This window comes from Macaca fascicularis, chromosome 16 (assembly GCF_037993035.2).
Source record: "Macaca fascicularis isolate 582-1 chromosome 16, T2T-MFA8v1.1".
Lineage (NCBI taxonomy): Eukaryota > Metazoa > Chordata > Mammalia > Primates > Cercopithecidae > Macaca > Macaca fascicularis.
In genome coordinates, this window is record NC_088390.1 from 64,320,546 (window position 1) to 64,462,475 (window position 141,930).

General features: G+C 49.2%; 1 protein-coding gene, 4 long non-coding RNA genes, 6 other non-coding genes and 1 pseudogene across 14 annotated transcripts; 3 read left to right on the forward strand and 9 right to left on the reverse strand.

The window, feature by feature from the left end:
- Positions 1-346: 346 nt before the first annotated feature.
- Positions 347-537, reverse strand: LOC123571592 (U2 spliceosomal RNA). Its single transcript, XR_006695750.2, has one exon. It is a non-coding gene; the product is annotated as a U2 spliceosomal RNA (small nuclear RNA).
- Positions 538-10,356: 9,819 nt separating this feature from the next.
- LOC135967850 (uncharacterized) lies at positions 10,357-17,625 on the reverse strand. Its single transcript, XR_010582156.2, has 2 exons — positions 14,988-17,625; positions 10,357-14,877 (listed from the first exon to the last, which is right to left on the reverse strand). It is a non-coding gene; the product is annotated as an uncharacterized lncRNA (long non-coding RNA).
- Positions 17,626-22,004: 4,379 nt separating this feature from the next.
- LOC135967974 (U2 spliceosomal RNA) lies at positions 22,005-22,195 on the reverse strand. The gene has a single exon (XR_010582361.1). It is a non-coding gene; the product is annotated as a U2 spliceosomal RNA (small nuclear RNA).
- Positions 22,196-43,590: 21,395 nt separating this feature from the next.
- Positions 43,591-43,781, reverse strand: LOC123568203 (U2 spliceosomal RNA). The gene has a single exon (XR_006691419.1). It is a non-coding gene; the product is annotated as a U2 spliceosomal RNA (small nuclear RNA).
- A 2,575-nt stretch (positions 43,782-46,356) lies between these two features.
- LOC141408827 (uncharacterized) lies at positions 46,357-50,498 on the forward strand. The gene is made up of 2 exons (XR_012425902.1): positions 46,357-46,491; positions 50,279-50,498. It is a non-coding gene; the product is annotated as an uncharacterized lncRNA (long non-coding RNA).
- Positions 50,499-51,860: 1,362 nt separating this feature from the next.
- On the reverse strand, positions 51,861-54,484 carry LOC141408824 (uncharacterized). The gene is made up of 2 exons (XR_012425899.1): positions 54,144-54,484; positions 51,861-53,429 (listed from the first exon to the last, which is right to left on the reverse strand). It is a non-coding gene; the product is annotated as an uncharacterized lncRNA (long non-coding RNA).
- Positions 54,294-54,484, reverse strand: LOC123569663 (U2 spliceosomal RNA). The gene has a single exon (XR_006693468.1). It is a non-coding gene; the product is annotated as a U2 spliceosomal RNA (small nuclear RNA).
- An 8,178-nt stretch (positions 54,485-62,662) lies between these two features.
- On the reverse strand, positions 62,663-72,157 carry LOC135967849 (uncharacterized). Of its 3 annotated transcripts, none has more exons than XR_012425894.1 (5): positions 71,871-72,157; positions 65,358-65,641; positions 65,139-65,225; positions 63,483-63,619; positions 62,663-63,326 (listed from the first exon to the last, which is right to left on the reverse strand). It is a non-coding gene; the product is annotated as an uncharacterized lncRNA (long non-coding RNA). The 3 variants fall into 3 exon arrangements; XR_010582155.2 differs by having other exon boundaries at positions 65,317-65,641; XR_012425895.1 differs by lacking the exon at positions 65,139-65,225 and having other exon boundaries at positions 65,317-65,641.
- Positions 72,158-77,255: 5,098 nt separating this feature from the next.
- Positions 77,256-77,445, reverse strand: LOC123569665 (U2 spliceosomal RNA). Its single transcript, XR_006693470.2, has one exon. It is a non-coding gene; the product is annotated as a U2 spliceosomal RNA (small nuclear RNA).
- Positions 77,446-103,954: 26,509 nt separating this feature from the next.
- On the reverse strand, positions 103,955-104,054 carry LOC123569572 (U6 spliceosomal RNA; annotated as a pseudogene).
- Positions 104,055-107,020: 2,966 nt separating this feature from the next.
- Positions 107,021-108,942, forward strand: ARL4D (ARF like GTPase 4D). 2 transcript variants are annotated; one of them, XM_005584355.4, is made up of 2 exons: positions 107,021-107,120; positions 107,665-108,942. In XM_005584355.4, exon 2 carries the CDS (start codon positions 107,737-107,739, stop codon positions 108,340-108,342), a length of 606 nt encoding a protein of 201 aa, XP_005584412.1. In that variant the 5' UTR covers positions 107,021-107,120; positions 107,665-107,736; the 3' UTR covers positions 108,343-108,942. The 2 variants fall into 2 exon arrangements, with proteins under 2 accessions (XP_005584412.1, XP_005584413.1); XM_005584356.4 differs by having other exon boundaries at positions 107,021-107,093.
- An 11,110-nt stretch (positions 108,943-120,052) lies between these two features.
- On the forward strand, positions 120,053-120,156 carry LOC123569684 (U6 spliceosomal RNA). Its single transcript, XR_006693485.1, has one exon. It is a non-coding gene; the product is annotated as a U6 spliceosomal RNA (small nuclear RNA).
- Positions 120,157-141,930: the final 21,774 nt, after the last annotated feature.

The window sequence follows — 141,930 nt, forward strand, 5'->3', positions numbered from 1 at the left end:
GAGAGAGAGAGGAAGGAAGGGAGTGAGTTCAATTCCGGGTGGATCCCATTCCCTTAAAAGGTCACCACCACTCGACTGCCAAGCTGAGATCTAACGTCCTCCAAAGGAGTAGTCAGTCGGCTGCGGGGGGGTCGTAGCCTTCCCAAAACGCTGCAGTCACAGCGTAAATGGAAGCGTGCCAGGGAGCAAGGCCTACCGTCTGCCGCCCGCAGGTCAGAAACCCCACGGTACTCCAACGAGCAGTTGAACCGGCAAGACGGCGTATCACACACGCTTGGCGTGCAAGCCGCCCCGCCCATGCTCTCTCTCGCCCCTTCTACTTTTAGCAAACGCGTTGTATCCCCGGAGGGGGTGCACCGTTCCTGGAGGTACTGCAATACCAGGTCGATGCGTGGAGTGGACGGAGCAAGCTCCTATTCCATCTCCCTGCTCCAAAAATCCATTTAATATATTGTCCTCGGATAGAGGACGTATCAGATATTAAACTGATAAGAACAGATACTACACTTGATCTTAGCCAAAAGGCCGAGAAGCGATGCCGTCGCCTTCGCGCCCGCCGTCACCGTCCCACTCTCATCCACATTCAAGTCGCGGTGAGAGCCCCACCCGCGCTCCTTGCCCCATCCCCTCTGTCTCGTCCACCCCACTATGGACGCCGTTACACACTCGGGCTCATTTCTTATTCTCCACCTTTGAAAAGGGAAATCTTACACCCGTGCTTGGATCCGGCGTTCCCGGGCTTTCATTTCGAATTTGCATACCCCGCCCTTTCACGGAGGGCGCGGCCTCCGCGGTTGACTCCGCCCCCGGGGCCGCCTCTGCCTCGGGGAGCCGGGGCTCCGCTGGGGGCGACTTCCTGGTTTCTACCCAGCCAGCGCCAAGACAGAACCGAAGGAGACTGGGGGCGAAGGCGAGAGGGGTCTGTGGAAGAGACCGCTCGGCGGAGAGCGGTCCACCTTTTCCTGGAGAAAGACGAGGTCCCAGGGCAGGAGCCCGGGCGGCGCCGGGCCTTTACTTCGTCACCAGCGGGCGGGGAGACCGGCCTCGTACCCGCCGGACGAGGGGCCCATTCCGAGTCAGGGAAGCCGAAGGCCAGGAGGCGCTTCCGGGAGCAGGGGCTGGAGTTCCTCTGCCGGGCGGGAGGCTGACACCAGACACCCGGCAGAGGGAGGCGGCGCGTGGATGGCGAGGGCCCGGCAAGGATTCTCCCCAGCCCCTGTGCCTGCGTCTCCTGTGGCTTCTGTGCACGGACCGTGTCCTGTGCTGTGCAGGGAAAGCTGCCTCTCTGCTCGGGACGTGGATTCCTTTCACCTCCTCCTCGCCTGGCTACTCCTGACGCAGGTTGTCAGGACTCCGCTTGGGTGTCACCCGTCCAGGAAGCCTCCCTTAATTAAGGGCCCTGGGCACTCACCCCATACGTGACTAGCAGCCCTCCTATGTATTTCGTCGCACCCCCGTTGTTTATATCAACTATTCCACTCACCACCCTTCTGGGCAATCCTTTATCTCCCCCTCTGAAATCCCATCACTGAGGGCTGGGACCCCTCCCCAGTACTTATCCCCGTTTGCCGGCGCTAGTCTGGTGCCTGGCGTGTGGAAGGCGCTCAGTAAACGTTTGTGGAGCGAAGAAACGACGCAAACGTGATGAGCACGACAGCCCGAAACAGAGAAGACGCAGTTAGGAGGTTACTGGCCCCGCGCGGGGGTAAAGGGGGAAGGTCGGGCTCGGGGTGGCAGGACACCAGAGGGCAGGGGTGACTGCCGGGGTGCTCTTGCGGGAGGATGGCCGTCAAGGCCCCCGGCAAGGTTGCGATAAAGTTTCTCTCCGAGGCACAGACTGCCGCCTGCGGGGTCAGCATTTACCTCTCCCTTCCTCCTTCCTAACCCAACTTCGGCGGAGAGCTGAGGGCTGAGGGCTTTAGGCGCGTTATCTCGAATGTTGGTCAATTCTAATGCTTCTGTGTTGTAAGTTTAAAATACACATGGGATTTAGAAAACAATATAAAATGATTAAAACTCTCAAAAATAAATTTTATGTTGTTTACTATTGTTTTCCTTTTTGACAGCGACTCACCCGTTTGCCCAGGTTAGAGTGTAGTTGAGGGATTCCAGTTCACTGAAACCTTCCACTCCTGAGCTCAAGCAATTCTCCTCCCTCAGCCTCCCACCATGCCTGGCTAATTTTATCTTTATATGTGACATATATGTGTATATATTGTATGTATACATATATATACGTATATCATATATATACATATATATATATATTTGATTTTCTCAAATGGATTGTTGCTCTGTCGCCCTGGCTGGAGTGCAATGGCGCAGTTTTGGCTCACTGCCATCTCTGCCTACCGGTTTCAGGTTATTCTCCTCCCTCAGCCTTCTTGGTAGCTAGGATAACAGGCGCCCACCACCACGCCCTGATAATGTTTTTGCATTCTTAATGGAGATGGGCTTTCACCATGTTGGTCAGGCTGGTCTCGAACTCCTGACCCTAGGTGATCCACTCGCCTCAGCCTCCCAAAGTGTTGGGATTATGGACCTGAGCCACTGTGCCCGGCCTTTTTTGTTTGTTTTCGTTTTGTTTGTTTGAGACAGTTTTGCTGTTGCTGCCCAGACTGGAGCGCAATGGAGCCATCTCAGCTCACCGCATCCTCCACCTTCTGGGTTTCCGTGATTCTCCTGCCTCAGCCTTCCCAGTAGCTGGGATTATAGGCATGGGCCACTATGCCCGGCTGATTTTGTATTTCTATGAGATATGGGGTTTCTATATGTTGGTCAGGCTGGTCTCAAACTCCCGACCTCAGGTGATCTGCCCGCCTCAGCCTCCCAAAGTGTTGAGATTACATGCGTGGGCCACTGCACCTGGCCTATTTTTTTTTTTTTCTTTTTTTCTTTTTTAGATATAGCCATGCTCTGTGGCCCAGGGTGGAGTTCAGTGATGAGATCTCGGCTCATTGCAAATTCTGCCTCCCGGGTTCAAATGATTCTGCTGCCACAGCCTCTTTAATAGCTGGGGACGCAGGAACAGGTCACCACACCCATCCAATTCTTGTATTTTTAGTACAGATTGGGTTTCACCTTGTTGGCCAGGCTGGTCCGGAACTGCTGACCTCAAGTGATCCATCCACCTCGGCCTCCCAAAGTGCTGAGATGACAATCATGAGCCACTGTACCCATACTAAGATTTTTTTGCTTTTTGTTTTTTGAGACAGAGTCTCGCTCTGTCGCCCAGGCTGCAGTGCAGTGGCGCGATCTTGGCTCACTGCAAGCTCCGCCTCCTGGGCCCACGCCATTCTCCTGCCTCAGCCTCCCGAGTAGCTGGCACAACAGGCGCCCGCCACCACGCCCAGCTAATTTTTTTTATTTTTAGTAGAGACGGTGTTTCACTGTGTTAGCCAGGATGGTCTCGATCTCCTGACCTTGTGATCCGCCCGCCTCGGCCTCCCAAAGTGCTGGGATTACAGGCGTGAGCCTTTTTTTTTTTTTTTTTTTTTTTCTTTTTGAGACGGAATTTCACTCTTGTTGCCCAGTCTGAAGTACAATGGGGCGATCTGGGCTCATTTCAACCTCCGCCTCCCAGTTTCAAGCGATTCTCTTGCCACAACCTCTCGAGTAGCTAGGATTATAGGTGCGGGTCACCAGACCCAGTTAATTCATGTATTTTTAATACAGGTTGGCTTTCATCTTGTTGGTTAGGCTGGTCTTGAACTCCTGACCTCAAGTGATCCACCTGCCTCGGCCTGCCAACATGCTGGGATTACAGTCCTGAGCCACTGTTCCCGAACCAAGTGTTCTATTTATTTATTTGTTTGTGAGACAGAGTCTTGCTGTGTCACGTAGGCTGGCATGTAGTGGTGTGATCTCGGCTCACTGCAACCTCTGCCTCCCGGGTTCAAACAATTCTGCTGCCTCAGCCTCCCGAGTAGCTGGGATTACAGGCACGTGCCACCATGCATGGCTAATTTTTTCTATTTATAGTAGAGATGTGGTTTCACCATGTTGGCCAGGCTGGTCTCTAACTCCTGACCTCCTGCCTGGGCCTCCCAAAGTGCTGGGATTACGGTCATGAGCCACTGCGCCTGACCCGTTTTTTAATTCTTATGGAGACACGGTCTTCCTATGTTGCCTAGTTTTGCCTGGAACTCTTGGCCTCAAGTGATACTCCTGCCCCGGCCTTCCAAAGCTGTTCGTTACCTGTCGAAGTGATATTTTGTATATGCTGAGTTAAATGAAATTAGACTTAATTTCCTTGTTTGTTCTTATTTCATTTCAAAAATACGGCTACTGCAACATTTAAAGTTACATGTGAGGTACATATTTCTAGGGAACAGCACTGTGTAGAGTGACACTCAGAGAGGCTAAGCAACTTGCCTAAAAGGAAGCAAGGTCAGCATTTGAACCCAAGCCACCTGTTAACCATATGCAGTCTCATGGTTTGCAATTGTAGCGTGGGCATAAGGATGACACCTCTCTGATTTGGGTAGTTGGGAAGCTTCTTGTGGAAATGCCAGGCCTAGAGGAAGGAAAGCCTTATGTGTGCACTAGGGAAAATCACTTCTCATCTGTCAAATAGAGGTAATATCCTTTCTATAGTGCTGCAAAGGAGAGTCTCTGCTTTGCCCCTGTTATTAAAAGCTAAAGATGCCATATCCAAAAGCTGTTTCATAGGAGTCTAGGGACACATAGCCACATAGTGGGTTTTTTTTTTTTCTTTTTTCCTTTTTTTTTTTTTTTTTTTTTTTTTTTGAGACAGAGTCTTGCTCTGTCTCCCAGGCTGGAGTACAATGGCGCAATCTGGGCTCACCGTAACCTCCACCTCATGGGTTCAAGCAATTCTCCTGCCTCAGCCTCCCAAGTAGCTGGGATTACAGGCACTTGTCACCACGCCCGGCTAATTTTTGTATTTTTAATAGAGACGGGGTTTCGCCATGTTGGCCAGGCTGGTCTTGAACTCCTGACCTCAAGTGATCCACCGCCTCAGCCTCCCAAAGTGCTGTGATTACAGGCTTCAGCCACCACACCGGCTCCCACAGCTGCTTTTTGTAGTTTCCTGTGGATATCAGGGGCAGACTGGGTTATACAATATCCTCCCAAAAGGGTTTGTCCTTTCTTTGAGGCAGGATCAGTGATATACTTCCTAATTCCTTCAACTAAATGCCCTCGAAATAAAGCTGGATTCTCATCTTTATCCTGAGAATCTTCCTTAACCTGTTCATAGTTAATAGGCTTTTTCATACATTTCTTCATCCCTTCCAACAAACAAGTGACCATATGATCTCTCCTCCCCAAGTCCTCACTGCCCCTTTGATAGTTCCACTCTGCATCTTGATCTAGAACTGCTATACTTCCTGCCTGATATATCATATGGTTCGGGTCGCGAGCCAATACCTCATCTGCATGGGTCCTAGCTGTCCCCAAAATGCATTGTTTCTCTTCCACTGTACAACACAGAGACAACAAAACATGCGGATCCTACCAAGTTAAACTATAGGTCAGAGTTGATTTCTCAAACCTATCTATAAATTGTCCTGGATCTTCAGAGAAATTACCAACCTTCTCTACATATAGAGGCAAATCAGACGTACAAAAGGGAACATGTACTCTCACAGTGCCCTCTTCCCAGTTTGCCACTTCTCTAAGTGGACAAAGATTTCCCCTTGGAGGTTGATAGGATGATAGGAGGCCCCACTATGAGTAGTACTCGCTGGGTTGAGTTCCGTGGGGAGTGGTAGGTATAGAGTGGGACTAGCTGGGTAAGGAGAAGGGACGAAGGGTTCTCAGAAACTTTCAGGTGGACTAGAGGGAGAAAGAACTGATACATCTGAACCTTCGGAACTGACAGAAGGAGGTTCTGCTCCACCCAAAAATGCCCGCTGAACCACGGCGGGGCTTGCATTAAAGGATCACCTAGTATGTCTAGATCTTTTTCTTCTTTTCCTCTCATCAAACATGATTCACATTATCCAAATAACATAAGTGAGCTGAGCCATGAATCTTAGATAAACCACAACATGGACTTCGACAAAAATGTCAAATAAGGCAAAATAAATGAAGAGGATTTAGATAAGAACAACCAGAGCAAGCAATAGCAGCAGTATGGATTGGAAAAGCAAAGCGAAGCCGGTTTGCCCGAACCCAGGAAAGGAAAGTTTTTTTGTTTTTGTTTTGAGACAGTCTCGCTCTGTTGTTAAGGCTGCTGGAGTGCAGTGGTGCAATCTCGGCTCACTGCAAACTCCGCCTCCCAGGTTCAAGCGATTCTCCTGCCTCGGCCTCCCAAGAAGCCGGGATTACAGACGTGCACCACCACACCCGAGTAGTGTTTGTATTTCTAGTAGAGACGGGGTTTCACCGTGTTAGACAGGACGGTCTTGAACTCCTGACTTCAGGTGATTGGCCCACCTCAGCCTCCCAAAGTGCTGGGATTACAGGCGTGAGACCCCGCACTTGGCCATGAAGGAGCTTTTTTAGTGTGCAAAATGAAACAAAACAGCAAGGAGAAAAGTCCCCTGATTTCCATCGTAATGCTTCTCAATCACACTTAGCATAGCAGCAACAAAACAGAACCATATCTATCTAATCTTATTGCTCATAGTTGTTAAATACCAAATCTCAATCAGCAATTTTAGAGACGGATCCTCCAATGCTTGTTGTTCTCAGTGTTTCACAAGCAAACGGAGAGAAATCGGGAAGGACACAGGAGAAGAATAAGGTAAAATCCCTAAGACCAGTTAAATGAAGTCTCCTGCAAATGACAGTGAAAGGGAGACAGCAACCAAGACAAGGAGGACAAGGCAGATTAATGCCAAGAGCATAGCTTGCGGTGTGAAACCTATTTTTTAGCCGAGAGGGACTTCACTGAGGGGCCTCTAACCCCCTAAATCTTAGAAGGGACTCTAACCCTCCTAGGTTGGGCCCCCAACCCGAGGTCAAGCATCCTTGCCTTTTATTAAGAGGGGCCTCTAACCCACTCTCTTTTAGGAAAGACTCTAACTCCACTAAGTTGGGTCTCTAACCCAATCCCATTCTTTACCCGGGCACTCCACCCCTTACCCAAAGTCGTCCAATCAGTGCTGCAATCTACTTCCTTTGGGTTGGGTGAGTTTCTTCAGTATCCTCCCTTCCGTCGTTCGCCAGAAATATGTTATAGGGCCCCAACACTTACCCAAAGCACTACAGTCCCATCTGTGGTCGCCAGAAATATGTCACAGGAAAAGGGCCCCGATCCAGACCCCAAGAGAGGGTTCTTGGATCTCGCGCAAGAAATAATTCAGGGCAAGTCCGCGGTGCAAAATAAAAGCAAGTTTATTAAGAAAGTAAAGTGAAAGAACAGCTACTCCAAAGACAGAGTAGGACGTTCCCGAAACTAAGAGACGGAACGTATCCACCCTAGGTACAATGCGTGTACACATGGGGAGAGGTGCTCTGCTACAAGGGTTTGTGATAAAGGATTAATTTTAATTATTATATTGTGCAAGAATCCCTATTACTATCTTTAAAGCAAAATTAGGAACGCCTTTGTTCTCCAGATATCCAGCTATCTGGACACTCGGGTCTCCTTAGTAAACATTAATTTGTTCCCTTAACCGTAAACATCTGACAGCTAGGAATATCCTTCAGAGAATGCACGCCCGTAAATCCCGGCCTCATTTTTCTAGCCCTCACTCAAAATGGGGTCGCTTCGGGTTCCAACGCCTCTGACAGTCATACTACATATGACTCAGCCACGTTGATGGAAAAAGTAGACTGGATAGTGACGTACCCGCAGAAAACGAGTGCAACATCTGTCATACAGATCTGACTGCAGTCAGATTCTGCACAGTTAAGTGGAGGCGGCAAACTTGAATGCAACCATCTTCCTACCGCATCCCACAAAGCCACGTAAATCGAAAAGCAGTCCGGCTCTGGATAGTGAAACACATGCGGCAAACTTGAATAGAAAAATGTTTAGACTGCCTTGGATGGAGACACGTAAATGAAAAAGCAGTCCCACTCGGGATAGTGAAGTACGGGCGCTGAACTTAAATGGAACAATCTGCATACTGTATGTGAGTAAACCAAGTAATAGCAAAGAGCAGTCAGATTACGGAGAATGATGGAGACCGATGTGAGTGCAGTAATCTTTAGCTCAATGATCGTCACGCCGCAACCAAGTGAAACCGAAAGCAACTAAGCTCTCCAAAGCACAGGCGGCCAATGTAAAAACAGAGGCGGCGTTGTGAGCCTTATGGCGTAAACGGCGTGAAGCAGGTTCGGAGACTGTCGATGTGAGCCTTAATAGCGTAAATGGCGTAAAGCAGGCTCTGGGACTGTCGATGCGAGCCTTATGGCGTAAACGGCGTTGGGACTGTCGATGCGAGCCTTATGGCGTAAACGGCGTTGTGAGCCTTACGGCACAAACGGTGTAAAACAGGCTCGAAGACTGTTGATGGGAGCCTTACGGCGTAAATGGCGTAAAACAGGCTCGAAGACTGTCGACCTGAGCCTTACGGCGTTTATCGCCTAGAGGGCGTTGGGAGGATGATGGCCTTTATGGCGTAAAGGGCGTTGGGAGCCGTAGAGCGTAAATGGCGTAAAGCAGGCTCTGGGACTGTCGATGCGAGCCTATGGCCTACGCGGCGTTGTGAGCCTTACGGCACAAACGGCGTAAAACAGGCACGAAGACTGTCGACGTGAGCCTTACGGCGTTTATGGCGCAGGAGGCGTTGGGGGGGATGATGGCGTTTATGGCGTAAAGGGCGTTGGGAGCCTCAGAGCGTAAATGGCATAAAGCAGGCTCTGGGACCGTCGATGCGAGCCTATGGCGTACGCGGCGTTGTGAGGCTTACGGCACAAACGGCGTGAAACAGGATCGAAGACTGCCGACGAGAGCCTTATGGCGTTTATGGCGCAGAAGGCGTTGGGGGGGAATGATGGCGTTTATGGCGTAAAGGGCGTTGGGAACCTTACAGTGTAAATGGCGTCAGAGCAGGTTCGGTACAAGTGAACCTATCGTCCACTGCACTCCTTCTCCACACATCCTCAGCTCAGGGTGACAGATATCACCCTCAATAACTCTCTCTCCTACGTTGAAACTGTGTATCTTTATCCAAATTTTAAAACTTGCCTAAGTAATATTGTTACTATTTCCGAGGACATTCACTTTCCTTTTTTGCTCCCATAACTCCCGAGAGAAACAGCCATTTAAAATTTGCATGCCCCGCCCCAGACGCGCCGTGCCCTGCCTGCCAACTGCTGAACAGAAAAGAGCCTGTAAATCACTGGGATCTTGGGAACGCTCCTTCGGCTTCATTGCCCTTCAGGAGGAAAAACCCAGAACGAAAAAGACACGAAGAACTCTATGGGGCTATTCTTTCCTCCCCCTCCCTCCTCCCCTCCCCTCTCCCTCCCTCCTTCCCTTCACCTCCCTCTCCCTCCTCCTCCCCCTCTCGTCCTCACCTAGCCGGCATCCGACATTTCTTTAAACTTTTATTCACACATACGTTGAGAGAATTGTTTGGTGAACACCCGTATGCCCATCACCTAAAGTCATCTTGCTGTACTTGCTTTATTATGTGTTACAGACACGTAATTGCATATTTTCTATAGCTGCACACATGGAGACAGGTACTCAGGTCTCGTCCCTCTAGCCCTTTCTCAACTGTCTGGTCCGGCAAGTTTTCCAAGAGGCCAGGGTGCAGCCCCCCGGGGAGCACATGCTCTGACTGGTTCCAGGGCTGGGCGGAGCCTTGGGAAAGGGGCCCCTGGAAGAGTTAAAGAAACAGGAAATACACACGAAAAGAGTTTTTGCTCTTGTTGGCCCAGGCTGGAGTGCAATGGAGCGATCTCGGCTCATCACAACTTCCGCCTGCCGGGTTCAAGTAATTCTCCTGCCTCAGTCTCCCGAGTAGCTGGGATTACAGGAGCGCGCCACCACGCCTGGCTAATTTTTGTTTTTGTTTTTGTTTTTGTTTGTTTGTTTTTAGTAGAGACAGGGTTTCAACATCTTGGCCAGGCTGGTCTCCAACTCCTGACCTCAGGTGATCTACCCACCTCGGCCTCCCAAAGTGCTGGGATTACAAGCCTGAGGCACGGCACCCAGTCCCATATTACTATCTTTAAAGCAAACTTGAATGCAACGATCTTCATACCGCATCCCACAAAGCCACGTAAATCGAAAAGCAGTCCGACTCTGGATGGTGAAACACATGCGGTAAACTCGAATGGAAAGATGTTTATACTGCCTCGGATAGAGACACGTAAATGAAAAAAACCGTCCCGCTTCGTAAAGTAGGGGCGCTAAACTTAAACATAACGATCCGAATATCGCATCTGAGTGTGCCAAGTAATAGCAGAGACCAGTCAGAACACGGATACTGATGTAGGTGCGGTAACCTTTAATCCAATGATCGTCACACCGCATGTGACTAAACCAAGTGAAATCTAAAGCAGCCACACTCTCCAAAGTACACGCTGCTGACTTATATACACACAAGTGTGCTAACAGGCCCCGACGATCCAATGCAAACGCGTGGAGGTAACGAAAGAACCTCCCATTCCACCTTGTCAGCAGACAGCGTTTAGAGATCTCCTTTGCTGATGTAATGCGAAATAACGGTAACTGACAGTGCAAGTCCCGCACTTAACCTCAGCCTAAATGACCAAGGCGCTGTAGGCATTAGCGTTCCTTCACAGCCCTCCTCCTCTTAGAGCCAAGTGTATTAATAGGTCCCGACAATCTGAGTGGAGATGACAAGAGGCTCCCATTCTATGAGTGGAGATAACAAGCTGACGACAAAACTCGGGTGCTCCCCCCACTGGCACCCAGCAGGCAGCACCAGCCCCCGCTCCCAGAGCCCTCCATCCTGCCCCTTCCCAAACCCCCATCAAAACACCAACCCAGTCTCCTCGCTCTCAAGTCGTTTTCCGACCTGCCTGGGAGCCACTCTGATCTCCCAGAACACCTCATTTTGTGAGTTATAAACCTTTCACGCCTTCTCGGTGCCTGTGTGGTGTCACCAGTCTCGATTTCCAAAATAAATTTTCGGTCAGTAGTGGCGGTGGGGTCCATCTAGTTCTGCAGAGTGGGAACAGCACAGAAGCTGTCGGACTTGCTGTGCACATATTCCAATTTGGGTGGAAAAGCCTCCTCACTGGGCTGGGTGGCCTCTTGTCAGTGACAAAACCAAGGGATTTGCTACTCTCTCATTTACACACACTGGTTACTGAGTGCCTCCTGTTGAACACTTTCACTTCCGGGGACAATTCGTTGTTCCAGACCAAGCTCACTACTGTCTTCACTGGACATTTCTAAGAGGTGCTTTTGGTCCCAGGGAAATACCCCGGAAGCTGTGAAGTACAACAGCCTTAGGCCCTGTCCCAAAGATTCTAATTTAATGGCTGTAGGGTGGGGCTAGGACCTCAGGATGATTCACTCCACGGAGCTATCGAGCTATTGTCCTCAACTATAGCCAAGGGGTGATAAGCACTGTTAGACACAGAAGGAATTTACACTCCCCTTCAGGAAAGACCTTTGTAGTTACGACCTCCAAGCACGGGTGTAAGGTATGACCTCACACCGGTGCTTGGATCCGGCGTTCCCGGGCTTTCATTTCGAATTTACATGCCCCGCCCTTTCAGGGAGGGCGCGGCCTCCGAGGTTGACTCCGCCCCGGGGGCCGCCTCTGCGTGGGGGAGCCGGGGCTCCGCTGGGGGCGACTTCCTGGTTTGTATCCCGCCGGCGCGAAGACAGAACCGAAGGAGACTGGGGGCGAAGGCGAGAGGGGACTGTGGAAGAGACCGCTCGGCGGAGAGCCGTCCACGTTTTCCTGGAGAAAGACGAGGTCCCAGGGCAGGAGCCCGGGCGGCGCCGGGCCTTTACTTCGTCACCAGCGGGCGGGGAGACCGGCCTCGTACCCGCCGGACGTGGGGCCCATTCAGGGAGTCGGGGAAGCCGAAGGCCTGGAGGCGCTTCCGGGAGCAGGGGCTGGAGTTCCTCTGCCGGGCGGGAGGCTGACACCAGACACCCGGCAGAGGGAGGCGGCGCGTGGATGGCGAGGGCCCGGCAAGGATTCTCCCCAGCCCCTGTGCCTGCGTCTCCTGTGGCTTCTGTGCACGGACCGTGTCCTGTGCTGTGCAGGGAAAGCTGCCTCTCTGCTCGGGACGTGGATTCCTTTCACCTCCTCCTCGCCTGGCTACTCCTGACGCAGGTTGTCAGGACTCCGCTTGGGTGTCACCCGTCCAGGAAGCCTCCCTTAATTAAGGGCCCTGGGCACTCACCCCATACGTGACTAGCAGCCCTCCTATGTATTTCGTCGCACCCCCGTTGTTTATATCAACTATTCCACTCACCACCCTTCTGGGCAATCCTTTATCTCCCCCTCTGAAATCCCATCACTGAGGGCTGGGACCCCTCCCCAGTACTTATCCCCGTTTGCCGGCGCTAGTCTGGTGCCTGGCGTGTGGAAGGCGCTCAGTAAACGTTTGTGGAGCGAAGAAACGACGCAAACGTGATGAGCACGACAGCCCGAAACAGAGAAGACGCAGTTAGGAGGTTACTGGCCCCGCGCGGGGGTAAAGGGGGAAGGTCGGGCTCGGGGTGGCAGGACACCAGAGGGCAGGGGTGACTGCCGGGGTGCTCTTGCGGGAGGATGGCCGTCAAGGCCCCCGGCAAGGTTGCGATAAAGTTTCTCTCCGAGGCACAGACTGCCGCCTGCGGGGTCAGCATTTACCTCTCCCTTCCTCCTTCCTAACCCAACTTCGGCGGAGAGCTGAGGGCTGAGGGCTTTAGGCGCATTACCTCCAACATTTATTTCACTCGACGGCCGAAGGCCGTCAGAGGTGGGCCTTATCATTAGGCACGGCCGGGGTTAGGGTGAGGCCACTCCTCCAGGGCGGAATTTCAGGGGGTGCCCCCCCCCGGCCCCAAACCCTTCGGCAATCAACACAAACTATAGTTCAATGCAATATATCTTACCTTGTGGGCGGCAAGCCACCCAGGGGCCGAGGCAAGAGACTGAAGGCACAAGCTGTTACAGTATAATAAAGAAAATAATCAGAATAAGAAAAGTTATACCAGAAATAGGATACAGATATGATTATATATGACTATTACTAGTCATTAGTTTGCAGCATTACTCTTTGTTCTACTACTGTAAGAATCTCTGTTCTGTTGTTTTAACCTAGGGAAAACCGGGCCATAGAGAGTTAGCAGCTGGAGGGACACGGTGAGAGGTGACCAGAAGACAAGCGTGTGAGCCCTCGGTCACGCCCGGATAAGGGCCGCTCGAGGGCTCCTTGGTCTAGCGGTAACGCCAGTGCCTGGGAAGGCCCTCCTTACTTAACAGACCTTGGTCTAGCGGTAACGCCAGTGCCCGGGAGGGCACCCGTTACTTAGCACACCGGGAAAGGGAATCTCCCTTTCTCCAGGGGAGATGGAGAACACTCTGCTCCGGCACCTCTTGTGGGAGGCCTGACATTAGCCAGGCCCGCCCTCAGTCGTCCGGAGGCTGGACCGTCTCCCTGTGATGCTGTGCTTCATTCAGTGGTCACGCTCCTTGTTCACTTTCACGTTCCGCCTGTACACCTGGCTCCTCCTTTTAAGTTCTTAGAAGATAGCAGTAGCAGAATTAGTAAAAGTACTAAAGTCTTTGATCCTTCTCATAAGTGCGTAGAAGAAATGCTGACCTATGCCGTCCTCCCTCTCCGCCTCGGCTGTCACAAAGGGAAAGACCCCCTGTCCAGTGGACACGTGACTCGCGTGACCTCTCAATCATTTGAGATGACTCACACCCCTTACCCTGCCCCCTTGCCTCGAATACAATAAAGAGCAGCCCGTCCAGGCATTCGGGGCCACTACCGGTCTCCGCGCTTGGTGGCAGTGGTCCCCCGGGCCCAGCTGTCTTTCATCCTGTCTCTGTGTCTTGTGTCTTTATTTCTACGATCTCTCGCCTCCGCACACGAAGAGAAAACCCACAGGCCCCGTAGGGCTGGACCCTACATCTGGCACCCAACGAGGATTTCTCTCTCGCTGTGTGAAGGTGCACTTTGAGCGCGGAACTCAGCGGAGGACTACCGACGACAGATTCCTGAGGCTTGCGGTCAATAGGCTGGGCGGTAAGCTTGGGCACTCAGAGTATCCCGGGGACACCATGGGACAGGCCGGTACCAAGTACTCGGCTTATTTAAATGTTATAAAGACTCTGCTTAAAGACGGAGGTGTAAAAGTTTCTACTAATAAGTGAATTAAACCAGTTCGAGGTCGTAGATCTCCTTTACCCTTGGTTTGCTACTGAGGGAACTTTAGAACTCAAACATTGGGATGAAATTGGCCGACAATTTAAAATTGCTCATAAAGGGGGACACGTTATTCCGCCCACTATTTGGCCAGTCTGGGCTTCGGTTCGCTCTGTCCTAGACTCCTTGCAGACTCGCGTGGACAACGTGGAGGCTGATCCCTCTTTCCTCTCCTCTGAGGAGGTTGAGGAAATTCTCAGTTCTCTTTCCCCTGAGGATACTGCACAGATTGAGGCCGTGATTCTACAGACGGACCTCCATTCTGACATTCCTTGGGCCCCGCCGCCCACACCAGAGCCTGCCGTGCCCCCATCATCACTTTACGATGAACTTTCAAATGATGTCCTCGCCGCCAACCAGCAGAATCCAACCGAAATATACTATCCACAGCCGTCGTCGTGGCCGGACCCTCCTATCTTTCCTCAGCCCTGCTACAGGGCCCCCCACCTTCCATCTACACAGCCCGGAAATGAGGCTATACAGCCTGAAAAAGAGGCTCTAAACTACGTTTCTATGCAGCCTGGTACGGAGGCTCTCAATTCTCAGCCCGCGAATGAGGCTCTCAACACTGTCTCTGTTCAGCCCTGCCGCAGGGCCCTCCACCTGCCGCAGGCCTCTCCACCTTCCGCCTGTTCAGCCCGCCAGTGAGGCTCTCAACACTGTCTCTGTTCAGCCCTGCCGCAGGCCTCTCCACCTGCCGCAGGCCTCTCCACCTTCCGCCTGTTCAGCCCGCCAGTGAGGCTCTCAACACTGTCTCTGTTCAGCCCTGCCGCAGGGCTCTCCACCTGCCGCAGGCCTCTCCACCTTCCGCCCGTTCGGCCCGGTAACGAGGCCCTCAACCCTATCCCTACTCAACCCGGTTATCCATCTCTCACTTCTGCTTCTCCTTCGGAGTATCAGGCTCGCTTGAAGCCTGTCCTGCAGTTACCGCCGGCAGCCTGGTCTTCAGGCCCCTGAAAGACCTGCTCAGCAGGTACTCGCGCCTCCACCTGGCTTACAGGTTCTCAATTCTTCCTCTATTCAAAACCCTCATTTCTTTTCTGCTTCTGGTCCGGTCACCACTGCGGTTGCCGCCACCACCATGGCCGCTCACGAGCAACAAATCACATACATTCCTTAAAATGATACTCCTCTTATGAGGGCCATCTCTCAGGCAAGGGAATACGGGGATCCCGAAGCCTGGCAATTTCCTGTAATTTTACAACCTCCGATGCCTGCCGCCCCCGTCCCTGAGGCACAGGATCAGCCACAGCCCGCTGATCCTGCCCAGCAGGTGGCTGAGCCCGCGGCTCCTCAGGCTCCTCAAGCTCCGCAGCCTGACAGTCAGGCTCCTCAGGCAAATCACCAGGCTCCACAACTGCCTGCGGCGCAGCCAGTTCCAGGTGTACCTGCAGTCCGGGCAGTAGTCCAACCAGATCCTCTTCATCCAGGCCAGGTCCAGCTACGCCCTGCTTCTTGGGAAAGTTTTTCTTCTAAATTCCTCAAAGATTTCAAAGAATCAGTGAAGCAATACGGCACCAACTCCCCTTTTGTCCGGTCCACATTAAAAGCCCTCGCAGAAGATAAACAGCAGTTTGGTGCCTTATGATTGGTAAATTCTAGCAAAATCGGTATTATCTAAATCCCAATATTTACAATTCGGGACTTGGTGGGTCGATGCTGTCCAGGATCGAGTTCAGCTTAATCAAGGCTCTAATCCTCCTGTTAATGTTGCAGCTGACCAGTTATTGGGAAGGGGACAATGGCCTGCAACTACAAATCAAACTATACTAAATGATGAGGTCATTCAACAGCTTCGCAAATGCTGCCTGTATACTAGTAATAGCGCACTTATACCAGTCCCTAACGATGACAGGTTTCCCGCTCAACCAGAGGAAAAGGGTATGCAGTTTAATTTGTCAATTGGATATAAATTCCCGCCATTGTGCATAGCAATGTCACCTGGCTGCTTGGCTTTCTCTAATCAAAATTGGATGTGGACCGTACCATCCTCTAGTAATGATTCTTATGAAGTACATCATGTGTTCAGCAGTAATTCTTTTCAGATCATGGCTGTTGAACTTAATCCTCATGAGGAATGGAGAGTTCCCGTCACCACCAAAAATAATACAACAAAAGGACTGCCAGACTGTTCAAGAGAACCTACCGAGGGAACTTGTTTAGGGAACTCAATCATATGGAATGACTGTAATGCTCCAAAAGCCGTACGTAGTGTTACGGAGCCTAGTTACAGGAGCTGTTATTGACTGGGCTCCAAGAGGGTATTATTGGCGGAACTACTCCGGCCAAAATACCCAATGCTCTGAGTTCAATTATTTGATACATCGCGTACGAGACGGATGGCAGTCCTGCAGGTTGAGGGAATGGGTGTCTCCTTACCCATTCAAATGGATGGACTCAGGAATCGTTCCTCCTAGACCAAAAACGATTCATCCTATTGTTGCCCCAGAACATCCTCGATTACGGAAATTAGCTGCGGCCACGACCGGAATCAGACTATGGGACGCTACCTACCAAATCTCTCCCACCAATACCAAAACACCCATATTTAAAGTCACTGTAATGTCAGAACAGGTAATACCTATCAGGAGCCTACAAGGGATAACCCCCTTATATGCTGTTAGTTGGAATTATAAATGTCACTCCCAATAGACAAACTATAGAATGTGATGACTGCAAACTCATCACATGTATTGATGCCCCTTTTGATCCCAGAACAAGTATTCTCCTGGTGAGGGCTAGGGAGGGCGTATGGATACCAGTTTCCTTACACCGTCCATGGGAGTCTTCTCCCTCTATTCACATAGTCAATGAAGTTCTTAGACGTACCCTTCAGACAACTAAGAGGTTCCTCTTTACTCTTACTGCAGTCATTGCGGGATTAATTGCGGTTACTGCCACAGCAGCGGCCGCTGGACTTGCTATCCACAATTCTGTCCAGACCGCTCAATATGTGGAAGCATGGCAGAAAAACTCCACTAGACTCCGGAATTCTCAGGCTCAGGCTGATCAAAAATTGGCTAATCAAATTAATGATCTCCGCCAGAGTATGATATGGCTGGGAGATAGAGTTATGAATTTGGAACACCGTATGCAATTACAATGTGATTGGAATACTTCTGATTATTACATAAGGCCTTATGCTTATAATAAAGATCAGCATAGCTGGAAAAAGTCATGAGACTTAAATTTAAAAGCCTGGGATGATAACCTAACGTTAGGTATCTCAAAACTTAAAGAACAAATTTTTGAGGACTCGCAGGCTCACTTAACTACCATTCCTGGATCAGACATCTTTGAAGGAATAACCAAAGGGTTATCTGATCCAAATCCCTTTAAATGGATCAAACCCCTCAGAAGACCACTGTTGTCTTTGGCATTATTAACGTCGGTACGTTTATGTTGGCTGCTTTTAGTCTGCAGATGTCTCCGAGGGGTCCGAGGACAAGTCTGAAGTCAACGACAAGCAATGATGGCAGTGACGATCCTGGTCAATAAAAAGGGGGGCGATGGGGGCGGTAAGACAGCCAGGTGCCGAGGCAAGAGGCTGAAGCCACAAGCTGTTCCAGTATAATAAAGAAAATAATTAGAATAAGAAAAGTGATACTAGAAATAGGATACAGATATGATTATATGTGAACAGTGTTAATCATTAGTTTGTAGTATGACTCTCTGTTCTGTGATTACAATAATCTCCGTTCTCTTATTATAACCTAGGAAAAACCAGGCCATACAGAGTTAGGAGCGGAAGGGACACAGTGAGAGGTGACCAGAAGACAAGAGTGTGAGCCCTCGGTCACGCCCAGATAAAAGCCGCTTGAGGGCTCCTTGGTGTAGCGGTAGCGCCAGTGCCTGGGAAGGCACCCGTTACTTAGCACACCGGGAAAGGGAATCTCCGTTTCTCCAGGGGAGTTAGAGAACACTCTGCTCCACCACCTCTTGTGGGAGGGCCTGACATTAGCCAGGCGTGCCCGCAGTCGTCCGGAGGCTTAAACGTCTCCCTGTGATGCTGTGCTTCAGCGGTCACGCTCCGTGTTCACTTTCACGTTCCGCCTGTACACCTGGCTCCTCCTTTTGAGTTCTTAGAAGAGAGCAGTGGCAGAATTAGTAAAAGGACTAAAGTCTTTGATCTTTCTGATAAGTGCATAGAAGAAATGCTGACGTTTGCTGTCCTCCCTCTCCACCTCGGCTACCACAAAGGGAAAGGCCCCCCTGTCCCGTGGACACGTGACTCGCGTGACCTATCAATCAATCATCTGAGATGACTCACACTCCTTACCCTGCCCCCTTGCCTTGAATACAATAAATAGCAGCGCCGTCCAGGCACTGGGGGCCACTACGGTCTCCGCGCTTTGGTGGCAGTGGTCTCCCGGGCCCAGCTGTCTTTCTTCCTATCTCTTTGTCTTGCGTCTTTATTTCTACGATCTCTCGTCTCCGCACACGAAGAGAAAACCCACAGACCCGGTAGAGCTGGACCCCACATTATCTCGATTACAAGATAATCAAGATATTCACGTGGACTACTGAATCTTTCGGTGCCCCCTTACTATTCTGCTTTCTCCCACCGGCGAGTGTTTCCCTCATTTCACGCCATCCCAATCTCCGCCGCCCTGTCTTGTCATCCCCCATTCTACTGCCCAGCGCAGTGCACTATGGCAGCCGCTAGCCACAGGTATCTAGGGAGCCCTGGAAATGTGGTCAGTTCTAATGGAGCTGTGCTGTAAAGTGTCAAATACACATGGGATTTTGAAGACAGGATGAGTACAACTCTCACATTTTTTTTTTTCTTTTTTTTTTTTCTTTTTTCTGACGGAGGTTCCGCTCTTGTTACCCAGGCTGGAGTCCAATGGCGCGATCTGGGCTCACCGCACCCTCCGCCTCCCGGGTTCAAGCGATTCTCCTGCCTCAGCCTCCCGAGTAGCTGGGACTACAGGCATGCGCCACCACGCCCGGCTAAGTTTGTACTTTTAGTACAGACGGGCTTTCTCCATGTTGGTCAGGCTGGTCTCCAACTCCCTACCTCTGGTGATCTGCCCAGCTGCCGCCTCCCAAAGTGTTGGGATTACAGGCGTGAGCCACCGCGCCCGGCTTTTTTGTTGCTGTTTGTTTGTTTTTGTTTTGTTTTGTTTTGTTTTGTTTTGTGTTTTCTTGAGACAAAGTCTTGCTCTGTCACTCAGGCTGGAGTGCAGTGGCACCATCTCAGCTCAGTCCAGCCTCTACCTCCCGGGTTCCAGCGATTCTCCTGCGTCAGCCTCCCGGGTAACTGGGATTACAGGCGTACGCCACCACGCCTGGCTGATTTTTGTATTTTTCCGGGGCTTTCGCCACGTTGGCCAGGCTGGTCTCGAGCTCCTGACCTCAGGCGATCCGCCCGCCTGGGCCTCCCAAAGCGCTGGGATCACAGATGTAAGCCACCGCACCGGGCTCTTTAATTCTGTCTTTATTTTCTGAGATAAGAGTCTCGCTCGAATGCTCAGGTTGGACTGGAATGGCGTGATCTAGGCTCGCTGAAACTTCCGCCGCCCGGGTTCAAGCGATTCTCCTGTCTCAGCCTCCCGAGTAGCTGGGATTATGGACGCACAGCACCACGCCCGGCTAATTTTTGTGGTCTTTGTGTCTTCTGTCTTCTGCTCTTCAGTACTGCATAGAGCCGCAGAAGACTAGTGAGTCGAACAAACAGCCCCTCTTGCAGCAGTTGTTGATCACAGGGCTGCCCCTGCTACTCATCCTGTGTCTCTCCTCCAAATCCCCCCTCCTCCTCAGCTATCACCACTGCCGATGCTGGTGGTTTCCCTGGGTACCGTGAACCAAACTCTCATCCCTGAGGGGCCGAGGCTCGCCGTGGCCACGCCCTTCTCAAGTCAGGGTTCCCGCACATTCACAGTTACAGGTGGCCCTGGGAGCAACACCTGGCACCCAAACAGATCACCAGAGTCCACACGTAGTCCACCTGCCCTCCCTGCATGAGATCAGCTCTTCCTCCTCCCGATGATAGATCAGGGTCAATGATCCCTGCCAAGATGGCCACTGCTCCAGCCTGCTGCTCCAACCTGTCCAGCCGCAGCTGTAGCCTGAAGGCTTGAAGTTCAATGGGACCCTCTCCCGCTTTCTACAAACTGGTTCCTTTATTTTTATGTTTATTGATTTGGGATGGGGTCTGGCTCTGTCACCCAGGCTGGAGTGCAGCGGTGCAGTCACTGCTCAGTGCAGCACCCACCTCCCAGCCTCCATCCATCCTCCTGCCTCAGCCTCTGGAATAGCTGGGGTGCAGATACGCCCCAGCCCGAACAGGGTTTCACTAGGTTGCCTGGGCTCTTTCTTTTTGTGTGTGTGTTTGTTTGTTTGTTTCGAGACGGGGCTCCGGCTCTGCAGCCGGGGCTGCAGTGCAATGGTGTGATCTCACCTCACCTCGCTGCGGCCTTCCGGGCTCCGGCGATCCTCCCAGTGTGCCCGGCCTGAAGACCGCCTTCAGAGAAAGAAGCAGGGGGAGTTTTGCGGAGGACAGACAAGATTTCTGGAGTTTGGAAAGGGTGAGAGATTGGGCCAGCAAAAGGAACATTCCGATCTTTATGTTGGGATGCAATTTATAGATACAGGGATGAGACCCAAAAGAGCCGGCAGAGATTTGTCATCACGGTTGCAAGGCAACTGCCGGTGGCTGATCCCGTAAACGATGTGCATACCTAGAACGGAGCCTACAGATGCATCAAGCATGAACGGCGGAGCCACGATGCTTGGACTGCCCCGATACATGGCTTATATTACCTGCACCGCAGTTTTTCCTGGGCAAACACGGAAGCGTGTCGCCGGTGCGTTGGCACCTGCCTTCAAGTGCCAGCTACTCAGCGGGCCGAAGAGGAAGAACTTCCTACTAGAAGGACACATGGACACGTATGTTGATTTACAGTAGCAAAGACTTGGAACCAACTCGAATGCCCATCAACGATAGGCTGGATAAGGAAAACGTGGCACGTATACACCATGGAATTACTAGGCAGCCATAAAAAAGGATGAGTTCATGTCCTTCATTCTCAGCAGACTGACACAGGAACCGAAACCCAAACTCCTAAGTGGGAGTTGAACGGTGAGAACACATGGACACAGGAAGGGGAACATCACACACCGGGCCCTGGCGGGGCGTGGGGTGCAAGGGGAGAGAGAGCATTCGAACAAATACCCAACGCATGCAGGGCTTCAAACCTAGATGACTGGTTGATAGGTGCAGCAGAGCACCGTGGCACACGTACACCTATGTTCCAAACGTGCACGTCCTGCACATGCACCCCAGAACTTGTGGGGGGGCGGAGGGGGGATACCAAAAAGGAGGGGGGGGAGACAGAGAGAGAGACATAGAGAGAGACAGAGAGAGAGAGAGAGAGAGAGAGAGAGAGAGAGGAAGGAAGGGAGTGAGTTCAATTCCGGGTGGATCCCATTCCCTTAAAAGGTCACCACCACTCGACTGCCAAGCTGAGATCTAACGTCCTCCAAAGGAGTAGTCAGTCGGCTGCGGGGGGGTCGTAGCCTTCCCAAAACGCTGCAGTCACAGCGTAAATGGAAGCGTGCCAGGGAGCAAGGCCTACCGTCTGCCGCCCGCAGGTCAGAAACCCCACGGTACTCCAACGAGCAGTTGAACCGGCAAGACGGCGTATCACACACGCTTGGCGTGCAAGCCGCCCCGCCCATGCTCTCTCTCGCCCCTTCTACTTTTAGCAAACGCGTTGTATCCCCGGAGGGGGTGCACCGTTCCTGGAGGTACTGCAATACCAGGTCGATGCGTGGAGTGGACGGAGCAAGCTCCTATTCCATCTCCCTGCTCCAAAAATCCATTTAATATATTGTCCTCGGATAGAGGACGTATCAGATATTAAACTGATAAGAACAGATACTACACTTGATCTTAGCCAAAAGGCCGAGAAGCGATGCCGTCGCCTTCGCGCCCGCCGTCACCGTCCCACTCTCATCCACATTCAAGTCGCGGTGAGAGCCCCACCCGCGCTCCTTGCCCCATCCCCTCTGTCTCGTCCACCCCACTATGGACGCCGTTACACACTCGGGCTCATTTCTTATTCTCCACCTTTGAAAAGGGAAATCTTACACCCGTGCTTGGATCCGGCGTTCCCGGGCTTTCATTTCGAATTTGCATACCCCGCCCTTTCACGGAGGGCGCGGCCTCCGCGGTTGACTCCGCCCCCGGGGCCGCCTCTGCCTCGGGGAGCCGGGGCTCCGCTGGGGGCGACTTCCTGGTTTCTACCCAGCCAGCGCCAAGACAGAACCGAAGGAGACTGGGGGCGAAGGCGAGAGGGGTCTGTGGAAGAGACCGCTCGGCGGAGAGCGGTCCACCTTTTCCTGGAGAAAGACGAGGTCCCAGGGCAGGAGCCCGGGCGGCGCCGGGCCTTTACTTCGTCACCAGCGGGCGGGGAGACCGGCCTCGTACCCGCCGGACGAGGGGCCCATTCCGAGTCAGGGAAGCCGAAGGCCTGGAGGCGCTTCCGGGAGCAGGGGCTGGAGTTCCTCTGCCGGGCGGGAGGCTGACACCAGACACCCGGCAGAGGGAGGCGGCGCGTGGATGGCGAGGGCCCGGCAAGGATTCTCCCCAGCCCCTGTGCCTGCGTCTCCTGTGGCTTCTGTGCACGGACCGTGTCCTGTGCTGTGCAGGGAAAGCTGCCTCTCTGCTCGGGACGTGGATTCCTTTCACCTCCTCCTCGCCTGGCTACTCCTGACGCAGGTTGTCAGGACTCCGCTTGGGTGTCACCCGTCCAGGAAGCCTCCCTTAATTAAGGGCCCTGGGCACTCACCCCATACGTGACTAGCAGCCCTCCTATGTATTTCGTCGCACCCCCGTTGTTTATATCAACTATTCCACTCACCACCCTTCTGGGCAATCCTTTATCTCCCCCTCTGAAATCCCATCACTGAGGGCTGGGACCCCTCCCCAGTACTTATCCCCGTTTGCCGGCGCTAGTCTGGTGCCTGGCGTGTGGAAGGCGCTCAGTAAACGTTTGTGGAGCGAAGAAACGACGCAAACGTGATGAGCACGACAGCCCGAAACAGAGAAGACGCAGTTAGGAGGTTACTGGCCCCGCGCGGGGGTAAAGGGGGAAGGTCGGGCTCGGGGTGGCAGGACACCAGAGGGCAGGGGTGACTGCCGGGGTGCTCTTGCGGGAGGATGGCCGTCAAGGCCCCCGGCAAGGTTGCGATAAAGTTTCTCTCCGAGGCACAGACTGCCGCCTGCGGGGTCAGCATTTACCTCTCCCTTCCTCCTTCCTAACCCAACTTCGGCGGAGAGCTGAGGGCTGAGGGCTTTAGGCGCGTTATCTCGAATGTTGGTCAATTCTAATGCTTCTGTGTTGTAAGTTTAAAATACACATGGGATTTAGAAAACAATATAAAATGATTAAAACTCTCAAAAATAAATTTTATGTTGTTTACTATTGTTTTCCTTTTTGACAGCGACTCACCCGTTTGCCCAGGTTAGAGTGTAGTTGAGGGATTCCAGTTCACTGAAACCTTCCACTCCTGAGCTCAAGCAATTCTCCTCCCTCAGCCTCCCACCATGCCTGGCTAATTTTATCTTTATATGTGACATATATGTGTATATATTGTATGTATACATATATATACGTATATCATATATATACATATATATATATATTTGATTTTCTCAAATGGATTGTTGCTCTGTCGCCCTGGCTGGAGTGCAATGGCGCAGTTTTGGCTCACTGCCATCTCTGCCTACCGGTTTCAGGTTATTCTCCTCCCTCAGCCTTCTTGGTAGCTAGGATAACAGGCGCCCACCACCACGCCCTGATAATGTTTTTGCATTCTTAATGGAGATGGGCTTTCACCATGTTGGTCAGGCTGGTCTCGAACTCCTGACCCTAGGTGATCCACTCGCCTCAGCCTCCCAAAGTGTTGGGATTATGGACCTGAGCCACTGTGCCCGGCCTTTTTTGTTTGTTTTCGTTTTGTTTGTTTGAGACAGTTTTGCTGTTGCTGCCCAGACTGGAGCGCAATGGAGCCATCTCAGCTCACCGCATCCTCCACCTTCTGGGTTTCCGTGATTCTCCTGCCTCAGCCTTCCCAGTAGCTGGGATTATAGGCATGGGCCACTATGCCCGGCTGATTTTGTATTTCTATGAGATATGGGGTTTCTATATGTTGGTCAGGCTGGTCTCAAACTCCCGACCTCAGGTGATCTGCCCGCCTCAGCCTCCCAAAGTGTTGAGATTACATGCGTGGGCCACTGCACCTGGCCTATTTTTTTTTTTTTCTTTTTTTCTTTTTTAGATATAGCCATGCTCTGTGGCCCAGGGTGGAGTTCAGTGATGAGATCTCGGCTCATTGCAAATTCTGCCTCCCGGGTTCAAATGATTCTGCTGCCACAGCCTCTTTAATAGCTGGGGACGCAGGAACAGGTCACCACACCCATCCAATTCTTGTATTTTTAGTACAGATTGGGTTTCACCTTGTTGGCCAGGCTGGTCCGGAACTGCTGACCTCAAGTGATCCATCCACCTCGGCCTCCCAAAGTGCTGAGATGACAATCATGAGCCACTGTACCCATACTAAGATTTTTTTGCTTTTTGTTTTTTGAGACAGAGTCTCGCTCTGTCGCCCAGGCTGCAGTGCAGTGGCGCGATCTTGGCTCACTGCAAGCTCCGCCTCCTGGGCCCACGCCATTCTCCTGCCTCAGCCTCCCGAGTAGCTGGCACAACAGGCGCCCGCCACCACGCCCAGCTAATTTTTTTTATTTTTAGTAGAGACGGTGTTTCACTGTGTTAGCCAGGATGGTCTCGATCTCCTGACCTTGTGATCCGCCCGCCTCGGCCTCCCAAAGTGCTGGGATTACAGGCGTGAGCCTTTTTTTTTTTTTTTTTTTTTTTCTTTTTGAGACGGAATTTCACTCTTGTTGCCCAGTCTGAAGTACAATGGGGCGATCTGGGCTCATTTCAACCTCCGCCTCCCAGTTTCAAGCGATTCTCTTGCCACAACCTCTCGAGTAGCTAGGATTATAGGTGCGGGTCACCAGACCCAGTTAATTCATGTATTTTTAATACAGGTTGGCTTTCATCTTGTTGGTTAGGCTGGTCTTGAACTCCTGACCTCAAGTGATCCACCTGCCTCGGCCTGCCAACATGCTGGGATTACAGTCCTGAGCCACTGTTCCCGAACCAAGTGTTCTATTTATTTATTTGTTTGTGAGACAGAGTCTTGCTGTGTCACGTAGGCTGGCATGTAGTGGTGTGATCTCGGCTCACTGCAACCTCTGCCTCCCGGGTTCAAACAATTCTGCTGCCTCAGCCTCCCGAGTAGCTGGGATTACAGGCACGTGCCACCATGCATGGCTAATTTTTTCTATTTATAGTAGAGATGTGGTTTCACCATGTTGGCCAGGCTGGTCTCTAACTCCTGACCTCCTGCCTGGGCCTCCCAAAGTGCTGGGATTACGGTCATGAGCCACTGCGCCTGACCCGTTTTTTAATTCTTATGGAGACACGGTCTTCCTATGTTGCCTAGTTTTGCCTGGAACTCTTGGCCTCAAGTGATACTCCTGCCCCGGCCTTCCAAAGCTGTTCGTTACCTGTCGAAGTGATATTTTGTATATGCTGAGTTAAATGAAATTAGACTTAATTTCCTTGTTTGTTCTTATTTCATTTCAAAAATACGGCTACTGCAACATTTAAAGTTACATGTGAGGTACATATTTCTAGGGAACAGCACTGTGTAGAGTGACACTCAGAGAGGCTAAGCAACTTGCCTAAAAGGAAGCAAGGTCAGCATTTGAACCCAAGCCACCTGTTAACCATATGCAGTCTCATGGTTTGCAATTGTAGCGTGGGCATAAGGATGACACCTCTCTGATTTGGGTAGTTGGGAAGCTTCTTGTGGAAATGCCAGGCCTAGAGGAAGGAAAGCCTTATGTGTGCACTAGGGAAAATCACTTCTCATCTGTCAAATAGAGGTAATATCCTTTCTATAGTGCTGCAAAGGAGAGTCTCTGCTTTGCCCCTGTTATTAAAAGCTAAAGATGCCATATCCAAAAGCTGTTTCATAGGAGTCTAGGGACACATAGCCACATAGTGGGTTTTTTTTTTTTCTTTTTTCCTTTTTTTTTTTTTTTTTTTTTTTTTGAGACAGAGTCTTGCTCTGTCTCCCAGGCTGGAGTACAATGGCGCAATCTGGGCTCACCGTAACCTCCACCTCATGGGTTCAAGCAATTCTCCTGCCTCAGCCTCCCAAGTAGCTGGGATTACAGGCACTTGTCACCACGCCCGGCTAATTTTTGTATTTTTAATAGAGACGGGGTTTCGCCATGTTGGCCAGGCTGGTCTTGAACTCCTGACCTCAAGTGATCCACCGCCTCAGCCTCCCAAAGTGCTGTGATTACAGGCTTCAGCCACCACACCGGCTCCCACAGCTGCTTTTTGTAGTTTCCTGTGGATATCAGGGGCAGACTGGGTTATACAATATCCTCCCAAAAGGGTTTGTCCTTTCTTTGAGGCAGGATCAGTGATATACTTCCTAATTCCTTCAACTAAATGCCCTCGAAATAAAGCTGGATTCTCATCTTTATCCTGAGAATCTTCCTTAACCTGTTCATAGTTAATAGGCTTTTTCATACATTTCTTCATCCCTTCCAACAAACAAGTGACCATATGATCTCTCCTCCCCAAGTCCTCACTGCCCCTTTGATAGTTCCACTCTGCATCTTGATCTAGAACTGCTATACTTCCTGCCTGATATATCATATGGTTCGGGTCGCGAGCCAATACCTCATCTGCATGGGTCCTAGCTGTCCCCAAAATGCATTGTTTCTCTTCCACTGTACAACACAGAGACAACAAAACATGCGGATCCTACCAAGTTAAACTATAGGTCAGAGTTGATTTCTCAAACCTATCTATAAATTGTCCTGGATCTTCAGAGAAATTACCAACCTTCTCTACATATAGAGGCAAATCAGACGTACAAAAGGGAACATGTACTCTCACAGTGCCCTCTTCCCAGTTTGCCACTTCTCTAAGTGGACAAAGATTTCCCCTTGGAGGTTGATAGGATGATAGGAGGCCCCACTATGAGTAGTACTCGCTGGGTTGAGTTCCGTGGGGAGTGGTAGGTATAGAGTGGGACTAGCTGGGTAAGGAGAAGGGACGAAGGGTTCTCAGAAACTTTCAGGTGGACTAGAGGGAGAAAGAACTGATACATCTGAACCTTCGGAACTGACAGAAGGAGGTTCTGCTCCACCCAAAAATGCCCGCTGAACCACGGCGGGGCTTGCATTAAAGGATCACCTAGTATGTCTAGATCTTTTTCTTCTTTTCCTCTCATCAAACATGATTCACATTATCCAAATAACATAAGTGAGCTGAGCCATGAATCTTAGATAAACCACAACATGGACTTCGACAAAAATGTCAAATAAGGCAAAATAAATGAAGAGGATTTAGATAAGAACAACCAGAGCAAGCAATAGCAGCAGTATGGATTGGAAAAGCAAAGCGAAGCCGGTTTGCCCGAACCCAGGAAAGGAAAGTTTTTTTGTTTTTGTTTTGAGACAGTCTCGCTCTGTTGTTAAGGCTGCTGGAGTGCAGTGGTGCAATCTCGGCTCACTGCAAACTCCGCCTCCCAGGTTCAAGCGATTCTCCTGCCTCGGCCTCCCAAGAAGCCGGGATTACAGACGTGCACCACCACACCCGAGTAGTGTTTGTATTTCTAGTAGAGACGGGGTTTCACCGTGTTAGACAGGACGGTCTTGAACTCCTGACTTCAGGTGATTGGCCCACCTCAGCCTCCCAAAGTGCTGGGATTACAGGCGTGAGACCCCGCACTTGGCCATGAAGGAGCTTTTTTAGTGTGCAAAATGAAACAAAACAGCAAGGAGAAAAGTCCCCTGATTTCCATCGTAATGCTTCTCAATCACACTTAGCATAGCAGCAACAAAACAGAACCATATCTATCTAATCTTATTGCTCATAGTTGTTAAATACCAAATCTCAATCAGCAATTTTAGAGACGGATCCTCCAATGCTTGTTGTTCTCAGTGTTTCACAAGCAAACGGAGAGAAATCGGGAAGGACACAGGAGAAGAATAAGGTAAAATCCCTAAGACCAGTTAAATGAAGTCTCCTGCAAATGACAGTGAAAGGGAGACAGCAACCAAGACAAGGAGGACAAGGCAGATTAATGCCAAGAGCATAGCTTGCGGTGTGAAACCTATTTTTTAGCCGAGAGGGACTTCACTGAGGGGCCTCTAACCCCCTAAATCTTAGAAGGGACTCTAACCCTCCTAGGTTGGGCCCCCAACCCGAGGTCAAGCATCCTTGCCTTTTATTAAGAGGGGCCTCTAACCCACTCTCTTTTAGGAAAGACTCTAACTCCACTAAGTTGGGTCTCTAACCCAATCCCATTCTTTACCCGGGCACTCCACCCCTTACCCAAAGTCGTCCAATCAGTGCTGCAATCTACTTCCTTTGGGTTGGGTGAGTTTCTTCAGTATCCTCCCTTCCGTCGTTCGCCAGAAATATGTTATAGGGCCCCAACACTTACCCAAAGCACTACAGTCCCATCTGTGGTCGCCAGAAATATGTCACAGGAAAAGGGCCCCGATCCAGACCCCAAGAGAGGGTTCTTGGATCTCGCGCAAGAAATAATTCAGGGCAAGTCCGCGGTGCAAAATAAAAGCAAGTTTATTAAGAAAGTAAAGTGAAAGAACAGCTACTCCAAAGACAGAGTAGGACGTTCCCGAAACTAAGAGACGGAACGTATCCACCCTAGGTACAATGCGTGTACACATGGGGAGAGGTGCTCTGCTACAAGGGTTTGTGATAAAGGATTAATTTTAATTATTATATTGTGCAAGAATCCCTATTACTATCTTTAAAGCAAAATTAGGAACGCCTTTGTTCTCCAGATATCCAGCTATCTGGACACTCGGGTCTCCTTAGTAAACATTAATTTGTTCCCTTAACCGTAAACATCTGACAGCTAGGAATATCCTTCAGAGAATGCACGCCCGTAAATCCCGGCCTCATTTTTCTAGCCCTCACTCAAAATGGGGTCGCTTCGGGTTCCAACGCCTCTGACAGTCATACTACATATGACTCAGCCACGTTGATGGAAAAAGTAGACTGGATAGTGACGTACCCGCAGAAAACGAGTGCAACATCTGTCATACAGATCTGACTGCAGTCAGATTCTGCACAGTTAAGTGGAGGCGGCAAACTTGAATGCAACCATCTTCCTACCGCATCCCACAAAGCCACGTAAATCGAAAAGCAGTCCGGCTCTGGATAGTGAAACACATGCGGCAAACTTGAATAGAAAAATGTTTAGACTGCCTTGGATGGAGACACGTAAATGAAAAAGCAGTCCCACTCGGGATAGTGAAGTACGGGCGCTGAACTTAAATGGAACAATCTGCATACTGTATGTGAGTAAACCAAGTAATAGCAAAGAGCAGTCAGATTACGGAGAATGATGGAGACCGATGTGAGTGCAGTAATCTTTAGCTCAATGATCGTCACGCCGCAACCAAGTGAAACCGAAAGCAACTAAGCTCTCCAAAGCACAGGCGGCCAATGTAAAAACAGAGGCGGCGTTGTGAGCCTTATGGCGTAAACGGCGTGAAGCAGGTTCGGAGACTGTCGATGTGAGCCTTAATAGCGTAAATGGCGTAAAGCAGGCTCTGGGACTGTCGATGCGAGCCTTATGGCGTAAACGGCGTTGGGACTGTCGATGCGAGCCTTATGGCGTAAACGGCGTTGTGAGCCTTACGGCACAAACGGTGTAAAACAGGCTCGAAGACTGTTGATGGGAGCCTTACGGCGTAAATGGCGTAAAACAGGCTCGAAGACTGTCGACCTGAGCCTTACGGCGTTTATCGCCTAGAGGGCGTTGGGAGGATGATGGCCTTTATGGCGTAAAGGGCGTTGGGAGCCGTAGAGCGTAAATGGCGTAAAGCAGGCTCTGGGACTGTCGATGCGAGCCTATGGCCTACGCGGCGTTGTGAGCCTTACGGCACAAACGGCGTAAAACAGGCACGAAGACTGTCGACGTGAGCCTTACGGCGTTTATGGCGCAGGAGGCGTTGGGGGGGATGATGGCGTTTATGGCGTAAAGGGCGTTGGGAGCCTCAGAGCGTAAATGGCATAAAGCAGGCTCTGGGACCGTCGATGCGAGCCTATGGCGTACGCGGCGTTGTGAGGCTTACGGCACAAACGGCGTGAAACAGGATCGAAGACTGCCGACGAGAGCCTTATGGCGTTTATGGCGCAGAAGGCGTTGGGGGGGAATGATGGCGTTTATGGCGTAAAGGGCGTTGGGAACCTTACAGTGTAAATGGCGTCAGAGCAGGTTCGGTACAAGTGAACCTATCGTCCACTGCACTCCTTCTCCACACATCCTCAGCTCAGGGTGACAGATATCACCCTCAATAACTCTCTCTCCTACGTTGAAACTGTGTATCTTTATCCAAATTTTAAAACTTGCCTAAGTAATATTGTTACTATTTCCGAGGACATTCACTTTCCTTTTTTGCTCCCATAACTCCCGAGAGAAACAGCCATTTAAAATTTGCATGCCCCGCCCCAGACGCGCCGTGCCCTGCCTGCCAACTGCTGAACAGAAAAGAGCCTGTAAATCACTGGGATCTTGGGAACGCTCCTTCGGCTTCATTGCCCTTCAGGAGGAAAAACCCAGAACGAAAAAGACACGAAGAACTCTATGGGGCTATTCTTTCCTCCCCCTCCCTCCTCCCCTCCCCTCTCCCTCCCTCCTTCCCTTCACCTCCCTCTCCCTCCTCCTCCCCCTCTCGTCCTCACCTAGCCGGCATCCGACATTTCTTTAAACTTTTATTCACACATACGTTGAGAGAATTGTTTGGTGAACACCCGTATGCCCATCACCTAAAGTCATCTTGCTGTACTTGCTTTATTATGTGTTACAGACACGTAATTGCATATTTTCTATAGCTGCACACATGGAGACAGGTACTCAGGTCTCGTCCCTCTAGCCCTTTCTCAACTGTCTGGTCCGGCAAGTTTTCCAAGAGGCCAGGGTGCAGCCCCCCGGGGAGCACATGCTCTGACTGGTTCCAGGGCTGGGCGGAGCCTTGGGAAAGGGGCCCCTGGAAGAGTTAAAGAAACAGGAAATACACACGAAAAGAGTTTTTGCTCTTGTTGGCCCAGGCTGGAGTGCAATGGAGCGATCTCGGCTCATCACAACTTCCGCCTGCCGGGTTCAAGTAATTCTCCTGCCTCAGTCTCCCGAGTAGCTGGGATTACAGGAGCGCGCCACCACGCCTGGCTAATTTTTGTTTTTGTTTTTGTTTTTGTTTGTTTGTTTTTAGTAGAGACAGGGTTTCAACATCTTGGCCAGGCTGGTCTCCAACTCCTGACCTCAGGTGATCTACCCACCTCGGCCTCCCAAAGTGCTGGGATTACAAGCCTGAGGCACGGCACCCAGTCCCATATTACTATCTTTAAAGCAAACTTGAATGCAACGATCTTCATACCGCATCCCACAAAGCCACGTAAATCGAAAAGCAGTCCGACTCTGGATGGTGAAACACATGCGGTAAACTCGAATGGAAAGATGTTTATACTGCCTCGGATAGAGACACGTAAATGAAAAAAACCGTCCCGCTTCGTAAAGTAGGGGCGCTAAACTTAAACATAACGATCCGAATATCGCATCTGAGTGTGCCAAGTAATAGCAGAGACCAGTCAGAACACGGATACTGATGTAGGTGCGGTAACCTTTAATCCAATGATCGTCACACCGCATGTGACTAAACCAAGTGAAATCTAAAGCAGCCACACTCTCCAAAGTACACGCTGCTGACTTATATACACACAAGTGTGCTAACAGGCCCCGACGATCCAATGCAAACGCGTGGAGGTAACGAAAGAACCTCCCATTCCACCTTGTCAGCAGACAGCGTTTAGAGATCTCCTTTGCTGATGTAATGCGAAATAACGGTAACTGACAGTGCAAGTCCCGCACTTAACCTCAGCCTAAATGACCAAGGCGCTGTAGGCATTAGCGTTCCTTCACAGCCCTCCTCCTCTTAGAGCCAAGTGTATTAATAGGTCCCGACAATCTGAGTGGAGATGACAAGAGGCTCCCATTCTATGAGTGGAGATAACAAGCTGACGACAAAACTCGGGTGCTCCCCCCACTGGCACCCAGCAGGCAGCACCAGCCCCCGCTCCCAGAGCCCTCCATCCTGCCCCTTCCCAAACCCCCATCAAAACACCAACCCAGTCTCCTCGCTCTCAAGTCGTTTTCCGACCTGCCTGGGAGCCACTCTGATCTCCCAGAACACCTCATTTTGTGAGTTATAAACCTTTCACGCCTTCTCGGTGCCTGTGTGGTGTCACCAGTCTCGATTTCCAAAATAAATTTTCGGTCAGTAGTGGCGGTGGGGTCCATCTAGTTCTGCAGAGTGGGAACAGCACAGAAGCTGTCGGACTTGCTGTGCACATATTCCAATTTGGGTGGAAAAGCCTCCTCACTGGGCTGGGTGGCCTCTTGTCAGTGACAAAACCAAGGGATTTGCTACTCTCTCATTTACACACACTGGTTACTGAGTGCCTCCTGTTGAACACTTTCACTTCCGGGGACAATTCGTTGTTCCAGACCAAGCTCACTACTGTCTTCACTGGACATTTCTAAGAGGTGCTTTTGGTCCCAGGGAAATACCCCGGAAGCTGTGAAGTACAACAGCCTTAGGCCCTGTCCCAAAGATTCTAATTTAATGGCTGTAGGGTGGGGCTAGGACCTCAGGATGATTCACTCCACGGAGCTATCGAGCTATTGTCCTCAACTATAGCCAAGGGGTGATAAGCACTGTTAGACACAGAAGGAATTTACACTCCCCTTCAGGAAAGACCTTTGTAGTTACGACCTCCAAGCACGGGTGTAAGGTATGACCTCACACCGGTGCTTGGATCCGGCGTTCCCGGGCTTTCATTTCGAATTTACATGCCCCGCCCTTTCAGGGAGGGCGCGGCCTCCGAGGTTGACTCCGCCCCGGGGGCCGCCTCTGCGTGGGGGAGCCGGGGCTCCGCTGGGGGCGACTTCCTGGTTTGTATCCCGCCGGCGCGAAGACAGAACCGAAGGAGACTGGGGGCGAAGGCGAGAGGGGACTGTGGAAGAGACCGCTCGGCGGAGAGCCGTCCACGTTTTCCTGGAGAAAGACGAGGTCCCAGGGCAGGAGCCCGGGCGGCGCCGGGCCTTTACTTCGTCACCAGCGGGCGGGGAGACCGGCCTCGTACCCGCCGGACGTGGGGCCCATTCAGGGAGTCGGGGAAGCCGAAGGCCTGGAGGCGCTTCCGGGAGCAGGGGCTGGAGTTCCTCTGCCGGGCGGGAGGCTGACACCAGACACCCGGCAGAGGGAGGCGGCGCGTGGATGGCGAGGGCCCGGCAAGGATTCTCCCCAGCCCCTGTGCCTGCGTCTCCTGTGGCTTCTGTGCACGGACCGTGTCCTGTGCTGTGCAGGGAAAGCTGCCTCTCTGCTCGGGACGTGGATTCCTTTCACCTCCTCCTCGCCTGGCTACTCCTGACGCAGGTTGTCAGGACTCCGCTTGGGTGTCACCCGTCCAGGAAGCCTCCCTTAATTAAGGGCCCTGGGCACTCACCCCATACGTGACTAGCAGCCCTCCTATGTATTTCGTCGCACCCCCGTTGTTTATATCAACTATTCCACTCACCACCCTTCTGGGCAATCCTTTATCTCCCCCTCTGAAATCCCATCACTGAGGGCTGGGACCCCTCCCCAGTACTTATCCCCGTTTGCCGGCGCTAGTCTGGTGCCTGGCGTGTGGAAGGCGCTCAGTAAACGTTTGTGGAGCGAAGAAACGACGCAAACGTGATGAGCACGACAGCCCGAAACAGAGAAGACGCAGTTAGGAGGTTACTGGCCCCGCGCGGGGGTAAAGGGGGAAGGTCGGGCTCGGGGTGGCAGGACACCAGAGGGCAGGGGTGACTGCCGGGGTGCTCTTGCGGGAGGATGGCCGTCAAGGCCCCCGGCAAGGTTGCGATAAAGTTTCTCTCCGAGGCACAGACTGCCGCCTGCGGGGTCAGCATTTACCTCTCCCTTCCTCCTTCCTAACCCAACTTCGGCGGAGAGCTGAGGGCTGAGGGCTTTAGGCGCATTACCTCCAACATTTATTTCACTCGACGGCCGAAGGCCGTCAGAGGTGGGCCTTATCATTAGGCACGGCCGGGGTTAGGGTGAGGCCACTCCTCCAGGGCGGAATTTCAGGGGGTGCCCCCCCCCGGCCCCAAACCCTTCGGCAATCAACACAAACTATAGTTCAATGCAATATATCTTACCTTGTGGGCGGCAAGCCACCCAGGGGCCGAGGCAAGAGACTGAAGGCACAAGCTGTTACAGTATAATAAAGAAAATAATCAGAATAAGAAAAGTTATACCAGAAATAGGATACAGATATGATTATATATGACTATTACTAGTCATTAGTTTGCAGCATTACTCTTTGTTCTACTACTGTAAGAATCTCTGTTCTGTTGTTTTAACCTACGGAAAACCGGGCCATAGAGAGTTAGCAGCTGGAGGGACACGGTGAGAGGTGACCAGAAGACAAGCGTGTGAGCCCTCGGTCACGCCCGGATAAGGGCCGCTCGAGGGCTCCTTGGTCTAGCGGTAACGCCAGTGCCTGGGAAGGCCCTCCTTACTTAACAGACCTTGGTCTAGCGGTAACGCCAGTGCCCGGGAGGGCACCCGTTACTTAGCACACCGGGAAAGGGAATCTCCCTTTCTCCAGGGGAGATGGAGAACACTCTGCTCCGGCACCTCTTGTGGGAGGCCTGACATTAGCCAGGCCCGCCCTCAGTCGTCCGGAGGCTGGACCGTCTCCCTGTGATGCTGTGCTTCATTCAGTGGTCACGCTCCTTGTTCACTTTCACGTTCCGCCTGTACACCTGGCTCCTCCTTTTAAGTTCTTAGAAGATAGCAGTAGCAGAATTAGTAAAAGTACTAAAGTCTTTGATCCTTCTCATAAGTGCGTAGAAGAAATGCTGACCTATGCCGTCCTCCCTCTCCGCCTCGGCTGTCACAAAGGGAAAGACCCCCTGTCCAGTGGACACGTGACTCGCGTGACCTCTCAATCATTTGAGATGACTCACACCCCTTACCCTGCCCCCTTGCCTCGAATACAATAAAGAGCAGCCCGTCCAGGCATTCGGGGCCACTACCGGTCTCCGCGCTTGGTGGCAGTGGTCCCCCGGGCCCAGCTGTCTTTCATCCTGTCTCTGTGTCTTGTGTCTTTATTTCTACGATCTCTCGCCTCCGCACACGAAGAGAAAACCCACAGGCCCCGTAGGGCTGGACCCTACATCTGGCACCCAACGAGGATTTCTCTCTCGCTGTGTGAAGGTGCACTTTGAGCGCGGAACTCAGCGGAGGACTACCGACGACAGATTCCTGAGGTTTGCGGTCAATAGGCTGGGCGGTAAGCTTGGGCACTCAGAGTATCCCGGGGACACCATGGGACAGGCCGGTACCAAGTACTCGGCTTATTTAAATGTTATAAAGACTCTGCTTAAAGACGGAGGTGTAAAAGTTTCTACTAATAAGTGAATTAAACCAGTTCGAGGTCGTAGATCTCCTTTACCCTTGGTTTGCTACTGAGGGAACTTTAGAACTCAAACATTGGGATGAAATTGGCCGACAATTTAAAATTGCTCATAAAGGGGGACACGTTATTCCGCCCACTATTTGGCCAGTCTGGGCTTCGGTTCGCTCTGTCCTAGACTCCTTGCAGACTCGCGTGGACAACGTGGAGGCTGATCCCTCTTTCCTCTCCTCTGAGGAGGTTGAGGAAATTCTCAGTTCTCTTTCCCCTGAGGATACTGCACAGATTGAGGCCGTGATTCTACAGACGGACCTCCATTCTGACATTCCTTGGGCCCCGCCGCCCACACCAGAGCCTGCCGTGCCCCCATCATCACTTTACGATGAACTTTCAAATGATGTCCTCGCCGCCAACCAGCAGAATCCAACCGAAATATACTATCCACAGCCGTCGTCGTGGCCGGACCCTCCTATCTTTCCTCAGCCCTGCTACAGGGCCCCCCACCTTCCATCTACACAGCCCGGAAATGAGGCTATACAGCCTGAAAAAGAGGCTCTAAACTACGTTTCTATGCAGCCTGGTACGGAGGCTCTCAATTCTCAGCCCGCGAATGAGGCTCTCAACACTGTCTCTGTTCAGCCCTGCCGCAGGGCCCTCCACCTTCCGCCTGTTCAGCCCGCCAGTGAGGCTCTCAACACTGTCTCTGTTCAGCCCTGCCGCAGGCCTCTCCACCTGCCGCAGGCCTCTCCACCTGCCGCAGGCCTCTCCACCTGCCGCAGGCCTCTCCACCTTCCGCCCGTTCGGCCCGGTAACGAGGCCCTCAACCCTATCCCTACTCAACCCGGTTATCCATCTCTCACTTCTGCTTCTCCTTCGGAGTATCAGGCTCGCTTGAAGCCTGTCCTGCAGTTACCGCCGGCAGCCTGGTCTTCAGGCCCCTGAAAGACCTGCTCAGCAGGTACTCGCGCCTCCACCTGGCTTACAGGTTCTCAATTCTTCCTCTATTCAAAACCCTCATTTCTTTTCTGCTTCTGGTCCGGTCACCACTGCGGTTGCCGCCACCACCATGGCCGCTCACGAGCAACAAATCACATACATTCCTTAAAATGATACTCCTCTTATGAGGGCCATCTCTCAGGCAAGGGAATACGGGGATCCCGAAGCCTGGCAATTTCCTGTAATTTTACAACCTCCGATGCCTGCCGCCCCCGTCCCTGAGGCACAGGATCAGCCACAGCCCGCTGATCCTGCCCAGCAGGTGGCTGAGCCCGCGGCTCCTCAGGCTCCTCAAGCTCCGCAGCCTGACAGTCAGGCTCCTCAGGCAAATCACCAGGCTCCACAACTGCCTGCGGCGCAGCCAGTTCCAGGTGTACCTGCAGTCCGGGCAGTAGTCCAACCAGATCCTCTTCATCCAGGCCAGGTCCAGCTACGCCCTGCTTCTTGGGAAAGTTTTTCTTCTAAATTCCTCAAAGATTTCAAAGAATCAGTGAAGCAATACGGCACCAACTCCCCTTTTGTCCGGTCCACATTAAAAGCCCTCGCAGAAGATAAACAGCAGTTTGGTGCCTTATGATTGGTAAATTCTAGCAAAATCGGTATTATCTAAATCCCAATATTTACAATTCGGGACTTGGTGGGTCGATGCTGTCCAGGATCGAGTTCAGCTTAATCAAGGCTCTAATCCTCCTGTTAATGTTGCAGCTGACCAGTTATTGGGAAGGGGACAATGGCCTGCAACTACAAATCAAACTATACTAAATGATGAGGTCATTCAACAGCTTCGCAAATGCTGCCTGTATACTAGTAATAGCGCACTTATACCAGTCCCTAACGATGACAGGTTTCCCGCTCAACCAGAGGAAAAGGGTATGCAGTTTAATTTGTCAATTGGATATAAATTCCCGCCATTGTGCATAGCAATGTCACCTGGCTGCTTGGCTTTCTCTAATCAAAATTGGATGTGGACCGTACCATCCTCTAGTAATGATTCTTATGAAGTACATCATGTGTTCAGCAGTAATTCTTTTCAGATCATGGCTGTTGAACTTAATCCTCATGAGGAATGGAGAGTTCCCGTCACCACCAAAAATAATACAACAAAAGGACTGCCAGACTGTTCAAGAGAACCTACCGAGGGAACTTGTTTAGGGAACTCAATCATATGGAATGACTGTAATGCTCCAAAAGCCGTACGTAGTGTTACGGAGCCTAGTTACAGGAGCTGTTATTGACTGGGCTCCAAGAGGGTATTATTGGCGGAACTACTCCGGCCAAAATACCCAATGCTCTGAGTTCAATTATTTGATACATCGCGTACGAGACGGATGGCAGTCCTGCAGGTTGAGGGAATGGGTGTCTCCTTACCCATTCAAATGGATGGACTCAGGAATCGTTCCTCCTAGACCAAAAACGATTCATCCTATTGTTGCCCCAGAACATCCTCGATTACGGAAATTAGCTGCGGCCACGACCGGAATCAGACTATGGGACGCTACCTACCAAATCTCTCCCACCAATACCAAAACACCCATATTTAAAGTCACTGTAATGTCAGAACAGGTAATACCTATCAGGAGCCTACAAGGGATAACCCCCTTATATGCTGTTAGTTGGAATTATAAATGTCACTCCCAATAGACAAACTATAGAATGTGATGACTGCAAACTCATCACATGTATTGATGCCCCTTTTGATCCCAGAACAAGTATTCTCCTGGTGAGGGCTAGGGAGGGCGTATGGATACCAGTTTCCTTACACCGTCCATGGGAGTCTTCTCCCTCTATTCACATAGTCAATGAAGTTCTTAGACATACCCTTCAGACAACTAAGAGGTTCCTCTTTACTCTTACTGCAGTCATTGCGGGATTAATTGCGGTTACTGCCACAGCAGCGGCCGCTGGACTTGCTATCCACAATTCTGTCCAGACCGCTCAATATGTGGAAGCATGGCAGAAAAACTCCACTAGACTCCGGAATTCTCAGGCTCAGGCTGATCAAAAATTGGCTAATCAAATTAATGATCTCCGCCAGAGTATGATATGGCTGGGAGATAGAGTTATGAATTTGGAACACCGTATGCAATTACAATGTGATTGGAATACTTCTGATTATTACATAAGGCCTTATGCTTATAATAAAGATCAGCATAGCTGGAAAAAGTCATGAGACTTAAATTTAAAAGCCTGGGATGATAACCTAACGTTAGGTATCTCAAAACTTAAAGAACAAATTTTTGAGGACTCGCAGGCTCACTTAACTACCATTCCTGGATCAGACATCTTTGAAGGAATAACCAAAGGGTTATCTGATCCAAATCCCTTTAAATGGATCAAACCCCTCAGAAGACCACTGTTGTCTTTGGCATTATTAACGTCGGTACGTTTATGTTGGCTGCTTTTAGTCTGCAGATGTCTCCGAGGGGTCCGAGGACAAGTCTGAAGTCAACGACAAGCAATGATGGCAGTGACGATCCTGGTCAATAAAAAGGGGGGCGATGGGGGCGGTAAGACAGCCAGGTGCCGAGGCAAGAGGCTGAAGCCACAAGCTGTTCCAGTATAATAAAGAAAATAATTAGAATAAGAAAAGTGATACTAGAAATAGGATACAGATATGATTATATGTGAACAGTGTTAATCATTAGTTTGTAGTATGACTCTCTGTTCTGTGATTACAATAATCTCCGTTCTCTTATTATAACCTAGGAAAAACCAGGCCATACAGAGTTAGGAGCGGAAGGGACACAGTGAGAGGTGACCAGAAGACAAGAGTGTGAGCCCTCGGTCACGCCCAGATAAAAGCCGCTTGAGGGCTCCTTGGTGTAGCGGTAGCGCCAGTGCCTGGGAAGGCACCCGTTACTTAGCACACCGGGAAAGGGAATCTCCGTTTCTCCAGGGGAGTTAGAGAACACTCTGCTCCACCACCTCTTGTGGGAGGGCCTGACATTAGCCAGGCGTGCCCGCAGTCGTCCGGAGGCTTAAACGTCTCCCTGTGATGCTGTGCTTCAGCGGTCACGCTCCGTGTTCACTTTCACGTTCCGCCTGTACACCTGGCTCCTCCTTTTGAGTTCTTAGAAGAGAGCAGTGGCAGAATTAGTAAAAGGACTAAAGTCTTTGATCTTTCTGATAAGTGCATAGAAGAAATGCTGACGTTTGCTGTCCTCCCTCTCCACCTCGGCTACCACAAAGGGAAAGGCCCCCCTGTCCCGTGGACACGTGACTCGCGTGACCTATCAATCAATCATCTGAGATGACTCACACTCCTTACCCTGCCCCCTTGCCTTGAATACAATAAATAGCAGCGCCGTCCAGGCACTGGGGGCCACTACGGTCTCCGCGCTTTGGTGGCAGTGGTCTCCCGGGCCCAGCTGTCTTTCTTCCTATCTCTTTGTCTTGCGTCTTTATTTCTACGATCTCTCGTCTCCGCACACGAAGAGAAAACCCACAGACCCGGTAGAGCTGGACCCCACATTATCTCGATTACAAGATAATCAAGATATTCACGTGGACTACTGAATCTTTCGGTGCCCCCTTACTATTCTGCTTTCTCCCACCGGCGAGTGTTTCCCTCATTTCACGCCATCCCAATCTCCGCCGCCCTGTCTTGTCATCCCCCATTCTACTGCCCAGCGCAGTGCACTATGGCAGCCGCTAGCCACAGGTATCTAGGGAGCCCTGGAAATGTGGTCAGTTCTAATGGAGCTGTGCTGTAAAGTGTCAAATACACATGGGATTTTGAAGACAGGATGAGTACAACTCTCACATTTTTTTTTTTCTTTTTTTTTTTTCTTTTTTCTGACGGAGGTTCCGCTCTTGTTACCCAGGCTGGAGTCCAATGGCGCGATCTGGGCTCACCGCACCCTCCGCCTCCCGGGTTCAAGCGATTCTCCTGCCTCAGCCTCCCGAGTAGCTGGGACTACAGGCATGCGCCACCACGCCCGGCTAAGTTTGTACTTTTAGTACAGACGGGCTTTCTCCATGTTGGTCAGGCTGGTCTCCAACTCCCTACCTCTGGTGATCTGCCCAGCTGCCGCCTCCCAAAGTGTTGGGATTACAGGCGTGAGCCACCGCGCCCGGCTTTTTTGTTGCTGTTTGTTTGTTTTTGTTTTGTTTTGTTTTGTTTTGTTTTGTGTTTTCTTGAGACAAAGTCTTGCTCTGTCACTCAGGCTGGAGTGCAGTGGCACCATCTCAGCTCAGTCCAGCCTCTACCTCCCGGGTTCCAGCGATTCTCCTGCGTCAGCCTCCCGGGTAACTGGGATTACAGGCGTACGCCACCACGCCTGGCTGATTTTTGTATTTTTCCGGGGCTTTCGCCACGTTGGCCAGGCTGGTCTCGAGCTCCTGACCTCAGGCGATCCGCCCGCCTGGGCCTCCCAAAGCGCTGGGATCACAGATGTAAGCCACCGCACCGGGCTCTTTAATTCTGTCTTTATTTTCTGAGATAAGAGTCTCGCTCGAATGCTCAGGTTGGACTGGAATGGCGTGATCTAGGCTCGCTGAAACTTCCGCCGCCCGGGTTCAAGCGATTCTCCTGTCTCAGCCTCCCGAGTAGCTGGGATTATGGACGCACAGCACCACGCCCGGCTAATTTTTGTGGTCTTTGTGTCTTCTGTCTTCTGCTCTTCAGTACTGCATAGAGCCGCAGAAGACTAGTGAGTCGAACAAACAGCCCCTCTTGCAGCAGTTGTTGATCACAGGGCTGCCCCTGCTACTCATCCTGTGTCTCTCCTCCAAATCCCCCCTCCTCCTCAGCTATCACCACTGCCGATGCTGGTGGTTTCCCTGGGTACCGTGAACCAAACTCTCATCCCTGAGGGGCCGAGGCTCGCCGTGGCCACGCCCTTCTCAAGTCAGGGTTCCCGCACATTCACAGTTACAGGTGGCCCTGGGAGCAACACCTGGCACCCAAACAGATCACCAGAGTCCACACGTAGTCCACCTGCCCTCCCTGCATGAGATCAGCTCTTCCTCCTCCCGATGATAGATCAGGGTCAATGATCCCTGCCAAGATGGCCACTGCTCCAGCCTGCTGCTCCAACCTGTCCAGCCGCAGCTGTAGCCTGAAGGCTTGAAGTTCAATGGGACCCTCTCCCGCTTTCTACAAACTGGTTCCTTTATTTTTATGTTTATTGATTTGGGATGGGGTCTGGCTCTGTCACCCAGGCTGGAGTGCAGCGGTGCAGTCACTGCTCAGTGCAGCACCCACCTCCCAGCCTCCATCCATCCTCCTGCCTCAGCCTCTGGAATAGCTGGGGTGCAGATACGCCCCAGCCCGAACAGGGTTTCACTAGGTTGCCTGGGCTCTTTCTTTTTGTGTGTGTGTTTGTTTGTTTGTTTCGAGACGGGGCTCCGGCTCTGCAGCCGGGGCTGCAGTGCAATGGTGTGATCTCACCTCACCTCGCTGCGGCCTTCCGGGCTCCGGCGATCCTCCCAGTGTGCCCGGCCTGAAGACCGCCTTCAGAGAAAGAAGCAGGGGGAGTTTTGCGGAGGACAGACAAGATTTCTGGAGTTTGGAAAGGGTGAGAGATTGGGCCAGCAAAAGGAACATTCCGATCTTTATGTTGGGATGCAATTTATAGATACAGGGATGAGACCCAAAAGAGCCGGCAGAGATTTGTCATCACGGTTGCAAGGCAACTGCCGGTGGCTGATCCCGTAAACGATGTGCATACCTAGAACGGAGCCTACAGATGCATCAAGCATGAACGGCGGAGCCACGATGCTTGGACTGCCCCGATACATGGCTTATATTACCTGCACCGCAGTTTTTCCTGGGCAAACACGGAAGCGTGTCGCCGGTGCGTTGGCACCTGCCTTCAAGTGCCAGCTACTCAGCGGGCCGAAGAGGAAGAACTTCCTACTAGAAGGACACATGGACACGTATGTTGATTTACAGTAGCAAAGACTTGGAACCAACTCGAATGCCCATCAACGATAGGCTGGATAAGGAAAACGTGGCACGTATACACCATGGAATTACTAGGCAGCCATAAAAAAGGATGAGTTCATGTCCTTCATTCTCAGCAGACTGACACAGGAACCGAAACCCAAACTCCTAAGTGGGAGTTGAACGGTGAGAACACATGGACACAGGAAGGGGAACATCACACACCGGGCCCTGGCGGGGCGTGGGGTGCAAGGGGAGAGAGAGCATTCGAACAAATACCCAACGCATGCAGGGCTTCAAACCTAGATGACTGGTTGATAGGTGCAGCAGAGCACCGTGGCACACGTACACCTATGTTCCAAACGTGCACGTCCTGCACATGCACCCCAGAACTTGTGGGGGGGCGGAGGGGGGATACCAAAAAGGAGGGGGGGGAGACAGAGAGAGAGACATAGAGAGAGACAGAGAGAGAGAGAGAGAGAGAGAGAGAGAGAGAGAGGAAGGAAGGGAGTGAGTTCAATTCCGGGTGGATCCCATTCCCTTAAAAGGTCACCACCACTCGACTGCCAAGCTGAGATCTAACGTCCTCCAAAGGAGTAGTCAGTCGGCTGCGGGGGGGTCGTAGCCTTCCCAAAACGCTGCAGTCACAGCGTAAATGGAAGCGTGCCAGGGAGCAAGGCCTACCGTCTGCCGCCCGCAGGTCAGAAACCCCACGGTACTCCAACGAGCAGTTGAACCGGCAAGACGGCGTATCACACACGCTTGGCGTGCAAGCCGCCCCGCCCATGCTCTCTCTCGCCCCTTCTACTTTTAGCAAACGCGTTGTATCCCCGGAGGGGGTGCACCGTTCCTGGAGGTACTGCAATACCAGGTCGATGCGTGGAGTGGACGGAGCAAGCTCCTATTCCATCTCCCTGCTCCAAAAATCCATTTAATATATTGTCCTCGGATAGAGGACGTATCAGATATTAAACTGATAAGAACAGATACTACACTTGATCTTAGCCAAAAGGCCGAGAAGCGATGCCGTCGCCTTCGCGCCCGCCGTCACCGTCCCACTCTCATCCACATTCAAGTCGCGGTGAGAGCCCCACCCGCGCTCCTTGCCCCATCCCCTCTGTCTCGTCCACCCCACTATGGACGCCGTTACACACTCGGGCTCATTTCTTATTCTCCACCTTTGAAAAGGGAAATCTTACACCCGTGCTTGGATCCGGCGTTCCCGGGCTTTCATTTCGAATTTGCATACCCCGCCCTTTCACGGAGGGCGCGGCCTCCGCGGTTGACTCCGCCCCCGGGGCCGCCTCTGCCTCGGGGAGCCGGGGCTCCGCTGGGGGCGACTTCCTGGTTTCTACCCAGCCAGCGCCAAGACAGAACCGAAGGAGACTGGGGGCGAAGGCGAGAGGGGTCTGTGGAAGAGACCGCTCGGCGGAGAGCGGTCCACCTTTTCCTGGAGAAAGACGAGGTCCCAGGGCAGGAGCCCGGGCGGCGCCGGGCCTTTACTTCGTCACCAGCGGGCGGGGAGACCGGCCTCGTACCCGCCGGACGAGGGGCCCATTCCGAGTCAGGGAAGCCGAAGGCCTGGAGGCGCTTCCGGGAGCAGGGGCTGGAGTTCCTCTGCCGGGCGGGAGGCTGACACCAGACACCCGGCAGAGGGAGGCGGCGCGTGGATGGCGAGGGCCCGGCAAGGATTCTCCCCAGCCCCTGTGCCTGCGTCTCCTGTGGCTTCTGTGCACGGACCGTGTCCTGTGCTGTGCAGGGAAAGCTGCCTCTCTGCTCGGGACGTGGATTCCTTTCACCTCCTCCTCGCCTGGCTACTCCTGACGCAGGTTGTCAGGACTCCGCTTGGGTGTCACCCGTCCAGGAAGCCTCCCTTAATTAAGGGCCCTGGGCACTCACCCCATACGTGACTAGCAGCCCTCCTATGTATTTCGTCGCACCCCCGTTGTTTATATCAACTATTCCACTCACCACCCTTCTGGGCAATCCTTTATCTCCCCCTCTGAAATCCCATCACTGAGGGCTGGGACCCCTCCCCAGTACTTATCCCCGTTTGCCGGCGCTAGTCTGGTGCCTGGCGTGTGGAAGGCGCTCAGTAAACGTTTGTGGAGCGAAGAAACGACGCAAACGTGATGAGCACGACAGCCCGAAACAGAGAAGACGCAGTTAGGAGGTTACTGGCCCCGCGCGGGGGTAAAGGGGGAAGGTCGGGCTCGGTGTGGCAGGACACCAGAGGGCAGGGGTGACTGCCGGGGTGCTCTTGCGGGAGGATGGCCGTCAAGGCCCCCGGCAAGGTTGCGATAAAGTTTCTCTCCGAGGCACAGACTGCCGCCTGCGGGGTCAGCATTTACCTCTCCCTTCCTCCTTCCTAACCCAACTTCGGCGGAGAGCTGAGGGCTGAGGGCTTTAGGCGCATTACCTCCAACATTTATTTCACTCGACGGCCGAAGGCCGTCAGAGGTGGGCCTTATCATTAGGCACGGCCGGGGTTAGGGTGAGGCCACTCCTCCAGGGCGGAATTTCAGGGGGTGCCCCCCCCCGGCCCCAAACCCTTCGGCAATCAACACAAACTATAGTTCAATGCAATATATCTTACCTTGTGGGCGGCAAGCCACCCAGGGGCCGAGGCAAGAGACTGAAGGCACAAGCTGTTACAGTATAATAAAGAAAATAATCAGAATAAGAAAAGTTATACCAGAAATAGGATACAGATAAGATTATATATGACTATTACTAGTCATTAGTTTGCAGCATTACTCTTTGTTCTACTACTGTAAGAATCTCTGTTCTGTTGTTTTAACCTAGGGAAAACCGGGCCATAGAGAGTTAGCAGCTGGAGGGACACGGTGAGAGGTGACCAGAAGACAAGCGTGTGAGCCCTCAGTCACGCCCGGATAAGGGCCGCTCGAGGGCTCCTTGGTCTAGCGGTAACGCCAGTGCCTGGGAAGGCCCTCCTTACTTAACAGACCTTGGTCTAGCGGTAACGCCAGTGCCCGGGAGGGCACCCGTTACTTAGCACACCGGGAAAGGGAATCTCCCTTTCTCCAGGGGAGATGGAGAACACTCTGCTCCGGCACCTCTTGTGGGAGGCCTGACATTAGCCAGGCCCGCCCTCAGTCGTCCGGAGGCTGGACCGTCTCCCTGTGATGCTGTGCTTCATTCAGTGGTCACGCTCCTTGTTCACTTTCACGTTCCGCCTGTACACCTGGCTCCTCCTTTTAAGTTCTTAGAAGATAGCAGTAGCAGAATTAGTAAAAGTACTAAAGTCTTTGATCCTTCTGATAAGTGCGTAGAAGAAATGCTGACCTATGCCGTCCTCCCTCTCCGCCTCGGCTGTCACAAAGGGAAAGACCCCCTGTCCAGTGGACACGTGACTCGCGTGACCTCTCAATCATTTGAGATGACTCACACCCCTTACCCTGCCCCCTTGCCTCGAATACAATAAAGAGCAGCCCGTCCAGGCATTCGGGGCCACTACCGGTCTCCGCGCTTGGTGGCAGTGGTCCCCCGGGCCCAGCTGTCTTTCATCCTGTCTCTGTGTCTTGTGTCTTTATTTCTACGATCTCTCGCCTCCGCACACGAAGAGAAAACCCACAGGCCCCGTAGGGCTGGACCCTACATCTGGCACCCAACGAGGATTTCTCTCTCGCTGTGTGAAGGTGCACTTTGAGCGCGGAACTCAGCGGAGGACTACCGACGACAGATTCCTGAGGCTTGCGGTCAATAGGCTGGGCGGTAAGCTTGGGCACTCAGAGTATCCCGGGGACACCATGGGACAGGCCGGTACCAAGTACTCGGCTTATTTAAATGTTATAAAGACTCTGCTTAAAGACGGAGGTGTAAAAGTTTCTACTAATAAGTGAATTAAACCAGTTCGAGGTCGTAGATCTCCTTTACCCTTGGTTTGCTACTGAGGGAACTTTAGAACTCAAACATTGGGATGAAATTGGCCGACAATTTAAAATTGCTCATAAAGGGGGACACGTTATTCCGCCCACTATTTGGCCAGTCTGGGCTTCGGTTCGCTCTGTCCTAGACTCCTTGCAGACTCGCGTGGACAACGTGGAGGCTGATCCCTCTTTCCTCTCCTCTGAGGAGGTTGAGGAAATTCTCAGTTCTCTTTCCCCTGAGGATACTGCACAGATTGAGGCCGTGATTCTACAGACGGACCTCCATTCTGACATTCCTTGGGCCCCGCCGCCCACACCAGAGCCTGCCGTGCCCCCATCATCACTTTACGATGAACTTTCAAATGATGTCCTCGCCGCCAACCAGCAGAATCCAACCGAAATATACTATCCACAGCCGTCGTCGTGGCCGGACCCTCCTATCTTTCCTCAGCCCTGCTACAGGGCCCCCCACCTTCCATCTACACAGCCCGGAAATGAGGCTATACAGCCTGAAAAAGAGGCTCTAAACTACGTTTCTATGCAGCCTGGTACGGAGGCTCTCAATTCTCAGCCCGCGAATGAGGCTCTCAACACTGTCTCTGTTCAGCCCTGCCGCAGGGCCCTCCACCTTCCGCCTGTTCAGCCCGCCAGTGAGGCTCTCAACACTGTCTCTGTTCAGCCCTGCCGCAGGGCTCTCCACCTGCCGCAGGCCTCTCCACCTTCCGCCCGTTCGGCCCGGTAACGAGGCCCTCAACCCTATCCCTACTCAACCCGGTTATCCATCTCTCACTTCTGCTTCTCCTTCGGAGTATCAGGCTCGCTTGAAGCCTGTCCTGCAGTTACCGCCGGCAGCCTGGTCTTCAGGCCCCTGAAAGACCTGCTCAGCAGGTACTCGCGCCTCCACCTGGCTTACAGGTTCTCAATTCTTCCTCTATTCAAAACCCTCATTTCTTTTCTGCTTCTGGTCCGGTCACCACTGCGGTTGCCGCCACCACCATGGCCGCTCACGAGCAACAAATCACATACATTCCTTAAAATGATACTCCTCTTATGAGGGCCATCTCTCAGGCAAGGGAATACGGGGATCCCGAAGCCTGGCAATTTCCTGTAATTTTACAACCTCCGATGCCTGCCGCCCCCGTCCCTGAGGCACAGGATCAGCCACAGCCCGCTGATCCTGCCCAGCAGGTGGCTGAGCCCGCGGCTCCTCAGGCTCCTCAAGCTCCGCAGCCTGACAGTCAGGCTCCTCAGGCAAATCACCAGGCTCCACAACTGCCTGCGGCGCAGCCAGTTCCAGGTGTACCTGCAGTCCGGGCAGTAGTCCAACCAGATCCTCTTCATCCAGGCCAGGTCCAGCTACGCCCTGCTTCTTGGGAAAGTTTTTCTTCTAAATTCCTCAAAGATTTCAAAGAATCAGTGAAGCAATACGGCACCAACTCCCCTTTTGTCCGGTCCACATTAAAAGCCCTCGCAGAAGATAAACAGCAGTTTGGTGCCTTATGATTGGTAAATTCTAGCAAAATCGGTATTATCTAAATCCCAATATTTACAATTCGGGACTTGGTGGGTCGATGCTGTCCAGGATCGAGTTCAGCTTAATCAAGGCTCTAATCCTCCTGTTAATGTTGCAGCTGACCAGTTATTGGGAAGGGGACAATGGCCTGCAACTACAAATCAAACTATACTAAATGATGAGGTCATTCAACAGCTTCGCAAATGCTGCCTGTATACTAGTAATAGCGCACTTATACCAGTCCCTAACGATGACAGGTTTCCCGCTCAACCAGAGGAAAAGGGTATGCAGTTTAATTTGTCAACTGGATATAAATTCCCGCCATTGTGCATAGCAATGTCACCTGGCTGCTTGGCTTTCTCTAATCAAAATTGGATGTGGACCGTACCATCCTCTAGTAATGATTCTTATGAAGTACATCATGTGTTCAGTAGTAATTCTTTTCAGATCATGGCTGTTGAACTTAATCCTCATGAGGAATGGAGAGTTCCCGTCACCACCAAAAATAATACAACAAAAGGACTGCCAGACTGTTCAAGAGAACCTACCGAGGGAACTTGTTTAGGGAACTCAATCATATGGAATGACTGTAATGCTCCAAAAGCCGTACGTAGTGTTACGGAGCCTAGTTACAGGAGCTGTTATTGACTGGGCTCCAAGAGGGTATTATTGGCGGAACTACTCCGGCCAAAATACCCAATGCTCTGAGTTCAATTATTTGATACATCGCGTACGAGACGGATGGCAGTCCTGCAGGTTGAGGGAATGGGTGTCTCCTTACCCATTCAAATGGATGGACTCAGGAATCGTTCCTCCTAGACCAAAAACGATTCATCCTATTGTTGCCCCAGAACATCCTCGATTACGGAAATTAGCTGCGGCCACGACCGGAATCAGACTATGGGACCCTACCTACCAAATCTCTCCCACCAATACCAAAACACCCATATTTAAAGTCACTGTAATGTCAGAACAGGTAATACCTATCAGGAGCCTACAAGGGATAACCCCCTTATATGCTGTTAGTTGGAATTATAAATGTCACTCCCAATAGACAAACTATAGAATGTGATGACTGCAAACTCATCACATGTATTGATGCCCCTTTTGATCCCAGAACAAGTATTCTCCTGGTGAGGGCTAGGGAGGGCGTATGGATACCAGTTTCCTTACACCGTCCATGGGAGTCTTCTCCCTCTATTCACATAGTCAATGAAGTTCTTAGACGTACCCTTCAGACAACTAAGAGGTTCCTCTTTACTCTTACTGCAGTCATTGCGGGATTAATTGCGGTTACTGCCACAGCAGCGGCCGCTGGACTTGCTATCCACAATTCTGTCCAGACCGCTCAATATGTGGAAGCATGGCAGAAAAACTCCACTAGACTCCGGAATTCTCAGGCTCAGGCTGATCAAAAATTGGCTAATCAAATTAATGATCTCCGCCAGAGTATGATATGGCTGGGAGATAGAGTTATGAATTTGGAACACCGTATGCAATTACAATGTGATTGGAATACTTCTGATTATTACATAAGGCCTTATGCTTATAATAAAGATCAGCATAGCTGGAAAAAGTCATGAGACTTAAATTTAAAAGCCTGGGATGATAACCTAACGTTAGGTATCTCAAAACTTAAAGAACAAATTTTTGAGGACTCGCAGGCTCACTTAACTACCATTCCTGGATCAGACATCTTTGAAGGAATAACCAAAGGGTTATCTGATCCAAATCCCTTTAAATGGATCAAACCCCTCAGAAGACCACTGTTGTCTTTGGCATTATTAACGTCGGTACGTTTATGTTGGCTGCTTTTAGTCTGCAGATGTCTCCGAGGGGTCCGAGGACAAGTCTGAAGTCAACGACAAGCAATGATGGCAGTGACGATCCTGGTCAATAAAAAGGGGGGCGATGGGGGCGGTAAGACAGCCAGGTGCCGAGGCAAGAGGCTGAAGCCACAAGCTGTTCCAGTATAATAAAGAAAATAATTAGAATAAGAAAAGTGATACTAGAAATAGGATACAGATATGATTATATGTGAACAGTGTTAATCATTAGTTTGTAGTATGACTCTCTGTTCTGTGATTACAATAATCTCCGTTCTCTTATTATAACCTAGGAAAAACCAGGCCATACAGAGTTAGGAGCGGAAGGGACACAGTGAGAGGTGACCAGAAGACAAGAGTGTGAGCCCTCGGTCACGCCCAGATAAAAGCCGCTTGAGGGCTCCTTGGTGTAGCGGTAGCGCCAGTGCCTGGGAAGGCACCCGTTACTTAGCACACCGGGAAAGGGAATCTCCGTTTCTCCAGGGGAGTTAGAGAACACTCTGCTCCACCACCTCTTGTGGGAGGGCCTGACATTAGCCAGGCGTGCCCGCAGTCGTCCGGAGGCTTAAACGTCTCCCTGGGATGCTGTGCTTCAGCGGTCACGCTCCGTGTTCACTTTCACGTTCCGCCTGTACACCTGGCTCCTCCTTTTGAGTTCTTAGAAGAGAGCAGTGGCAGAATTAGTAAAAGGACTAAAGTCTTTGATCTTTCTGATAAGTGCATAGAAGAAATGCTGACGTTTGCTGTCCTCCCTCTCCACCTCGGCTACCACAAAGGGAAAGGCCCCCCTGTCCCGTGGACACGTGACTCGCGTGACCTATCAATCAATCATCTGAGATGACTCACACTCCTTACCCTGCCCCCTTGCCTTGAATACAATAAATAGCAGCGCCGTCCAGGCACTGGGGGCCACTACGGTCTCCGCGCTTTGGTGGCAGTGGTCTCCCGGGCCCAGCTGTCTTTCTTCCTATCTCTTTGTCTTGCGTCTTTATTTCTACGATCTCTCGTCTCCGCACACGAAGAGAAAACCCACAGACCCGGTAGAGCTGGACCCCACATTATCTCGATTACAAGATAATCAAGATATTCACGTGGACTACTGAATCTTTCGGTGCCCCCTTACTATTCTGCTTTCTCCCACCGGCGAGTGTTTCCCTCATTTCACGCCATCCCAATCTCCGCCGCCCTGTCTTGTCATCCCCCATTCTACTGCCCAGCGCAGTGCACTATGGCAGCCGCTAGCCACAGGTATCTAGGGAGCCCTGGAAATGTGGTCAGTTCTAATGGAGCTGTGCTGTAAAGTGTCAAATACACATGGGATTTTGAAGACAGGATGAGTACAACTCTCACATTTTTTTTTTTCTTTTTTTTTTTTCTTTTTTCTGACGGAGGTTCCGCTCTTGTTACCCAGGCTGGAGTCCAATGGCGCGATCTGGGCTCACCGCACCCTCCGCCTCCCGGGTTCAAGCGATTCTCCTGCCTCAGCCTCCCGAGTAGCTGGGACTACAGGCATGCGCCACCACGCCCGGCTAAGTTTGTACTTTTAGTACAGACGGGCTTTCTCCATGTTGGTCAGGCTGGTCTCCAACTCCCTACCTCTGGTGATCTGCCCAGCTGCCGCCTCCCAAAGTGTTGGGATTACAGGCGTGAGCCACCGCGCCCGGCTTTTTTGTTGCTGTTTGTTTGTTTTTGTTTTGTTTTGTTTTGTTTTGTTTTGTGTTTTCTTGAGACAAAGTCTTGCTCTGTCACTCAGGCTGGAGTGCAGTGGCACCATCTCAGCTCAGTCCAGCCTCTACCTCCCGGGTTCCAGCGATTCTCCTGCGTCAGCCTCCCGGGTAACTGGGATTACAGGCGTACGCCACCACGCCTGGCTGATTTTTGTATTTTTCCGGGGCTTTCGCCACGTTGGCCAGGCTGGTCTCGAGCTCCTGACCTCAGGCGATCCGCCCGCCTGGGCCTCCCAAAGCGCTGGGATCACAGATGTAAGCCACCGCACCGGGCTCTTTAATTCTGTCTTTATTTTCTGAGATAAGAGTCTCGCTCGAATGCTCAGGTTGGACTGGAATGGCGTGATCTAGGCTCGCTGAAACTTCCGCCGCCCGGGTTCAAGCGATTCTCCTGTCTCAGCCTCCCGAGTAGCTGGGATTATGGACGCACAGCACCACGCCCGGCTAATTTTTGTGGTCTTTGTGTCTTCTGTCTTCTGCTCTTCAGTACTGCATAGAGCCGCAGAAGACTAGTGAGTCGAACAAACAGCCCCTCTTGCAGCAGTTGTTGATCACAGGGCTGCCCCTGCTACTCATCCTGTGTCTCTCCTCCAAATCCCCCCTCCTCCTCAGCTATCACCACTGCCGATGCTGGTGGTTTCCCTGGGTACCGTGAACCAAACTCTCATCCCTGAGGGGCCGAGGCTCGCCGTGGCCACGCCCTTCTCAAGTCAGGGTTCCCGCACATTCACAGTTACAGGTGGCCCTGGGAGCAACACCTGGCACCCAAACAGATCACCAGAGTCCACACGTAGTCCACCTGCCCTCCCTGCATGAGATCAGCTCTTCCTCCTCCCGATGATAGATCAGGGTCAATGATCCCTGCCAAGATGGCCACTGCTCCAGCCTGCTGCTCCAACCTGTCCAGCCGCAGCTGTAGCCTGAAGGCTTGAAGTTCAATGGGACCCTCTCCCGCTTTCTACAAACTGGTTCCTTTATTTTTATGTTTATTGATTTGGGATGGGGTCTGGCTCTGTCACCCAGGCTGGAGTGCAGCGGTGCAGTCACTGCTCAGTGCAGCACCCACCTCCCAGCCTCCATCCATCCTCCTGCCTCAGCCTCTGGAATAGCTGGGGTGCAGATACGCCCCAGCCCGAACAGGGTTTCACTAGGTTGCCTGGGCTCTTTCTTTTTGTGTGTGTGTTTGTTTGTTTGTTTCGAGACGGGGCTCCGGCTCTGCAGCCGGGGCTGCAGTGCAATGGTGTGATCTCACCTCACCTCGCTGCGGCCTTCCGGGCTCCGGCGATCCTCCCAGTGTGCCCGGCCTGAAGACCGCCTTCAGAGAAAGAAGCAGGGGGAGTTTTGCGGAGGACAGACAAGATTTCTGGAGTTTGGAAAGGGTGAGAGATTGGGCCAGCAAAAGGAACATTCCGATCTTTATGTTGGGATGCAATTTATAGATACAGGGATGAGACCCAAAAGAGCCGGCAGAGATTTGTCATCACGGTTGCAAGGCAACTGCCGGTGGCTGATCCCGTAAACGATGTGCATACCTAGAACGGAGCCTACAGATGCATCAAGCATGAACGGCGGAGCCACGATGCTTGGACTGCCCCGATACATGGCTTATATTACCTGCACCGCAGTTTTTCCTGGGCAAACACGGAAGCGTGTCGCCGGTGCGTTGGCACCTGCCTTCAAGTGCCAGCTACTCAGCGGGCCGAAGAGGAAGAACTTCCTACTAGAAGGACACATGGACACGTATGTTGATTTACAGTAGCAAAGACTTGGAACCAACTCGAATGCCCATCAACGATAGGCTGGATAAGGAAAACGTGGCACGTATACACCATGGAATTACTAGGCAGCCATAAAAAAGGATGAGTTCATGTCCTTCATTCTCAGCAGACTGACACAGGAACCGAAACCCAAACTCCTAAGTGGGAGTTGAACGGTGAGAACACATGGACACAGGAAGGGGAACATCACACACCGGGCCCTGGCGGGGCGTGGGGTGCAAGGGGAGAGAGAGCATTCGAACAAATACCCAACGCATGCAGGGCTTCAAACCTAGATGACTGGTTGATAGGTGCAGCAGAGCACCGTGGCACACGTACACCTATGTTCCAAACGTGCACGTCCTGCACATGCACCCCAGAACTTGTGGGGGGGCGGAGGGGGGATACCAAAAAGGAGGGGGGGGAGACAGAGAGAGAGACATAGAGAGAGACAGAGAGAGAGAGAGAGAGAGAGAGAGAGAGAGAGAGGAAGGAAGGGAGTGAGTTCAATTCCGGGTGGATCCCATTCCCTTAAAAGGTCACCACCACTCGACTGCCAAGCTGAGATCTAACGTCCTCCAAAGGAGTAGTCAGTCGGCTGCGGGGGGGTCGTAGCCTTCCCAAAACGCTGCAGTCACAGCGTAAATGGAAGCGTGCCAGGGAGCAAGGCCTACCGTCTGCCGCCCGCAGGTCAGAAACCCCACGGTACTCCAACGAGCAGTTGAACCGGCAAGACGGCGTATCACACACGCTTGGCGTGCAAGCCGCCCCGCCCATGCTCTCTCTCGCCCCTTCTACTTTTAGCAAACGCGTTGTATCCCCGGAGGGGGTGCACCGTTCCTGGAGGTACTGCAATACCAGGTCGATGCGTGGAGTGGACGGAGCAAGCTCCTATTCCATCTCCCTGCTCCAAAAATCCATTTAATATATTGTCCTCGGATAGAGGACGTATCAGATATTAAACTGATAAGAACAGATACTACACTTGATCTTAGCCAAAAGGCCGAGAAGCGATGCCGTCGCCTTCGCGCCCGCCGTCACCGTCCCACTCTCATCCACATTCAAGTCGCGGTGAGAGCCCCACCCGCGCTCCTTGCCCCATCCCCTCTGTCTCGTCCACCCCACTATGGACGCCGTTACACACTCGGGCTCATTTCTTATTCTCCACCTTTGAAAAGGGAAATCTTACACCCGTGCTTGGATCCGGCGTTCCCGGGCTTTCATTTCGAATTTGCATACCCCGCCCTTTCACGGAGGGCGCGGCCTCCGCGGTTGACTCCGCCCCCGGGGCCGCCTCTGCCTCGGGGAGCCGGGGCTCCGCTGGGGGCGACTTCCTGGTTTCTACCCAGCCAGCGCCAAGACAGAACCGAAGGAGACTGGGGGCGAAGGCGAGAGGGGTCTGTGGAAGAGACCGCTCGGCGGAGAGCGGTCCACCTTTTCCTGGAGAAAGACGAGGTCCCAGGGCAGGAGCCCGGGCGGCGCCGGGCCTTTACTTCGTCACCAGCGGGCGGGGAGACCGGCCTCGTACCCGCCGGACGAGGGGCCCATTCCGAGTCAGGGAAGCCGAAGGCCTGGAGGCGCTTCCGGGAGCAGGGGCTGGAGTTCCTCTGCCGGGCGGGAGGCTGACACCAGACACCCGGCAGAGGGAGGCGGCGCGTGGATGGCGAGGGCCCGGCAAGGATTCTCCCCAGCCCCTGTGCCTGCGTCTCCTGTGGCTTCTGTGCACGGACCGTGTCCTGTGCTGTGCAGGGAAAGCTGCCTCTCTGCTCGGGACGTGGATTCCTTTCACCTCCTCCTCGCCTGGCTACTCCTGACGCAGGTTGTCAGGACTCCGCTTGGGTGTCACCCGTCCAGGAAGCCTCCCTTAATTAAGGGCCCTGGGCACTCACCCCATACGTGACTAGCAGCCCTCCTATGTATTTCGTCGCACCCCCGTTGTTTATATCAACTATTCCACTCACCACCCTTCTGGGCAATCCTTTATCTCCCCCTCTGAAATCCCATCACTGAGGGCTGGGACCCCTCCCCAGTACTTATCCCCGTTTGCCGGCGCTAGTCTGGTGCCTGGCGTGTGGAAGGCGCTCAGTAAACGTTTGTGGAGCGAAGAAACGACGCAAACGTGATGAGCACGACAGCCCGAAACAGAGAAGACGCAGTTAGGAGGTTACTGGCCCCGCGCGGGGGTAAAGGGGGAAGGTCGGGCTCGGGGTGGCAGGACACCAGAGGGCAGGGGTGACTGCCGGGGTGCTCTTGCGGGAGGATGGCCGTCAAGGCCCCCGGCAAGGTTGCGATAAAGTTTCTCTCCGAGGCACAGACTGCCGCCTGCGGGGTCAGCATTTACCTCTCCCTTCCTCCTTCCTAACCCAACTTCGGCGGAGAGCTGAGGGCTGAGGGCTTTAGGCGCGTTATCTCGAATGTTGGTCAATTCTAATGCTTCTGTGTTGTAAGTTTAAAATACACATGGGATTTAGAAAACAATATAAAATGATTAAAACTCTCAAAAATAAATTTTATGTTGTTTACTATTGTTTTCCTTTTTGACAGCGACTCACCCGTTTGCCCAGGTTAGAGTGTAGTTGAGGGATTCCAGTTCACTGAAACCTTCCACTCCTGAGCTCAAGCAATTCTCCTCCCTCAGCCTCCCACCATGCCTGGCTAATTTTATCTTTATATGTGACATATATGTGTATATATTGTATGTATACATACATATACGTATATCATACATATATATTTGGTTTTTTTCAAGTGGATTGTTGCTCTGTCGCCCTGGCTGGAGTGCAATGGCGCAGTTTTGGCTCACTGCCATCTCTGCCTACCGGTTTCAAGTTATTCTCCTCCCTCAGCCTTCTTGGTAGCTAGGATAACAGGCGCCCACCATCACGCCCTGATAATGTTTTTGTATTCTTTTTTTTTTTTTTTTTTTTTTGAGACGGAGTCTCGCTCTGTCGCCCAGGCTGGAGTGCAGTGGCCGGATCTCAGCTCACTGCAAGCTCCGCCTGCCGGGTTTACGCCATTCTCCTGCCTCAGCCTCCCGAGTAGCTGGGACTACAGGCGCCCGCCACCTCGCCCGGCTAGTTTTTTGTAATTTTTAGTAGAGGCTGGGTTTCACCGTGTTAGCCAGGATGGTCTCGATCTCCTGACCTCGTGATCCGCCCGTCTCAGCCTCCCAAAGTGCTGGGATTACAGGCTTGAGCCACCGCGCCTGGCCTGTTTTTGTATTCTTAATAGAGATGGGCTTTCACTATGTTGGTCAGGCTGGTCTCGAACTCCTGACCCTAGGTGATCCACTCGCCTCAGCCTCCCAAAGTGTTGGGATTATGGACCTGAGCCACTGTGCCTGGCCTTTTTTGTTTTTGTTTGTTTTTTTGAGACCGTTTTGCTGCTGTTGCCCAGACTGGAGCCCAATGGAGCCATCTCAGCTCACCGCATCCTCCACCTTCTGGGTTTCCGTGATTCTCCTGCCTCAGCCTTCCCAGTAGCTGGGATTATAGGCATGGGCCACTATGCCCGGCTGATTTTGTATTTCTATGAGATATGGGGTTTCTATATGTTGGTCAGGCTGGTCTGAAACTCCCGACCTCAGGTGATCTGCCCGCGTCAGCCTCCCAATGTGTTGAGATTACATGCGTGGGCCACTGCACCTGGCCTATTTGTTTTTCTTTTTTTTTAGATATAGCCATGCTCTGTGGCCCAGGGTGAAGTTCAGTGATGAGATCTCAGCTCATTGCAAATTCTGCCTCCCGGGTTCAAATGATTCTGGTGCCACGCCTCTTTAATAGCTGGGAACGCAGGAACAGGTCACCACACCCATCCAATTCTTGTATTTTTAGTACAGATTGGGTTTCACCTTGTTGGCCAGGCTGGTCTGGAACTGCTGACCGCAAGTGATCCATCCACCTCGGCCTCCCAAAGTGCTGAGATTACAACCATGCGCCACTGTACCCATACTAAGATTTTTTTTTTTTTTTTTTTTGAGACGGAGTCTCGCTCTGTCGCCCAGGCTGCAGTGCAGTTGTGTGATCTTGGCTCACTGCAAGCTCCGCCTCCTGGGCCCACGGCATTCTCCTGCCTCAGCCTCCCGAGTAGCTGGGACCACAGGCGCCCGCAACCACGCCCAGCTAATTTTTTGTATTTTTAGTAGAGACGGTGTTTCACTGTGTTAGCCAGGATGGTCTCGATCTCCTGACCTTGTGATCCGCCCGCCTCGGCCTCCCAAAGTGCTGGGATTACAGGCGTGAGCCTTTTTTTTTTTTTTTTTGTGACATGGAATTTCACTCTTGTTGCCCAGTCTGAAGTATGATGGGGCGATCTGGGCTCATTTCAACCTCCGCCTCCCAGTTTCAAGCGATTCTCTTGCCACAACCTCTCGAGTAGCTAGGATTATAGGTGCGGGTCACCAGACTCAGTTAATTCATGTATTTTTAGTACAGGTTGGCTTTCATCTTGTTGGTTAGGCTGGTCTTGAACTCCTGACCTCAAGTGATCCACCTGCCTCGGCCTGCCAACATGCTAGGATTACGGTCCTAAGCCACTGGTCCTGAACTAAGTTTTTTATTTATTTATGTTTTTGTGATACAGAGTCTTGCTGTGTCACATAGGCTGGCATGTAGTGGTGTGATCTTGGCTCACTGCAACCTCTGCCTCCCGGGTTCAAATAATTCTGCTGCCTCAGCCTCCCGAGTAGCTGGGATTACAGGCACGTGCCACCATGCATGGCTAGTTTTTTGTATTTATAGTAGAGATGTGGTTTCACCATGTTGGCCAGGCTGGTCTCTAACTCCTGACCTTTTGCCTTGGCCTCCCAAAGTGCTGGGATTACGGTCATGAGCCACTGCGCCTGACCCGTTTTTTAATTCTTATGGAGACACGGTCTTCCTATGTTGCCTAGTTTTGCCTGGAACTCTTGGCCTCAAGTGATACTCCTGCCCCATCCTTCCAAAGTAGTTAGTTACGTGTTGAAGTGATATTTTGTATATGCTGAGTTAAATGAAATTAATTTCCTTGTTTGTTCTTATTTCAAAAATAAGGCTACTGCAACATTTAAAGTTACACGTGACTACGTATTTCTAGGGAACAGCACTGTTGTAGAGTGACATTCAGAGAGGCTAAGCAACTTGCCTAAAAGGAAGCAAGGTCAGCATTTGAACCCAAGCCACCTGTTAACCATATGCAGTCTCATGGTTTGCAATTGTAGCATGGGGATAAGGATGACACCTCTCTGATTTGGGTAGTTGGGAAGCTTCTTGTGGAAATGCCAGGCCTAGAGGAAGGAAAGCCTTATGTGTGCACTAGGGAAAATCACTTCTCATCTGTCAAATGGAGATAGTACGCTTTCTACAGCGCTGCAAAGAAGAGTCTTCCCCTACCCACCCTGGGCATTGCTGCTTCCTATCCTGCTTTCCTAGCTTTATTTGTGTCCATACCATTTTTCATCATCTGTCATATATACACATATACATAGATATCTAGCTATATTCACAAATATACATAATTGGTTGAGATTTTGTTTGATGCTCACATTTAATAAGCATTTGCTGAATGAAATAAATGAGGGTCCAACGAGACAATGTGTATAATGTGCTTAGCCTGCACCCGACGTGGCCCTTGATGCCTCCCCACTCCCATCATCTCTGCTCAGTTCTGTGTTTATCAGACCATATTCTGCCCACTAGTAAGGTTTCCCTGAGAAGAGGATGCTCTGGGTGGTAGGCAAGAGGGTACTGGCCATTGGAAAGGAATTTTTCTCACTGCAAACTAAGACTCTGCTTTCTGGTTCACACATCAGCTCTGAGAGTTAATGTGATTATCCCAAGCTGACTCCAATCGATGTGGACAGACCAAAGTGCTTGGAAAGGTGAGGTGGCGCCAGGACATGGCTGTGCGGCAGTCAGGACTCCTCTGGGTACCTGTGACATCACCATGGTGCTTCACCATTGTGCAAGGGGTTTGGGAATTTCTGACTGCTACAGGACAGTGGCTCTAAGGACACCACTAGAGCTATCAAGCTGTGCGCATGTCCCCAGGCTCGCCAGCACAGCATCGTATCACAGTTACGGAAATCACCAATCTCTTAATGGAAAAGTTGTATCTCAGTGGTTTATATTTTTCTATGTTTGCCAAAGAACCACTTTTTCTTTTCTGGGAACCGTGCTTAACCTTTGATCATTGTTTTCTTCTGTAAGCTTGGTCTTTTATGTAATTATTTCTCTGAGCTCTTTATATATCAGCAAGATAAGTACTTCTCCTGGGGTTTGGGTTGCACATCTTCTCTTTTAGTTTGTTGCTTGTTTGGTGTTTTTATGTATGTGTGAGCATGGTATTTTTGTTTTTTTCCATGGAAGGTTGTTTTTTGTCTTCACATCATCAAATTAAATACTTGGCGGGGCGCAAAACAGGATGAGTTCATGTCCTTTGTAGGGACATAGATGAAGCTGGAAATCATCATTCTGAGCAAACTATTGCAAGGACAGAAAACCAAACACCGCATGTTCTCACTCATTGGCGGGAATTGAACAATGAAAACATTTGGACACACAGCGGGGAACATCACACACTGGGGCCTGTAGTGGGATGGGAGGAGAGGGGAGGGATACCATTAGGAGATATACCTAATGTAAATGACGAGTTAACGGGTGCAGCATACCAACAGGCACATGTATTCATATGTAACAAATCTGCACGTTGTGCACATGTACCCTAGAACTTAAAGTATAATAAAAAAAGATATATTAATTATAAGATTAAAAAGTAAATACATACTTTTTAATCTTATGTGATGGCTCACGCCTATAACCCTAGCATTTTAAGAGACCAAGGCAAGAGGATTACTTGAGCTCAGGAGTTTCAGACCAGCCTGGGCAGAGAGTGAGCTTCCTTCTCTACAACAACTTAAAGAATTTTCTGGACATGGTGGTCTGCACCTGTGGTTCCAGGTACTCAGGAGACTGAGGCAGGAGGATCTCTTGAGCTTAGGAGATTGAGGCTATAGCGAGCTGTGTTTGTGCCACTGCACTCCAGCCTGGGTAGAGTGAAACTCCATCTAAAAATAAAAATAAAAATAAAAATAAAAAAGACATGAACACACAGCACTAAACCCCAAATTGGGCTCTTTTGAACTCATGGATTGCGTGTCCATGAAGCCTACCATGAATAGCCAGTTCTGTCTCCTCCCAGCAACTTGAGATGCCACCTTTACTACATAGTACAATTTATCTGTGAATTTGTATATATTTATACTCTTCCCTACAAAGAAAAGTGACAAAGCCAGGCTCACTGGTGTACACCTGTGGTCCTGTCAGAGAATCGCTTGAGTCCAGGGAGATCAGCCTGGGCAACATGGCCCTACGGTATATCAATTGAAAAGAAAAAAAAAATACCCTCCAAATATTGCCTGACCTTTGTTTCTTTTTTTTAAACACAGGGTCTCACTCTGTCACTCAGGCTGGAGTACAGGGGCCCTGTCATAGCTCACTGCAGCCTGGAACTCAGGGACTCCATAGTTTAAAAATTTTCCCGATATTCAGATGAAAGTGTGACTGAACTTTATCAGTGTTTCCCCAGAGGATGGTTACACTGTTGTCTCAGTACCATTTACGGAATAATTTGCCTTTTCCCACCTACTTGAGATGCCAACTTTACCATTTCATTTATTTTTTATTTTATTTTACTTTATTTTGGAGACGCAGTCTCAGTCTGTTGCCCAGGCTGGAGTGCAGTGGCATGACCTTTGCTTGAACTCCTGAGCTCCGGCAGTCCACCCGCCTTGGCCTCCCAGAGTGCTGGGGTTATGGGTGTGAGCCACCATGCCTGGCCAATCCATGGTAAACTTCAATGCAGCAATCTTCATATCGCACCTGATTGAACTAAGTGAATGGAACAGTAGTCAGATGTTGGATAGTGATGTACACAGGGCGAACCTGAATGTAGTGATCTTCATATGGCATCGGAGTAAACCAAGTGATTGAAAAAGTAGTGAGACTCTGGATAGTGATGTACACAAGGTCAACTTGAGTGCAGCGGCCTTCATACCACATCTGACTAAGCCAAGTGAATGGAAAAGTCATCAGACTCTATATAGTGACCTAAACACAGTAAACTTGAATGCAGCCAACTTCATACCGCATCTGACTCGTAGGGTCCAGCCCTACAGGGCCTGTGAGTTTTCTCTTCATGTGTGGAGACAAGAGATCATAGAAAAATAAGACACAAGACAGAGTGAGTAAGAAAGACAGCTGGGCCTAGGGGGCCACTACCACCAATGTACAGAGTCTAGTAGTGGCTCAGAATGCCTGGAAGCATTGCTATTTATTGAATATAAGGCAAGGGGGCAGGGTAAGGAGAGTGAATCATTCCAAGTGATTGATAAGGTCAAGCAAGTCATGTGTCCACTAGACAGGGGGCCTTTCCCTTTGTGGTAGTTGAAGCAGAGGGGGAGGACAGCATATGTCAGCGTTTTTTTAAAGCACTTATCAGAGAGATCAAAGATTTTAATACTTTCACTAATTCTGCTACTGCTATCTTCTAGGAACTTAAAAGAGGCACCAGGTGTACAGGCGGAACATGAAAGTGAACAAGGAGCATGACGACTGAAGCACAGCGCCACAGGGAGACATTTAAGCCTCCAGATGACTATGGGCACGCCTGGCTGATATCAGGCCTCCCACAAGAGCTGGTGGAGCAGAGTGTTCTCTAACTCCCCCAAGGAAAAGGAAACTCCCTTTCCCGGTCTGCTAAGTAGCGGGTGCCTTCCCAGGCGCTGGCGCTACCGCTAGACCAAGGTCTGCTAAGTAACAGGTGCCTTCCCAGGAACTGGTGCTACCACTAGACCAAGGAGTCCTCAAGCGGCCTTTATCCAGGTGTGACGGAGGGCTCACACTCCTGTCTTCTGGTCATCTCTCACAATGTCCCTTCAGCTCTTGACTCTGTATGGCCTGGTTTTTCCTCTATTATAATAATAAAGATTAATACTAAAAACTAATAATTGATAATATCCATATATAATCATCTCTATATCCTATGTCTAACATAACTTTCTTTTACCCTATTTTCTTTATTATATTGGAACAGCTTGTGCCTTCAGTGCTTGCCTCGGCACCTGGATGGCTTTCTGTAGGGTCCAGCCCTATAGGGCCTGTGAGTTTTTCTCTTCATGTGCGGAGACAACAGATTGTAGAAATAAAGAAACAAGACAGAGAGAAGAAAAGACAGCTGGGCCCGGGGAACCACTACCACCAAGATGCGGAGACTGGTAGTGGCCTCGAATGCCTGGCTGCACTGTTATTTATTGTATACAAGGCAAGGTGGCAGGGTAAGTAGTGTGAGTCATCTCCAATGATAGGTAAGGTCACGCGAGTCACATGTCCACGGGACAGGGGGCCCTTCCCTATTTGGTAACCAAGGTGGAGAGAGAGAGAGGGGACAGCTTACGTCATTATTTCTTCTATGTATTTCTTGGAAAGATCAAAGACTTTAGTATTTTCACTAATTCTGCTACTGCTATCTAGAATGCGGGGCCAGGTGCGCAGAGCAGAACATGAAAGTACACCAGGAGTGTGACCGCTGAAGCATAGCATCACAGGGAGACGTTTAGGCCTTCAGATGGCTGTGGGCGGGCCTGACTCATGTCAGGCCTTGCACAAGAGGTAGTGGAGCAGAGTCTTCTCTCCCCAGGGGAAAGGGAGATTCCCTTTCCCGGTCCACTAAGTAATGGGTGCCTTCCCAGGCACTGGCGTTACCGCTAGACCAAGGAGCCATCTAGTAACCCTGTCCATGCATGACAGAGGGCTCACACTCTTGACTTCTGGTCACTTCTCACCGTGTCCCTTCAGCTCCTGTCTCTGTATGGCTGGTTTTTCCTAGGTTATAATTGTAGAACAGAGATGATTATAATATTGGAATAAAGAGTAATGCTACAAACTAATGATTAATATTAATATATAATCATATCTATATTTCTAGTATAACTATTATTATTCTATATATTTTATTTATTATACTGGAACAGCTCATGCCTTTGGTCTCTTGCCTCGGCACCTGGGTGGCTTACCACCCACATCTTCCCCCTTTTTATTGACTAGGATCGTCACTGCCATCATTGCTTGTCGTTGATTTTGGACTTGTCCTCGGACTCTTTGGAGACATCTGCAGACTAAAAGTAGACAACGTAAACATACAGTATTAATAATGCCAATGACAACAATGATCCTCTGAGGGGTTTGATCCATTTAAAGGGATTAAGATCAGATAATCCTTTAGTTACTCCTTCAAAAATGTCTGAGCCAGGAACAGTAGTTAAATGAGCCTGTAAGGCCTCACAAATTTGTTCTTTAAGTTTTGAAATATCTAACATTAAGTTATCATCCCAGGCTTTTAAATGTTTTGAGACTTTTTCCCAGCTATGTTGATCTTTATTATAAGCATAAGCCATTATGCAATAATCGGAAGTATTCCAATCGCACTGTAATTGCATACGGTGTTCCAGATTCATAACTCTCTCTCCCAGTCAGATTACACTCTGGCGGAAATAATTAACTTAATTAGCCAATTTTTGATCAACTTGAGTCTGAGAATTTCAGAGTTTGGTGGGGTTTTTTTTGCCATGCTTCCACATATTGAGCGGTTTGAACAGAGTTGTGGATAGCAACTCCAGCAGTTGCCGCTATTACAGCAACCGCAATTAGTCCTGGAATGACTGCAGTAAGAGTGAAAATGAATCTCTTGGTTCTTTTGAGGATATCCTTAAGAACTTCATTGACTATGTATATAGAGGGGGAAGACTCCCATGTATGATGTAAATAGACTGGTATCCATACTACCTCCTTAGCCCTTACCAAGAGAATACTTGTTCTGGGATTAAAAACAGCATCAATACACGTGGACAGCTTACAATCATCACATTACATAGTTTGTGCATTGGGAGTGATAACTGTATTTCCAACTAACAGCATATAAGGGGGTTTGACACAGCTCCTGATAGGTATCACCTGTTCTGACATCAAGGTGATCTTGAATATGGGTGTCTCGGTATCAGTAGGAGAGAATTGATAGGTAGCATTCCATATCCTTATTCCTGTCATGGCTGCAGCTAATTTCCATAATTCAGGATGTTCTAGGGTAACAACTGGATGAATCATTTTTGGTCTAGGAGGAATGATTCCTGTGTCCATCCATTTAAATCGATAAGGAGGCACCCGTTCCTTCAACCTGTAGGACTGCCATCAGTCCTCCACATAATCTAACAAATAATTAAACTCCGAGCATTTGGTATTTTGGCCAGAGCAATTCCTCCAATAATACCCTCTTGGATCCCAGTCAATAACAACACCCGTAGCTAGATTTTGGAACACTATGGCCTTTAGAGCATTATAATAATTCCATAAAATTGAATTTACTAGAAAATGTCCCTTTGTAGGTTCATTTGAGCAGTCTGGCAGTCCTTTTGTTTTACTGCTTTTAGTAGTGACAGGAATCCTCCATTCCTCATGTGGATTAAGTTTAACATTCATGAGTTGGAAAGAATTGCTACTGAACACATATGCACTTGATAAAAATCATTACTAGAGGACGGTATGGTCCACATCCAGTTCTTATAATAAGCTAAGCAGCCAGGCAAATTCCAATGCACAGTGGTGGATATTTGTAGCCAATTGACAAATTAAAGTGCATACCTTCTTCTTCTGGTTAGGCTGGAAACCTGTCATCATCGGGGACCGGTGTGAATGCACTATTATTGGTGTAAACTTCCACTGAGGAGTCTATCCAGGAGACAGACTGAATTAAAGAGGGAAAAGGAACATATGCCCAGTAGGTATAATTTTGAGTTGCCCCAACCTCTGGTATACTCACCACTGCACTGACCACCATAAAGGCAGCCAGAATTATATTACCCGTCATTTTTGGAATTCCTTCTTCTTGTAGTAATTTCTCTGTTTGATGTGATAAGACTTTTATCTGGCCCCATGTTGGTAGAGTAGAATGACTGGTGTTGTAGGTCACACGGCGATATTTTGTTGTAATGTCGAGGTCATGGAGTTTATGTGTCAGGTGACAAACCTTGCTCTTTGCTTTCTGACGGTTCTTTGCCTTTTGTTTCTGAGAGTTCTACCATCCTTGGAGTTATAATGCAATCTCAGTTGCTGGGAGGGAACCCACACGGGTTGTTGTCCTTCTCCTGGAGAAACACAAGCGAAACCCCTACCCCATGTTACCACCGTACCTAATTCCCATTTGTCAGTTTTTGCATCCTTCCACCATACCCGCTTTCCTTTTTGTGGATCAAATTTATTTCCAGTGAAATGTTGTTCTGCTGCTGTAAAAGGTTGACTTCTTGCTAGGTTTAAGAAATTTAGTGGAGAAAGCCAAATTTAACTGAGTATGAGGGGTAGCAGCATCCCTTTTCGGTTTAGTGTCCTGTTTTCAAAGTTGGTCTTTAAGCATTTTATTAGCTCGTTCTACCAATGTCTATCCTTGAGAGTTATACAGAATGCCAGTTGTGTGAGTAATTTCCCATTTCTGAGTGAACTTTTTAAAAGCATTGCTAACGTAACCAGGACCATTTTCAGTTTTTAGTTTCTCAGGACCGCCCATAACCAAGAAACGTGAAAGCATGTGCTGTTTAACATGAGCCGTACTTTCCCCTGTTTGACATGTGGCCCAGATAAAATGAGAAAAAGTGTCAATAGTTACATGTATAAGACAGAGTTTGCTGAAAGCTGGATAATGAGTCACATCCATCTGCTATAGAGCACTCTGTGAAAGTCCTCTAGCATTAACTCCTGAGGAAAGTGGCTGTAAAATTAACACTTGACAAGCAAGACAGTGACATACAACGGTTTTAGCTTGTTTCCATGTGAGGGAGGACTTTTTTCAGAGTCCCGCAGCATTGACATGAATTAAAGCATGAAAATTTTCTGCGTCTGTAAAAAACGGGAGCAACTAATGTATCAGCACTCGCATTTGCTGCTGAGAGGGGTCTGGGAGGGGCGTGTGAGCCGTAATGTGAGTAATGTAGAAGGGAGAAGACCTTGCTCTGAGTATGGACTGAAACCTTTGGAAAAGAAAAAGTAGGTTATCATCAGGCAGAAATATGTTTAAGGCAGTTTCAATGTTGCAAGCAACATGTACTACATACACCGAATCAGAAAAAATGTTAACTGGTTCAGGGAAATATTCAAGAACAGCCATGATGATGATCATCTCAGCTCATTGTGCTGAAGCAGCTCCTGAGTTAAGGACACGTTCTTTTGGTCCTGTATATGCTGCTCGGCCATTACAGGAAGCATCAGTAAAAACAGTGACAGCTTCAGCTAATGGGGTATCCGTAGTAATGTTAGGTAAGACCTAAGAAGTTTAAAGAACTGAAACAGTTTTACATTAGGATAATGATTGTCAAACACACCCGGGAAACATGCCAAATGTACTTGCCAAGAAATGCAGATTGCAAAAGCCTGTTGGACTTGTAATCGGGTGAGGGGAACAATGATTTTAGGAGATGAGAATGAGCTTGACCAATTAGGATGGAAATTTGATCTAGATAAATGATAAGCGTCTATAAAGAGCTGTGTGGAAGAAAGCATTATTCAATTAAATTATGTCCCTGGATAATGAGTCCTGTTGCTGAATGAATGTTTAGTAGGAAAGATTAGTATTTCAAAAGGTAAATGTGGATTCGCCCTGGTTACCTGAGATTGTTGAATGCATTTTTCTGTAAGTTGTAATTCAGAATCTGCCTCAGGGGTCAAAGGCATTTTGTTGCATAAATCAGGAATGCCCCATAATGTTGCAAGGATTAGACATAGCATAGGTAGGAATGCTCAAGGAGGGGTGAATCCAATTAATATCTCCAAGCAATTTTTGTAAATCATTTAGAGTTTTTAGAGAGTCTCATCTGAGTTGAACCTTTTGGGGCTTAATAATCTTGTCTTCTAGCTGCATTCCTAAATATTGATAAGGAGAAGAAGTTTGGATTTTTTCTGGGGCAATAACCAAACCAGCTGTTACGACTGCTTGTTGTACTGCAGAGAAACAAGATATTAATACAGAACGTGAAGGTACTCCACAAATAATATCATCCATGTAATGAATGATATAATATTGGGGAAACTGATCTCTTACTGGTTTTCATATGCTCCCCACATAATATTGACAAATAGTAGGGCTATTAACCATTCCTTGAGGTAGGACTTTCCAATGGTAATGCGCTGTGGGAGTGATGTTGTTAAGGATGCGCTGTGGGAGTGATGTTGTTAAGGGTTCGAACTGTGAAAGTAAATTTTTCAAAGTCCTGAGGGGCCAGAGGAATGTTGAAGAAGCAGTCTTTAAGATCAATGATGATAAGTGGCCAGTACTTGGGAATCATAGTGGAGAAAGGCAAGCTGGGTTGTAATGTCCCCACAGGCTGAAGGACAGCATTTACTGCTCTAAGATCAGTAAGCATTCTCCACTCACCAGATTTCTTTTGGATAACAAAGACAAGTGAATTCCAGGGAGAAAAAGATTGTTCGATGTGTCCCAATTTTAACTGTTCAAGAATCAAAATATGGAGTGCCTCCAGCTTATTTTTAGGGAGCGCCCACTGATCTACCCAAAACAGTTTCTGAGTTTTCCAAGTCAAGGGGATGGGATCTGGAGGTTTGACAGTGACTCCTTCTAAAAAGAATAACCAAGTCCCGTAGAATCTGATTTATGGGTAGGTATAATAGGCTCGGTGATGCCTTCTGCTGATTTTCCTAAGCCCATACATTTTGGTCATAATGTCTTTACTCTGCTGGCTATAATTGCCTTGTGGAAAAGAAATCTTTGCCCCTCATTGTTGTAAAAGATCTCTTCCCCACAGGTTAACAGGAAGGAGTGTAATGAGGGGGCAGATAGTACCAATCTGTCCTTCTGGGCCCATACAGTATAAAATTATAGAACTTTCATAGACTTCTGAAGCCTGACCAACACCAACTAATGCTGTGGACGTGTGTTCCTTTGGCCAGTGTCAGGGCCACTGATGTAAAGTGATAATGGAGACATCAACGCCCATATAAATCATTCCCTCAAACTTCCTTCCTTGAATATGCAAGGAGCACACAGGACGAGTGTCAGAAATTTTGCTGACTCAATAAGCTGCTTTGCCATGATAGTCTGTGCTACCACAACCTCCGGTTCTTGTACAAGAACTGGATCCTAAAGGAATGTAAGGGAGTATAAGAAGTTGAGCGACGTGGTCTCCAGCTGCCACATACCAAGGGACTGCAGAGCTAATGACAATATGAATTTCACCTGAATAGTCAGAATCAATTACATCAGTATGTACTTGAACACCTCTTAAATTTAGGCTTGAGCGACTAAATAGCAAACCAACACTGCCAGTCTGCAAGGGGTCAAAAACACCTGTGGGAACAGCAATAGGTGGCTCTCCAGGTAACAGAGAAATATCTCTTGTGCAACAAAGATCTACTGCTGCTGAGCCTGTGGTGGCGGGGGACAAGCACTGTACTGAGATTCGTGTTGGGGCAGAGCCATTAAATCCTGTGGCACAAATTGCTGAAGTGGGAATTGGGGTGTAGGTTGAATGGATTGGGCCGGAAAGGCACTCATCTGGCAGGAAGCTAGCTGGAAGCTGAGGAATGCCCCATTGTTTGGAAGGGCCTGGGGCCGGCCCTTCTTCCCGGTTCCCTGGTTGTTCAGTGACTGTAAGGGACTGCCATCAATATCAAATTTTCAGTGGCATTGAACCACCCAGTGATTTCCTTTTCGGCATCGTGGGCATACAGTAGAAGGTGGGGCTTGTTGTTGAAAAAATTTTGGTTGTCCATGTTGAAAAGGATGGCGGCCTGTACGACAAGGACAATCTCTTTTAGAATGTCCTGGTTGGCCGCATGGAAAGCATTTGCCAGGAAATTGTCCAGGCATTCGAATAGAGACCATGGCTTGTACCATGACCATTGCTGCATGCAGAGTTTCCCCCACGCCTTCACAAGCTTTAATGTATGAGGTGAGTACATCACCCCCTAGTTGAATTTTGCCTTTAATGGGGCAAATAGCCGCCTGACAGTCTGGATTTACTTGTTCGTAAGCCAAAGTTCTACAACAAGGCTGTGGCTATCAGGGATAGCATGTTTTGCTGCGTCTTGAAGATGGGCAATAAAGTCTGGATAGGGTTCATGTTGTCCCTATCTGACAGCCATAAAAGATGGGCATACTTTGCCATCATCTTGAATTTTGTCCCAAACGTCCAGGTAACATTTTTGTAATTGTTCAATAACCTCATCATTTAGTATAGTTTGGTTATGAATTGCAGCCCACTGGCCCATTGCCAGTAATTGGTTGGCCATAACATTAACAGGAGGATTAGAGTCCTAAGACGAATGCATTCCTGGACAGACAGCATCAACCCACCAAGTCCTGAACTGTAAATATTAGGATTTAGATAAGACTGACTTTGCTAAAATTTTCCATAGGGCACCAATGTGTTTATTTTCTGCTAGAGCTTTTAATTTAGAATGGACAAAAGGGGAGTTGGTGCCATACTGCTTCACTGGTGCTTTGAAATATTTAAAAGAAAAACTTGGCCGGGCGCGGTGGCTCACGCCTGTAATCCCAGCGCTTATGGGAGGCCGAGGTGGGTGGATCATAAGGTCAGGAGATCGAGACCATCCTGGCTAACACAGTGAAACCCTGTCTCTACTAAAAATACAAAAAAAATTAGCCGGGCATGGTGGCAGGCGCCTGTAGTCCCAGCTACTTGGGAGGCTGAGGCAGAAGAATGGTGTGAACCCAGGAGGTGGACGTTGCAGTGAGCTGAGATCGTGCCACTGCACTCCAGCCTGGGTGACAGAGCGAGACTCCGTCTCAAAAAAAAAAAAGGAGAGAGAGAAAAAAGAAAAACTTTCCCAAGTAGCAGGGCATAGCTGAACCTGGCCTGAATGTATAGGGTCAGGTTGAACTACTGCCTGAACTGCTGGAATACCAGGAACTGTGCCCCAGTGGCAAGCAGTTGTGGAGCCTGATTGTTTTCCTGAGCAGCCTGATTGTCAAGACCAGGGACTTGGCCGGGCGCGATGGCTCAAGCCTGTAATCCCAGCACTTTGGGAGGCCGAGACGGGCGGATCACGAGGTCAGGAGTTCGAGACCATCCTGGCTAACACGGTGAAACCCCGTCTCTACTAAAAAAATACAAAAAACTAGCCGGGCGAGGTGGTGGGCGCCTGTAGTCCCAGCTACTCGGGAGGCTGAGGCAGGAGAATGGCGTAAAAACCCGGGAGGCAGAGCTTGCAGTGAGCTGAGATCCGGCCACTGCACTCCAGCCTGGGTGACAGAGCGAGACTCCGTCTCAAAAAAAAAAAAAAAAAAAAAAAAAAAAAAATCCCTATTACTATCTTTAAAGCAAAATTAGGAACGCCTTTGTTCTCCAGATATCCAGGTATCTGGACACTTGGGTCTCTTTAGTAAACATTAATTTATTCCCTTAACCGTAAACATCTGACAGCTAGGAATATCCTTCAGAGAATGCACGCCGTAAATCCCGGCCTCATTTTTCTAGCCCTCACTCAAAATAGGGTCGCTTCGGGTTCCAATGTCTCTGACACTCATACTACATATGACTCAGCCACGTTGATGGAAAAAATAGACTGGATAGCGACGTACCCGCAGAAAACGAGTGTAACATCTGTCATACAGATCTGACTACAGTCAGACCCTGCACAGTTAAGTAGAGGCGGCAAACTTGAATGCAACGATCTTCATACCGCATCCCACAGAGCCACGTAAATCCAAAAGCAGTCCGACTCTGGATAGTGAAACACATGCGGTAAACTTGAATAGAAAAATGTTTATACTGCCTTGGATGGAGACACGTAAATGAAAAAGCAGTCCCACTTGGGATAGTGAAGTACGGGCGCTGAACTTAAACAGAACAATCCGCATATTGTATGTGAGTAAACCAAGTAATAACAAAGAGCAGTCAGATTACGGAGACTGATGGAGACCGATGTGAGTGCAGTAATCTTTAACTCAATGATCGTCACGCCGCAACCAAGTGAAACCGAAAGCAACTAAGCTCTACCAAGCACGCGCGGCCAGCTTAAAAACAACGGTGCTAATAGTCAATGATCCGACGTAAACGTGCAAACGTAAAGCACCGGCGGCCAATGTAAAAACAGCGGCGCTAATAGACGCCAATGATCCGACGTAAACGTGCAAACGTAAAGCACGGGCGGCCAATGTAAAAACGACGGCGCTAACAGACGCCAATGATCCGACGTAAACGTGCAAACGTAAAGCACGGGCGGCCAATGTAAAAATAGCGGCGCCAACGGGCCCAAAAGAACCGATGTAAACGCGTAAAAGTAAGGAACACACGGTGAACTTAAATAAATACTAGGGTGCTAACAGGCCGTGACGACCAGACTTACCCGGCGAGGTAACGTCTTCTGAGATGCTGAAGGCCCAACGTAAACGGTACGACACCGTCGCTTTTGTGAAGATCACACGTTGAAAACCTCCCGCTGCTGAGAGCCACAAGAAAATACGCTGATAATCTTGCTTTTGTAATGGGCGGACAGCGTAGAAAATGAAAAAAAAAAAAAAAAAACACTCATATAAACGAAACCAAAACGAACATTAAAACACACTCTAATCACCGAATAAAGGTTTAAAAAAAAAACTGTCGAGCTGAATCTTACAGACTAAACTCAGCCTCAAAACAGTACACCTATCGTCCACTGCACCCCTTCTCCACCACATCCTCAGCTCAGGGTGACAGATATCACCCTCAATAACTCTCTCTCCTACGTTGAAACTGTGTATCTTTATCCAAATTTTAAAACTTGCCTAAGTAATATTGTTACTGTTTCGGAGGATATTCATTTTCCTTTTTTGCTCCCATAAGTCCCGAGAGAAACAGCCATTTAAAATTTGCATGCCCCGCCCCAGACGCGCCGTGCCCTGCCTGCCAACTGCTGAACAGAAAAGAGCCTGTAAATCACTGGGATCTTGGGAAGGCTCCTTCGGCTTCATTGCCCTTCAGGAGGAAAAACCCAGAACGAAAAAGACACGAAGAACTCTATGAGGCTATTCTTTCCTCCCCCTCCCTCCTCCCCTCCCCTCTCCCTCCCTCCTTCTTCCCTTCACCTCCCTCTCCCTCCTCCTCCCCCTCTCGTCCTCACCTAGCCGGCATCCGACATTTCTTTAAACTTTTATTCACACATACCTTGAGAGAATTGTTTGGTGAACACCCGTATGCCCATCACCTAAAGTCATCTTGCTGTACTTGCTTTATTATGTGTTACAGACACGTAATTACATATTTTCTATAGCTGCGCACATGGAGACAGGTACTCAGGTCTCGTCCCTCTAGCCCTTTCTCAACTGTCTGGTCCGGCAAGTTTTCGAGGAGGCCAGGGTGCAGGCCCCGGGGGAGCACATGCTCTGACTGGTTCCAGGGCTGGGCGGAGCCTTGGGAAAGGGGCCCCTGGAAGAGTTAAAGAAACAGGAAAGAAACACTAAGAGTTTTCGCTCTTGTTGCCGAGGCTGGAGTGCAATGGAGCGATCTCGGCTCACCACAACTTCGCCTGCCGGGTTCAAGTAATTCTCCTACCTCAGTCTCCCGAGTAGCTGGGATTACAGGAGCGCGCCACCACGCCTGGCTAATTTTTGTTTTTTTGTTTGTTTGTTTGTTTTTAGTAGAGACAGGGTTTCAACATGTTAGCCAGGCTGGTCTCCAACTCCTGACCTCAGGTGATCTACCCACCTCGGCCTCCCAAAGTGCTGGGATTACAAGCCTGAGGCACGGCACCCAGTCCCATATTACTATCTTTAAAGCAAACTTGAATGCAACGATCTTCATACCGCATCCCACAAAGCCACGTAAATCGAAAAGCAGTCCGACTCTGGATAGTGAAACACATGCGGTAAACTTGAACTGAAAGATGTTTATACTGCCTTGGATAGACACGTAAATGAAAAAAACCGTCCCGCTTGGTAAAGTAGGGGCGCTAAACTTAAACATAACGATCCGAATATCGCATCTGAGTGTGCCAAGTAATAGCAGAGACCAGTCAGAACACGGATACTGATGTAGGTGCGGTAACCTTTAATCCAATGATCGTCACACCGCATGTGACTAAACCAAGTGAAATCTAAAGCAGCTACACTCTCCAAAGTACACGCTGCTGACTTACATACACACAAGTGTGCTAACAGGCCCCGACGATCCAATGCAAACGCGTGGAGGTAACGAAAGAACCTCCCATTCCACCTTGTCAGCAGACAGCGTTTAGAGATCTCCTTTGCTGATGTAATGCGAAATAACGGTAACTGACAGTGCAAGTCCCGCACTTAACCTCAGCCTAAATGACCAAGGCGCTGTAGGCATTAGCGTTCCTTCACAGCCCTCCTCCTCTTAGAGCCAAGTGTATTAATAGGTTCCGACAATCTGAGTGGAGATGACAAGAGGCTCCCATTCTATGAGTGGAGATAACAAGCTCATGACAAAACTCGGGTGCTCCCCCCATTGGCACCCAGCAGGCAGCACCAGCCCCCGCTCCCAGAGCCCTCCATCCTGCCCCTTCCCAAACCCCCATCAAAACACCAACCCAGTCTCCTCGCTCTCAAGTCATTTTCCGACCTGCCTGGGAGCCCCTCTGATTCCCAGAGCACCTCATTTTGTTAGTTATAAACCTTTCACACCTTCTCGGTCCCTGTGTGGTATCATCAGCCTGAATTTCCAAAATAAATTTTCGGTCAGTAGCGGGGGTGGGGTCCATCTAGTTCTGCAGAGTGGGAACAGCACAGAAGCTGTCGGACTTGCTGTGCACATATTCCAATTTGGGTGGAAAAGCCTCCCCACTGGACTGGGTGGCCTCTTGTCAGTGACAAAACCAAGGGATTTGCTACTCTCTCATTTACACACACTGGTTACTGAGTGTCTCCTGTTGAACACTTTCACTTCCGGGGACAATTCGTTGTTCCAGACCAAGCTCACTACTGTCTTCACTGGACATTTCTAAGAGGTGCTTTTGGTCCCAGGGAAATACCCCGGAAGCTGTGAAGTACAACAGCCTTAGGCCCTGTCCCAAAGATTCTAATTTAATGGCTGTAGGGTGGGGCTAGGACCTCAGGGTGATTCACTCCACGGAGCTATCGAGCTATTGTCCTCAACTATAGCCAAGGGGTGATAAGCACTGTTAGACACAGAAGGAATTTATACTCCCCTTCAGGAAAGACCTTTGTAGGTATGACCTCCTTTGGCTGTCATTGTTCAGAATGGTTGCAGGTCTGGCAAGAGCAAGTCTTAGGGTTAAGACTAAACCCAGTTTATAGGATTTAAGTCCTCTAGATGGGAGATGGGACAACTGGGGATGCTCACTTGTTCACATGTACATCTGCCTTGTGTATTTCCACCAGAAACTGTTCCTCATTATACTGTCTGTCTGGGCCGATCCCTCCTGTCATAAGTTGAGACAAGTAAATTACAAAGTCCTAATCATCTAATTTTGGTGGAGTCTTTAGGTTTTTCCAAATATAAGATTACATCACCTTCAAACAAGGATAATTTGACTTCTTCCTGTCTTTTTTTTTTTTTTTTTTTTTTGAGACAAAGTCTGTCTGTCACCCAGTCTGGAATGCAATGGCACGATCTCCGCTTACTGCAACCTCCGTCTTCCTGGTTTAAGCGATTCTCACGTCTCAGCCTACCGAGTAGCTGGAACTACAGGTGTCTGCCACCATGCCCAGCTAATTTTTTTATTTTTGTAAAGGCGAAATTTCACCATGTTGCCTAGGTTGGTCTTGAACCATTGGACTCAAGCAATTATCCTGCCTCTGCCCCCCAAAGTGCCAGGATTACAGGTGTGAGCCACTGCGTCCAGCCAGAATAATTTCAATCTCTGGTAAATGCACCTGATAGAATTCTGCATTTCCAATTTCTTTTTTTCCTTTCCTTTCCTTTCCTTTTCTCCTTCCCTCCCTCCCTCCCTCCCTCCCTCCCTTCCTTCCTTCTGACAGAGTTTCTCTCTTGTTGCCCAGGCTGGAGTGCAATGGCATGATCTCAGCTCACCACAGCCTCCTCTTCCCAGGTTCAAGCAATTCTCCTGCCTCAGCCTCCCGAGTAGCTGGGATTACAGGCATGTGCCATCACGCTAGGCTAATTTTGTATTTTTTGTAGACACGGTTTCTCCATGTTGGTCAGACTGGTCTCGAACTCCTAACCTCAGGTGATCTGCCTGCCTCGGCCTTCCAAAGTGCTGGGATTACAGGTGTGAGCCACCATGCCTGGCCATTTTCTCCAGTTTCTTTAAATTTCCTCAAAATTGCTATTTTGAATTCTCTGTCTGAAATGCCACGTCTCAGTTTCTCTGGAATTGGTCCCTGGTGCCTCACCAAACATGGTTTGGTGAGATCGTGTTTTCTTGGATGATCTTGACGCTTGTGGATGTTTGTTTTACGTGCGCATGGAAGAATTAGGCATTTATTGTATTTTTCACAGTCTTGTTTCTGTGTGTTCTTCTTGGGAAGGCTTTCTGGGTATTCCAGGATATGTGTGCCCCAAGCCCAATCATGCCGTGATTCTTACAGTAGAGGTACTACCCTGGTGGTCTTGGATGAGATCCGGAAGAATTCTCTGGATTACCAGGCAGAGACTCTTGTTCTTTTCCCTTACTTTCTCTCAAATAAATGGAGTCTCTCTCTGTGCTGAGATGCCTAAGCAACCCTGTGCTGGTTCAGACCCAAACCCAGCACAGCACCGGGTCTCACTCAAAGGCCTGCTATATTCACTACCCGGCTACCACCTATATTCCCTCAAGGTCGTAGAGCTCTAAGATCAGGTGGCCAAGCCAGCCAGGATTATGTCCCTCCCTTTAGGGCAGTGAGCTCCCCCAAGCCCTGCATGGGTGCTGGGATGCTGTCTAGGAGCCAAGGTTTGGAGTCAAGACCTTAGAAATGTAACTGATGTTTTATTCTACTGCAGTTAAGCTCCTATGCAAACCACGAGAAAAAAGTTCTCCCCACTCCTGGCTAACTGCGAGATGCCTCCGACGAGGCCTCCTAGTCAAACAACCCTTCTTATTCGCAGGGACCAGGCGCGGATTCCTGAGTAAGAGGCTTCAGCTCCCTGACGGGGCGCAGTGGCTCAGGCCTGTAACCCTAGCATTTTGGGAGGCCAAGGCGGGCGGATCACTTGAGTTCAGGAGACAAACCTGGCCAACATGGTGAAACTGTCTGTCCTAAAAATACAAAAATTAGCCAGGCGTGGTAGCGCAAGCCTGTAGTCCCAGCTACTCGGGAGGCTGAGGCGGGAGGATCGCTTGAACCCAGGAGGCGGAGGTTGCAGTGGGCCGAGATGAGGCCACTTCAGCCTGGGCAACATAGTGAGACTCGGTATCAAAAAAAAAAAAAAAGAAAAGAAAAGAAAAAGAAAAAATAAGAGCAGTTGGGAGGCAATAATATGAAAACCGAGAAAAAAGTAACTGCACCGTTAGTCAAGGGGTAAGACTAAATAAACCAAATCGCATCCGGCGTTGGCTTATGACTGATTATCCTGCTTGCTTCGTGTTTTATCTGTCGAGTCCAGAAATCAGCAGTGCACCTCTTGGCACATCAGGTTGGCGACAAGCGGTTCTTACTTTATCAAGCCTCGGAACGTAAAAATATACTTCCAAGTGCTTGCTCGTTTACCCTCAATCCAATTGAAAACAAAAAAGCTTCAGCCATTACACCACATCTACGTAAAAAAAGAAAAACCTCGAAAAACAACCCAAACCAACATAAACTCACCTATATTTTACGATTCCCCCCGAAGGGGATGCACCGTTCTTAAAAACATTGCAATAGCAAGTAAATGCGTGTAACGGACGGAGCAAGTTCCTACTCCACCTCTCTGCTCCAAAAACCCACTTAACATGTTGTCTTACGGATAGAGAACGTATACAGATATTAAACTGACCTAACAAAAACACATTGATCTTAGCCAAAAGGCCGAAAAGCAATACTTCCTATTTTCTTTGGCCACAGCAGTCCTTCTCCCACTCATCCTGAGCTCACGGTAAGAAAAATCAGCCTCAAATAAAGAAGCACTCTCTTCCCTAGGTTCACACGATGTTCCTTGTTACAATTTGTGACACTGCGTAAGTAATACTGTTACAACTTTGGGGGGATATTCACTTTCTCTTTTTGTTCCCAAAGCTCCCCAGCGAAACAGCCATTTTAAATTTGCATGCCCCGCCCCTCAAGCGCTGAGCTCCGTCCTCCCTGTAGGCTGGCCAGCCATGGAACAGGAGAGTGCTTGTGAATCACCAGAATCGCTGAGAAGCTCCTTCAGCTTCATTGCCCTTCAAGAGGAAAAGCCCACAACGAAATGGACTTGAAGAGTTGTATGAGGCTTTTCTTTCCAACATCTTTTTTTCTCTCTGTCTCCTCTCTTTTTCAGTCCTGACCTAGCTAGCATCCAACATTTCTTTAAACGTTTTTTCACACATACGTTGAAAGAATTGTTCGGTGAACACCCCTGTTACCACCATCTAACATAATCTCGGTGGACTTGCTTTATTTATTTATTTAAGAGGAATTCTCGCACTGTTGCCGGGGCTGGAGTGCAGTGGCGCCATCTCGGCTCACTGCAGCTTCCGCTCCCCGGGTTCACCTGATTCTCTTGCTTCAGCCTGCCAAGTAGGTGGGATTACAGGCGCACACCGGCACATCAGGCTAAATTTTTGTATTTTTAGTAGAGACGAGGTTTCACTATGTTGGCCAGACTGGTCTTTGTAAAGGTAAACTTTACAGAGGCTGGAGCCGAACGGGGAACAAAGACACAAGGCAAACAGCAGTGAGAATACCCTTTTATTAGGGCTTGCGGGCGAGGTTCCTTGGTCCAAAGGTGTGGGCCGAGGAAGTCGCGCTGAGGGAGGAGGGTAGGGGCTTCTGATAGCCTGAGAGGTAGGGAAGCTGGTTGTGCAAACAGGGCCTGGGGCGTCTTGAAACTACTAGGACAGGAGTTGAGTAAGGGTCATGAGGAAGGGGTCTTTGGAAACTGTCAACCGGAACTGCTATTTAGGAACTTGTGGAATGCAGGTGAGCTGCAGGTCATGGGGGAATGTGACTGCCCAGCTGGAACCTCTGATGTATGCAAGTCTGAGGGTGTGTTCAAAGAGGGAAGGAAGTCTGGAAACAAAGGGCCGTCTGGAACAAAGAGCCTCCTACGCCCAGTGGCGCCGCCATGTCAGGTCCGGGTTCCTGCCTAACAGTCTCCAACTCCTGACCTCCTGATCCGCCCGCCTAGGCCTCCCAAAGTGCTGGGATTACAGGCCTGAGCCACCGTACCCGGCCTGGGCTTACTTTATTAAATGTGTTATAGACATGTAATTACATATTTTGTATAGTTGACCACACCGAGACGGGCACTTACCTCTCTGTCCCTCTAGCCATTTCTCAACCGTCTGGACCCACGAGTTTCCGTTGAGGCCAGGGCGCAGCCCGGTGGGAGGGAACGCTCGCTCCCACAGGTTCGAGGGCTGAGCGGAGCCTTGGGAAACGGGCCCTGGTAATCTCTGCTCCCTGAGTGGCGCTGCGAAGCTGCTTCTGCCCGGGAAGGAGGCGAGGGGCGTGGAACCGCCGAGGGAACCACCAGTTTCGACGCCCTGGGGTGGGCCCGGAGGACCGAGTCGCTGGGGCGGCGCGGGGCAGGGGCTGGGAGGTGACCCCAGAGGGCGTCGAATCGGGCGGGGCCTCGTGTGCTTCCCACCCGTGGAGGGGGCGAGCCCAGGGAGGGCGGTATAGCATGGTGAGAGCGACCACTATTTCCCTGTGAAGGCGAGAGCTCAGACAAGCCACAGGCGGCCAGGGCCGAGAAACCGGAAGACGGCCGAGGAGACCATAGCACCCTCCCAGGAAAGAGAGCCCGAGGGCTTGGGCCAGGATGGGGGCAGTGCGGGGGCTGAGAAGTGGCCAGATTCTGGGTGTACTTTAAAAGCCGAGCTGATGGCCTTTGCGGACAGTTGGGATGAGGGGTGAGAGAAAGGAGTGGAGGGTGACTCCAAGGGTTTGGCCAGAGCTAGTGCCGTATTCAGAGTTGGCCGAGGACTAGGTTTGTCGGTTCGGGGTTGGAGGGTTGAGGGGATGGACTGCGGGAGGGAGCGGGATGTCCTGTTTGGAGATCAGTTTTGGAGAGGACGAGCGAGAGGCGGCAAGCCAGACGGCCAAGCGGAGGTGTCAGCCAGGCCGCTGGATGTGCCATTCTGGACTCCGAGCTGGGACTCTTTGGGGACCATGAGTATGGAAGAGCTCCCCGGAAGGAGGAAGAGTGTGTAGCCAGCAGGCAGCAGAGGGCCAAGGAATGAGCCTTGGGGCGCTCCAAAGTCCAGGAAGAACAGGCAGAAGGAAAACCAGGAGAGCAAGGTGTTCTGGAAACCAAGCCCAAAAGGTTTGTCCGGAACCAGGGAACGCTCAACTGCGTGGGAAGCAGTCCATGAGTAAAGGAAGTTGGGGCTTGAGAAGCGGCCTTTGGATTTAGGAACCTTGACAAAAGCAGGGAGCAAGAGACTTACTGGAGCGGGTTCAAAAGAGAACAAGAAACAGCCTTCTTGTTTATCAATTTGCTCACTTGTCTGTCTCTCCCACTAGTAAGCAGGAAACAACACTGTTCTGTCCGTGCTAAATTGCTAAATGACCTAGCTTAGTAACAAGCTCTTGGTAGACACATACTTACTCTTTAAAAAAAAAAAAAGTTTTGACTCATTGAACAGTGTCTACGAAAAAAAAAAAAAGAGAACAAGACCCCAAATGAGGCTCATTCTACAGAATACCGTCCTGGGCTCCTCCGTGAACGTCAATGTCGGCCGGGAGGGGTGGCTCACGCCTGTAATCCCATCACTCAGCACTTTGGGAGGCCGAGGCGGGTAGATATGCTTGAGTCCAGGAGTTCGAGAGCAGTCTGGGCAACATGGCCAACCCCCGACTTCATAAGGAAAACAAACAAACAAAATATTATTTAAAAAAAAAAAAAGTCCAGGCACGGTGGCTCACGCCTGTAATCCCAGCACTTTGGGAGGTTGAAGCTGGCGGATCACCTGACGTCGAGAGTTCAAGACCAGCCTGACCAAAATGGAGAAACCCTGTCTCTACTAAAAAATACAAATATTAGCTGGGCGTGGTGGCGTATGCCTGTAACCCCAGCTACCCGGGAGGCTGAGGCAGGAGAATCCCTTGAACCCCGGAGGCGGAGGTTGTGGTGAGCCGAGGTCACACCATTGCACTCCAGCCTGGGAGACAAAAGCGAAACTCCGTCTCAAAAAAAAAAAAAAAAAAAACAGTCTGCCAGGCGCAGTGGCTCACGCCTGTAATTTCAGCACTTTGGGAAGCCGAGGCAGGCAGATCATTTGAGGTCAGGAGTTCAAGACCAGCCTGACCAACATGGTGAAACCCTGTCTCTACTAAAAATACAAAAATTAGTCTGGTGTGGTGGCAGGCACCTGTAATCCCAGCTACTTGGGAGGCTGAGGCAGGAGAATTGCTTGAACCCGGGAGGTGGAGGTTGTAGTGAGCCAAGATAGCACCACTGCACTCCAGCCTGGGGAACAGGGTGAGACTCTGTCTCAAAAAAAAAAAAAAAGGCTGACAACACATAAGACTGAAGGAGACTTAAAGAGACCTGACAACCAAAAGTGACAAGTGATCCTGGGCCAGAAAAATCTAAAGGACTTTATTGGGACAACTGGTGAAATCTGAACTCCGACTGTAGATTCCAGTATGGAATTCATGTGAAACATCTAGAAGGTCTGTCTTCTCAGGAAATACACTGAAGTATTGGTGGACTTGGGGGTGAAGGGACATCCTGTGTGCAAATTACTTACCAATGGTTCGGGAAAAAAATGTATATAGGTGTCTTCCTATAAGTGTGTGTGTTGTGTAAGAGAGTGAGACAGAGAAAGAGAGAGAGAAAATTATAAAGTAAATGTGGCCATCAAGGGGACGAAGAGGGAGGGAGGGAGGGAGAGACGACAGAGAGAGAGAGAGAGAGAAGAAAGAGCACAAACTTGTGAGTTAAGAAGTGTGTCACTGAACCTCAGACTTCTTGTTTTGCCAACTGTGTACCTTGCGGGGATGGGGAAGAGGGTAGAGAAGTTCTCCATGTAAGTCTTCTAACTTTTCTGCAAATCTGAAGTTATTCAAAGATTAAAATAATTGAGGCTGGGCACAGCAGCTCATGCCTGTAATCCCAGCACTTTGGGAGGCCGAGGCGGGCAGATCACCTGAGGTCAGGAGTTTGAGACCACCCTGGCCAACATGGTGAAACCCCGTCTCTACTAAAAATACAAAAATTAGCCAGGTGTGGTGGTGCATGGCTGTAATCCCAGCTACTAGGGAGGCTGAGGCAGGAGAGTCGCTTGAACCTGGGAGGCAGAGGTGGCAGTGAGCCGAGATGGCGTCACTGCACTCCAGCCTGGACGACAGAGGCAGACTCTGTCTCAAAAAAATTAAAAAATAGGCCAGGCGTGGTGGCTCACGCCTCTAATCCCAGCACTTTGAGAGACGGAGGTGGGCAGATCACTTGAGGTCATGAGTTTGAGACCAGCCTGGCTGCCATGGTGAAACCCCATCTCAATTACAAATACAAAAATTAGCCCAGCGAGGTGGTACCTGTAATCCCAGCTACTCAGGTGGTTGAGGCGGGAGAATTGCTTTAATGCAAAAGGTAGAGGTTCCAGTGAGCCGAGATTATGTCACTGCACCCCAGCCTGGGTGACACAGCGAGACTCCGTCTCAAATAAATAAAATAAAATAAGGGGGGCAGAGAGAAAAAGAGAGAGAGAATGACGGACAAATATAGACAAGTGTTTGGAGGAGTTTTCCTGTTAAAAGAAGGGAAATGAGATGGTAGCTATGGAGTGAAGTGAGGTCAAGGTAGGGTTTATTTTATTTATTTTTAGGGTTTATTTTAAAGTGGAAACAATAACAGCACTTTTTACATGCTGGGGCTGGGGATGGGTGGGGGGCGGGGGCTGGAAGAGAATACAACCCAGAGAATATGAAGGATGCAGGAGAGAGAGAGGGAGAGTTGCCAGAGGTAAGGAGGGATGGATGGGTTCCTGTGCCCAAGTGGCAGGTGGGCCTTTGCTAGGAGCATGGATGGCTCATCCACAGCACCAGAGGGAAAGGTAGAGGTGGTGGCTACACATGGAGGGTGGATGTGTCCTGGGAACTTGTGGAAGCTTCCTCTGATAGTTTCTATTCCCCTGTAGAAAGCAAGGTAGTCAGCTGAGATTCTTTGGAGGTTGAAGAAGAAAGTGAGAATCAGCTGTCTGGAAAATGTAAGATCTACACATTAGGGAAACAGGGTGATTTCACTTCTCAACACTAAGAGGCTCACCTGAGTCAGTGATTGCAAAGTTAACCTCCACTATAGCACCAGGGTCCCTTGGACCCAAAGTTTAAGCTGACTAATCCATTCTTCTCCCCACCCCAAGCCCCCATTCATTTTCGTTTCTTTTTGGAGCAATTCTAGATGTGCATACTGCTATTTCATGACTTTTGTTCTTTTACAGATCTTCCAATGAAATAAGTAAGTTTATTTCTTTTTCTCCCCGCCCCCCCACCCTTTTTTTTTTTTTTTTTTTTTTGAGATGGAGTGTCACTCTGTTGCTCAGGCTGAAGTGCAGTGGCGCCATCTTGACTCACTGCAGCCTCCGCCTCTCGGGTTCAAGTGATTCTCCCACCTCAGCCTCCCAACTAGCTGGGATTACAGGCATGCACCGCCATGCCTGGCTAATTTCTGTGGTTTTGAGGTGGGAAATTAAAGAAAAATAAAATTAAAAGAAAACAGAAATAAGTTTCCGTGTATTAGGCTGACTTGTCCCAGAGGCAGCAACAGGCACAGCCCAGACCCAGGAAAAGTCTTGATAATATTATCTAATGTGCTCTAGAGACTCTCCCAGCACTCCCTCAACATAAGGAGAAGAAAAACAAATTTTCCTTTGTTTTATGGAACGAGTTTATAGATTCCTGTTCTCTGTAACTGTAGGGTCCAGACCTACTGGGCCTTGCGGGTTGTTTTCTTCATGTGCAGAGACAAGAGTTGGTAGAAAAATAAGACATGAGACTAAGAGATAGTAGGAAAGACAGCTGGGCCCAGGGGGCCACTACCACCAATGCACGGAGTCTGGTAGTGGCCCCGAATGCCTGGACGCACTGCTATTTATTGAATATAAGGCAAGGGGGCAGAGTAAGGAGAGTGAGTCATTCCAAGTGATTGATAAGGTCAAGCAAGTTATGTGTCCACTAGACAGGGGGCCTTTCCCTTTGTGGTAGTTGAAGCAGAGGGGGAGGACAGCATATGTCAGCGTTTTTTTAAAGCACTTATCAGAGAGATCAAAGATTTTAATACTTTCACTAATTCTGCTACTGCTATCTTCTAGGAACTTAAAAGAGGCACCAGGTATACAGGCGGAACATGAAAGTGGACAAGGAGCGTGACAACTGAAGCACAGCGCCACAGGGAGACATTTAAGCCTCCAGATAACTATGGGCACGCCTGGCTAATGTCAGGCCTCCCACAAGAACTGGTGGAGCAGAGTGTTCTCTAACTCCCCCAAGGAAAGGGAAACTCCCTTTCCCGGTCTGCTAAGTAACAGGTGCCTTCCCAGGCACTGGCGCTACTGCTACCGCTAGACCAAGGCGTCCTCAAGCAGCCCTTATCAGGGCGTGACAGAGGACTTTCACTCTTGTCTTCTGTTCACTTCTCACAATGTCCCTTCAGCTCCTGACTCTGTATTGGCTGTATCCTTGGTTATAATAATAATACAGAGATTAATACTAAAAACTAATGATTGATGATATCCATATATAATCATCTCTATATCCTATTTTGTTGTTGTTGTTGTTGTTGAAATGGAGTCTCACCCTGTCACCCAGGCTGGAGTGCAGTGGCGCAATTTTAGCTTGTTGCAAGCTCCACCTCCCGGATTCACGCCGTTCTCTTGCTTCAGCCTCCCGAGTGCTGGGACTACAGGCGCCTGCCAGCATGCCCGGCTAATTTTTTGTTTTTGTATTTTTAGTAGAGATGGGGTTTCACCCTGTTAGCCAGGATGGTCTTGATCTCCTGACCTTGTGATCCACCTGCCTCAGCCTCCCAAAGTGCTGGGATTATCGGTGTGAGCCACCGTACCCGGCTCTATATCCTATTTCTAATATAACTTTTCTTATTCTAACTATTTTCTTTATTCTATTGGAACAGGTTGTGCCCTCAGTGTCTTGCCTCGGCACCTGGGTAGGTTTCCGCCTACATGTAACTAGTGACTGCAAGTATTCTATTTTATCTAAGAAGTACAATTAAGGTCATGAGAAGCCTGAGTAGGCCTGAACTACAGCTGCCTGGGCACCATAGCGAAGGTTATAGGATAAGTCCATGCCCAGACAAACCTAGATAACAAACATCTGGGTTGCTTGGCAACAGTCATGTGCAATCCTGTCTTTGTCCTGCCTCTCTATCCCTGCTTTTCACGCCACTGTAAGCTTGCTTCAAGCTAGCCCACCCCCTTTTGTGAAGTATGTATAAAAGTCAGGTGCTGTCTTTGTTCCAGACTCAGTCTTTTGGATGTTAAGTTCCCTGGGCCTGAGTGCACTCAATAAAGATTCTCCTGTTTCAACCCGAGGTCTCTCTTGTCCTCCCAAATCCTGCAACATTTCCAGTAGAGACAGGGTTTCATCATGTTGGCCAGGCTGGCCTCAAACTCCTAACATGAAGTGTTCTGCCTGCCTCTGCCTCCCAAAGTTCTAGGATTACAGGCGTGAGCCACCACGCTCGACCATTTTCTTCCCTTTTTAAACAGAATAAAACTTGTTCTGTCTTGCAGTGACTGTATAGATCTATTGGTAGGCCCTCTTTTAACCTGTCAGCACCATCTAGCCAAAGGCCACCAGGAACACAACTATCATGACATGAGTTAGCTTTGAGGGAGAACGTTTTGCGTGCCACGGGGAACTGTGGGGCGAATCAGTAAGAGGGTGTCAGGGATGGTTTATTATAGGATTTGGGCATGTGTTAGGTGATTTGAGGAGTCCTTCCTCTGGAATGCTCTCAGGAAGTGGGGGTAATTCTATGATTGAGCATCTTAACACATCTCACCAAGAAGGAGGGAAGAGTAGAGGAAGGCCAAAGCCGTAACTGGCTAAAGTAGCAGCAGTCGATGCTATTAGCCAGGACATGGCGTATGGCCTGGCTGTGAATCCCAGACCCACTTCTGGGGCTGCTTTTCTCTTTCCCAAAATCCAAGATACATTGTGGGATCTTAGCGGTCTTACTTCTTTTGCATCTTGAAATGACTTGCTGTTTCATCATCCTGGGAAATCTGTAGTTAATTCATTGATTCCCAAAAATGACTTAAGAGTCTTCAAGAGGCTGAGCGCAGTGGCTTACGCCTTAATCCCAGCACTTTGGGAGGCTGAAGCGGGTGGATCATGAGGTCAGGAGTTCAAGACCAGCCTGGCCAACATAGTGAAAATGTGTCTCTACTAAAAATACAAAAATTATCCAGGCATAGTGGTGCATGCCTGTAATCCCAGCTACTCAGGAGGCTGAGGCAGGAGAATCGCTTGAACCTGAGAGGCAGAGGTTGCAGTGAGAGGATCGTGCCACTGCACTCCAGCCTGGGCGACAGATTGAGACTCCGTCTCAAAAAGAAAAAAAGAAGTGTAAGAATTAAAGAGTAAAGAAACACGAAAGAGTATGGGGGGTGGGGGAGTGGGGTAACATGTACCACAGAGTAACAGAGGGAGGGATGGTAGAAGGTGATTGGAGAGTGTGACCCTGGAAGTGGATGGTGGATGGCGTTATGGCATCGGCAATGACAAGATCTAGACTTAGACCAGGGAAGTGAGTGGCTGGGGTAGGTAAGGCCTAGGTCAAGGAACTGGGGAACTGGGTGTCAATTGGTGACAGAAGTTATATTGGAAAGTGAGTCAGGAGCTAAAACCTTCAAGGAATAAGTAAGTGTTGGCATGAGAGTGACTGGCCACCAGGACAGATGACAGCAATAAAGAGAGGTATGGGGCAGTATGGGTACAAGGCACAATGGAATGAGGGGTGGGGAGAACCAACAGAGAAAGGAAAGTAATCAGTGTCCTTAGGGGAGGATAGAGCAAAAGAAGAAAGGAGGCTGGGAATAGGGAGGACGGTAGGAAAATGAGCAAGGTTTCGGGAATCAGACGTGGGATAAGAGATGAAGCTTCTTGTGCCTGACCTACACAGAGAAGAAATGCAGAACTTCGGGGTCATTCTACAGTGAGTGGTAGATACATGGAAGACAGCTGCAGCATTAGTTGTTTGCACTCACGACCTGGGGGATGTCACCTCTGTCCAAGTGTAATGCCCAATGGGTTCGCCTTGCCTGCCGCCTAAACAGAGCTGATTCATTAGAACAGGGGAATTGCTATAGAGAAAGAGTAATTTGGCTGGGCACAGTGGCTCACACCTGTAATCCCAGCACTTTGGGAGGCCGAGGCGGGTGAATCACCTAAGGTCAGGAGTTTGAGACCAGCCTGGCCAACATGGTGAAATCCTGTCTCTACTAAAAATACCAAAAATTAGCCAGGTGTGGTGGCACACATCTAAAATCCCAGCTATTGGGGAGGCTGAGGCAGAAGAATCGCTTGAACCTGAGAGGCGGAGGATGCAGTGAGCCAATATCCTGCTATTGCACTCCAGCCTAGGCAACGAAAGTGAAACTCCATCTCAAAAAAGATAAAAAAAAGAAAGAGTAGTTCACGCAGGGCTGGCTGTGTGGGAAACCGGAGTTTTATTATTACCCAAATCAGTCTACTCGAGCATTTGGGGAGCAGACTTTTTAAGGACAACTTGGTGGGTGGGGGGAAGCCAGTGAACCCAGGAGTGCTGATTGGTCAGGGATGAAATCATAGGGAGGCCGGGCGTGGTGGCTCAAGCCTGTAATCCCAGCACTTTGGGAGGCCGAGGCGGGCGGATCACAAGGTCAGGAGATCGAGACCACAGTGAAACCCCGTCTCTACTAAAAATACAAAAAATTAGCCGGGCGCGGTGGCGGGCGCCTGTAGTCCCAGCTACTCAGGAGGCTGAGGCAGGAGAATGGCGGGAACCCGGGAGGCGGAGCTTGCAGTGAGCCGAGATCGCGCCACTGCACTCCAGCCCGGGCAACAGCGTGAGACTCCGTCTCAAAAAAAAAAAAAAAAAAAAAAAGAAATCATAGGGAATTGGAGCTGTCTCCTTGTGCTGATTAAGTTCCTGGGTGGGGGCCACAAGATCAGATGAGCCAGTTAATCGATCTGGGTGGTGCCAGCTGATCCATCAAGTGCGGGGTCTGTAAAATACCTCAAGCACTGATCTTAGGAGCGGTTTAGGGAGGGTCAGAATCTTGTAGCCTCCAGCGGCATGACTCCTAAACCATAATTTCTAAACTTTTTTTTTTTTTTTGAGACAGACTCTCACTCTGTCACCCAAGCTGGAGTGCAGTGGCGAGATCCTGGCTCACTGCAACCTCCATGCCGCCTCCCAGATTCAAGCAATCCTCCCACCTCAGCTTCCTGAGTAGCTAGGAGTATAGGCATGTGCCACCACACACGGCTAATTCTTGTATTCTTTAGTAGAGATGGGGTTTCACCACGTTGGCCAGGCTGGTCTTGAACTCCTGACCTCAGGTGATCCACCTGCCATGGCCTCCCAAAGTGCTGGGATTACAGGGGTGAGCCTGGCCCATAATTTCTAATCTTGTGGCTAATGATAGTCCTCCAAAGGCAATCTAGTCCCCAGGCAAGAAGGAGGTCTGCCTTGGGAAAGGGCTGTTAACATCTTTGTTTTAAACTATAAAATAAAATATAAACCAAGCTTCTCCCAAAGTTAGTTCAGGCTATGCTCAGGAATGAACAAGGACAATTTGGAAATTAAAAGAAAGATTGGGTTGGTTAAGTTAGATCTCTTTCACTGTCTCAGTCATAATTTTGCAAAAGCGGTTTCACAAGCAGTTGATACCAGGAGCCTCTGAAGACCACTATAGCAGTCCTCAGTGCCAGGCAAGTCCACTAAAATAGAGACACCAGGCTTCGCCAACAAGGGAAAACAAAAACAAAACCAAAACAACTTTATCGAACATTTCGATAGAATTTCAGGGACAGGCTGGGCATGGTGGCTCACAACTGTAATCCCAGCAGTTTGGGAGGCCCAAGTGGGTAGATCACTTTGAGGCCAGGAGATCCAGACCAACCTGGTCAATATGTTGAAACCCATCTCAGGCCGGGCGCGGTGGCTCACGCCTGTAATCCCAGCACTTTGGAAGGCCGAGGCGGGCGGATCACAAGGTCAGGAGATCGAGACCATGGTGAAACCCCGTCTCTACTAAAAATAGAAAAAAATTAGCCGGGCGCAGTGGCGGGCGCCTGTAGTCCCAGCTACTCGGGAGGCTGAGGCCGGAGAATGGCGTGAACCCGGGAGGCGGAGCTTGCAGTGAGCCGAGATTTCGCCACTGCACTCCAGCCTGGGCGACAGAGCGAGACTCCGTCTCAAAAAAAAAAAAAAAAAAAAAAAAAAAGAAACCCATCTCTACTATAAATACAAAAAATTAGCCAGACGAGGTGGTGCTCACCTGTGACCCCAGATACTCTGGAGGCTGAGGTACAAAAATCACTTGAACCTGGGAGGCAGAGGTTGCAGTGAGTTGAGATTGCATCACTGTACTCCAGCCTGGGTGAGAGACAGAGACTCGAATTTCCATGGACAGGCATTCATGTTCAGGAGAAGGAGGGGTCTGGGCACTGGAGTCCAAGGAAAGAGCCTCGGTAAAGGTACAGAAACGTTAAGCACAGGGCAATCAGAAAATGAGGGGTCCGGTTCGTACATCTACGACCCATCCAGCCACCTGGGAAGGTAGGATCTGGGTCTTGGCCTGTCCCAGAGAATGCAGGCTCCATGTGGGCTCCTTCCTAGTGTAATTGCCCCCATTACACCCACATCCATCCGCTCACAGACTGGTTCATGTGCCAGACTCAGCCAGCGGGTGGAGCTTCTCCCCAACACGCAGCACCCCAGCCTCGCTCTGACGGGCTGTTCCTTACATCATGGCAGTTTTTCACCAGGGAACCACTGTCTCCACAAGCCAAATGCTGTTGTAGGCCAATCTGAAATCCATGCACCTTTGTTATCAGGTAGGTCATCGTGGAGGACACACCCATGGAAGGCGGCCTTCCACCCCCATCCTATAAAAAGAAGGCCACTTCAGCAGATAGAATAAAGAGTCTGACAATGTCTTTTTTTTTTTTTTTTTAAACTTTCTCATATGGGCCAACCAGTAACCATGATCACGACCACATTTGAGAATCAGGGCTCTTTGCAGCTGGGGCAATACTTCTTGGTCGGGAGCAACTTATCATGGAGGACCTGGTATTAGAAAACACATTGACAACATAGAATAATACAGGCAAGTACAATCAAGGCATTAAAAGTCCTCACATCAAGATGGACATGGCCTTCTCCCAGTGCATTCCACATACAGTATTTATTTGGCCAGCACTGCTGTGTATTTCTTTAAGAACGCATTTTCTCCTAATCATTCCATTTCAAACAGAGCCACAGCTTTAAATGCTTAGTCTCAAAAGAGGTGAGTCCCTTTCAGCATCTCATGGGGCACACTGTATCTCCTTTCTTTCTTTCTTTCTTTTTAAAAAAAATTTTTTTTTTTTTGAGATAGAGTTTCACTCTTGTTGCCCAGGCTGGAGTGCAATGGGCGATCTCGGCTCACTGCAACCTCCACCTCCCGAGTTCAAGCGATTCTCCTGCCTCAGCCTCCTGAATAGCTGGGATTACAGGCATGTGTCACCACGCCTGGCTAATTTTGTATTTTTAGTAGAGACGGGGGTTTCTCCATGTTGGTCAGGCTGGTCTCGAACCCCTCAGGTGATCCGCCCATTTCGGCCTCCCAAAGTGCTGGGATTACAGGCGTGAGCCACCGCGCTTGTCAAAGGACAGCAAAAAGAGATGCTGTCCTTGTCCACTTTAGGAAGTGGAGGAGGGCGGATCACCTGAGGACAGGAGTTCCAGGCCAGCCTGGCCAACACGGTGAAACACTGTCTCTAGTAAAAATACAAAAATTAGGTTGTAATGAGCTGATGGACCCACCCGGGGTCAAGACAGTGACCAAGTGAAATGGGCGTGGGCGTCACGAGGTGTCTGCGGAAGGAAGTTGGAGGAGAGTGGTCCGAGTTCTTTTAGGAAAGCCATTCCTGTCAAGAGTGGAGCTTAAGCAGTCTGGCTGGGTAGGAGGCAAAAGCAGAACCAATAAGCCCTGGCCATCCCCTACCCGCTTCCCGGGGCAGCAGAGAGAAGTCCAACTGTGAGATCACGCCCTGAGGGGGCTGCCGCCCTGGGGGTCACAGCCCTGCCCCGCTCCTTGCCCTATCGGTGGGGACTGGGGACAAACTACTTAACCTCTGGACTCTCAGCTTCCCCACCTGGGAGGTGGGAACACCAATGCCTACCTCTTGGGGTGGAGGGAGCAGAAACGGAGCCGAGGGGCGACAGTGGCTTAGTAGTCTGCAATGTGGGTCCGAGTATCCAACTAGCTTCCCCCAAAGGGGTCTTGGCTGTGATACGGAAGCACCTGAGCAACTGTGTTGCCTGCAGACAATACAATAGGAAGCATTTACTGTTTGGCCTAGGCTGTGTGCTAAGTGCTCTCCTCATTACAAACTCGCAACGGTTACCTACAGAAGGAAACCTTGAGACACAGGTTAAGCAGCTTAGGCAACATAAGGAGACCCAGATTCTACCAAAAAACAGATTTTTTTTTTTTTTTTTTTTTTTGGAAAAGGAGTCTCGCTCTGTCACCCAGGCTGGAGTGCTGGAATGCAATGGCATGATCTTGGCTCACTGCAACCTTCACCTCCCGGGTTCAGGGTACTCTCCTGCCTCAGCCTCCTGAGTAGCTGGGATTAGATCTTTTAGCAAGTTGGGTGCGATGACTCATGCCTGTAATCCCAGCACTTTGGGAGGCCAAGGCAGGTGGACCACCTGAGGTCGGGAGTTTGAGACCAGCCTGACACCAACATGGAGAAACCCCATCTCTACTAAAAATACAAAATTAGCCAGGCGTGTGGCGCATGCCCATAATCCTAGCTACTAGGGAGCTGAGGCAGGAGAATCGCTTGAACACCCGTTCTCTGGTCTCATGGAAAAATGGTTTGGAAAATGGAAGGGACTCATGACCTCAATCTTTACCTCCCTTGCAATTATTACCAGTGTACTCATTCTTGTAGGTTGTGTCATACCTGTATTTGTGGATTTGTGCAAAGGCTTATAGAAACAGCTCTTAAAAAAAACCCTCTCCATTCTCCCCCACCCTACTCAGATAAACAACTACTTCTAGACAACCAAGAGAAGCAACAAAGCCAAATATGTTAGAGAAATTTGAAGAGGAAGAACTATAAAGTCAAGAGGGGGAAAACTGCCAGAAACAGTAAGTTCCTCTTCAAAGCTTCCTTGGTCTTTCTTGCTCTGTACATAGCCCTTCCTGCTTAATCTGGAGTGAGCACTTGTTTCTCTGCTTAATGGGTAACTAGCAAACCTCTTACTCTGTAAACAACCCTTCCAGCCTAGTTAGTAATGGGCAGCCTCTCCCTTCCTGGCTAATTGGCCTTATCCAATTTCAAGCATTAGCCAGTTGTCAGCTTAGACTGTGCTGTCTGACTCCAGCCAATGGGGAAAGGACACAGAAACAGGAACTGCGTTAGGGATAAAAACTCCTGCTCTACCCAGCTTGGTCTGCTCTTGGGATCAGTCAGATGCAAGCAGTATGCTTCTGCAGAAGTAAATGTGCCTTGCTGAGAAATTCTTTAAGTGGTGGCTTTTCTTTGTGGCACCAAATACTTGTTTCTAATATCTGGGAGGCAAAGGTTGTGGTGAGGCGAGATCTTACCTGGGTAACAAGAGCAAAACTCTGTCTCAAAAAAAAAAAAAGAAAAGAAAAGAAAAAACAAAAAAAGGCCTGGTGCCATGGCTCACATCTGTAATCCCAGCACTTTGGGAGGCTGAGACAGGCAGATCACTTGAGCACAGAAGTTCGAGACCAGCCTGGGCAACATTGGTGAAACCCCGTCTCTACAAAAAATACCAAAATTAGCTGGGCATGGTGGTGCAGGCCTGTCATACCAGCTACTTGTGAGGCTGAAGTGGGAAGATGGCTTGAGTCCAGTAGGTGGAGGTTACAGTGAGCTGAGATCATGCCATTGCATTCCAGCCTGGGTGACAAGGCCAGACTCTGTCTCAAAAAAGAAAAAGAAAAAGAAAAAAAAAATGGTGGAATCTCTTACACCAATAAGGTGATGTACCTTTTTGCACGCTTAAGATCTTCTATTTTCTTTTCTGTGAGGTGACTGCTCAGATCCTTTCCCCATTGGCCTTTGAACTGTTGATCTTTTGCATTTGCATCCCTAACCTACTTGTCCTAGTCTATGATTTCAGTTACACATCCAACTTTATTTTTTTAAGATGGCTAACCAGTTGCCTCAGCATCGTATATGGAGTAGCCCATCTTCTCATCAGTCTGAGATGCCACTTTTGTCATATAATAAAGGCCTCATATATACTTAGGTCTATTTCTGAACCTTTCTTTTAAGCAAAAGAGGCTTCTGGTATTGTGGCAGTTTTTTAAACCTTTGATTGATCGTGTACCTACCTTTGTGTACCTACCTTTGTGTACCTGTGAATGTGGCCTTGTCCCTGTGGTTAGCAAGGAGCATGTGTTCCATTCCTCCTCTGGCTGCCCTTCGACACCATCCACTGCTCACAATGCCACCAGGGAAGCCTGGGCACCTCCAGAGGTGCCAACCTGACCATGCCAAGGCTGCCAACTCCAGGTGCTTCTAAAGTTTTCAGTCCTTGGACACCAGAAGGGTGCTAGGTTTCCTGCCAGCTGGGGAGAGTAGCCTATTCAACTATTCCACCTATTCAACTCCAGGTCCTGCTATTTCTGTTTTTCTTGGCCCTGATTCCATTTTTGCCCTGTCTTCTGGAATGGCTCCTTCAATTTCCCCTTTTCATCACATCAGTTTTCACAGGTAGTTGAAGAGATCTGCTTGGAGAGAGATACCATTTTGTTTCCCTATTTTCCTTTGCCTCCTCTCTGACTCCTTCCACCACCCCCACCTGCTACCCAGCCCCACCATTCTTTTCTCTCCGTCCTGGGCCTCTTCACAGTTACCAACCAAAAACTTTCATTTATAGCAACAGAAACAGAACTGTGCCAATCTGTGTGGCCTTGGTGGGGGAAGGGAGATTGTTTGGCTGCAGCAGCCAGCAAAGTTCGTGTTCCATATGGCTCCTTTTTTGTTTCTGTGTGGTTTTTATTTATTTATTTATTTATTTATTTTTTGAGACGGAATTTCGCTCTTGTTGCCCAGGCTGGAGTGCAATGGCATGATCTCAGCTCCCCTCAACTTCCGCCTCCTGAGTTCAAGCGATTCTCCTGCCTCAGCCTCCCAAGTAGCTGGGATTACAGGCATGTGCCACCACGCCTGGCTAATTTTGTATTTTCAGTAGAGACAGGGTTTCTCCATGTTGGTCAGGCTGGTCTCGAATTCCCAACCTCAGGTGATCCACCTGCCTTGGCCTCTCAATGTGTTGGGATTACAGGCATGAGCCACTGCGCCTGGCTGTTTTTTTGTTTTTTGATACACAGTCTCACTTTGCCATCCCAGCTGGAATGCAGTGAAGAGATCACAGCTCACTGCAGCCTTGACCTCCTGGGCTCAAGCAGTCTTCCTGCCTCAGCCTCCCAAGTAGCTGGGACTACAGGCGCGCATCACCACAGCTGGTTAATTTTTTTTGAGACGATGTCTTGCTCTGTCGCCCAGGCTGGAGTGCAGTGATGTGATCTCGGCTCACTGCAACCTCCGCCTCTCGGGTTCAAGCGATTCTCCTGCCTCAACCTCCTGAGTAGCTAGCACTACAGGCGTGAACATCTGGCTAATTTTTTTGTTTTTAGTAGAGATGGGGTTTCACCATGTTGGCCAGGCTAGTCTTGAACTCCTGACCTCAAGTGATCCACCTGTCTTGGCCTTCCAAAATTCTCGGATTATAGGTGTGAGCCACCATACCTGCCCACCTGGCTAATTTTTCTTAATTTTTTTTTTTTTTTTTTTTTTTTGTAGAGATGAGGTCTACCTATGTTGCCGTGGGTGGTCTCAAACTCCTCCTCAAGCGATCCTCCCCGCTTGGCCTCCCAAAGTGCTGGGATTGCAGGCGTGAGCTATTGCGCCAAGCCCATATGCCCCTTTTAAAAAAGGATATTTAGTAGAGATGGAGCATCTTGCTACAGTCTTGCTGCTCACAGTGTGGTCCCCAGACCAGCACCATTGACATCATCTGTGAGTGGGTTAGAAGTACAGAATCACTGGCTCCAGACCGATTGTGTCAGAATCTGCATGTTAACAAGGTTCCCCCAGAATGCACATGCACATCAGAGTTTGGGAAGCATTCTGCTCTGGGACTTGATGACTGAAGGAGGGAGGCTGAGGGAGAGAGAAGAAGCAAATGTGTTTTTCAAGACCTCAGTTATCACTACCAATATCTGAAACTTGGGGACCACACGGATTTGGATAACAAGTGATACAGTTATAACTCCAGATGTCTACGCTGGTGGCTGAGTGGATCTTAGAACACTTTCTGGGGTTATAAAATACAGAATCAGCAAGTTGAGGCAGAAAGGCCTGAAGGGAGATGGCGAATCCGTGTGAGCAAGGCTGAGTCTAAAGACCCATGGGCCGGGGGTGCTTATTGAGAACAGAGTCCGTGGCACCATTAGGGGCAGAGGATGGAAGCAAGTACGTATGAAGCTAGGCATGGTGGCATGCACTTGTAGTCCCAGCTACTCAGGAGGATGAGGTGGAGGGTCACTTGAGCCGGCGAGGTCGAGGTTGCAGTGAGCCATGGTCACGCCACTGTGCTCCACCACGGGCCGCAGAGCGAGACCTGTCAAAAAAAAAAAAAAAAGAAAAAGAAAAAAGAAAAAGGAAAAAAAAAGAGTTAGTTGAAAATCTCTTTGAAAATCAAACGAGGCCGGGCGCGGTGGCTCAAGCCTGTAATCCCAGCACTTTGGGAGGCCGAGATGGGCGGATCACGAGGTCAGGAGATCGAGACCATCCTGGCTAACACGGTGAAACCCCATCTCTACTAAGAAATACAAAAAATAGCCGGGCGAGGTGGCAGCGCCTGTAGTCCCAGCTACTCGGGAGGCTGAGGCCGGAGAATGGCGTGAACCCGGGAGGCGGAGCTTGCAGTGAGCTGAGATCCGGCCACTGCACTCCAGCCTGGGCTACAGAGCGAGACTCGGTCTCAAAAAAAAAAAAAAAAAAAAAAAAGAAAATCAAACGAGGCCTTTGAAAACAGAGAGACTGGACTTCTGTTTCTGTGATCGAGGTGAAGTATACAAGTGGTCCCCAGTAGCCACGGACTGGGAGAAATGACACAAAGATAGTATTTTGTGTAAGAAGAGGAGTACATGTTTCAGAATCCCTGAAACACCTGTAACGAGCAGGCAGGCCGAGAGAAGTGACAACATATGTCCTTATAAAGATTTAGAGGCAAATGTTTAGAGCAGCATTATTTGAACAGCTCTGAACTGAAAACTACTCAAATGTCCATCAGTGGGTGAACGGACAAACAAAATGTGATATTCAGGAAAAAAACATAATGGTACAACATAATGGCATATGCCACAATGGTGATGAACCTCAGAAACATTACGCTCAGAGAAAGACATCAGTCAGACACAAAAGACCACATATAGTATGATTCCCTTCATATGAAATGCCAGGAAAGGGAACTCTGTAGACATAAAATAGATCAGAGGTTAACTCAAGATGAGGGTGGGAGTGGGCAATGACTGTGTAGGGGAGGCAAAACTTTACCTCTATCCCCTTAGGGTCCCTGCTGGGTCTGAGACTGAAACTGACATCAGATAGATTAGCAGGAGGAATGCATAGACACTCAATGTAAGTTTTACATGACACGGGAGCCCTCATAAGGAAATGAAAACCCAAGTCCACGATCATATATGTGCATTTGTTCTTGTTATTTTCTGCCTCCCCCTCCACTTGCCATTATTCTCTCTCCTGCTGTTTTGTACTGCATAGAGCTGCCTAAGGGTAGCCAGCCAAACAGCAGCCCCTCTTGCAGCAGCTGGTCACAGGGCTGCCCCTGCTATTCATCCTGTGCCTCATGGGTAACATGTTATGCCCATGTCCAAGGTATAGAAAAGTGGACCCAGAGCCAGGGAGAGGTGGTAGGGACCCTTGGGCGGGGCAGGGGGTGCTTATTGAGTCACCTTTAGGGGGAGAGGGTGGAAGCAAGCACTTTTGACAATCCTGTGTCTGCCCTGTTTCTGGAGAGGCAGATGCAGAGAGCAGGTCAGAGGGAATTTGACTGGACAGGAAGTTGGGGGGTTGAGGGTAGCCATTGCATATAACCAAGCCTGTTACTCATTTCTTTGGTATCCAATGTCATTGTGACATGCTCTAGAAACCTCTGTCAAAATAGTGGTCTTCCTAATGATACTAAACAACAACTGAGACTGTTTATTGAGTTTGTGAAATCAAGGAGTGGCTGCTCTTCTAGAAGCAGTGAGTTGATGTCTGTTCTAACATTGTTCTGAGACAAAGAAACCTTTTTATACTTTAACGTCCATGGGTCAGAATTTCTCAGATCATATATTTGCACGTAGCAGAGAATATGCTCTTTTAATAAAAATCCAGAAATTTGTTGTGCACGTTATTTAATAGAGAATAATATCAGATTATTCCTGCACTTGTCCATTTATGTCACAGGTGGACCTGGGAGTAACACGTGGCACGCAAACAGATCACCAGAGTTCACACATATTCCACCTGCCCTCCCTGCATAAGAGTACAACTCCCTCCTCCTGATAATGGATCAGGGTCATTAATCCCTGCCAAGATGGTGACTGCTACAGCCTGCTAGTTCAACCTGTCCAGCCATGGCTGCAGCTTGAAGGCTTGAAGTTCAATGGGACCCACTTCTGTTTCCACCCTTTCTTTCTTTTATTTTTATTTTTATTTATTTGAGACAGGGTCTGGCTCTGTCACCAAGGCTGGAGTGCAGTGGTGCAATCACGGTTCACTGGAGCATCCAATAGCCGTTAGAAGGCTATTGGCCCGGGGCAGGCGTGAACGGGGAAGATCAGGCTCTGGGTGGGAGGACACCACAGGGCGGGGTGACTGGCGGGGTGCTCTGGGGGGGAAGATGGCGTCAAGGCCCCAAGCAAGGTTGGGATAGATTTTCTCTCTGAGACACAGACTGCCGCCTGTAGCGTCAGCATTTACCATTCCCGTCCTCCTTCCTAACACAACAGCTGAGATGGGAGTTTATGTCTCTTTTATTTGATTTCAGAAAAGCAAGAAGGTATCGTAGATCCGATAGTGACACTCAGTCAGTCATGCTCCCCCTGCAGGACGGAAAGCGGGATGGCAGGGACTGCCTGGTGAACAAACAGGTCAAAAAATATAAACTGTGCCTTTCCCAGTGCCAGCCTTGGGTCCGAGGGCTCTACGTGCATTATCTCATTTAATTCACTCAACAACCCTAAGAGGTGGGCATTATTGTTAGCCACGGCCAGGATTAGGGTGAGGACAGTCCTCTAGGTTCGAATTTCAGGGGGTGCTCCTCCAGAACCCTTCAGTAATCAAAATAAATAATAGTTCAATGCAATATATCTTACCTCGATGATAAGATAATCAAGACATTTATCTGGATTGCTAAGTCTTTTGGTGCCTCTTACTTTTTTTTTTTTTTTTTAACCTCTCAGCAAGTGTTTCCCTCATTTCACTTTACCCCAATCTCCACCGTGTCATTGTCATCTCCATTCTATTACCCTGTGAAGTGCAATATGGCAGCCACCCACCTCGGCCTCCCAAAGTGCTGAGATTATAGGTGTGAGCCACTGAGCCTGGCCTATCTATCTATCTGTCTGTCTACCTATCTATTTTTTTTTTCTGAGACTGAGTCTCGCACTGTTGCCCGGGCTGGAGTGCAGTGGCGCTGTCTCAGCTCACTGCAACCTCCGCCTCCCGGGTTTAGGCGATTCTCCTGCCTCAGCCTACCAAGTAAGTAGCTGGGACTACAGGCGCGTGCCACCACACCGGACTAATTTTTTTGTATTTTTAGTAGAGACGGGGTTTCACAGTGTTAGCCAGGATGGTCTCCATCTCCTGACCTCATGATCCACCGCCTCAGCCTTCCAAAGTGCTGGGATTACAGGCTTGAGCCACCGCGCCCGGCCATATCTATCTATATTTTGAGACAAGGTTTCCCTCTGTTGTCCAGGCTGGAGTGCAGTGTTACAATCACGGTTCACTCACCATACACCAAGATAAATGCCAAGTGGGTCAAAGATTTCAAAGTGAAAAAAATGGAACTATAAAAGTATATAAGGGCCAAGACCGGGTCCGGCGGCTGACGCCTGTAATCCCAGCACTTTGGGAGGCCAAGGAGGGCGGATCACGACGTCAGGAGTTGGAGACCAGCCTGGCCAATGTAGTGAAACCATTTCTTCTAAAAATAAAAAAATTAGCTGGGTGTGGTGGCATGCGCCTGTAGTTCCAGCTACTCAGGGGGCTGAAGCGGGAGAATCGCTTGAACCCGGAGGTGGAGGTTGCAGTGAGCCAAGACCATGCTACTGCACTTCAGCCTAGGTGACAGAGTGCGACTCCAACTCAAAAAACAAAACAAAACAAAACAAAACTATATAAGGGCCAAGCACGGTGGTTCATGCCTGTAATTACAGCACTTTGGGAGGCCGAGGTGGATCGATCGCTTGAGCCCAAGAGTTTGAGATCAGCCTGGGCAATATAGCAAGACCTCATCTCTACAAATAATTTTTAAAAATAAAAATAAAAATTGTAAAAAAATGGACCCAAAAAAAGTATAGAGGAGGCCAGGGGTGGTGGCTCATGCCTGTAATCCCAACACGTTGGGAGGGCAAGGTGGGAAAATCACTTGAGCCCAGCAATTCAAGACCAGCCTGAACAACATAGAGATACCCTGTCTCTATGAAATAATAATAATAGTCCGGGTGTGGTGGCTCACGCCTGTAATCCCAGCACTTTGGGAGGCCGAGGTGGGTGGATCACCTGAGGTAGGAAGTTCGAGACCAGCCTGACCAACGTGGAGAAACCCCGTCTCTACTAAAAATACAAAATTAGCCAGGCGTGGTGGCACATGACTGTAATCCCAGCTATTCAGGAGGCTGAGGCAGGAGAATCACTTGAACTCAGGAGGCGGAGGTTGTGGTGAGGCGAGATGGTGGCATTGCACTCCAGCCTGGGCAACAAGAGGGAAACTCCATCTCAAAATAAAATAAAATAAAATAAATAATAATAATAAATAAATAAATAATTAGCCAGGCATGGTGGTGTGCACCTGTGGTCTTAGCTACTCAGGCAGACTGAGGCGGGAGCATCACTTGAGCCCGGGAGGTTGAGACCAGCCTGAGCAACATAGTGAGACACCATCACTATTAGAAGGAAAAAATGTAGTAAAATATGAAGCTTTTTTCTTTCTTCTTCCCTCTCTCTCCACTTGTCACGATGTTTTTCAGTTTCTATTTTATGGTCGCACTCCTCAGGCACAGGACACAGGTAGGAGAGTGCAGACTCTTGCAGGAGCCCAGAGGCCCTCTGTCCCACAACTTAGGATTGTCCCTGTGACCTCAAAACTCACTAGTCAAGTAGGAGGTCTGAGCTCCCAATGGGGGTAACCAGTCATCCAGTTTGCTAGGGGATTAGGGGTTTCCTGGAATATGGGACTTTGAGAACTAAAACTGGCAAGGTTCCAGGCGATCAGGGAGAGTTGGTTACCCTAGAGCTCTGACCTGTGCCAGACCTCAGAGTAAGCTCCAAATTTTGGGGGAAACCATCCTGACATAGTTCACAGGTGGCTTTCCCCAAGGGTGGCACATGCTGAAACGATGTGGTCGGGGGGATGCAGCTGGTTTTCAGTGGTCTCCAAAGCCCACAGAGAGGCAGAGGAGCCCCCCCACCCCACCAACTATTGGCTTATTGCCTTTCACACACCAAGTCCCAAGAGCCCATAACACCTCTTTTGACCATCAGGGCCCTCATTCTGCTCCTCAGGAAGTCCTGGCGCCCCGGCCATGAAATCTGGCTCCGAGACTGACATTCCTGCTGAGACTGGGATATTCTCCTTTTACTCATACCTAAGAGCCTGGGAGTTTCCTTTTGTGTCCAATAAGGGCTAATCCTGGGTGGTCTATGACTACCTGTCTGCAAGGTCACAGAAGGACGTGACCTCCATCTCCTGTTGCTTTCCTGATGGCTTACTTGGTCTCCTGCAAGTTCTCCAGTGCCAGCTCAGTCCTTGTTCAACTCTACGGTTTCTGGAGAGAACCCTTCTTGGCACTGTCACCTCTGTTGAGATAACTCTCCTCGAAATCTCCAGCCCCCTTCTCTAGCCACCCCTAGACATTCCTCTTGGAAATCCCCAGGCTGTCTGAATTCCCTCTGGTCTCTCAGTCCTTGGATGCTGAGGGCCACTCCCTTTTCCTTCCTCAAGTCCTTACTTTCCTTGGCTTCAGGCACTTGCAGCTTTGTGGCCTTTTGTGGTTTTCCTTCTACCTCTCCAGACACTGCTTCTCCATCCTTCACTTCATTTCCTTGCCTTGAATGTGGAGATGCTCATGACAGTGTTATGGAACCACTTTCCTCCTCTCACCCCATTGCTCCCTAGGGAATTCCACCCATCTCAGGAGTCTTGTGTCTGTTTCTCACTGACCACCCAAGGTCACTCCTCCAACTAAGGCCTCCCCTGAGCTCCAGACTCCTGAGCATATGGACTCTGGACATTTGTCCCCATATGGATAGCCTGCAGACATTACACCATGACTGCAACTGAGCTCTTGAAAACCTTCCCAAGTCCGAGCATGGTGGCTCTCGCCTGTGATCCCAGCACTTTGAGAGGCTGAGACAGGTAGATTGCTTGAGCCAAGTTTGAGACCAGCCTGAGCAACATGGTGAAACCCCGTCTCTACTAAAAATACCAAAATTAGCCGGGCATGGTGGCGCACGCCTGTAATCCCAGCTACTCAGGAAGCTGAGGCAGCAGAATCACTTGAACCCAGCAGGCAGACATTGCAGTGAGCCGAGATCATGCCTGACCAACATGGTGAAACCCCGTCTCTACTAAAAACACAAAAATTAGCTGGGCGTGGTTTCGGGTGCCTGTAATCTCAGCTACTTGGGAGGCTGAGGCAGGAGAATTGCTTGAACCCAGGAGGCGGAGGTTGCAGTGAGCCAAGATCATGCCACTGCACTCCAGCCTGGGCGAAAGAGCAAGACTCCATCTCAAAAAGAAAAAAAGAAAAAAAATTAGCTGGGCGTGGTGGTGGGAGCCTGTAAGTCCCAGCTACTCAGGAGGCTGGGGTGGGAGGATCACTGAAGCCCAGGATGCAGAGGTTGCAGTGAGCTGAGATCACACCATTGCACTCCAGCCTGGGCCATAGAGTAAGACCCTGTCTCAGAAAAATAAAAAATAAAAAATCTTCCCCACCCTGCAGCCCTCTCCTGCCTTCCTCAGTCAGTGTTCCCTGGACCTATTAGACCCTCTGTAAATAAATGGAAAATGTCATCAAAATTAGAGTTTCTGCTCAAATAGTGTTCATTTTAATTTGGTATCACTCACACACTAAAAACTCGAAGAGGGTGTATTTTCTACCTCCAACCTGAAACTGTAGGAAAGGCCCTGTCTGAAAGGAGACTTCGGAAGCCGACCAAGGACCGTGAATAACTTCATCCCGGACGACTCCGCTTTTCTTCACCAATCAGGCAGTGACAAATATATCCACCAGGGGGCAGCATCTACTTATTTCTAGCCCTTGACTCCACCCTGGGACTTGATTTTGGGGTGGTTGCCAGGGAAAGAGCTCCTTGGTTGGGGAGAAGGGTATCCCACATTTTTGTCCCACACTCATACTTAGCGATAGGCTGGGTTTTCTCCATTTTGTTCATGAGGAAACAGAACTGGGATTGAAACATGGGCCTTCGTGATTCCCAAGCTGATAACTGCTCCGTGGCGTCCATTCCCCCACCCCACCCCCTACTCCTGCAGACTCCTCTTTCCCTCGTTTGTTTACGAAGACAGGTACTTGGCTAATATGCTACAGAGACAAAGATGTTCTCAGCCACTTCCTAGGCAAGCTCCACTCATCCTCCTACCCTCCCTTACTTCAGAGCATGGACTATTACGGGTAAAGGACCTGGAGACATCTAAAGCCCTTCATTACAGGATAAGGAAACCGAGGCTCCCAGGCGGGGAAGTGACTTTTTTTTCTTTTTCTTTTTCTTTTTCTTTTTCTTTCTTTTCTTTTCTTTTTTTTTTTTTTATTGAGACAGAGTCTTGCTCTGTCGCCCAGGCTGGAGTGCAGTGGCACAATCTCGGCTCACTGCAACCTTCGCCTTCCCAGTTCCAGCTATTCTCCTGCTTCAGCCTCCCGAGTAGCTGGGACTACAGGCGCGTGCCACCACGCCCTGCTAATATTTTTGTATTTTTAGTAGAGACGGGGTTTCACCATGTTGGCCAGGCTGGTCTTGAACTCCTGACTTCAGGTGATCTGTCCGCCTCAGCCACCCAAAGTGTTGGGATTATAGGCGTGAGCCACTGCGCCTTGCCAGAAGTGACTTTTTACTTTTTCAAGCCACTCTTTTATGAGGGATGGAAGGATGGGACTCATGCACTGACTCTCAGTCCAGTGTTCCAGCATGCCCTGAGGGCAACCTCTGTCTCCAGTGTCATCCCCATCTTTGGTCCCTGTTTTTCTCCTTTAAGTTCCTTCTCTCCAACAAAGGCCTGAGAGTTCTATACTACTTAGACACTGCCTAGAAATGCAGGGTTTGTAGGAATTCCTGGCCAACCCAGTATCAACAGAACTCCCAAGGGCCCAAGGACCCCAGGCTAGGAAACTCCCATGCTAAGGGTGGAGGATTTGTTCTCATACTCAGGGAGCCCTCTGAGTACATTTTTTCCATCATGCATTCATTAATTCACACAAGATTTTCTGACTGCCTATGTGTGCCACGCATGGTGCTGGGCATGGTAGAGCTACAGATAAGAACCAGCTGCTGCCCTTGATCACTTAGTCTGGTGGAGGAGACAACTCTGAGGAAGAATGATGCTTATCTGACTCAGTGTCACTTAAACTTTGGCTCAGCGTCACCTCTTTGAAAGGTTCTCCTGCACACTCTTCCACTAATCTAAAGTAGTTCTCTAGCCACATGTGGTGGCACGCGCCTGTAATCCCAGCTGCTCAGGAGTCTGAGGCGGAGGATCTCTTGAGCCAAAGAGTTCAAGGCTGCAGCAAGCTATGGTCTCGCCACTGCACTCCAGCCTGGGTGACAGAGTGAGACCTTATCTGTAAAAAAAAAAAAAAAAAAAAAAGCATTTGTATTTTAATTTTGAAAAAAATAAAATATGGAATGCTTCATGAATTTGCATGTTATCCTTGCACAGGGGCCATGCTAATCTCTGTATCGTTCAAAAAATAATGATTGCTTAATGTACAAATGTTCAGATGTTCTCTGCAGGGATTAGTGTAGGCCCATAGCTTAGTGATGCCTGGACGAGCTGGGCCCCTTTCTTTACCCCTCCCCAGCCCCACCTTCGCCTTCCCATTTGTTCATTAACACCTTCTCTGGCAAACATGAAAGACGGAAGGGTGGGGTAGGATTGTCAGTTTCATTTCCTTTATCAGATAAGTGACAATTTATATCTTGGGTGTGAGTCCCAAGATATATTATAGGAGCCATGTTAAAGAAGCTTCAAAGAAGCAAATATTAGGGTATTCATTTCTTTACATGTTAAAGAAATCTTCAAAGATTGTGGAAGAAACAAGATAACTTGTGTGTTTTCAGTTTCTGTGTGTTTTCAGTCTCATAGCCATTGCAAATTTGTTCAAAGCCATGTTTGGCCAGTTTCTAGCTGGACGACCTTCAACAAATTACCTAACCTTTCTGTGCTTCAGCTTCTTCTTTTTAGACTAACCATACTTACTTCATGGGCTTGACTTGTGTATTAAAAAAGGAAAAGTAAGCAAAGTTCCTAGACCAGAGCCTAGCATGCAGTGGCCACTCAACAGTGCAGTGGTTCTCAACTGCTGGGCCTGTTCCGTCTTCCCCTCTCCTAACTTCACCATGCTCAGCTCTGTCTCCTGTACATTAGCTGCTGCTGCAACCTGTCACCCTCCAACTTGGGGTGTAACAAACTAATTTCCTAAGGTCTTAGACTAATTTCCTGAGGTCTTTAGGGATTTGGGGAGGCTCCCTGCATTGCTGGGGAAACCAGGTGGCTGGTTTTGTAGTGGAGGGGGGAAGAAGGAGGTGGCAAGGCATGCTGGTGACAAACAGATGGGAAGCTTATTTATCAGCACTTGATTGAGGCGGGTGGGCAGGAAAGGGCTGGGCCCTGCTGTCTGGCAATGACTTCCCTTCTCCTTTTTCCAATCCCTCTCACATATAGCCCTTAAAAAGGTTAATACTGAATTACACAATAAATAAAATAATCCAACCTCCAGGCAAAAATAGGAATATTACAGTTATAACTGGCCACGTGCAGTGGCTCACGCCTGTAATCCCAACACTTTGGGAGGCCAACGCAAGCGGATCACCTGAGGTCAGGAGTTTGAGACCAGCCTGACCAACGTGGAGAAATCCCATCTCTACTAAAAGTACAAAATTAGCTGGGCGTGGTGGCACATGCCTATAACACCAGCTACTCGGGAGGCTGAGGCAGGAGAATTGCTAGAACCTGGGAGGCGGAGATTGCAGTGAGCCGAGATCACACCATTGCACTCCAACCTGGGCAACAGAGCAAGACTCCGTCTCAAAAATAAATAAATACATGAATACATAAAGTTACAATCTACAATTTCATTCTTCTTTGATTTGCCCTCTCCCCTCCCCCACCTAATCCCTGTTGTCCTTTTGGTCACACTGCCCCTTTGTGGCATCTCCTTCCTTTCAGGGCTGCCCAGACTCTAGCAGGCTGCAGTGGCTGGGGAGACCCCACTCATTCCTGTGCCCCTCCTAACCAGTCCTAGATAGGGCTAAAGAAAGTCTATAAACCTTTCCAGAAGCTTCCAGTTGACACATTCTGTCTCTCCTCTGAAATCCTACAAGTGCTATCTCATGATTTACAAAGACCCAATACATGTGCTGTCTCATTCTGTCACTGCCAGTCTTAAGTCTTAAGCCCTCTGAGGCCTGGTTCTACAGCCGAGACATTCTCTATTTCTCTACCATCTCTTTGTCTCATTCAGAGCACACAGTATGAATGAGGTCAATAAATACACTGTTTTTGTTTTTGTTTTTGTTTTTTTGAGACGGAGTCTTGCTCTGTTGCCCAGGCTGGAGTGCAATGGCATGATCTCAGCTCACAGCAACCTCCGCCTCCTGGGTTCAAGTGATTCTCCTGCCTCAGCCTCCCCAGTAGCTGGAATTACAGGCGCCCGCCACCACACCCGGCTAATTTTTGTATTTTTAGTAGGGACGGGGTTTCACCATGTTGGCCAGGCTGGTCTGGAACTCCTGACCTCAGGTGATCCGCCCACCTCGTCCTCCCAAAGTACTGGTATTACAGGTGTGAGCCACCGTGCCCGGCCCAATAAACACACTGTTTTTTGTTTTGTTTTGTTTTGTTTCGAGACAGAGTCTCGCTCTGTCGCCCAGGCTGGAATGCAGTGGCACGATCTCAGCTCACTGCAACCTCCACCGGCGGGTTCAAGCGATTCTCCTGCCTCAGCCTCCCGAGTAGCTGGGATTACAGGCACCCGCCACCACGCCCGGCTAATTTTTGTCTTTTTATTACTGACGGGGTTTCACCCTGTTGTCCAGGCTGGTCTGGAACTCCTGAGCTCATGTGATCTGCCTGCCTCAGCCTCCCAAAGTGCTGAGTTTACAGGTATGAGCCACTGCGCCTAAACATACTGTTGAGTGTAACCTTAGATAAAGTCATTCAACCCTTTTATCTGTAAAAGGCAGACAACAGTCCCTAACAGGCTATTGTAGATAATGGGCTTACCACTATGAAGCAGCTGTTTTATGGGGCTCTAGGTTCACACAGGTTTGACAATTGAATTATGAAAGATAAAGGAGAAAGGCTTGTCAGCCTCTCCGAGTAGATCCTTTGGCCGAAGGAGTGTCCATGTGGGGTGGTATCTCTGCCTGATGGAGGGGGATGCGATGGTAGTGCGAATATTAGGGTATTCATATCTTTCCTCCCGAGTCAAACGTTGCCAGCCACGTTCCTTTCGCCCCTCCCACCCTCCGGTCCAGATTAATTCCAGGTTTAATTCCAAATATTAGAATGTGGTAGAAAAGGTCAAATAGAGTAGCCACGGATTGAGCAAGCGTCCCTCCGCGTGTGGTGGGGGATGCAGCGCTCGTAGCTCCGCGCTCCGCCCCGCCGCCGCTGGTTGGTCTGCGCCTTGTGACGTCACACGCGGGTTTTTAAGGCCGAACCCTAGGCAGGCTCTGCAGAGGCAGCGGTGGAGGTGCGCTGGGTACCCGCAGGGTTTTCGCGGGGCGGCTGCGGTGTTGGACCGGGAAAGGTACAAGGAGAGCGCGGCTCACGAGAGGTAAACGGACACTGCAGACCGTGCTGAGGCGGCGCCGCTGCGGGGCCGCTGGAGCTGGGGTCCGCTATCGGACGAGGACTGGCGGCCAGGGGAGTGTCGTGGGGCGGTGGGCCGGGGGTCGCAGAGTAAGGAAGGGCACTGTGTCAACAGCTTGGGGCTGCTGAGGGCGGGTGGGAGCCTCACTCAATCTCCGGTCTCAGCGTCTGCACCCTAACTCTTAGTTTGGGGCACTGCCGACTTCCCCCTTCCCGCGGGGATCTTGCCTGGGGGATGGCGCCAGAATCTCTGAGAAGAGGCTGTAGGATCGAGCCCTCACCCCCCACTTGAGTGGCCCAGGACCTGGAAGTCTCTTTAGGTCCCATCGCCCCCCTCACGACCCCCCAGGGAGTGGGGAAACACCTCTGTTATACCTTAAAAAAAAAAAAAGGAAAGGAATTTTAAAAAGGAAGGATGGGCGGCTGATTTAGGAAGGGATCATGAAGTTGCAGATCTTGTGTGTATATTAAACGTCTCCTTTTTGTCCCATGACCTTTTATTGGTTCAGATAACCCAGCTGTGCTCCCTGGAACCTTCAATTTCAAGGCCTCCCTGCCTCTACTAGGCGCCTTAGTTCACTATGGGGAACCACTTGACTGAGATGGCGCCCACTGCCTCCTCCTTCTTGCCCCACTTCCAAGCCCTGCATGTCGTGGTCATTGGGCTGGACTCTGCTGGGAAGACCTCCCTCCTTTACCGCCTCAAGTTCAAGGAGTTTGTCCAGAGTGTCCCCACCAAAGGCTTCAACACCGAGAAGATCCGGGTGCCCCTCGGGGGATCGCGTGGCATCACCTTCCAAGTGTGGGACGTCGGGGGGCAGGAGAAGCTGCGACCACTGTGGCGCTCTTACACCCGCCGGACAGACGGGCTGGTGTTTGTGGTGGACGCTGCGGAGGCCGAGCGGCTGGAGGAGGCCAAGGTGGAGTTGCACCGAATCAGCCGGGCCTCCGACAACCAGGGCGTGCCAGTGCTGGTGCTGGCCAACAAGCAGGACCAGCCCGGGGCACTGAGCGCTGCTGAGGTGGAGAAGAGGCTGGCAGTCCGAGAGCTCGCAGCCGCCACTCTCACTCATGTGCAAGGCTGCAGCGCTGTGGACGGTCTGGGTCTGCAGCAGGGCCTGGAGCGCCTCTATGAGATGATTCTCAAGAGGAAGAAGGCAGCTCGGGGTGGCAAGAAGAGACGGTGACCCGAGCCCCCCTCCTTTTCCCCCCACCTGGTAGGGGTCTGCACACTTGGACAGCAGGGTGGGGCCAGCCTGTGACCTCTCAGTCAGACTGGGGTGCAGGACCTGTCCACCTCAGTGAAGGAGAGAGGAGCATGGGGGGTCCTGTTTTGGCGCCACATTAGGGTGGGGATGGGAGATGGGATGTCTTTGCACATCTCTCTCTCATCCTCTCTGGAGAAGTGGGCGCTGCAGGACTGTGGAGACGTAAATGTAAACTGTGACTCTACCTCGACCCTGTTTCTTGTTTTTCTTCTCTGGCTTTTTAATTGGATGCGTTTTGGGTGGTGGGGGATGGAAAGTGGCTTGGAGAATGTGTTTGGGATGAAAGAACTATCTCCCCGTCCTCTGTCCCCCAACTGGGGAGTCTCCCCAAGCTGCTTTTCTAGGGATACCAGTCACATAGTTTTTATTTTTGTGTTTGTGAAAGTGCCAAGAACCCCTTCCCACATTTGTAGATCCATGACCCTTTTTATAAGCCGTGTATGTCCTCTGTATTATTGTTATTAACTGTTTTTTAGCATTTGCCTGTAAGTTATTAAAGACTGATAACTGTAGCTCTTACCTTGGTCTGGGGCATTTTCCTCTCCTTATCTTGTCCCAGAGACAATTCAAGATTTCTATTTGGGGTTGTGGTGCAGGGGGAGGGAGATTTATCTTGAAGCTGAATTTGCAAAGCAAGCACTTATAAAAATTAGATTGTGTGTTATGGGATGGCTCGTGAAAATTATAGGGGGGAGTTGAAAACCCCTCAAGCTATTTCCTGATCTCTGTAGTTTTTTGGGTGGGATCACTTCCTTTTTCTCTGATTTAACACCCCTCCCCTCATCCTCTGGGTCTTACTTGTCCCTTACATCAACAGCTCCTTGCAGATTTAACTTCAAATTTTGCTAGTCTGAGCTGTTCCTAGGTTCTTGACCTTGGTGACACCTAAGTCTATGTAGGTAAATCCTCGAAGAGCCATTCTGTTCCCATCTTCCCCACTTCCCCAGTCTTAGGTTGGTTTGATTTTTTTCTTCCTTGTAGGAGGTGGTAAGAATGGAAAGTAATTCCTCCCTGGCCTTAAGTCACCTCTGTGTACTCAATCCTGCTGCCTGGCTCACTGGCATGATGGTAGCGGCTGGTGCTGGGAAGGCCTAGGCTGGATTGAGCCAGCCTGGCCCTGGTGACTAAGCCATGAGTTTTCCAGCTCTGGGAATGATAGCTCTTCTTATGAGAGGGGCAGAAGTAGTAGCTGTTTGTGCTTGGTGGCAGAGAGGACTGCTGGACATACACCCTCCAGCCTCCAAGATAGAAGGGGGAAGACATAAGCCCCCAATATTTGTGGTGATTGTGGGAATAAAATGTTAACATTGCAAGGGCTTCAGTGCCCCTACTCACCAGCACCAGGGCCAGCTATGTCTGATAACACAGAACACTTAGATCCTCTTAATCTTCTGGGTAGGAGCAGTAAAAACTAAGCACAAGGCCGGGCATGGTGGCTCATACCTGTAATCCCAACACTTTGGGAGGCTGAGGCAGGAGGATGGCTTGGGCCCAGGAGTTCAAGACCAGGCTGGGCAACATAGGGAGACCATATTTTAAAGAAAAAAAAAACAAGCACAATTCTTTCCAGTTGCCCAGACCTCCAGTCACCCCCTGCCACTCTTTGTGCAAACACAGAATCCCCAGAGCAGGTTCAGCGTTCTCCACACCCCGCTTCTCCCCAACTCTGTCTCCTTCGGAATCAAATGAAAGGACCTGGGGAGAAAGAGAAGGTGCCAACAACCCCCACTTCTGGGGAAGGTTTCCTAAAGAACTTGTTTCTTCCTACCCAGCACTGCCAGAAGCTCAGATTTTGTCCCCTCCCCATCCCTGTAGCTGGCAGGATGGGGGTGGGTGTGCATTGATCCGGAAGGGTGCCCAAGTGTGCGTCAGTGCTGGGGCCTGCTTGACAGAACTGCTGGGCTGGTTCTGCTGGGAACATGTGCTACCTGCCCCTCCCCCAGACACACCTGTGACTCCTCTCCCAGTCTTTCTGGGGCACAGTCCTATAGCCCAGGGACAGGTTGAGGCCCCAGTCCAGGCTGGAAAGGAACTGGCCAGAAATGACCCTCTGTCCTGCCAGGAGAGCTTTCCTCCCCATCCCTCCACACCCAGATTATGCTCTTTTGTCTTAAAATCTTCAAGGATATATTTTCATTTCTTGTCACTCAGTGGACTTAGGTCTCCAGATTTGGGGGAAGAGGTGCAGAGGTATTCCCCCATCCCTAGCAGAGGGGCCTCCAAGATGTCAGCTCCTGATTCTGGCTCTTTCAACCACACTCCTTCCCTACCTGCTTAGAACAGGTATCTTCTGCTTCCCCATTCCCAGCCCTGGGGGTGGTCAAGGATTGTGGTCCACAGTAGGCCTTTGAATGTCCCAGGTTCTTCCCCAGTCCCTCTGGCCTGACTGTCCAGCTAGTGGTGCTAGAGGAAGATGGGGGCTGGTGTCAGAGAGAGATGGAGAAGCCAACTGCTCTGCCAGAGTAGTGGGGAGAGGGGTACACTGGGGAATTCTGAGTAGAAAGCCACAAATTGTGACCGGGTCAGAGTCAGGAGCTTAGGAATAATCCTCCTGCCTTGGCTCATCAAAGGGACTGGGGAGCTGGAAGGGAGGGGATTACTTCCTGTCTGCAGGATGAGAGAGGGAGAGAGAATCAGAACCTCTCACTCTCCAGTCCTGCCCAGATATTCCGCATTTTGAACTCAGGGCAAGGGCAAGGAATGAAGGCATGATCAGGGTGGAGGGTGAGGTTGTACTTACCCTGTACTGGCTTCTCTATTAAGTAGGATTTCTTCGAGACCCTGGCATGGGTGCTGAGGAGATCTTCCCTGGGGGCCAGGAGTGGTGTGGCTGAGGCTAGATGCCTGTGAAGTTGAAGGAAACCTGCTGTAGACCCAGAGTTCCAGAGTTGAGGCTTTTTTTTTTTTTTTGCTCTGTTGTCCAGGCTGGAGTGCAGCAGTGTGATCTTGGCTCATTGCAACCTCCACCTCCCAAGTTCGAGTAATTCTCATGCCTCAGCCTCCCAAGTAGCTGGGATTATAGGCATGCACCACCACGCCTGGGTAATTTCTGTATTTTTAGTAGAGATGGGGTTTCACCACGTTGGTCAGCCTGGTCCTGAACTCCTGACTTCAAGTGATCTGCCTGCCTCAGCCTCCCAAAGTGCTGGGATTACAGGTGTGAGTCACCATGCCCAACCCCAGAGTTGAGGCTTTCTTCTGAACTGCCCTTCCCCATCCAGCCACCCCTTCTTGCATAGGTTGGAATATAAAATCCAGACGGAAGCCTTCCCTTCCTGGACCTGCTCATCAGGAGGGCAAAGATGGCAGTGGTCCCCCACTTTCCCATGCCCTTTCCAGTCCTCTCCATGCTGCAAGGGCTCAAGGAAGACAGAGGAAGGAAAGAAGTCCCTAAGGCCCAGAGTGGGCAGTGACTTGCCCTCGGATACACAGCCACTTAGCAGTGGACCCAGCTCCTTCCTCCCAGGCTAGCTCTTTGTACTCCCAGGGCAGAGGATAGGAGGTAGGAGACAAGGAGTGAGCACAGTATCTCAGAGCTCAGATTCCCCCCTCCCTCTTTCCTCTCCTTGATTAGATTAAGGACCAGCTTTCCACTCTCCCACTCCCCTTCCTGGGGAGTGAGAGCTTTATCTCCTAAGCCCAGCAGAGGTCTGGTCTCAAATCTGGCCAGAAGTTCCCATCCTGCCTTCATCCTGACCACGTGTCTTTCTTGAGATGGACACCTCCACCAGGGCCTGGGAAGTGCTGAGTTCTGCCCAAATGCTAGGAGCACACAGGACAGCATGTTCTCTAACACAAGCCTGTTTTGAATGGGGCCAGTGAGTAGAGGAAAGGGAGGGAGTGAGGGTGGCAAGGGAGACCTAGGCCAGCATTTGGCTGGAAAGGGTGAGCAGTGTGGCTGCACTTCATTTCCAAGGCCATCTGTTGGGGAATTTGCGGGTGGATGCATGGGACCTCCTCCTCTGGATGAGCCAGAAGAGGGTATTCGCTGTTCCTTTAAAAAAACTTTTTGAACATGTTAGATATTCCTATTCTTTTTATTTTTTATTTTTGTACAAACGTGGTCTTGCCCTCTTGCCCAGGGTGATCTTGAACCCCTGACCTCAAGCGATCCTCCTGCCTTGGCCTTCCAAAGCACTGGGACTACCAATACAAGCCACCACACCCAGCCATGTTCCTTTTTTTTTTTAATTTTTACTTTACCCTGAGAGTTTTCTGTTTGTTTTTGTTTTTGTTTTTGTTTTGAGACGGAGTCTCGCTCTGTCACCCAGGCTGGAGTGCAGTGGTGTGATCTCGGCTCACTGCAACCTCTGCCTCCCAGATTCAAGCGATTCTCCTGCCTCATACTCTGGAGTAGCTGGGATTACAGGCACGTGCCACCATGTCTGGCTAATTTTTTGTACTTTTGTAGACACAGGGTTTCACCATGTGACCAGGGTGGTCTCAAACTCCTAACCTCAGGTGATCCACCTGCCTCGGCCTCCCAAAGTGCTGGGATTACAGGCATGAGCCACTGCACCCAGCCAGTTCCTTCTTTTTAAAAAGAAAAATCTTCTCCCCTTCATTGGAAAAGTAATAGTTCTTATAGATCTCTATGTGGAAGAAATTTAAATTTAGAAAATGAAGAAACCTAATCTCACAACTTATTTAATGAAACATTCAAAAAAAGAAAAGAAAAGAAAATGAAGAAACAGACTGGGCATGGTGGTTCATGCCTGTAATCCTAGCACTTTGGGAGGCTGAGGCGGGTAGATCCCTTGAGCTCAGGAGTTCAAGACCGGCCTGTGCCACATAGCGAAACCCCATCTCTACAAAAAATACAAAAATTAGCCAGACATGGTGGCACATGCTTGTAGTTTCAGCTACTTAGGAGGCTGAGGCAGGAGGATATCCTGAACCTGGGAGGTCGAGGATGCAGTGAGCTGAGATTGTGCCACTGCACACTAGCCTGGGGGACAAAGTAAGGCCCTGTCTCCAAAAAAAAAGAAAGAAAGAAAGAAGAGAAAAAAGAAAACGAAGAAACTTTATAATCTTAACTTTAGAGCTAACGATTGTGAACAGGTTTTTACATATTCTTCTGGGAATTTTTTTCTCTGCATGTACAAAAGAGATATGTCTATAGAACGTACATGGAATGACATAAAGCAAACAGTTTTGCTTTTCTGATTTATATCTTGGACATTATTCCATGTATGCCATTATTCCATTGTAGCACTGCCATCTTTGCCCTCATGAGGAGGGGCTTCAGAAGGGAAGGCTTCCATCTGGATTTTTCTCATTCTTTTTGATGACCACATGAGATTCCATTGTATGAATGTACCATCATTAATTAATTAAATTGCTTGTTGAATACACAGTCTGCTCACAGCCATGGTCCTCCTTGCATATATATATTTTTTGGTACACTTAGGGAAGCTTTCCCATAAGATATATTCCTAGAGTTGCAATTGTTGTGTCAAAGGGTATATGTATTTAAAGTTTTCATAGATATTGCCAAAGTTTATGTGTTTGTGTAGAAGTTTGGGTGGGAGGGAGATTTAATTCAGCTTTCTAATCCTCTATCCCCAGATTTCAAGGCTTTTTCAAGCTGAGATGTGTGTATATGGTAGGGGAGACATTATGGTGCTCTTGCTTTTTTTTTTCTTTTTTTTTTTTTTTTGAGATGGAGTTTCGCTCTTGTTGCCCAGGCTGGAGTGCAATGGCACGATCTCGGTTACCACAACCTCCGCCTCTCGGATTCAAGCGATTCTCCTGCCTTAGCCTCTTGAGTACCTGGGATTACGAGCATGCGCCACCATGCCTGGCTAATTTTGTATTTTTAGTAGAGGCAGGGTTTCTCCATGTTGGTCAGGATGATCTCGAACTCCCAACCTCAGGTGATCTGCCCGGCTCGGCCTTCCAAAGTGCTGGGATTACAGGCATGAGCCACTGCACCCGGCCTCCTTATGTTTTTTGGTTGTTTTTTTTTTTTTTTTTTTTCACCAGAGCTGCCAGTAAATGTGCCCTTGCTTTTGGGGAGGAAAGGAATAAAATCAACTCAGCAGAGGATTTGCAGCGATAGCGAGTAAGCTTGGGCTCACTTTCCAGGGCTAAGGATTGAGCGCCACCTGGGACTGCCTGGCTGGTGGCGGTGGTGGGCAGATGGTGAGGACTCCCTAGCACCCAGCTTGTCACAGACGTCAGGCAGAGTGGGCGAAACAAGTCCTGAAATAGATTCCTGGGACTTGGCTTAGGGAGGAAGTGAGGCTGAGACCAAGAGTGTATGCTCTGAAGGGAACGCAGAGAAGGAAACTTCAGCCCGAATGAATTGGGCAGCAGTGGAACCCTGGATGTCCCCCATACAGACACCCCACCCCCATGTAGGGACTCCCACCAACTGCTGTAGCTCAAGGACTCTTGTAAAAGGAAGCAGAAGCCTGAAGTAGCAGATATCTTGATCACTCTGGAGTGTTTGGGGCTTGACTTCTGCGTGGGCCGTTAAGGCTCCTGGGAAAATCCTGGGTCTACGCCCCTTCTCAGTGGAGTGAGGAGGTGGGAAGGCGGGAGGGCTTATCTCTTTAGCAGTCCCCACCTCCTCCTATTAAATTAGTTAAATCTCATGAGAAATCCCTTGGAGGAGGGTGGGGGGACAGCTGGGTTTCAAAAGCTTGTTGAAAATGAGGTTCTGTGCTTTTGATTGTATTTGTTTTTAGAAGATTGCCACTGCTTTGCATTCCAGATGCCTCTCTTATCCTTAAGGAGAGAGAAGACAGAACTGCTTACTCACTCTCTGGAACTCTCCCAGCCTGATGAGGGAGGAACAGAGCCACCAGTCTGACTGTGCAGTGCCCCAAACAGTAACCCACAAGGCAACATACAGGTTCAGACTTGGCTCGACCATCAACTTCTGTGACTTTGGCCAAGCCATTTCTAGTCTCCTGGCCTCAGTTTACTCATCTGTAAAGTGAGGGAATTGAGTAGGCCATACCAGATCTTTTCTAGTTCACTTTCTATGGTTCTCAGAACGAGGTGGGCATGGGAAGCTCTTTAATAGTCTTTCTCTCTTCATCTCTGTTTTTGGTTTTTTTTTTGTTTTGTTTTATTTGTTTGTTTGTTTTTGAGACAGAGTTTTGCTGTCACCCAGGCTGGAGCACAGGGATACAATCCTGGCTCACTGAAGCCTACACCTCCCAGTTTCAAGCAATTCTCCCATCTCAGCCTCCCAAGTAGCTGGAACTACTGGCATGTGCCACCACGCCCAGCTAATTATTTTATTTTTTTAGAGACAGGGTCTCTATCAGTTAAGGTTGGAGAATTTATCTGGGAAGGCTTCCTGGAGGAGGTAAGGAAAAGAAGTCAACTTGGAGCCAGAATTAAGTATTCTGATTAATGAGAGACCTGGAGCATTGTGGGCTTCGGAGCACTTTCTTGGCTCCACCTACTGCTCAGGAGGAAAGGCCTGAGTCTGAGGTTTAATAGATACAGTTTTGTTCCTCCTTTCCCTGTAATTACCTGGCCTGGGACACTCCCAGACTCTGTCCACCACTCTTGTGCTTCAACTCCTCCCACTGTATGTAGGATTCACATTCTCTACCTCCTACTCCAGAAGAATAGGTTGTAGGGCAGGTGTCAGGGAAGGGACTCCCAAGCTCTAGACCTGTGGTGTCCAATATGGCAGCCATGAGCCACACATGGTGATTGAACATGGGGAGTGTGGCTGGTCTGAACTGAGATATGCTGTACATGTAAAATACACAACAGATTCAGAGTCTTCATATGAAAAAAGAATGTAAAATTTCTGTTAATACTTTTTATATTGATTATACATATGTTGAAGTGATACTTTTTATATGAGTTACATAAAATAATTAAAATTAGGTTCAGTTGTTTCTTTTTAACATTAAAAATGTGGCTATCAGAAATATTAAAATTACGTATGTGGCTCACATTGTGTTTCTTTCTTTTTTTTTTTTTTTTTTTGAGATGGAGTATTGCTCTGTCGCCCAGGCTGGAGTGCAGTGGCATGATCTCGGCTCACGGCAACCTCCGCCTCCCAGGCTCAAGCAATTCTCCTGCCCCAGCCTCCCAAGCAGCTGGGATTATAGGCGCCTGCCACCATGCCCAGCTAATTTTTGTATTTTTAGTAGAGATGGGGTTTCACTGTGTTGGCCAGGCTGGTCTTGAACTCCTGACCTTGGGATCCACCCACCTTGGCCTCCCAAAGTGCTGGGACTACAGGTGTGAGCCACTGCGCCCGGCTTCACATTCTGTTTCTGTGGATAGTGCATCCACATATTTGGGGGGAAGGAGCATTACGGGTAAAAGAATGAAACACTTGTTCTCCTTTCTGTCTGAAATCAGAAGAGAAACAGGGCCGGGTACAGTGGTTCACATCTGTAATCCCAGCACTTTGGGAGGCTGAGACGGGAGGATTGCTTGAACTCAGAGTTCAAGATCAGCCTGGGCAACTAAAGAAGACCCTGTCTTTACAAAAAGAAAAATTAGCCGTGCATGGTGGCACCTGTGGTCCCAGCTACTCAGGAGGCTAAGGAGAGAGGATTGCTTGAGCCCAGGAGGTTGAGGCTGCAGTCGTTGTGTTCAAACCACTGCAACTGCACTGCAGCTTCAGTGACAGAGTGAGACCCTGTCTAAAAAAAAAAAAAAAGAGAGAGAGAAACAGACCAGAACTGCAACAGTATGGAAGGAAGGTAAATTATAGGATGTCCTTCTTGATAGGAAGGACTGAAAAACCTGAAAGATCCACACACTTCTTTTCCTGGAAAGCTTTCAGAATAGGAGAGGACTTTGCATATCTTAAATCATTTTAAGACGGTATCTTATCATACTATGATTCTCAGTGATCCAAACCTGGTTGCTTAGCAGGTAATTTTCCTGGCCTTGTTCAAGGTGTTTTCACCACAAAAACAGCTCTTAATTGTCTGCTTGATGATGACCCAGATACCTGGAATCCACAGAAAATTCCTAACATGATTTTACCCAATAGTTTCTAATCTTTCATCAGACTGCTGAGGCAGCAGCAATGGTGTTGACAGACTGAGGTTTCATCATCCTCCCCTCCCCTGCTGCCTGTCTCTGCCCACCCTCTACCCCCGGGAAGGTGCTGGAGCACAGGGAGGGTTCAGGGAGGCAATATTGAGGAGGAACGTGCCAGCTGGGGGTCTGGATAATCCACAAACTGGATTATCTGTCCCTGACTTTGCACAGACATAAGCAGGTGGCCTATATGTAGACAGGATGTACTGGGATGAGCCATGGACATCTGGTTAATGTGTGTGTGTATATGGGGGGGCAGTCCTGCAATAAATTCCCCCACCTATTTATCTCCCATCCAGAGCATTAATTCAACCAATCACTCCTTCTTTCAATTAATCACATATAATATGAATAGTATTTAGCATTATTTACTGCAGTTTCATAGTGAGAGACTGGAATATTCTTTTTTTTTTTGAGACAGTCTTGCTCTGTCACCCAGGCTGGAGTGTAGTGGTACAATCCGGGCTCACTACAACCTCTGTCTCCCGAATTCAAGTGATTCTCCTGCCTCAGCCTCCTGAGCAGCTGGGATTACAGGCTCACGCCACCAGGCCCGGCTAATTTTTGTATTTTTAGTAGAGTCGGGGTTTCACCATGTTGGACAGGCTGGTCTCAAGCTACTGACCTCAGATGATCCACCCACCTCGGCCTCCCAAAGTGCTGGGATTACAGGTGTGAGCCACCATGCTCAGCTGACACATTTTAAAAAAATCGTTATTGTGCACTGAAGGCTGATTAGGGGCTGACACAGCATCCTAGGCACTGGAGCTAAGGTGCAATTTGCACCCAAAGAAGTATCTTAGATCTGGTTCCCTTGATGTGGAGACTGAGATGGGGATTTGCGGGGGGCACACGGTTTATTGTGGGCAAGCTCTTAGGAGAAGGGAGGAAGGAAAGCAGGGTGGGGCAGGGAGTGGGGAAGCAAGGATGTGCTTCACAGCTGAGTCTGGTTTTGGCTTGATCCTGTGGGAAGCTCTGGGTGGACAACTGCATGACAGAAAGGATCCCACCTGAGTCAGGGAGGCTGGTCTTTTATGCCCCTGTCAGTCAACTAATTGGCTGCCCTCTAGGCCAAGGGCAAGTCCAGAGATGGAAAGCCATTGGCAGCCAAAACTCACAGTCAGCACCGGGAATCTGGGTGGAGCGCCAAGGCATCCACTCAGGGAGTAGCCTGAGAAGAGAAGCTCGAGCTGACCCGGACAAGCACAGCCCTGATTGTTATCCACACTTGGCAACCCAGTCCTCTTTCTGCTCTCACTCTCGGCCTGGCCTCAATCCTTATCTGACCTTGTCCCGCCTTATTTCTCTCTGTTTCTTTGTCTTCTTCTTCTCCTTTTTTTTTTTTTTTTTTTTTTTTTTTTTTGAGACAGCGTCTCTCTCTGTTGTCCAGGCTGGAGTGCAGTGGCCTGGTCACGGCTCACTGCAGCCTCGAACTCTTGGGCTCAAGCGATCCTCCCACCTCAGACTCTCTAGCAGCTGGGACCACAGGTACACACCACCATGCCCAACTAATTATTTTTTGTAGGGACGGGGTCTCACTATGTTTCCCAGGATTCCTACCTCGGATCCTGCCTTGTCTGTCTTGAGAAGGTTTATCAGGTTGAAACTGTGAGTATTTTCAAGAGCCTCCAGGAGGCTGGGGCTACTGAGTCATCCCTTGACCTCTTTCCTTGCCTATGGGTCATCTGAGTTCCACTGTTCTCCTAGGCAGAAAGCTTTAATATCCTTGGGGACATCTGACCCTAACCCCTTCTCTTGCTCTTTCTCCTTTACTACGTGTACCCATCCCACCTCCTGTGGTGGAGAAAGGACAGTTCAAGAGAAATTCATTCTCAAGGCTTGCCTCCTACTTAAACATCACAGGATACATTCCCTGGAAGGGGAAGGGTGCGTCTGTACTGGCTTCCTTAGAAACTTCGGAACAGAAAAAACGCCTCCTTTCCCTACCCCCTCCCCAATTCAAACAGGGGCTGGGAGAGAGGAAGAGATTATTGTTTCAGGGGGTGGGGAGTGTGGATGGACTGACTGCTGAAACTTCCTTTTCTTCTGGCACAGCCCTATTTGTAGAAGTGCCAGAGTCCTGGGGAGAAAAGCAAGAGAGGGAGAAAAAGAACATTCTTTGAGGGCATTTGGCTGCTCTTTTGTACTTGAGATCAAACAGAGAAGGTCCAGCGTCATGCCCTCCCCATCTTTCTGTCCCTACAATGAGGATGTCCTGTGGTGTGTCTCCTAAATGCACATGCACATGCATGCAAACACACACACACACACACACACACACACACCCCATCACACTGTTGAAACCAGAGCTGCTGGCTCCAGGGAGGGGAGTGAAGAAGCAGCTGTGGACAAGAATGGGTGGCCACATACCTGCCCTTCTGGGAGGTGACACTTCTATTACACCTCCACAGGTTTCATGTTAACCTCACCCTAGCTTTGGCCCAATGTTGTCAGGATGGGCAGAAGGATGGCAGAGTTAAGCTGGCCCAAAGCCAACAAGCAGAGTTCTCAGCAGGCCCTTGAAGTGCCAGCAAATCAGTTCCCCCAAGGACCAAATCTGGAGAAAACTCAGCTTAAAGCACAGCAGTAGCACATACTGGCTTCAGCAACACATATACTGAAATTGGAATGATACAGAGAGGATTAGCATGGCCCCTGCATAAGAATGATACGCAAATTGATGAAGCATTCCATATTTTTCAGTTTGTCAAGCATTGTATTCTTTTGAATAAAACCAACATGTCTATAACTTAACAAAGCAGCAGCATAGCAGCAGAAATTCAGCCTAGATCACTAGATGAACTTCAGTGATGACTGAGAGAAGCACCCTGGAGACTTCTTGAGGGTTGGAGGGAGCCCCCATCTTCCCTGAGGGATTGTCGGAAGGCAGGGTGCAGGCCCAGGATAAAGTTCGGGGTCTGGATTGCAGAAAGTGACCCTGGCAGCCCAAAACCTTTGGCGTCACTGAATCAGAAGGGATTTTGACTGGCCTCATGTCACCCCCAGTAGGCTGGGACTGGGGCTGTAATTGGCTGTAATTTGTTGATGAATGCAATTTGCAGCTGCCTTCTCTCCCTGTGACAGGCCTCAATTAGAGCCGCCAAAGGGATCTAGGGTGGGAGGGGGAGCTGGGATGTTGTTTCCAACTCCTTCCCCTGGTCCACTCTCAGCACTCTGCCCCATCCCGAAACAAGAGGAGGTTCTTGAGGCTAGTTAATTGTCCCCCAACTTGGCCAGGCACGGTGGCTCATGTCCGTAATCACAGCACTTTGGGAGGCCGAGGCGGGTGGATCATGAGGTCAGGAGATCGAGACTATCCTGGCTAACACAGTGAAACCCCGTCTCTACTAAAAATACAAAAAATTAGCCGGGTGTGGTGGCGGGCGCCTGTAGTCCCAGCTACTCAGGAGGCTGAGGCAGGAGAATGGCATGAATCCAGGAGGCGGAGCTTGCAGTGAGCTGAGATCACACCACTGCACTCCAGCCTGGGCGACAGAGCGAGTCTCCATCTAAAAAAAAAAAAAATTGTCCCCCCACTTACAGTCAGTGATATAATTTTAGAACAAGTGGAGAGTGAGAAAGGTATAAAATGAAGGCTGCCTTCCTGCAGGTTGGTCTGGACGCTATGGATTTTAAAACTTGACCACGTTTCATGTTTAGTACTTTCTTATTTATTTTAGAGCTCCTGAAAATTCTATAGATAGGAAGACTTTTGGGCTAAAATGTTTATTTCTATCTTATAGTCCTTTCTCCCTCTTGCCAGATAAAGGAAAAAAAAATGGAAATCAGAATGATGGAAAAGAGAGAGAGAAATAAGGCAATCAGCTCTCCACTGACATAGGATTTTTTTTTTTAGAGACAGAGTCTTGCTCTGTCACCCAGGCTGTGTGCTGGGGTGTGATCATAGCTCACTGCAGCCTTAACCTCTTGGGCTCAAGCTATCCTCCCACCTCAGCCTCCTGAGTAGCTAGGATTATAAGCATGTACCACAACGCCTGGCTAATTTTTAAATCAATTTTTTGTAGAGATGGGATCTTGCTATATTACCCAGGCTGGTCTTGAACTTCAGGCCTCCAGTGATCCTCCTGTCTTGGCCTCCCAAAACGCTGGGGTTAGAGGCATGAGTCATCATGCCCAGCCCCTGACATACTTTTTTTTTTTTTTTTTTTTGAGACAGATTCTCGCTCTGTCACCCAGGCTGGAGTGCAGTGACACCATCTCAGTTCACTGCAACCTCTGCCTCCTGGGTTCAAGCGATTCCTCTGCCTCAGCCTCCCGAGGAGCTGGGAGTACAGGAGCGCATCTCCACTCCTGGCTACTTTTTGTATTTTTAGGAGAGACAGGGTTCTGCCATGTTGGCCAAGCTGGTCTCGAACTACTGACTCAGGTGATCCACCCACCCTGGCCTCCCAAAGTGCTGGGATTATAGGCGTGAGCCATTGTGCCTGGCCTGACATACCATTTTAATCAGAAGAATCACTTGAACCCAGGAGACAGAGGTTGCAGTGAGCCAAGATCATGCCACTGAATTCCAGCCTGGGCGATTGAGCGAGACTCTGTCTCAAACAAACAGACAAAACCACTATTGGGACACTAGGGAATGTTTAGTCCAATGGCTTTCAAATTATTTTAAAAAGTAACAGGGCCAGGGCAGTGGCTCACACCTGTAATTCCAGCACTTTGAGAGGCCGAGGCAGGCGGATCACCTGAGGTCAGGAGTTCAAGACCAGCATGACCAACATGGAGAAACCCCGTCTCTACTAAAAATACAAAATTAGTTGGGCGTGGTGGTGCATGCCTGTAATCCCAGCTACTCAGGAGGCTGAGGCAGGAGAATTGCTTGAACCTGGGAGGTGGAAGTTGCAGTGAGCCGAGATCGCACCATTGCACTCCAGCCTGGGCAACAAGAGCAAAACTCCATCTCAAAAAAAAAAAAAAAAAAAAAAGTAACAGGGGCCAGGTGTGATGGCTCATGCCTATAATGCCAGCACTTTGGGAGGCCAAGGTGGGCAGATCACTTGAGGCCAGGAGTGGGAGACCAGCGTGGCCAACATGGTGAAACTCCATCTCTACTAAAAATACAAAAAAGTTAGCCAGGTGTGATCTCAGCTACTTGGGAGACTGAGGCAGGAGTATCACTTGAATTTGGGAGGTGGAGGTTGCAGTGAGGCGAGATTGTGCCACTGCACTCCAGCCTAGGCAACAGAGTGAGATTCCATCTCAAAACAAACAAACAAACAAAAATCTAACCTAGAAGCTCAAGGTGTAAAACAAGACACAACTGATCCAGTAAAAGTGGAACTGGGAGCTCTGAGCCCCTTTGGACTGGCCTCCTCTCTAAGTCCTGCCCCTCCTACCCCCTGCCTTGGTGGCCTCCCTATGATAGCTGTAAGGTTCAGTTAGATTGACCAACTCATCCCAGTTTGTCTGGCTTTATTTATTTATATTTTTTCTGAGTGGCCAGTGCAGTGTACCAGTCCCAACTAGCTCAATTTGTCTAGTTTTAGTGCTGAAAGTCCTGCATCCTGAGAAATATCTGGAACCTGGGCAAACCAGGACAGTTGGTTGCCCTAGGTTCAACAGAGCATGGTTTGAAAACTGCTGATACAATCCCTTTGATCTATTGATGAAGACACTGACCCCATAAGAGAAGTGGTAGTTTGAAGTTCCATAGACAGATTATCATGCCAGGAGTGACCTGCATTGGGGTGGTAAATATTGCTCCTCTGCCCTGTATCTCTGTGAGACGTAAAAGTGTCCATTGCCAAATCTCTCTTCTCCTTCAAGATCCCCTTTTATGAAGCCTTCCTTGGTTCCTCTAGAAAGAATGTGTTCTCTCTTCTAATTCTTCTTTTAGAGGACTTATCAAGTAGAGTTATTTTTAATCTTGGGTCTTTCCATTCAGACTGGAAGTTTCTTGGTTCCAAGTCCCGTTTGTTTTCGTATCCCTCAGCACCTAGTGCAGTGTCTGGCATAGAGTAGGCACTCAAAGATATTTTTCGATAGGTGGATGGATGGATAGGTGGACAGATGGATGGATTTGGAGGATGGGTGGATGAAGAGATGGATGGATAGATGAATGGATGGACTGCAGAATGGATAGATGGAATGGATGGGTAGAGAAAATGATGGATGCATGGAAGGCTTGGTGCCTTGTTGAAGGAGTGGAATGAAATAATTAGGAAGTTTCTAGGTAAGTTCTTCTTGCATCTTTCCCCCCTACTATGGCCATTTTCCCTGAATTTGATTTTTGGAATATCTAACGCACCTACGTTCAGATGCAAGGACCAAAACAACTTCCCAAGCCAATTAGAAGTCACTTAAATGTGTCATTTTTGGATGATTTGTGCCATTGCTTTCCTCCACAGAAAGTTATGATTTAGCTACACAAATACAATATTTGATGAAAATACCTCAAATAGGCAGCTGATGGCAATGACGAAGACTGTCTGAAAATAAAACAGCTTGAAAATATCTGACAGTGGAGAGTGTAGGAGGCAGGGGCCGAGAGTAAGCCACTGGTGCACATAGCAAGCAAGGCAATCAGGACTCGAGAACTGGAAAGGCAGGAATCATGAAAGGAGGATTCAAGACACACATTGGAAGGACTTCCCAATTATATTTGGAAGCTAAACATTAGACTAAATGATTATTCATGATTTTTAAACATTTTAATTTTGAGACAGGGTCTCATTATGTCACCTATGCAGGAGTGCGGTGGTGTGATTATAGCTCACTGTAGCCTCAATCTCCCAGGCTCAAGTGATCCTCTCACCTCAGCCACCTGAATAGCTGGGACTACAAGTGTATGCCACCATACCCAGCTATTTAAAAGAATTTTTTTTGACCAGGTGCAGTGGCTTATGCCTGTAATCCCAGCACTCTGGGAGGCCGAGGCAGGCACTTCACAAGGTCAGGAGATCAAGACCATCCTGGCTAACACAGTGAAACCCCGTCTCTACTAAAAATACAAAAATTAGCCAGGTGTGGTGGTGTGCGCCTGTAGTCCCAGCTACTGGGGAGGCTGAGGCAGGAGAATGGCGTGAACCTGGGAGGCGGAGCTTGCAGTGAGCAGAGATCGTGCCACGGGACTCCAGCCTGGGCGACACAGCGAGACTCCATCTCAAAAAATAAATAAATAAATAAATAAATAAATAAATAAATAAAAATAAAAGAATTTTTTTTAGTAGAGATGAGGTCTTGCTATGTTGCTCAGGCTAGTCTTGAGCTCCTGAGCTCAAGTGATCCTACTGCCTTGGTCTCCCAAGGTCTGATATTACAGGCATGAGCCAACGCACCCAGCCTATTCATGATTGTTGACCTACTACTCACTCAACTAAAATTTATTGAGCATCCATCCTGACCCATATATCAGGCTAAGCACTTTCACTTGTATTATCTCAGCCCATCATGCCTAGGGACAGGAAGATGTAGTTCATACACTCTTGATGTGCACATTTTTCTCGGGTGATCTCCTCCACACCCATGCTTTTAACCACAGAAGCTACTTTGACTCTCCGGTCCAGCTCTCCTCTTGTCCCACACCTTTCCTTTACCCCGCTGCTGACTCTCCCTAGATATCCACAGGTACCTCCAACTCAAGGGATTCCACACAGGACTCATCTGTTTTCCCACCAAACTTCTCCTCTGCCCAGATTCCCCATCTCTACTCATGGCACTCTCACCTGACCCACTCAACACGCAAGTCAGAACATGGGCATCAGCTCCTTTTCCCTGCCTGTGCCCCCCATGCTGGTCACCATGTCCAGTAATTCTACTTCCTAAATGCTTTGCAGATTTGCGTTTTCCTTTTCCTTCCCATGGGAGCTGCCCTAAATTCACATCCTTGCCATTTCTCACTGGGCTACTTCCCTAGCTTCCTTTTGCTCCCCTTCTCCCCTATCTCATATTCTGGAAATCCATTCTTCACTTAGTTGCCAGACTCATTTTTCCAAAATGCAAATCTGATCAGTCACACACCCTCCAAGCCTTTTGATGATACTCTAGCTGGTTTTAAAATAACATCCAAAATCCTTATCTTCTCCAACAAGAGCCTTCAAACTCTAACCACTCCTCCTCTTAACCCCTCACTTTGCTGCACCAAATCCCAGTACTTGCTGGCCTATGTACTTTCATCCCCATGCCTTTGCACAGGCGACTCCTGCTGCCTATGAATGCCTTTCCTCCCATTTATACCAATCTAATTCCTCCTTATTCCTCACGATTCAGTGTGTTGGATGTCACCTCCTCCAGGCAGACTCTCTGACTGCCCCTCTGCTCCTGAGTATGAGTGAGCTCCCCCTCTTCTGGCCTCTCACTGTGTCCAGTGCTTGTCTCTTCCTTAGTACGGATTACACTGTATTACAGTTGCCTGTTTCCTTGTCTGTCTCCCCCACTCAAATGTGAAATATTCCAGGACAGGTATGCTGTCTTTCACATCTGCATTCCTTGTGCTGCCTGTTTTGCCTGGCACGTAGTGTGCCCGGTAAATGTTTGTTGAGTGAATGTATGACTGGTAGTTCTCTATCATCTATAGGCCTTTGATCTCATTCCCTCTCATGGGACAGCCAATTCAGTACAGTTTAAGATAGGACTCAAGATGTGCTGTGGAAATCAGTACATTTTCCTCTAACCCCTTCCCCCATCTCTCTCAGAATTCGCCGGTGGCCACACCCTTGGCACAGACACAGGCAGCTCAGTCTGCAGAACGTCAGCTGGCAGCGAGCAGCCCTTCCCTTCCTCCCTGGCTCTGTCTTCACGCTCAGCACAAATCGTTTTTCCTTTTTGGGTGTTCAGAGCTCTGATAGCAGAGGGCTGGGTGGGAGTGTGGCAGAGCGGGCTGTCTGCAGGGAGGCAGAAAAGCGGGGTGTGGGAGAGCCAAGATGGGGGTGGAAGCATTGCTATGTAGGCCCTTTAGAGGGAGAAAGAAAATTTAGCTCCTCTTTGGGGCTGCCTGGGGCAGAGCAGCTGAGATGTGCTTGTCCCCTTTTGCTCTCTGGGGGCTGGGATAACCCTGTTGATATTTAGCCTCCTCCTGAGCGTTGGCAAGCCTTCCAAGAGAGAGAGAGAGACAAGGAGAGAGGGAGAGACTATGGATTTTCAAAACTGGCCCAGTACATTCCCTTGATACCAAGACACTGGGCATAATCTTGGGGGTCAGGCTATTGCTGTTTCCTTGTTTTGGAGAACATAGGAAAAGATAATCTGCCACATACCTCATTCATTCATTCAGCACCTGGGTGATGCCAGACACTGGGGACACAGATGAATAAGGCCCAGTGCTCCTCCTGGGGCTCACAGTAGAAGGGGCATGGGCTTGTAAGGAGATATGTTACAAGTGGGCTGGGATAATTGTGAGAGGAAGGGCTTGGCAGGCTTGGAGCAGAACAGGTCACTCTGTCCATGGAAAGAAGGTGATGTTGGGGCTCTGGGAGTGATTTCTGTACAGTCTTGTACTTACAACTACCTCCAACATCAGTTTCTGAGAGGAGACTCTGTTTAACTCTTCATGAAGACAGCAGCAGCAGCCACGGTAGAGAGTGTGGAATTTGGAGAAGGCAATGTGATTTCAGATCCTGGTTCACCACCTCATTCATTCATTCAGTAAATGCCTGGATCCGCTGTGAACAATTGACATCAGTTCTCTGAACTTCAGTTTTATCATCTATGTAATTGGGATAGTGGTGACACTCACCTCACCATTCTGTTAGGAGGATTACATGAGCTCATATACGTGACAATGCTTTGTAAACTGGAAAGTGCTGTGCAAATATGAGCTGCTAATTACCCTTCCATCTATCCACTGATTCAGTCAACAAGTAACTAACAAGTGCCCTCTTCTAAGGGCCTGAAAAGGCCCTTTTCGAGGCAGGAGTCTGTTTCTTGCATGCGTGCATGTGTATGTGTGTGTGTCGGGGGGTTGCTGTGTGTGACTGTAGCGCACCTTCATTAAGCGGCAACCATCTGCTCTGTCTGAAGGGAAGTCCTAGCTTCCCCAGCTCCCAGCCCTCGTCCCCAGTGCAGGCGGGCAGGGACACGTTCTACAGTCTCCCCACTGAGGGATGCTGCTGCACACAGGAGGCCGGCAGGGCGTGTGAATCACCAGCCTTAGTCACCGTTCTGCCTATGAGGCTTCTCTTCCCTACCAGATGATGAACTCAAAATAAAAATACAGCTGAAGAGCGAGTTAGCATTCCAGGCTGTCTCTGAGAGGCGTCTGAGCCACCAGGAAAGGAACTGAATGCATTATTTTGCACTTCTCCCAGCCCCCAACACTCACATCAGGAGCATCCTGGGTAACCTCAGAGTTGGGGGGCAGCAGAGAGAGGGACGCCAGGTTTGTTGGTGAGGGTGGGAGACTGAGGGTGGCTTTCCTCACTGTCACTGTCTCAGCAGGTCCTGTCCAGCCACATTATCAGCTCCAATTTGTGTACAGTGCTTTGTGGCTTACAAAGTGCTTTGATACACTTTCTCTCATTTGATGCTCATGAGAACCTTGTGAGGGAGTTACTGGAAGGCAGAATTGCCTGGAGGTCCAGTGTGTGGCTTCTGGAGCCGAACCTGCCTGACTTTGCATCTGTTTTTGTTGCCTGCTGGCTGTGGGACTTTGAGCAAATCCTTTAGCCTGTTTTTAAAAAATTCATTAGTAATAGTTTTTTTTTTTTTGAGACGGAGTCTCACTTTGTTCCCCAGGCTGGAGTGCAGTGGTGTGATCTCTGCTCATTGCAATCTCTGCCTCCTGGGTTCACGCCATTCTCCTGCCTCAGCCTCCCAAGTAGCTGGGACTACAGGCGCCTGCCACCATGCCCGGCTAATTTTTTGTATTTTTAGTAAAGACGGGGTTTCACCGTGTTAGCCAGCATGGTCTCAACCTCCTGACCTCGTGATCCGCCTGCCTCAGCCTCCCAAAGTGCTGGGATTATAGCCGTGAGCCACAGCGCCTGGCCTAATAATTTTTTTTTTTTTTGAGACGGAGTCTTGCTCTTTCGCGGGGCTGGAGTGCAGTGATGCAATCTCGGCTCACTGAAACCTCCGCCTCCCAGGTTCAAACAATTCTCCCACCTCAGCCTCCTGAGTAGCTAGGACTACAGGCGCACACCACCACACCCAGCTAATTTTTTTTGTATTTTTAGTAGAGACAGGGGTTTCACCATATTGGCCAGGATGGTCTCGATCTCTTGACCTCGTGATCCACCCGCCTCAGCCTCCCAAAGTGTTGGGATTACAGGTATGAGCCACCACGCCCGGCCAGTAATTATTTTTGTAGAGATGGAGTCTCACTACATTGTCCAAGCTGGTCTTGAACTTTTGACCTCAAGCGGGCCTGCTGCCTCAGCCTCCCAAGTAGCTGGGATTACAGGTGCCCGCCACTGTGCCTGCCTAATTTTTGTATTTTTGGTGGAGATGGAGTTTCACCATCTTTTCCAGGCTGGTCTCAAACTCCTGACCTCGTGATCTACCTGCCTCGGCCTCCCAGAGTGCTGGGATTACAGGCATGAGCCACTGTGCCCGGCCCAGTTTTCTCATTTTCAAAATGGAGGTACTGGCTGGGCACGGTGGCCTATGTCTGCAATCCCAACAATTTAGGAGGCCAAGGCAGGCAGATCAGCTGAAGTCAGGAGTTCAAGACCAGCCTGGCCAACATGGTGAAACCTTGTCTCTAATACAAAAAATTAGCTGGGCATGCTGGTATGCGCCTGTAATCCCAGCAACTTGGGAGGCTGAGGCAAGAGAATCGATTGAACCCAGGAGGCAGAGGTTGCAGTGAGCTGAGATTGTGCCACTGCACTCCAGCCTGGGTGACAGAGTGAGACTCTGTCTCAAAAAAATAAATAAGTAAATACATAAAATGGAGATACTCATAGTACTGGTTTTTTTTTTTGGTTTTGTTTTTGTTTTTTATGTTTTGAGACGGAGTCTCACTCTGTTTCCCAGGCTGGAGTGCAGTGGCACCGTGTCGGCTCACTGCAACCTCCGTCTCCTGGGTTCAAGCAATTCTCCTGCCTCAGCCTCTGGAGTAGCTGGGATTACAGGTGCTCACCACCACGCCTTGCTGATTTTATATTTTTAGTAGAGATGGAGTTTCACCATGTTGGCCAGGCTGGTCTCAAACTCCTGACCTCATGTGATCCACCCGCCTCGGCCTCCCAAAGTGCTGGGATTACAGGCGTGAGCTGCCGTGCCCAGCCAATAGTACAGTTTTTATAAGGTTAATAGTTTTTTAATCTGTTTATTGTCTGTCTCCCCAAATTAGAGCAAAAGCCATAGTAAAGAGGGATCTTTGTTTTTTAGGACACTGTCTGACACAGGGAGGTTTGCAATAAATATTTGTGCAATGAATGAATAAGAGGCTTAGAACAATGCCAGGCACATAGTAGACACTATGTGTGCTAGCTATTATTATAGGATTTTTTCCATTTGGGCAATGTAGAAACTGAAGTTTAGAGAATTTAAGTGAATTGCCTAAAGTCACAAAGCTAAGATGTGGCAGATTTGGAGCTTTAAATAAAGCTGCTACTCTAAAATAAGGGTCCCTCCTCCCACACTGTGACTACCCCAGTTCCTCCTCTTCTTTCCTTTCTTTAATCTCTTTCCTTACCTTCCCCAGATACTCATTAAAATTGAGCGACAGAGTTAATCCACTTCCTTGTCTGCAGTATAGAAAGCTGTAAAACTGGCCTGGCGTGGTAGCTCACGCCAGTAATCCCAGCACTTTGGGAGGCTGAGGCAGGCGAATCACGAGGTCAGGAGTTCAACCAACCTGGCCAAGATGGTGAAACCCTGTCTCTACCAAAAATACAAAAATTAGCTGGGTGTGGTGGCAGGTGCCTGTAATCCCAGCTACTTGGGAGAATAAGGCAGGAGAATTGCTTGAATCCAGGAGGCAGAGGTTGCAGGGAGCCGAGATTGCGCCACTGCACTCTAGCCTGGGTGACAGAGCAAGACTCCATCTCAAAAAAAAAAAAAGAAAGCAAGCTATGGAACTTTCGGCAAGTCACATAACTTCTGTGCAGCACAGTTTCTTCATCTGTAAAATGGACATCATAATAGAACCCATCTCACAGTTCCAGCTTTGTGAGTATTAAGTGACAGTTATACGTAGTGATGGACACATAGTAATAGCTCAATACACAAAATCTATTAATCATCACCTTTTGGGGGACCACGAGAACATATCTAAGATTTAGATTCATAGAATGTTAGAGTTGGAAGGGATCTTACAGAATATGATCCAATTTTAAAATTGGATCACGTATGAGAAATAAAAATTTTCACATATAAGAAAATAAAAACCCAGAATCATTTGACTTGCCCCAATACAATACTTGAGCTGGTCACAGTAGCTCACACTTGTAATTCCAGCACTTTGGGAGGCTGAGGTGGGTGGATCACCTGAGGTCAGAATTTGAGACCAGCCTGGCCAACATAGTGAAACCGCATCTCTACTAAAAATACAAAAAATTATCTGGGCATGGTGGCAGGTGCCTGTAATCTCAGCAAGTAGAAAGGCTGAGGCAGGAGAATTGCTTGAACCTAGGAGGTGAAGGTTGCAGTGAGCCGAGATCGTGCCATTGCACTCCAGCCTGGGCAACAAGAGCAAAACTCCTTTTCAAAAAAAAAGTACAATACTTATTTTTTAAAATTTATCACCTGGGAGAAATTGGGTAAAGTGTTACAGGCACTCTGTCTACTATCTTTACAACTCTTTTGTAAACCTAAAATTATTTCAACATAAACATAACAACAGCAACAACAATAGCTGTTGCAACTATTTCTTAAAAAAAAAAAAATCACGCAAATTACAGGGCAGAGAGAAGATGAGGGTGTGTGGGGAGTGGAGATGTGTTTGGCATATTCTTCTCCAATTACTTTATTCCTTCCCAAAAGAAATATTGATCCATATTCTAGTACATTTTATGCTGTCTTCTGCTATAGCCAACCTGTTGAACTCATCCATTTCTTTCTTTCTTTCTTTCTTTCTTTCTTTCTTTCTTTCTTTCTTTCTTTCTTTCTTTCTTTCTTTCTTTCTTTCTTTCTTTCTTTTTTGTGACTGAGTTTCGCTCTTTCTCTCAGGCTGGAGTGCAGTGGCACAATCTCAACTCACTGCAACCTCTGCCTCCTGGGTTCAAGCGATTCTAGTGCCTCAACGTCCTGACTAGCTGGGATTATAGAGGCGCCCACCACCACTCCCAGCTAGTTTTTTTTTTTTTTTTTTTTGAGACGGAGTCTCACTCTGTCGCCCAGGCTGGAGTACAGTGGCCGGATCTCAGCTCACTGCAAGCTCCGCCTCCCGGGTTCACGCCATTCTCCTGCCTCAGCCTCCCGAGTAGCTGGGACTACAGGCGCCCGCCACCTCGCCTGATTAGTTTTTTGTATTTTTTAGTAGAGACGGGGTTTCACCATGTTAGCCAGGATGGTCTCAATCTCCTGACCTCGTGATCCACCCGTCTCAGCCTCCCAAAGTGCTGGGATTACAGGCCCAGCTAGTTTTTATATTTTTAGTAGAGATGGGGTTTCACCATGTTGGCCAGGCTGGTCTTGAACTCCTGACCTCAGGTGATCAGCCCACCTTGGCCTCCCAAAGTGCTGGGATTACAGGCATGAGCCACAGAGCCCAGCCGTATCCATTGATTTCTTAATTTCAGATACCCTATTTTTCAGTGTCCATTTGTGGATTTTTTTATCAGAAAACCATTTGATTTTTTTAGATTGTAATTCTCTGTTGAAATTCTCCATATCATGTCCATCTTTTCCTCTATTTTCTGAATATATTAATGATAATTATTTAGAAGTCCTTGTCTTCTAACTCTGATGTCTGTATCATCTGTGGATCCACATCTTATGTATTTTTATTTATCAGTCATATATTTTTGTCTTTCACATACTTTGCTATTTTTGACTGAATGCTGGTAAAATACATACAAAAGCACTATTGAGGCTCCATAAGATGTTTATTTTCCACCAGAGACAGTTTACACAGTCCTCTGCAAGACAGAAAGTGTGGTTAATCCAATCAGGAACTCCAATGAGTCCAGGCTGTATTACAGATTTGGTGAGGCTCAGTTCATCTCTGTTTGAGTCCATTCCTAGGATGTGACTCTACTCAGCTTACAGTTGAGGGCATGGCCGACTGTGTCCTCAACACCAAGACAGGCATAAGAATTTCCACTCTGCTTTTCAGAGATGTGTTGGTTTCTTTATTTTATTTTATTTTTTTGAGACAGAATTTTGCTCTTGTTGCCTAGGCTGGAGTGCAATGGCGTGATCTCAGCTCACCACAACCTTCCCCTCCCAGATTCAAGTGATTCTCCTGCCTCAGCCTCCCTAGTAGCTGCGATTACAGACATGGGCCACCATGCCCGGCTAACTTTGTATTTTTACTAGATGGGGTTTCTCCATGTTGGCCAGGCTGGTCTCGAACTCCTGACCTCAGGCGATCCACCTGCCTCAGCCTCCCAAAGTGCTGGGATTACAGGCGTGAGCCACCACACCCAGCTTCCAGTTTATCTCTTTAGTTTTCCTCCCTGCATAGCTTCAGACTTCAGCAGATGTTAGGAGAGGGAATCTGGCTACCTATTTAAGACCTCTTGATGGGTCTTAGTGGCTCATGCCTGTAATCCCAGCACTTTGGGAGGCTGAGGTGGGAGGATTGCCTGAGCCCAGGAGTTCAAGACCAGCTGGGCAACATAGTGAGATTCTGTCTCTAAATTTTTTTTTTTTTTTTTTAATTAACTGGGTGTGGTGGCACCAGCTGATAGTCCCAGCACTTTGGAAGGCTGAGGTGAGAGGATTGCTTGAACCCAGGAGTTTGAGACCAGCCTGGGCAACAAAGCAAAACCCTGTCTCTACAAAAAGTAAAAATAATTAGCCAGGTGTGGTGATGCATGCCTACGGTACCAGCCACTCGAGAGGCTAAGGTGGGAGGATCACTTGAGCCCAGGACTTCAAGGTTGCACTGAGCTATGTTCAAGCTACTGTACTCCAGCTGGGGTGAAAGAATGAGACCCTATCTCTTAGAAAAAAAAAAAAGAGAGAGAGAGAGAGACAGAGAAAGGGGCCCTTCAAGTATCCCATTTTGTGTTTCCAGTCCCCGTGTGAGTGTCAGAAACTCTGCTGGCTTCTCTGCCTGGCAGCAATGCCTTCCGTGTGGGACAAACCCAGATTATCAATCTCTAGTCTTATCTAGAGCTAGAAAGTGCTCCCGGGGAAAAGGAACTGCAGATCTCCATTCCTCTCAGAAAGGTGAACCCTTCTCTGTAATGTCAGTCTCTCTTATGAATTTCTGCAGCTCTCTGATGCTTTCATAAATATCATTTTGCAGTTTACCTGGTTTTTAGTTGTTCCCAGAGGAACTAACTATTGGCTTACTGTGAACTATTTTGTCCTATTCAGAAATACTCCCAAGATATATTCTTATGGATTGAATATATTGTCACAGGTTTTGTTGGAAAAAAATCTATTGCAAAATCATTTTTTCCTTTCTCTCTTCTTCTTCCCCCCACCTCCAGCCCTCTAGATGTAGGTATAGAGAAAGAAGCACCTTGGGTCAATTCCAGATCTCCTACTCACCTAGTGTATGGCATTAGAACATTTATTTAAACTCTCCGCCTCTCAGTTTGATCTGAAAATGAGGATACTGTGAAAATTAAGTGAGGTAACACTGTATGGCACCCAGCACGAAGGCTGGCACATGGATTTTAATGCCTTTCACCTCTTTCTTCTCTCTCCTCTCCCCACAGCTAATTTGAGTAAGCTTCCTCTTAGTGGCTGGGGGAGTTTTCCCACGAAGGGATCAAAGCTTAGTGGTTTAGGGCCGGGTGCGGTGGCTCATGCCTGTAATCCCAGCACTTTGGGAGGCCGAGGCGGGAGGATCACCTGAGGTCAGGAGTTTGAGACCAGCCTGGCCAACATGGCGAAACCCCATCTCTACTAAAAATACAAAAATTAGCTGGGCGTGGTGGCGGGCACCTGTAATGCCAGCTACTGGGGAGGCTGAAGCAGGAGAATCACTTGAGCCTGGGAGGCAGAGGTAGCAGTAAGCCCTGATGGTGCCACTGCACTCCAACCTGGGTGACAAAGAGAAATGCTGTCTCAACAAAAAAAAAAAAAGAAAGAAAGAAAAGCTTAGTGGTTTTAGTGGTTTTGTTTGTTTGTTTGGTTTGTTTTTTGAGACGGAGTCTCACTCTGGCTCAATCTCGGCTCACTGCAACCTCCACTTCCCGGGTTCAAGCGATTCTCCTGCCTTAGCCTGCCGAGTAGCTGGGCCTATAGGTGCGTGCCACCACGCCTGGCTAATTTTTTTAAATTTTTAGTAGAGACGGGGTTTCACCATGTTGGCCAGTCTGGTCTCGAACTCTATCTTGGCCTCCCAAAGTGTTGGGATTACAGGCGTCAGCCATCATGCCCGGCCAGCTTAGTAGTTTAAAGGTAGTTTCTCCACTGACTACTAGAAAGGCAGTCAATGCGTCTAGTCTTGGGGTGAAAGGAGATAAAGCAGGGTCTTTACTCACAACATGTGGTCCTTGGAAATGACAATTTCAGGATGTGGAGAGGCTAAGAGTAATTTAGAAGAGATAATGGAGCTTTCTAGGGCCAAGCTGGGTCCATGCCCATAGCTATCTGGAGGTGGAGGACACTCATGGGACAGAGCTACTCAAATCTGTCACTCTTCAGTCGCCTTCCTCAGCCTCCTAGACAAGGCACTTAGATGCACGGTTTCATTTAAACTCTAAACAGAAGCAGTGGTGTGCTGGACTTAGCTCAAACCATCTTGGATATTGAGAGCTGAATGTTGAATTTTCAGGAATTTTATGACCTGGTTGACTTCATGTTGGTAACTTAAAATCTGCAATGGTGAGTTGGGTGCTGTGGCACGCACCTGTAATTCCAGCTACTCAGGAGGTTGAGGTGGGAGGATCACTTGAGATCAGGAGTTCAAGACTAGCCTGGGCAACAGGGTGAGACCCCCATCTCAAGGAAAAAAAATAAAAGCTGCCATGGTGCATGGTGAGAATATTTATATGATGGATGGAAACCAACGAACACTACAAAGAAAGGATTTGCTTTTCTTCCGGAGAGCCAGTTGTTAAACATTTACTAGCATACCACTGAACATAAGTGTTTTTACCAATTTATATTTGAGTAAACTGAGGCTTTGAGACCCAAGTTCTCTCAGAGTATAAGTGGCATAGCCAGTATTAAAACCTGTATCTATTTGGGTCCAAAGCCCATGAGTACTTTCTCCTGGGGATATCAACTGTTGTTTTGTTTTGTTTTTGAGACATTGTCTTGCTATGTTGCCCAGGCTGGTCTCACAGGCTAGAGTGCAGTGGCACAATCATGGCTCACTGCAACATCCGCCTCCCAAGTTCAAGTGATTCTCCTGCCTCAGCCTCCCAAGTATCTGGGACTACAGGCACCTGCCACCGTATCAGGCTAATTTTTGTATTTTTAGTAGAGACGGGGTTTCGCCATGTTGGCCAGGCTGGTCTCGACCTCCTGACCTCAGGTGATCCCCCCGTCTCGGCCTCCCAAAGTGCTGGGATTACAGGCGTGAGCTACCACGCCCAGCCCATCTATTATTTTTGTTCTCAGGATGGTCATATATAACCCCAGTAAAGGAAGAAATAAAAATGCTGTACTCCCCTTCCCACCCCTACTCCCTGCCCCAGTGTGAGTATCCAAAGAACATCAGAATCTCACTTCTGCTTGCTGTGATCCTGACCATGACCCCAGGCCCAAGCAGTCTTCCCTTAATCATTCCCATTCTACAGACTGGGAGGAAGCCTTATAAGGTTCAGTGACTCCCAGCCCCGGGCTCACACATTAGTGCCAGGACTCATTAGAGGCCTCTTCACCTGAATCCAGAAACCCTTGGCCATCCTCCAGCTAGCTGCCTGATAAAGGAGCAGAATTCTCAATTCAGGTTCAGGTTCAGCAACCATGCATTTCCTTTCCTTTTCCCTTCAGGTGACAGGAAGCCATTGCTGGTCCTCAGGCAGGCTCTGTTCATTGCTGCCACAGCCTAAACTGCTACCACGGCATATCTAGGTACCTCTGGGAAGCGACTCACTGAGGAGAGTGTGGCACACATGCTGCTGAGAGGCTAGGAATGTGGAGTAAGGTATCAGCAGGAGCCTGGGCAACATAGAGGGACCCTGTCTCTGCAAAAAATAAAAATACAAAAATTAGTTGCCTGTGGTGGTGCATGCCTGTAGTCCCATCTACTCAGAAGGCTGAGGCAGGAAGATTGCTTGAGCTTCGAAGGTCAAGGCTGCAGTGAGTTGTGTTCAAGCCAGTGCACTTCAGCCTGGGCAACACAGCAAGGCCCAGTATGAATTCGGACTCCCCACCTTAGCTGGGAGAACTTGGACTAATCACTGTGAGCCTTAGTTGTATAATTTACAAAATGGGGCTAAGAAAACTTCATCTTGTCAGGAATGGTGGCTCACGCCTATAATCTCATTACCTTGGCTGGAGGATTGCTTGAGTCCAGGAGTTTGAGACCCACCCTGGCAAAATAGTGAGACCCTGTCTCTACAAAAAAATAAAAAACTAGCCAGGGTGTGGTGGTGTGTGCCTGTATTCTTAGCTACTTGGGAAGCTGAGGTGGGAGGAATACTTGAACCCAGGAGGTTGAGGCTGCAGTGAACCATGATTGCATCACTGCACTCCAGCCTGAGTGACAGAGACTCTGTCTCACAAAAAAAAAAAAAAAAAAAAAAAAAAAAAAAAAAGAAAGAAAAGAAAAGAAAATGAAAAAGAGAAAACCTGAAGATTAACTGAGCCAATACGCAGCACCAGGGCTGGTGCACAATCCATGCCCAATAATTAGTAGATTGGGGGCACACCAAAGGGATGTTTTGGACAAATGTTAAATCAATATTTGGCTGAGGCTGAAGAAAAATATCATTACCACATAATAAAATTATCAACTGGGCACGGTGGCTAATGCCTGTAATCCCAGTACTTTAGGAGGCCGAGGTGGGCAGATCACTTGAGGTCAAGAGTTCAAGACTAGCCTGGTCAACATAGTGAAACCCCACCTCTAATAATAATACAAAAATTAGCTGGGTGCGATGGCGCATGCCTGTAATCCCAGCTACTGAGGAGGTTGAGGCACGAGAATCACTTGAACCTGGGAGGTGGAGGTTGCAGTGAGCCGACATCTCACCACTGCACTCTGGCAGCAGAATGAAACTGTGTCTCGAAAAAATAAAATAAAATAAAATTCTCAGGGTCAAGAATAAATCTTATATTTTTTTAAAGATTGAGTTACTGCTGCAGTTAATTATTTAAAAAATTTAGTAGCATATTTCTAAAGTTTGTCCAAATGCAGAAATAATACTTTCTCAGCACATTCAGCACCTGAATTGTTCCTTTGGTCACTACTCGGCGCATTTAGGTTATGAGTAGAAGCTCACTTTCTATTATTATTACTATTATTATTATTATTATTATTTTATTAGTTTTTGAGATAGAGTCTCACTCTGTTGCTCAGGCTGGAGTGCAGTGGCACGATCTCAGCTCACTGCAATCTTCACCTTCTGGGTTCAAGCGATTCTCCTGCCTCAGCCTCCGCACCTGGCTAATTTTTGTATTTTTTGTAGAGACGGAGTTTCGCCATGTTGGCTAGGCTGTTCTTGAACTCCTGATCTCAAGTGATCTGCCTGTCTTGGCCTCCCAAAGTGCTGGGATTACAGGCATGAGCCACCGTGACCGGCTGATAAGTAGAAGTTCACTTTCATCTGGGGTTAATGGAGGGTCAAAACGTTTTTTAGATACCTCAGTTATCTGACATTTTCTTCTTTCTTTCTTTTTTTTTTTTTTAAGATGGAATCTCGCTCTGTCACCCAGGTTGGAGTGCAGTGGAGCAATTTCGGCTTACTGCAAGCTCCGCCTCCCAGGTTCACGCCATTCTCCTGCCTCAGCCTTCCGAGTAGTTGGGACTACAGGCGCATGCCACCACGCTAGGCTAATTTTTTGTACTTTTAGTAGAGATGGGGTTTCACCGTGTTAGCCAGGATGGTCTGGATCTCCTGACCTCGTGATCCACCCGCCTCGGCCTCCCAAAGTGCTGGGATTACAGGCGTGAGCTACCACGCCCGGCCTCTTTATTTTCTTTATTGTGATTGGATTGAATGAAACACGTCATGGATATTGTGTATGTTTTTTCTCTTCCTGAAATTTTGAAGTGACAACGTTGGCATTTGCTTTTGGTGCAACTTCACAAGATATGGAAATTCTCAGATTTGAGATTCTCAGATTGAGATCTAGCCAACACACACTCCTGATAATTGCATAGCTGTCCATCTACTTTTTATATCACCATTTGAAAGTTCCAAACTGTTTTGGTACATAGATCATCATTAAATATTAGAGCATTTTAAATCTTGAGACAATCATTTCAACACATAGAAAACAAGGAGATTTTTCACTTTTAAGTACATTGGGAATGCTTACCTACATTGAAATGGAATATTCACATATATCAATAAATAGAAATGACATGCCCTGTTTGGATTAACAACTTTCTTTTTTTTTTTTTTTTTGAGACAGAGTCTTGCTCTGTCGCCCAAGCTGGTGTGCAATGGGGCAACCTCGGCTCACTGCAACCTCTGCCACCCAGGTTCAAGGGATTCTCCTGCCTCAGCCTCCCTAGTAGCTGGGATTACAGGCGTGTGCCACCATGCCCAGCTAATTTTTGTATTTTTAGTAGAGGTGGGGTTTCACCATATTGGCCAGCTGGTCTTGAACTCCTGACCTCAGGTGATCCACCCACCTCAGCCTCCCAAAGAGCTGGGATTACAGATGTGAGCCACCATGCTCAGCTGGATTAATGACATTCTTTTTTTTTTTTTTTTTGAGGGGGGGTGGGGGGGACGGAGTCTCGCTCTGTTGCCCAGGCTGGAGTGCAGTGGCGTGATCTCGGCTCACTGCAAGCTCTGCCTCCTGGGTTCACGCCATTCTCCTGCCTCAGCCTCCGGAGTAGCTGGGACTATAGGTGCCTGCCACCACGCCTGGCTAATTTTTTGTATTTTTAGTAGAGACGGGGTTTCACCGTGTTAGCCAGGGTGGTGTCGATCTCCTGACCTTGTGATCCGCCCACCTCGGACTCCCAAAGTGCTGGGATTACAGGCATGAGCCACTGCACCCGGCCTAATGACATTCTTATGCTTGCAAAACGTGGTGGCCACATATACAGCCACACAATTGCTCATCATGTACAAGTTCTGAAATGCCACTGAAATAGATATTTTGCAATTTAATCTTCCGAAGGCCAAGGATGAAGCTGCAGCAGAATAGCAAATTTGGTCACATATTCAGATCTAAGCTGAACTTTGAGGCATTCTTAGTAGTTATCATTACGTAAAGTGACATTATGGCCAGGCACGGTGGCTCATGCCTATAATCTCTGCACTTTGGGAGGCTGAGGCAGGCAGATCACTTGAGACCAGGAGCTCAAGACCAGTCTGGCCAACACAGTGAAACCCCGTTTCTACTAAAAATACAAAAATTAGCCAGATGTGGTGGCACACATATGCAGTCCCAGCTACTTGGGAGGCTGAGGTAGGAGGATTGCTTGAACCTGGAAATGGAGGTTGCAGTGAGCTAAGATCATACCACTGCACTTCAGCATGGGCAACAGAGTGAGACTGTCTCAAAAATAAATAAATAAATAAGTGACATTCTGTTCTCTAGGCCTCAGTCTTCACTGCATGCTCCTCAGTCCCAGGAAAGCAGGGAGCTTGGGTTCTACAATTCTGACGCTTTCATCCATTTAGTTGCCCAAGCCAGAAACCTCTCATTTAAGATGAAATCCTATCAATTCCTTGTCTTAACTTTCTGCTGTATCTACCTTTATCCCTGATTCCGAGCTGCTATTTCTTATAGCTTTCACTCTTACCACCCTATAATTTATTTCTCCACATAGCAACAGTGACTAAATATATATAAACCAGATCCTGGTATTCCCCCTGCTGAAACCTCTCTATTGACTTCCCATCACTTTGAGTATGAACTTCAGCCTCCTTACTCTGGCCTAGGGGGTTCTCCTGGCTCCTGCCTACCTTGCCAACCTCGTTTAGAATTGCCCTGTCTGCCAGGGGCAGTGACTCATGCCTGTAATCCTAGCACTTTGGGACGCTGAGGCAGACAGATTGCTTGAGCCCAGGAGTTCCAGACCAGCCTGGGCAACATGGTGAAAACTTGTCTCTACAAAAAATACAAAAAACTAGCCAGGCATGATGGCATGCACCTGTAGTCCCAGCTATTTGGGAGGCTGAGGTGGGAGGATCACTTGAGCCCAGGAGGTCAAGGCTGCAGTGAGCTGTGATGGTGCCACTGCACTCTAGCCTAGGCAGCAGAGTGGCACCTTGTTGCTAAAAAACCCCCCAAAACCGAAAAAACTCCCTCCTCCTGAATTGCAGTTTCCTAGCCAAACAGGATTCATTTCTGTTCTCTGAACACCTCAGTGCATTCCTGCTCTGTGACTTTCTGTATGCTCTTCTGTCTACCTGAATGCTTCCCACTGTTGCACCTTGCTGGCTCCTTTTCATCCTTCAACTGTATTAAATGTCACTTTTTAAGATAAGTCTCTCTCTTTCTTTCTTCCTTTCTTTCTTTCTCTTTCTTTCTCTTTCTTTCTTTCTTTCTTTCTTTCTTTTTCTTTCTTTCTCTTTCTCTCTTGCCTTTCCTTCCTTCTTTTCTTTCTTTCTCTCCTTCCTTCCTTCTTTTCTTTCTTTCACTCTTGTTGCCCAGGCTGGAGTGCTATGGTGCCATCTTGGCTCACCGCAACCTCCGCCTCCCAGGTTCAAGCAATTTTCCTGCCTCAGCCTCCCTAGTAGCTGGCATGTGCCACCACGCCCAGCTAATTTTGTATTTTTAGTACAGACGGGGTTTCTCCATGTTGGTCAGGCTGGTCTTGAACTCCCGACCTCAGGTGATCCGCCCTCCTTGGCCTCCCAAAGTGCTGGGGTTACAGGCATGAGCCACCGTGCCTGGCAGTTTGTTTTGTTTTTAGTCTGCAAAGTGGGAAATAATATCCCTGTTGTGAGACTCCACTGGCACCAAGTGGGAAGGGGATTCTCTGCCCTAATAGCTTCCCCGACAGAGGCAGGAAGGTCTCCAATGAATCTGTTTAAAGCTATTTTACTTGGTTTATTTTCTCTTCTCTCCCAGTCTATCAAGGTGATTGTGAATACCCCATGAGATACCAGATGTGAAAGTGCTTCATCATCCAAACGGGACTGGGAGAAGGAGCCCAACTAGTTACCTTCCTACTGGAAGGCATGGTCCCACTGACACAGTGTCTGCTCATGAACACATGGTAGTTGCTGAAGAAATGTCCTTTGAGGAGTGTTTTGTAGCCTGAATGTGTTCTCTGCACCCTGCTTTCTCTCATTCTTTTATCCATTTGCTCGTTTGTTCACATGGCCAGCATTCTTTGAGTACTGCCCTCTGCCAGTCCTTGTC

What these genes read in the sequence shown, in the direction of transcription:
- ARL4D (XM_005584355.4), top strand. Translation starts at nt 107,737, where the DNA reads ATGGGGAACCACTTGACTGAGATGGCGCCCACTGCCTCCTCCTTCTTG.